The 144,179-nt window shown below is 37.9% G+C and overlaps 4 protein-coding genes and 1 long non-coding RNA gene across 13 annotated transcripts in view; 3 read left to right on the forward strand and 2 right to left on the reverse strand.

Annotated features, from left to right (window-relative positions):
- The window catches only part of PPIP5K2 (diphosphoinositol pentakisphosphate kinase 2), a 59,869-nt gene extending 57,633 nt beyond the window's left edge, over positions 1 to 2,236 (forward strand). The window contains exon 32 of the mRNA XM_071802110.1: positions 438 to 2,236. Coding sequence (XP_071658211.1) covers positions 438 to 541 — 104 coding nt within the window. The 3' untranslated portion in view covers positions 542 to 2,236. The remainder of the gene's footprint in view (positions 1 to 437) is intronic.
- MACIR (macrophage immunometabolism regulator) overlaps positions 1 to 17,111 on the forward strand; it is an 18,142-nt gene extending 1,031 nt beyond the window's left edge. The window contains exons 1-2 of one of the 5 annotated variants that reach the window (XM_065861695.2): positions 6,529 to 6,654; positions 14,267 to 17,111. In XM_065861695.2, coding sequence (XP_065717767.1) covers positions 14,288 to 14,911 — 624 coding nt within the window. In that variant the 5' untranslated portion in view covers positions 6,529 to 6,654; positions 14,267 to 14,287 and the 3' untranslated portion in view covers positions 14,912 to 17,111. Of the gene's footprint in view, positions 1 to 6,528; positions 6,655 to 7,025; positions 8,225 to 8,252; positions 8,917 to 8,948; positions 11,041 to 14,266 lie in introns of those variants that run through there. The other 4 variants (XM_065861697.2, XM_065861694.2, XM_071802109.1 and 1 more) reach the window with 4 other exon arrangements.
- Positions 17,112 to 45,957: 28,846 nt separating this feature from the next.
- Positions 45,958 to 87,613, reverse strand: LOC139826385 (uncharacterized). The gene is made up of 12 exons (XM_071802009.1): positions 87,373 to 87,613; positions 83,896 to 86,364; positions 80,595 to 80,777; positions 77,254 to 77,421; positions 75,408 to 75,509; positions 71,841 to 71,951; positions 70,050 to 70,228; positions 57,719 to 57,876; positions 55,849 to 55,891; positions 49,054 to 49,240; positions 46,877 to 47,012; positions 45,958 to 46,173 (listed from the first exon to the last, which is right to left on the reverse strand). The coding sequence occupies exons 1-12, from the start codon at positions 87,428 to 87,430 to the stop codon at positions 46,074 to 46,076; spliced, it is 3,894 nt and encodes a 1,297-aa protein (XP_071658110.1). The 5' UTR covers positions 87,431 to 87,613; the 3' UTR covers positions 45,958 to 46,073.
- Positions 87,614 to 88,397: 784 nt separating this feature from the next.
- Positions 88,398 to 98,039, forward strand: LOC139826386 (uncharacterized). The gene is made up of 4 exons (XR_011736400.1): positions 88,398 to 88,567; positions 89,055 to 89,132; positions 92,263 to 92,382; positions 96,588 to 98,039. It is a non-coding gene; the product is annotated as an uncharacterized lncRNA (long non-coding RNA).
- An 85-nt stretch (positions 98,040 to 98,124) lies between these two features.
- On the reverse strand, positions 98,125 to 108,873 carry NUDT12 (nudix hydrolase 12). Of its 5 annotated transcripts, none has more exons than XM_065861687.2 (7): positions 108,765 to 108,873; positions 107,673 to 107,886; positions 104,539 to 105,128; positions 103,463 to 103,630; positions 101,570 to 101,683; positions 100,630 to 100,829; positions 98,125 to 99,370 (listed from the first exon to the last, which is right to left on the reverse strand). In XM_065861687.2, exons 2-7 carry the CDS (start codon positions 107,879 to 107,881, stop codon positions 99,260 to 99,262), a joined length of 1,392 nt encoding a protein of 463 aa, XP_065717759.1. In that variant the 5' UTR covers positions 107,882 to 107,886; positions 108,765 to 108,873; the 3' UTR covers positions 98,125 to 99,259. The 5 variants fall into 5 exon arrangements, with proteins under 5 accessions (XP_065717759.1, XP_065717758.1, XP_065717757.1 ...); XM_065861686.2 differs by having other exon boundaries at positions 108,489 to 108,872; XM_065861685.2 differs by having other exon boundaries at positions 107,673 to 107,909; positions 108,489 to 108,872.
- Between the last annotated feature and the right edge of the window lie 35,306 nt (positions 108,874 to 144,179).

Raw genomic sequence — 144,179 nt, forward strand, 5'->3', positions numbered from 1 at the left:
TTTGAAAGAATTTCTATAGCCTGAAAATTCATGGGGTTTTGTATTGTTTTCAAGTATAACAGTATTTCCAGCTATCTCCAAGTAAGACAAGCAGAGGAAGTTTATTTATTTAAATGGCAGAATTTCTAAGATGTTTTCTGAACATCTATTATAGACTTCTGTGATCAGGTTCTGACTAAAGCTGCCAATAATATGATGATGCATTTGCTCATTAGTATATTCAGTTTGAACTGTTGGCCAGCTATGCTGTTTGCTTTTGGATGGTTGTGCTGTTTAGAGGGCCTCTACAACAAAATCGCATTGCATTTCTGATTTCGTTAGATACGGTGTGGCTTTGTGTGTATTTCTGTGCTAGGTGATGTGTTTTTCTTGGTTTTGATGCTTTTTAGCTTGGGTATTCTTGAGTGTAAAACCTAATACTTTCTTTATTTGTACAGCTGCCACGGGATCTTCTGTTTATGTATCTAATGTTAAGCTGTCTCTTGGAGAGTCCTCACTAGATGTAGAACTCAGTGGTGAAACTCTTCCTGAGAAGAAATGAAATTGATCAGACAAAACTGGAGGCAACTTCTTAAACATTTGTTTGGCATTCGTTCAACTAAATTACTGAGTTTTCAAAAGCCGTTTATGTCTGCAGTTCATAATGCACTTAAGAATCTTTAGTTTATACATGTAGTGTGCACGGTACATATTTAGGTCAAATGTCTTTCCTCATTTTCTAAAACATTTCAGGAAATACATTTATTTATCAGTTTCATGAACTGCACTCCTTTAATGGAAAAGCTGCACATGAACCTTTACAGTGTCTTCAAATATTTACTATGAACTTGTACAAAAAGAAAATACCAGTGCAGTGGTATGTGTTGCAGTGGCTCTGTTCATGTCACAGTAATGATGGCATTGTCTGTTGTCATTATAAACTTCTATTTTCTGGAGTTTACAGTTTCCTTGTGAATTTCTTCTGTGGGCTGAAATGTAATGCACATCTTGGCTAGAAGCTTTTTTAATTTAACTGCATTTCCAAAGAGATCTCTTTTTGCCTGGTTTTGAAGATAAACAAATGATTTCTGCATTTGAATTATTTCATATATGCTGCAATAATTAGGCATGATGGAATGAGTTAATGTATTGTCACTTTTGACTGTCCTTATTTTTACTGTGTGTTTACATCAGACTTGTGACATTCAAATGCACCTTCTCTTTTATTGTTTAGTATACATGCTTGCATATGGGTACCTGTTTATCATCCAGCAGATAAAATTGTCTTTTGTATGTTTTTATCCAAAACTTATTTCATTTATTTAAAAGACAGCTTTATTTGCTTCGCCATTATGTTTCTACAAAAAGGTGATATTAAAAATCAGGTTTTGTAAAAAGAGAAATGGTGACAGCTGGTCTGCTAGTAAGTTTATCCTAAAAATTGTAAATATTCCATCTATGCTTTATTATCATCCCTTCAGAGTAGAGAGAAACTGTGGTCTACCAGAACTCAGTGCTTACTGTTCCAGAATACTCAGGATTCATTGTGGACTGGGGATTTTCATACATCTCTCCTTACAATTTAGGTGGTTGACAACTTTCATTAAAAAACAAACAAACAAACAACAGATTTTATAAGAGCTGTGAGAAGCATTAGTAAGTCAATAGAACTTTGAGTTACTGGATCATGTAATCAGCCAGTCTCAGAGTAGTTCTTGTGATTCTTATCTGTGGCATGAAATATTACTGAATTATTATAATTATCCCAAATGTATGAAAATATTGTCCACCTCTGTAAGTTCAAGTGGCTAATTATTAATATTGGACTTCATAAATTACAAGTTAGATAATTCCTTTCACATTAAAGTTGCAGAAGACATAGCTTCCAACTAATATTTTGAAGTGGGGCTCTTACTCATCTCCAGAGCCAGTGCAACTATAATTACATTCACTTTGCCACAGATCTGTTTTCAGTGTATACCACACATTAAATGGCTTCAGCAAACTAATTCTAAAAATGCTGGTTAAATACCAAAAATACAAAGGGTTTCACAGCTGTATACTTAAAACATTTCATTTTCTGTAGTGTAGTTGTGTTATTGTCAGTGTTGGTCTTGTACACAACTGAATGTACACTTGTTTACTGTTTAAAAAAACCCAACTGTTAAAATTTAAGTATGCGTATCATTCCAGTCAACCAAAGCTGTGGCAGAATGTTTTTTATGTGTGCCTAAATAAAAACAAGGTCACTGGCAAATTTTCTTCATTTTGTTTTCTTTTAAGAACATATGTGAAGTGAATAGTTGACTCAGTAGTCTTGGTGGAAAAAAAAAAAAAAATTACAAATAAGCCATTAATATACAAATAAGGCAAAATCTTGGTGGTGAAGGACATGACTTATAAGAAATGAGGCTTTATAATTTTATACTAAATTCACTTCTCAAAAAGATAGTCACATATTCTGCAGTGTTTCCTCAACAAGAATGGTAACATTAAAGACCACTGTGAGTGCTCTTCTATTTTCTATTAGTACCGTAGCAGTATGGCAGAATGTGGACTGTACTGAGCTCATATTTATGTATTTTTAGTCCAATTTCTTTATGCAATCTGGCTTTCTTACATTCAATTTTTGCAACTGTACATCCTATTCCAATCAGATTTGACAAAGGTCAAAGAATAAGATCTTTATTCTGTTCAGTAAAAGGAGCAAAAATCACCAACAAGGGAAAACAAGGTACTTGGGTGATGGACATTTTTTACCAGATCAAGAATTCTCCTAATACAATTGCAATATCTTTGTTTCCAGCAAAGCCTATTTTGTCTGGGTGCACGTCTTACTAAACCTCCTGTTCCAATACACCTCTCCAAAAGAGAGAATAACTGCTCCTTTCATAAGATTAATATTATTTATTGTATACTGTGTGAGGTGACATATGCAGGATGCAGGAATAAATGTAAAACCACAGATGAAATGCAGGATAAGTTAGTTTTCATTACTTCATGAACCAGGTGGGTCTCTGAAGCACCATCTGGGCAGAAGCACACAAGCAGGAATACAGGCACTGCAGACCTCAGTCACTTGAGCATGTTTACAGTCCTCCTCACCAAACGTCCATTATATATCTGTATATACTAATATAAATACTAAAACTCTTGTGAATCTTTTAAAATCTGAGTATAAATTTACTTGGGCCTCCTGTCTTATTTGTCTTCAGATTGTTTACAACTTTTTAATCCCTCTTTTGCTTGAGCGCTGGGAATATATTTAGACTTAAAGTATCCTTTCTAAAACCTCCATAAATTATTTTAAATTACTACGCTGAGAAATATTTTGAACCATTTATGAATTCAAACTGTCTATGGTCGTTGTAGGTCCCTTCCAACTGAAATATTCTTTTTCCCTTCCCTTCTTCTCTCCTCTCCCTCTTCTCCTGTATTCTATTCTATTCCTATTTCTGTTCTAAAATCCCATACATTTTGACCTCAACGTATGCTATGCATTCAATCCACAAACAATAAAGTTAACCAAGGATCATAGAAGTACAGAATAATTCAAGCAGGAAAGGGTCTCAGGAGGTCACTAGTCCAAACCTGTTGCCCAGTTCTGCATCATCTGTGAGACCAGACCAGGTCACCTAGGACTTCATCCAGATTGGGCTTGAAAATCTTGCAAGATGGAGACTGCACCACTTCTCTGAGCAACCTGGTCTGATCATGAACATGTCTAGTCACTACTTTTGCTTATTTAATAGATTTACATTTTTATTTTTATTAACTTAGGTTCACTTAACAGACCTAGACCAATGTTGGCAAGTACTTTTTGTTGCCTTCTCCTGTACATGTGAATACTGAATCTATCATTTTGTCTAAGACTGGTCCAAAACTTCCCTTTCCCTGTAACTTCTAATTCTTACAGTGTAGAACAGACTGCATATTTTCGTGTTGATTGATTCTATTTATTGCTTTGAGATGGTCTAGTTGGTACTAATGGAACATCTGCAAAACACACAAAGCTCTAAAAGCACCACCTTTCTTACATTCTTTCTGTGCTTACCACCTCCATCTGGACACAAATTCAGCCCTGCTAAAGTAGCTGTAATTCCTACTGAAATCAGCTTATTTAGGCAAAAAGGTGAATTTGGCCCAACAAGAAAATCAAGGGATATTTTTCACATGTACTAGAATTATTTTTCACTTGCTATATAAAAAATAAAAGTGAGATTCTATTACATGCTGTAGGAAAGACATTTTGTTTAGCTATTAAGTAAATTTTCACTATAGTTTCTTTTAACTTAGCCAAATAGCCTTTTAAGATATTTTTTAAAAATATTAAGCTTTTGGTTTTGGATGGCAAAATTTGCTAAATTGTATGGTGATGGATAATAATTTTTATCTTTTAATATAAAGATATTTCAGTTTTAATTATTTTTTTCCTGTGTAAAAGTTATTATACTAGTTCAGCTATACCCTGCTCAGAATTATTTTTCTCTTCCCCTACTCTCCCCCCAAATTTTTTATGTTATCCTTAATACAATTATGGATTTCCTGCAAAATCCAGACTTTCAGAATAATGGCCACAATCCTTATCAAGGGAAAAGAAAATGAATATTTAATAAAAAGTTTGTCTCATCAGGCTTTGGAATTAAATCCATATGCACAAGACCAACACATTAAACAGACTGAGTGAATATTCTTTCAATTGCTCAGATTTCAGTCCTGGTGATTTAATAACTTCATTAATGCTTACCTCACCATGCCATTTTCCCATGTACAAACCTGAAATGTACAAAAGCAAGGAAAAAAAAATATTTTGATAAAAGTTCTCTAAGGATAATAATACGGAAGAACTTAAAAAGAATAAAAGAAATTGAGCCCTTTTTATGTGTGTTTTACCTTTAATATTATGGGGTTTTTTATTGACTTGTATTGTCATAATAATTGACTCATTGATGCAGGAACCTACTGATGAGCATAGCCATCATAAAATGTACAGTACTTCATGTTCTGGTCAGGGTGACGATGCAGACAGCATAGTCCGTAATGGTCTGTGTGTTTCTCTGTGTTGAAGCAGCACTAAAAAGTGTGAATCAGATACATTCTCTGTGTTCTGTACTAAATCTACTAAGGTAGTTCTTAAAACACTTTTATGTACTTGCAAAACCAATGACTCTTAAGGGCTTACATACCTAAAGACTGTAGTTAAAATTCCTTATAAAACCCTTGTTGTTTCTGTCTCTGTTGTTTGTTCTAGCTGAGAATTTCCAAGAAATGCAAATTCCAGCTAGTCTGGTGCATATCTAGTGCTAACACCCTTTTTTGCAATTCAAGACCTGATGACTTGCAGCCTTCTTGACTGCTGGAACCAGCATGGCTGTCACACAGAGGACATCTATGCATTCCCTGGGACAGTAGAAAACACTAAATATGTATTTAGGTGTCTTAAAAGACAGTTTTAGAAACAAAAGCTGGCTCAACTCTACCCTGATTCAGCTCCTGACAAACTATTACTGAGACAGGAAAAAACAGAAGGACTATGATGTTAACACCTTCTCTTCCCCTTGTCTTTTCTTTTTACTTTACAGGAGGGAAGTTATGCGATTTTTTGCAAGGTTCGGTGCATTAGTAGCCTCTTTGCTCAGTATTTGCATAGCTAAATAAAATAGGGAAACGATCTAACTGGATGTTGGCAAAACCATTACTAAAGTTTTATATCTAGTCAGTGTCCAAACTTTGTAGATGTGGAAATACCACAGAGGTAACAGACGGAGATCAGAAGTACTTCAGTGAAGACACCAAGAGATGGTTACTTGATCCCTTCATATAGTTGTGTACAAAGTGAAAAGATAGACCGGATTAAAGCTGATTAAGCCAGAAACTACCAGAATAGGTGAAATGAGGGTCAGGTAAGGCTTGTACCAACAAGGCTCACTGCTTAGCATTCCAGAGGTGCCTCTGCAGAGTGGGTCCAGAAAGACATTTCAACCCCAACTGTTGTCCCTAATGGTGGGATATTTACCTGTCGTGCAGACACCAATCAAGTTTCTCATTTGTCTTCCTGTTCTCTTCCTATGGGAAGTTACTCTTTACTCATGGATGCAGAGCAAGTATTTCTACACCATACAAATCCTTAAAGCATAAAGAGTACGCCCAGATTTTTATGAATCAAGACATCATTACGGTCCAGCTGACCTGGTGTCTACTACCTCCTCCAGTACAGCACCCTGGCCCCAACCGCAGGGAGCTGCGTGCAGCCAGCAGACCCCTGCCTCCTCCAGGGTGCCGCAGCCCGGCCTCGGGCCGCCACCGAGGCCTCAGCCCCCTCCTCGCAGGCACCAGCCCGAGACGGCCGGTTTCAGGGAGAGACGGGAGCCCGGAACGGAAGGGTACGAGGCGAGAGGGGCTCAGGGTGCCAGGCGGGCCCAGGTCGGGCCCGCCGCGCTGCGAGGAGCTGCCGGCTGCCGCCCAGCCCCGCCATCTCGCAGAAGACCGACCCTACAGCGCTCACAGCCGCCCGCCGCCACTAGCTGGCGCCCTGCCCGCCGCCGCCCCGCCCATCAGACCGAGCTTGCGAAGCGGGCCGGGCCGGGCCGGGCCGACTGCAGCGGGGCGCGCCGTACTGGGCGCTTCACTGTTCCTTCCGCGCCCGGCGCAGGGTCCCGCCGCCCTGGATCGCAGGTAGGAGGCGGGGATGGCACCGCTCCACTCAGCCGGCCAGGCGGCACTTCGGCTTCCGCGGTCTCGGGCCCTGCCCACGCCTCACGGAGTGGGTGCCGGAGCCGGCTGGGCGAGTGGGTGCAGGGAGGCCTCGGGGGGGTGCGGGCCCTGGCGCCCCGGCGGAAGCGGTGCCGGGCTGTGGGGCCTGAGGCGGTGTGTGGCAGCCGGCACTGGCGGTGGGCGCCGGGCGCGGGCCGCGGCGGGGTCTGTTGGGAGCCGCAGTCTTGCCACCCGCGCCCCGGGCCGAGGCGGGAGAGACGCGAGCCGCTCGGTGCGGCCTGGCCCTCCCACGGGTGGTGGCCCCTCTGTCCCCTCACAGCGGTGCTGGGCGCCGCGGTGGGGCCGCTGCCGCCTTGGGAGCTTCGGGGCCGCCGGATCCCAGGGCCCGCGGGCTCCTAGGGTGGGCTTGACCTCCAACACCGCGGAGGTCCTGGCGCATATGTCCCGCCCGCTTCTTCCGCCAGCCGGGCGGCGCTCCCAGCTGGAGGGGCTTCTGCCGGTCTGCGTGCCCTGCGGTCCCAGCCCGCGGCCGCTTCGCCTCCCCAGCAGCAGCCGATGAGCGCAGTGCAGTGCGCGGGCAGTGAGCAGCGTGTTCATCGTTGTCCCAGCGCGTCTCCAGCGCACCAGGGTGCCGGTGGCAGGGCCCGCGTGCGGCGGGACGCCCGGGGAGTTCTCGTGCACGACCCGAAGCCGGCGGTGGGGTGGCTCAAGTGCGCTTTCCATGCCAGCTGCTACTAACAGTATAAGCGGTGGAAAAGCCAGAATTCACCTGTCAGCACCTCAGTCCATAACTATTTACAGCTCTCTTCATTGTCACCACCAGCAGTCCCCATACCATTCTTAATACTCTTAGGAAAGTGCTAAACCTGAATATGGCCTTACCGTTCAGTTGATAGTAACAAAGTGCACTAGTGCCCAGCTTTGTGTGGGTAACTTTCTATTTCCCTGCAATAAATCTTGCTTAGTGAATGGTAAACAGAGGGTCAAAGCTCTGTTTACATGTTGATTGTACTGTCCATGATACTTATTTCCCACATTTATGCAATCTAACATGCATTAAAGTGTTACTTTACAGAGTATGAAGCTTGCTAAGCTGCTTTGGTTTATTGGCAGGCATGTTTTGCCAGTTCTACTTCTGCATAGTAAGATATTGGAGGACTGTGTCTGAACATTTGAGGCACTGTTTTGAGTATTCTACAGATATGTAGAAAAATAGTCTCAGATCTTAATTTCTTCATATGTAAGTTAGTTATCTGCTATTTTACGTAGGTGGTTTAGCTGGCATAAAGAAAATAGCAACTGATACGCATTAGTAGGTGTTTTTTGTGGACATATCTTTGCTTGTTAGTGTGCTCTCTAGAGTGGTGCAGTACGTCACTGTACATACTTCCATACATGCTGGCATAGTTGCCTGTGGAAACGAGCTGATGACAGAAGGCTGCAGTTACACCGATCATAGTGAGAGTGATGGAGAGGTCTTGCTGCTGTACCAGTAGCTGGCTGACTTCTGACACGTCTCTTCCTGAATACGGTAAGAGTCCTTGGACCATTTTCCAGGATGGATGTAGTGAGGACTGGGGAACTGATGCTTTGTTTTGCCACAAGGAAGAGAATGATGCAGTTTTTTTCCTAGTTGTCTCTCTTACTGAGAACTTCTCCTCCCACCGCCTTCATGCTGTTGGTGTATTTTGAACCATATCCTGTCTTACATGGTATGGTTGCTTTATTCTTTTTTCCCTTGAGGAAGAGTGTCTTTTAGAGTAATGAAAATGGAGGACAGTGGTTCTCACAGTGACTTTTGAAACAGAAAGAAGGCAATGGCAGTGTGATTGCTGAAATTAAGTTCTTGCATAACAGTACTGACATAGTGACGTGTCTTTCTTTATAATCTCGTATTCTTTGACCAGTCTGATGCTGCCAGCTTGGCCACCAGGCTTGCATAATCATGTGCAAATGCAGTACATTATGATGAAGTCAGATGAACTGAGTATTCTGCATCAGTTTTCTGTTCACACTAGTTGTAAGCTGAATACAAATTTACTGTACCTGCATGTGCTGTTGTGCTTTTATTAATTTTTATTCCATACTTGCATTACACTTAAACATTTATTTTTAGGTAGCATTTTAGTATGGAAAGGACCATTTGAGAAGAAGGCAGAGAACGAAACTTAAAGATGTTGTATGCATAACTCTAGTAAGCTTGAGGACGTGACCTTTAGCAATGTGAGTGGTGTAAGTGAATGAGAAACCTTTCCAACAAACACGTGAATATCTGCTGCAGGTTGCATCAAGCTAAGACAAAGAACTAGTCTTTAAAGTGCTTTAATTAAAACAAAACAAACTAAATTGCATTGATTAAACATATTTTTCCTGATATTGTTGATTATGTCTTACTTTTAACCAGTAGCTTTCTTTGAATAGCTGTTCCTAGTCAAAAGCTGAATATAATATTGTTTTTTGTTTAGCTTAATACTTTCAAAATAAGACCTGGAGAGCTGTATATTCAGGTATGGCAACATGGGAAACTACCAAACAGGCATTTCTTATCTGACATAAAAGCAACGGAGACCTTTATTCACATTAGCATGTTGGTTTTTAAAGACAAAAATCAGCATTTATCCAGTGAAATCTCCAATACTTTTTTTTTTTTTTTTTTTTTTTTTTACCAATCTGTCTTTATTATTTTAAAAAGGCAATTTAATTGTTGTTGGCAAATCAGGTTTGGGGTCTTTGTTTTGTTTTTTCGAAGTAAGCTAACCTGAAACTGGAAAGAAGATAACTTTGAAAGTGAAACTTAGATTTTGGTTGGTGAGAAGATGAAAATCAAAAATACAATAAAATAAAGTACAGTTATAAACATTTTTAAAACTCACTAACCAACTAAAAAATAAAAGCTGTTTGTGTTACAGTGTGCATCGGGTTTTTTACACGTGTTACACCATTTTGTCTTTTGATGAGTGATGATAGTACACAGCCATCTTTATGCTGGCCAGAAGCATCAGCTCACTGATGGAGTCGGGGGGAAGTGTTCATCTGTTATTCCATCCAGCGAGGAAGTTGTTCTAATTATCTGAAGGTCTCTAAATATTTAAGAAGAGTTACCCTCTGTCAAAAACTTCCGTCTAATATTACTTGGCAAAGAGATATTACAAGTTAAATGGCTTTCTTTCCCACCATTTTCTTTTACTTTCCCTGCTTGATAAGTCTGCTCATACACAATTCATTAGCCTGAACTGACTCTTGAAATTCCATCTGTCTCCTTTCTGTGTAAATTCTCTGTGGGATGAGCTAGTTACTTCAGTTTCCTGTTGTAGTTACTCTAATTAATTTGTAACCCTCTTTGTATTTAAAAGGTAGTTTCCTGGATCATCATTGTTTTCTGTTCAAGGCTGCATTAATAATAATAATTTAAAAACTGGTTAAATAGTTTTTGATTCTTGCAGCTGGAACATATTACTAGGAATTAATTTTATCCTTTGCAAAACATTTAATGATTCCTTGTTCTGTACAAACTGGGTGGTATTTATTGTCCATTGTACTGGATTGCTGAAGGGCTTAATACTATTGACAAGAACCTCACACACAAACACGTTATTATGTAGTCACCTTTTTCATGGATTGTTTTGTGGACTATTGTTTTCTATCACATCCTATAGTTAATGCACTGGCTTTATGACTTCAGTATCAGTTCATCTGTTTTCTTAAGGCCTGCATGATCATAACGTACGCTTTATACGTAATTTCATTTCTTGCATTTAATTTTGAGGAAAAAATGTGCGCTAAACTTCGTTCTTCATCTGAATGTTGTCTCATGTGGTACAACTGTTTAATATTACCTCCATTTGCTTTTCCTTTAGTTTAGTTTGGAATTTCTCCTAAGAACAGCAAGAGTTGGTGAAGAAAACGTATAGTTTATTGATACCTTTCGTGAGCTTTTTCTCTGTAATACATTTTGTTTTACCCCATGCCCATGTCAAGAGCACGGTGAAGCAACATTAGCCTAGGTCACTTCAGCTGAAGGTAACAAGCATACCTAAAAACAACCATTGTCTCTGGCGGCATGTGCAGCAGTATCATCAACCTGGAAGAACCTACAGGCTGCATACGTATCAAAGTCTATGGCCTACCTTCCCCAACTCTAGAAAAAGAAATATGTCACCTTTGTGGATACTCTTACATAGCTGAATTTTAGCTCATTTTTCCCCTTTCAACTAAACATTTCATTTGTTTTAGTTGCAGATTGGAAGTACTGATTTACAGAAAACTTTGCTCTACAAGTATGTAATTCCATAAGCATATTTCAGTGACAGAGAAACAAGGCGGGATTTCCAAGAGCACATAACACATGTATGTGAATTTTTCTTGTCAAACTGCAAGGGAAAAGATATAGACCTTGTTCTCCACCTTCATAAACAGAGACAATTGAAATAATTAAAGATGTATTCTGGCTTCGTACGTGCTTTACATGTGCTGGATGACTTTACTTACTCCCGATGTTTGATAGACAATGGATCTTTTATGTGCATTGTATATATTATGTAATGACAGCACAGAGATGGGAAAGTGTCAAAACTGTGTTGATACTTCTGTGCAGTATGTTTGACTCTGTAAAAGAGTTGGCCATCTTTCCATTCTGCGATCTGCTTATTGCAATTATGAGGGTTTTATCAATGAGACAGGTCTTTGTGATTCTTAAGAAATTGTACTACCTGCAGACTTGGCATCTGGAGTGTCTGTCAGATCTCTTGTTTTTAGGGCTGTTCATTGCCCTGAAGCACAGAAATGGAAATTCTACAGTTTCAGGCTGAAATACTAGGTTGGAGCTTGCTGACTTGAAGGCTTTTCTTCTCTGATTTTCCGTTGTAATGTTTTTGGCCAGGGAGAAGTAGTTATTTGGAAGTAACTTGTGCCTCCTTTCCTTCTGCTTATAGTTATTCTTCGAAGTTGATTGCTTTTTGTTACCAGGGCACACACCTATGTTTCAAACAGGAGTAAATTTATTTAAAAAACTGTGTTCTGCAAAGATCCTGTGTTGCTTTCCAGTCCTTGAGGCTTTTTTAACTCAAAAAGTGCATGGACACATCTCTTCCTCCCTCCTGTTCTTTAGCACACATATTGTTGGGTTTTGTGGGGTTTTTTTCGTTGTTGCTGTTTGCATGTGGCTACATAGTATGATTGATTTCTAACCTTGCTGTATGACTGTTTTGTTTATACTTCTTCTAGCATTTCAGCTTTTCTGCAGAACAGGTCTAGTCTTTATAGAAGATTACTGGAGTGATTTCTGAGCTGCAGGGTAAAAGCTGGGAATTAAAAAAGCAGGAACAGTTAAATATTTAGGCTTCTTGGCAAAAGCACAGGGCAGCCAAAAGTTTTAATGCAATTTTTTTCTGTGCCGTGCCTCAAGTAGCCTTGTTCCTGATGGTACAGGAACTGTGATTTCTGCTTAAGGAATTGTCATTAATATCTTCAACTCATTGGCTGAAACCTTACCATATTTACTGTCTCAATGCGAGATACGGTACATAAGTAAGAAACAGAACTGCTTCTGCTATTTAGAAAGTTTTAATTTAGTCCATAAATACATTCCAAAGTCAATTAAATATAATGGGCAACATTCTGGAGTTTCGTGTGAATGTTTATTTGAGTGAAAAATGTTGGTGTTTGGTTTGCCTCAGTGTTTTAATTTTTTTATTTAAGTTTTGCCGTGTTACCTGTATTGTTAAATTCAAAATGTTTAAAAGCTCGCTGGATTAAGTGCATTTGTGTATCTGTAAAAGTGATGCTACGTAAAACTGGTAATGAAGAACGCTGAGTAGACTATGAGAACTGAAGAAAGGACATTTAATACTCAAGGAACATTAGTAATAGTCACTCCATAATAGAAGTTTGTCCATGGCAGATAAAATCCTCTTCAGCAAAACTATGGGAATTTTGTTTACTCCCAGTTTATTAGCATAGGATGGGAAGAGCAGGTTGATTTGATACCACTCAGGGAAGCAGAAGTGGGAACATTACTTAAACTGCTCCTTCCCAATCCCTGAACAGAAACAAGGTAGGTTTAAATTTTGCATGATGCTTGTTTATTTTCTTTTGCAAGTGAGAGTTGCACACGGCTTCCTCTCTTATTTTGAGATGAATAGAGATTGATCTCAGTGGGGATGCTGGGGGTGTCTAGTTGCAGAAGTTTGAATAAAATATTTCTTTGCTTGTTGCATCTTTGCTACTCAGCCTGTGACCTCCTAAGCCTCAGAATGGCAGAAAATAACAGTTTTGTAAGTTTGCAAACTGATAATAGTATGTTCTAAGTCAGTCTCATTTGTGAAGCTGAGCTTTTGAATGTGATTTGCAGTCTCCTATAATGAAATTCAGAATTGTGTTTCTGCACTTGCAACCAACTTTCCTTTCTTGAGTCTCTTTTAAACATTACAAAGCTATGCTGATTTTTTTTGTGAATTATATTGTCTAGAGATTCACTTGCTACTGTTTAGAGCAAAGGGGAAGCTGACAATGTAGGAAGCATGGATCTGGAAACAAATGTGACCTTTTTATTTTGTGAAGTAGCTGTGTCATCAAAATGGTGTAGATAATGCTAAAAACGAAGAAATGAAAATAATCAAGCCTCCTCTGTTCTTACATCCACTAATGTATACTTGATGTGACATTGACCCTGCCTTTCCGTGTTAGAGATAGTAATGGCTTGTGGCAGACAATTGTATCTGCAAAGGTGTCAAACTATGTATTTGGAGAGGTTGTGAAGAAAAAAAAGGTCAGGGAAAATTAGTCTGTTTCCAGAAGAAACAGAAAAACAAACACCATAGAATTCAGTATATTGGTTATTCTTAAGATGCGTATAAGAATCTTATGCTATATTCATTAATTGCTAGTATACTGTTTCCTTTGTTAGAAATACTTTAGAAAAAAATAGTGTGAGTTTGACTGATTGTGAATGATGGTTTTTTTTTGGGGAAGGGTTGTTGAAGACCTATGAAGACAGCTCTGAAACAACCAAGATGCCATTCTTTGAATCTAAAGGAAGCTGTCCTCACATCTGGAAAAGTGAAGCATTACAGTACCCTCATTAGATGAGGTCTGGTCTGTAGTTGTGCCTGACTGAGGTAGTAGCTGTTAAACACATTTTTAAAATCTTCATTTACTGAGATAATTGACAATAGAAAAAATACATGGCTGAATATGGGAGAAATTTCTGTGGATGTGCTAGTGGATGTAGAGGTCAGGCAGTGTAAGGAATCAAATGGACTAAAAGGATGAAAAACTGGGCTGGAAGGATGCTGCTTTTTTGTGTACAGTTCTACTCAAGAATGTGTTTAATGTTTAAGAATATCAGAAATATATGTATGGTATCTTCTACTAAAAAAACCACCGAAGATAATTTCAAAAGGCGGATGCCAGTGATGGTTTTGTTATGCAACACTGTAGAGGATAAGACAAGACTTAATAGAGAGAGGTACTGGTTGTGACTTCCGAGTGAGACAAAATCTCATTTCTGCTGTCCTCTCTCAGTTTCTCTTTGCATAAAGGATCTATTTCTAATTAAGCTCTGTTTTGTTTTTAGGAGGATAGCATTGTGTTTAAAATGGAAGTTGACATAAATGGAGAGTCCAGAACTACCCTATCCACCCTCCCTGTGCCTGTTGCAGCAGTGACTCCTGCGGGCAGGATGGAAGCAGAGAAGCCCCGCTGTTCCAGTACCCCCTGTTCACCAATGCGACGAACTGTTGCGGGATATCAGATCCTTCACATGGATTCTAACTACCTGGTTGGCTTCACAACTGGAGAGGAGCTGCTAAAATTAGCCCAGAAGTGTACAGGAAGTGAAGAGAATAAAGGAGAATCTGGGCCGACCTTGCTCTCCAAACAGCTTGATTCAGGACTCACACGTTCTTCCCGTTTGTACAAAACTAGAAGTAGGTACTATCAGCCATATGAGATCCCATCAGTAAATGGAAGGAGGAGGAGGCGAATGCCCAGCTCAGGGGATAAATGTACTAAGGCTTTACCATATGAATCTTACAAGACACTTCATGGTCCCCTGCCACTTTACCTTTTAAAAGGTAAAAGATCTCATTCAAAATCCCTGGACTACCTCAATTTAGACAAAATGAGCATTAAGGAACCTGCTGACACAGAAGTGCTACAATACCAGCTCCAACACCTTACCATTAGAGGGGACCTTGTGTTTGCAAGAAATAACACATGATCTTGAATTTAGCATCAATTCCTGAGTATTTCTCTGCTGCAAAAATCCACATTGTCCACATCGTAGGTGGTTTTATCAGCTAAATGTTATCAGAAAGTAATTTATTTGAATAGAAACTTGGCAATGCAATGTGCTACAAATACCCACAGGGAGAAATCTTTCCTAAGCAAGCAAATTCTGATGCAAATTTGACTGCAACTGGTGGATATTTCTTTGGACACCTTTTAACAAATTGAGAAAGCTTTTGGTCTTTGAGTTTGAGGTTTTTGGGGGTTTTTGTTTGATTGGATGGTTGGTTATGGTTTTTTGGTACAATTAGATCTAGTATTTATAGTAGTTTAACACTGAAAGATTGATGATGCCTGCTTGGTTGTTTCTAATTTTGGCTTAATGTTAGAAACTGAACTTCGATAAGTAGGTTTAGGAGGTCTTTTGGTTTTACTTTTGTTCCTGTATTCTACAGTAAAATGTATGTATTATTTTTTAATTAATGGAGAGGAAAGTGAGCTTGGCTAAACTGGGTGATGTGCTGTTTAAACAATCCAGTTGAAATGTTTTCAAACTGCACGTGTACTGATGATGAGAGTGAGATTCACTTGTGAAACAAACCTTTGCTACTTGAATCCTGTTAAATTATTTTCTAGTTTCTGCACGGAAGTAATTTCTTTCCTCTGTTCTATAAAACTTGTTCAAGAGAATTATTTCGGTTATTAAAAAGAAATATTTTGGGGAGAGATTTTTTTTTTTGTTAGTGGAATTCATTTTTTACATTGTCTTGACACACAAACAAGGGTTAATTTCAGATTCCAGTAGATGCACTAGAATGTCTGCATTGGTGTATCAATGTTTTTGAATTTAATTCATGATTTCTATGTCAGGTATAGTAACAGAAGGTGTCAACTTCAGCATTGCTTTGGAAATTCAGTTGATTTGAAGCACTGCACACTCGAGATCTGGAAGGGCTTTTTTGGTTTTTGGGGGTTTTTTTGATGCAGTGCAGTGGAAGTATTTCTGTATTAGCCTTGAAGAGATGATCCTGGATCATTCAACAGAGTGAACTGAATACAGTGGCTAACTTTGTTATTTTAGATTATTTTTATCCAAACACAATATGAAATACAGTTTTGGCAGCTGCATTTCTAGCTGTATTTAAAACATTTTGGTAACTTAAGCTTAAAAATGGAAAATAGTTTTCAGGCTTCTTTTTTTAGCTGCAATCTTCTACTGAAGCAGTGTGCAGCTTGGTTTTGACTGATGAATTCTGCAGAAGTTTAAAATAAGATCACATTGTTTTGCAACATAAATTATTAGATCACTTTTTCCTGGTAGAATTAGGATTTTTTTGTTTGCTTGTTTGTTATAGTTCAGAATTAAGAGAAAGCACTAGTCAGTGCATGCTCTGTGGAAAACGAGGAGTTGTTCTGTCACTTCTCAATTGTAAATGAAGGCAGCCCAGTAGTCTTCATCTTTCTGGTTTGGTTATTTTTTTTTTAGGTTTGTTAGAATTCTTTGCAGCAGAATGTGTTTTTAAAAGTTAACTACACTTGTGTAAATTTAATGTTTTGAACAATGATCTTGAAAGTGAAATCTTCCTATATAGTCTTCAGTTTGAAAAACAGAATGTAGTCAGATGCCAAAGAGATGGAAATTTTGTTTAAAGAATAAACACCACTATTTGTTGAAATACCCTATGAAATGGTATTTCTAGCTTAAAAATTTTAAGGGTGATATAAACACCTATCTGCTGTGTAGGAGAAAGAGAACACTTGAAAATACAGCTTCTTTCATTTAAAAACAACTTTAAAGCAGGGATCTTGGACTTCTGTGAAATAGGTGCTTAGGTTTGTTACTTTGTTTCAGGTAATGGGCCATGCGATTATTAATGTTTTGTGCATGTGTTTAATGTCATCCTGTGCCATAATTGTATAGCTACACTAATAGAGGGGTTGACGGCTATCCAGCTGAGTTCAAACATTAAAAATGTGTTAGTACTTTTATCTGCTTGGTGATTTGCTTGTGAAGGTGCTTACATGTGGTAATATTCTTTGCTTAGCTCATACGCACTTGCAGCTCTCATATCCTCATTCAGGAGCCCCATGTTTTGCAAGTTTGGTTTGTAATGTTCATTATCAAAACTCTTTTATCCATGAGAAATTTCTGGTTTTACCTTTAAAATAAGCAAAGTCTCAGAAAATCGGAAGCTTTTGATCTTGTCTTATTTTTGCTACTAATGATGTCTTGCACTAATCTGTTAAAATCAAAGATGAGATGGTTCCTGTAATAAATTAAAAGAAAAAAAAAGGCTAAAAAAAAAAAGTTTCCTTGTCCGCTAAAGATATCTTCCAGAGGATTAAAATAATGAAGGTAGAAATTATACAGCTTGGTAGCACAAATCTTCCGTTTAACAGGTCATTAACACCAAAGGAGATCTGGAATCAAGTACAAATCTGTAAGCTGGGATATCAAGGCAGATCTTAAAGTCAGGCACATTACTGACTTTTTGTTTTTGTTAATATACCAAAAAAGGATTGGTATGAAATCCATTCTTTATTTCAGTGTTTTCTTCCTTAATTTCATTAAGCCGTGATCCCATCTGGTGAGGGGTCTGCAGCACAAGTCTGATGAAGAACAGCTGAGGGATCTGGTGCTGTTCAGCCTGGAGAAAAGGAGGCTGAGGGGAGATCTTATCGCTGTCTACAGCTACGTGAAAGGAGGTTGTAGTGAGGTGGGTGTTTGTCTTTTCTCCCAAGTTGCAAATGATAGGACAAGGGGAAATGGTCTCTAGTTGTGCCAGGGGAGGTTCAGATTGGATATTAGGAAAAATATCTTCACAGAAAGGGTTGTTAGGTGTTGGAACAGGCTGCCCGGGGAAGTGGTTGAGTCACCACCCCTGGAGGTGTTCAGAAGACGTGTAGATGAGGTTCTTAGGGACATGGTTTAGTGCTAGAGTTAGGTTAAAGGTTGGACTCAGTGATCTTGAGGGTCTCTTCCAAACAAAGCTATTATATGATGTCAGGTATAAACTTTTAACTACTCCTGTCCTGCTGTGTTATAGTTTGTATTTACAGCTGTACACAGTACCTCACTGACCTTGTGGTTTCATTTATCTTCTCTCTGTCCATATGTTGTATTCTGACTCCTACTGAGATCTCTCAGGTGGTGATTTCTCTTGTTGAGCATGCTTGTTGTAGTGGAAACTGTTAATTGCAGACTATAGCCACTAGACCATATTGCAAAATCAGTGACAAACAAGCTTTTAGAATTTTCTAAAACTGCTCTCCTGGCGCTTTTTTTTTTTTTTTCCCCTGCTGGGAAGAACAGAGGAATGGAGAAAGGTTATTTTTAAACTGCTGAAAATGCAGATGTTGCTGTCTGTATATGGAAAAAGTTTCCCAGTAGTTCAGGGCTTGGAGCATAACTAATTATTGGGCAAATAAAAGAGGAAGCAAGCACAATTTTTAAGAATTGCAAGAGACCAGCAGAAAGGCTGTAAGCTGCATAAAAGACTTCCAAAATCTACAGTATGTCCAGAAATACTAGCTAACTAGTTTCAGTAAAGCTAGGTGGTGTCAGGCTGTATAATGTGCTTTTGAAGAAATGAAAAAGCTATCCAGAGCTGTGGTCTGAAAAAATCTTAAGTGGTTTTCAAAGTATCTTTTTATTTGGTAAAACACAAGTTTCAGTTAAAAAGGAAAAAAAAAAGTCCTAAGGTCAATACTAAACTAATATCAAGTTTAACAGATCAAATGCACGCTTGTAGTAGTAGGAAGGGAAATACTACCTATATACTGAGCAAAGAGTTGTTAATAGATAACTGTTTCTAACGCTTTCAATGGTACAAAAAAATCTGAAATTATCTAACATAATCAAATTGTGATTTTCTGGATGTTTGGGAGGGTGGTCTGGCCGAAGTCAATCATTAATGTTGAACTTCATCTTACAGGGGAAGGTGTGCTAAAAAGAAATAATGGGAAAAAATATCTTCGGTGCAAATAAGCAGAAAAAATTATTTAAGAGGAAGGTTAATCTCGAAGTGGTGCTACATTACAGAAACTAACTGGCATTAAGCTATTGCAAAATTGCTATTGAAAAATACGTGTTTATTACAATGCAGATAACTCTAAAGACAGCGCAATGTTTGGCAGCCGATAGTAGAAGTGCACATTTCTTTGCATATTGTCTGAGCATTTGGCAAATACAGTTTTAATTGATGATTCTTTCTGGGGACTGACTGTTCCCATGAGTGGTTCTCAGTGGTTTGGTCTTTTAGCTGGGACATCCATGATGAGCTATTACACTCAATACTGTAAGAGTGACAAAATCATGTGTCTGGTAAACAGATCTTCAGAAGAACACACTTGAAAATGTTTGGATTCTTCTTCTTTTTTTTTTTTTTTTTTTGGTCTGTATCACAGCGTATTTTTTAGCCAGAGGCTAATTCCGACTTTCCAAGTCCTTGACAACCTTCAGATGGATTGGTTGTTTTTTGTTCCAGTGATATTGCTAATGATTTTTTTTCCCTCTTTCCTCCTTATTCCATCATAAAAGCACTCAAAGAAGATTGAGCTCTGTCTTTCAGGTCTATGGAATACAGCAAAGTTCCTTTTTTTTGAAGTAGCAAGGGGGATACCTAGTTATTTGCAGTATTGGCTTCTTGTCTTGTAAAAGCTAGGTATTGTTGTTAAGTACATGATACTTAAGCATAGAAGTCTTTCTGTGAGCTATTTTTGTAGGCATTTTCTTCTCTTAACCATGATAGGAGAGTGTAGGCCATTAGGAGATGCTGATAACTGACCTACAAAGCATCACAGATTCATTAAAAAGAAAAAAAAAATCTCATGTCTCAGGAATGATTATCAAGCAATTCTTCCACATTTTTTCCTTTCATGGCTTACATCAATCAACAACTTACTTTACTTTCCTCCTCCATAATGCAAGGATCTTTCTTGATGATGCTGCTCCCTCAGAAGTTGCCTTTGGTTGCTGGCTGCATCTGTATGGCAGTAGTTAAGATTCAGTGCTGCTACTCCATTTGTGGTGTTGTGCATTTTTGTGGGATGGCTTAAGGCATGTCTTAACTCTTAGCTTTAGTCGTGTAGTGGTAGAGAATGGCATTGAAACAAACTTACAGAGGAACTATCTAGGCCACATTAGAAGACCCGAGGAAATAAGACTGTCAGCCTGTGAGGAAAAATCCAGAATCAGCTGACGTGCACTGAAAAGAAAAGGAAGGTAAGCGTAGTAACTGACCACATTCCATCCATTTTTAGGAGATAGTTGTCTAAACTTGCATGTGCTTGCTTTTACCCATTGAAGAATTGGTCTGGAGAGAGAAGAGGGAGAGGACAAAGAAGGAGAGCTTTGCACAGTGCTTTTATTTCTGTGAGTGCAGAAAGAATTCACCAGAGTATATCGGGAAAGACCAGAGAAATAAATGGAAAACCTCAGGCAGTGGTGCAAGAGTAGGAAGAGTGAAGTAGTGTAGTTTCAGTGTCAAAACAAATGAAGCCATGGAAGGAGATGGTGTGCTGGTCTCAGATCTCTCTAGAAAGCAATTGTTTGTATTTTTGGATGACTGAGTAGGGTGATGGGACATTTTGGCAAGATGCTGTGATCAAAGCTGGGCTGCAATGCAGGTAGAAAGGAGGAACTTGAGGGAGTGTGTGTGCATTTTCATAGTCCTAAGCTGAGGTGGAATTTGGAAGAGAGTTCTGAGGGAATAAAGTAATAATCCTTATGCCATTTGAATATGGTCTGAATTAAAATCCTGTGGTGTTTCTTCGGTGTTCTGGAGCTCTACACAGTGACAATAGGTGGCTGGTGCAATTTCGTAGTTCTTTGACAAAGCAAAGTGTAAAATGGTCCCTGAGCAAGAAGAAATCTTTTGTCATGTTGCATATTATTACTTTCAGCTAAAAGAAAAAAAAAAAGCTTCAAGATTCTTCGTATATTCCAATATAAATACCAACCTTGATGTCTAGTGTGATTATTGCCCCACTTCATTTTGCTAGACTTGCCTGCTGATGCTCCTCATGACCTTTCTGGGAAAGTGAAGGAGACATAAGTGCTAAAATATGCAAGAACTTTGAGAACAACATTAACAGGTTAAATGGAGCAAGCCACAATTTGCTGTAGTGCTTTACATTAACCTATATTGCAGAAAATAAAAAATATTTTAAAAAAGTGTTAGGTACTGAGGTGCTTTTAGGAGTCTATTTCAGACCAAGAATACCGCAGCATGGAGTGTCACAGTGTGAACTGTAGTCTGCAAATGGATAAAAGTACAGAGGAACAGATAATGTCATAGTGCCCTGGAATATCAGGTGGCAGAGCATCAACATTTTAAACTAGATGAGTGGGGAGAACAGTCCAGTAAATGTAAGATTCATTTGTTTTCTGCCTTAGCTCGGTGATTTAATGTTTTGTTGTTTTGTTTGTTTGGGTTTTTTTTAATTTATTTTAACTGGGGTAAATATCTTCCAATTTTTATGAAGAAAAATTAAAAGATATCTAGAAAAGCTATAGCTCCAAGCAACTGACTGTATGCAAGATTTCTACCTATCAATGTTTTCTACAGAATTCAGTTGTTTTTAATTTTTGTCGGTGTTTCAATGCTCAGCTGATATTAGTTTTGGTAAAGAAATGATTGGAAAAAAAAAACAGTATTGGAGAAAGAAATGTTCATGGGTGTATCAGTTAAAATGGCAGATAAACTTTCATGTAAATGGCAGCAGTCCTGTTGATTTAATAATTCTGAAGCAGAACTGCAAGCACAGAAAATATCATCACTTGAGGGAGCAAAGGTGGGACAAGATGATCTGTAAAGACTGTTCCAATCTGCAAATTCTGTGAAATGTGGTCAGAGGTGATCACGTGTTTCACAGAAATTAATCTTAACATTTCAGAAGGGTTTTTAGAAGGCTGGATTACCCAGTTCTCATAGAAACATAGAATCATTTACGTTGGAAAAGACCCGTAAGAGATCATCAGGTCCAACCGCAGACATAACGCTGTCAAGTCCAGCACTACACCAAGTCCATAACTGCCACATCTATGCACCTTTAAAAAAGCCTTCAGGGATGGTTAGTGGACCACTTCCCTGGGCAGCCTGTTCCAATGCCTGACAATCCTTTCCATGAAGAAGTTTCTCCTAATATTCAGTCTACACCTCCCATGGTGCAACTTGAGACCATATGTTCTCATCCTTGCTTGTTACTTGGGAGAAGAGACCAACACCCTCTATTCTACAACCTTTCAGGTAGCTGTAGACAGCAATAACGTCTCTCCTCAGCCTCCTTCTCTCGAGGCTGAACAGCCCCAGTTCCCTCAGCTGCTTCTCACAGGACTTGTGTTCCAGACCCTTCACCAGCTTTGTGGCTCTTCTTTGGACACACTTCAACACCTCAATGTCTTTCTTGTAGTGAGGGGCCCAAAACTGAACATGGTGTTTGACGTGCAACCTCACCAGTGCCAAGTACAAAGGGACAATCACTTCTGTAGTCCCACTGGCCACAGTATTCTTAATACAAGCCAGGATGCTGTTGGCCTTCTCAGCCACCTGGGCACACTTCTGGCTCATGTTCAGCCAGCTGTCCACCAACACCCCAAGGTTCTTTTCTGCCAGGCAGCTTTCCAGACACTTTTCCCCAAGGCTGTAGAGCTGCTTGGGGTTGTTGTGACCCAAGTGCAGGACCCACCGCTTGGCCTTGTTAATCCTCATGCAACTGGCCTCAACCCAAAGATCCAGACAGTCCAGATCCCTCTGTAGAGCCTTCCTACCCTCAACACTCCTATCCAGCTTGGTGTCAACTGCAAACTAACTGGGGGTGCACTTGAACTCCTCATCTGGATCATTGATAAAGATATTGAACACAACTGGCCTCAATACTGAGCCCTGGGGAACACCACTTGTGACTGGCTGCGAACGGGGTTTGGCTCTGTTTGCCACAACTCTTTGGACCCAGTCACTCAGCCAGTTTTTTACCCAGCAAAGAGTACACTTATCCAAGCCATGCAGAGACAGTTTCTCCAGTACAATGCTGTGGGAAACAGTGTCAAAGGCTCTACTAAAGTCTAGGTAGACAAGATCCACTGCCTTTTCCTCATCTGCTAAGTGGTTCACCTTGTCATAGAAGGAGATGAGGTTAGTAAAGCAGGACCTACCTTTTGTAAACCCATGCTGAATGGACCAAATCACCTGGTTGTCCTTTATGTGCTGTGTGATGGCACTCAGGATCATCTGTTCCATGACTTTTTCTGGCACTGAGGTCATAATGACAGGCCTGTAGTTCTCTGGGTCCTTCTGGCCCTTCTTGTAGATGGGTGTCACATTTGCCAACTTCCAGTCAACTGGGACCTCCCTGGTCAGCCAAGACTGTGGGTAAATAATTGAAAGTGGCTTGGTGAGCACCTCCACCAGCTACCTTGGAACCCTTGGATGGATCCCATCTGGCCCCATAGACTTACTAAGGGGTGTAGCAGGTCACTAACCATTTCACTTTGGATTGTGCAGGATTCATTTTGCTTCCTGTCTTCCAGCTCCAGGACCTGGATGACCAGAGATCAACTGGTACCATTAAAGACTGAAATAAAGGCAGCATTAAGTACATCAGCCTTTTCCTCAGCCACTTCCTAGGCCTTTGTTATTATGTTTCTCCCTGCATCCAAAAAACTATGGAGATTCTCCTTAGCCCTTCTTTTTTTGTTAATGTATTTATAGAAACATTTTAAATTGTGTTTTTATGGCAATAGCCTGACAAAGTTCTAGCCCTTCTAATTTTCTCCCTGCATAACTTCACATCTTTGCAGTCCTCCTTGTGGTTTTCTTCCAAAGGTCATAAACTCTGTTTTTTATTCCTGAGTTCCAGCCGAAGCTCTCTGTTTAGCCAGACCAGTCTTATTCACCACTGGCTTGTCTTTTGGCACTTACGGACAGCTGCTCCTGCATCTTCAAGATTTCCTTCTTGAAGAATATAATAATAAACTAGGTCAGTATCCATGTACTTGCATCTCAACATAGTCTGATGGTACCTGGGTTGTTTCAGCAGCCATAAGCATGAACTCAAAATAGCCCTCTTTAAAATAATTATAAAGGCTATGTGGAGGTTTCATCGATTAATCCTCAAAATAGGAGATCAAGAAGCAAGCAGCTGATTGAAGGTTTGACATCAATAGGGTGTTACAGCTTCATTTTTCGCAAGTCCAGATCCTCTGTCATAAAAACCAATGGCCAGAAGGCAAGACATTTTTGGAATTAAAAGACTATCTCAAATAGTGAGTTCTAAAGAGGCAAAATCTTACTTGGCTTATATATTTGAAAAATCTCAGTTGAAACTTGACTGTCTCAAGGGAAATGATTTTGTGGGGACTGGTGGATTTTTTTATTTTTATTTGACAGCTGTGGGAAGAAGGCAGAAATCTTAGAATGACAGCAGTTAATACCTAATACAAAATTATAAAAATTCTGCCAGGAAAAAAAAAAAGTAATACATATATATGAGAATAACCAGAGGAGAGACAGCAATGACTTGAGACGTTAATTGGAACCACAGGATACACACAAGGTATCTCTTAAAAAACAATTTTGGAAAACAAACCAAAAAAAAAATGTATTTGTGGTATTCTACTTGCACAAATGAGAAGTTTTCTTGTATCTTTGATCTGGGAAATCTGTGTTTAATCCTATTCTGGGGTGAAATTGTAGTAATCCTGACTGATCAATTGACAAAAGCTTAAATTTTCTGCAGAGGGAAGGTCAGCAATGCTGTCCGCTGGGCCAATTTCAAACAGCAAGCAATTGTTATGATTAAAGCTTCTGTTGAGACTGAATCTTCTCTCTGATTGGAAGTCTAAATCTGTCCTTAATCATCCAGATAAAATGACATCACCAGGATGCTATAAACTGTCTGAAAGATTAAATGGCCACTGTGAAATGCAAACATCATCCCGAAGTTGGAAAAACAGAAGGCTGCCTTTTTTAGTTCTGTGGTTACTGCTAGTTAACATGAACAGTAATTAAATGCCACAGCTGAAAAAAAAAATCTGTATTAGAACGTGTGCTAAATAAAGAGGTAATTATTTAGATGTAGTAAATAACTGCTTTCTGGAAGAACTATTTTTGGACAATTTTTGGGAAGATGCTCTTCTGCACTTGGTCCCAGGCAACACTAAAGACTGACCTCAAGACATGTTACTGAAAGACATCAGTAGTAATGATCATGATATAGTTAGGATTATAATTGTAATAGAAAAGAACAGGTCAGAAAAATCACATGTGCAGTTTTTATCCACATAAATCCAGCACTTGTTATAACTCAATAATCAGGCAGTACAAAAAAGCAAGAAACCTATAAAGTGATCCAATAAAACCATGTTGGGCTCATTAGAAAATTTTGGGTAGCTATCATAGGGGAAAAGTTCACGTTAAGAAATGCAAAACGTGCTTGGCATATATTGACAAGGCAGCCAGTATACGTTGGATTGGTCAGTTGCAAACAGGAGTATAAGATGTTTTGAAAAATCAGTTTGCTAAAAAAAATCTCTAAATGCATTGAAAGCAGAAAATCATGACACCACATGAGTAAAAGGTTTCGAAGGGCTGCTTGGTTGATGAAATCATGGCAGAGAAATTAAGTGAATTCCTGTGTCAGTTTTTACTGCTGAAGGTACTGGGGAAAGTCTTATGTTAACTCCAGCATCCTTTTGGTAACAGATATGACAGAGGAGCCTTCTTCATTTGAAGGAAACCCATGCAAGTGTTGAACCGTATGGAAATGCAGTACAAAAAAACCTCGTGGACTGGGTGGCATTCACCGAAGGGTTTTATTTGCATTTATTGCCTTGAACTTGAGTAACGGATGAAGATGCAGTAAATATTATTGAGTGACTAATAATTTTTATTACACACATTGGATGAAACATCTTAATTAAAGCAGCCCTGTTGAAAGTAGATTCATGATTTATAATAGTTTAAAATGTCCTTTATTGTCTTGAAAAATATGTCTGCAGTTTGAAATGTATTTTCTGTTGTAACGATTTTCTTAGTAATGATTGTATTTATTTTCTTTTCCTTTTTCCCACCTTTTCCCTTTTCTCCCTTTTCTTTCCTACTTCGGTTGTTTGTCTCTTGTATTGCAATTCATCTTGGTTTTTTTTACCAGTCCAAAACTTTGTGCTAAATTTGGCCACTCTTAGCTGTACTTATTAGAAACAAATACCTTTTTTCGGTAGCTATCCATGAAGGGTGTATGTGACTTGGTTGCTAAATGTAAACATAGGCTTTTTTACATGCTTGAGTGAAAGCAAAGTGTATGGTTAGGTTCTGGAAAGTTACTATTCTGGGTTTTTTATGTCCAATATGTGAAGAATAAGCAAAACCTAAAAATCAGTTGGAAGATACTAAAAAAGGAGAAGACTTTTATAAATATGTGAGAAATGACTGAAGTCTTGTATTACAGTGTCAGTGCTCTGATAGTCTAGAAAGTGCACTTTTAAGAACACATTTACTGTTTCCCAGTTCTCAGGTTGGAAGATTTTAGACTGTGAGAGACCACTGTAGTGTCCAGTCTGATCTTAATATGTCATCCAGTAATACATGTGTCAGATCCATATCTTGTTATTGAACTGTGTATGCAGCTGAACTATAATAGGTCTTTAGCCACTGTGCCCTCATTCCCGGTTATTTCACTTCACTGTCACTAGGCATATTAAAGCATAGATTTGTAGTGCCCTTTTTTCTTATTTTTTTCTTTTTTTCTTTTTTCCTTTTTTTTTCTTCCCCCCCCCCCCCCCCCCCCCCGTTGAAACCCACGTTTCTATTGATTAAAACAGGAATTTTCTTTTTATAACAAAATTTTTAAAACTCATAGTTGCCATTGCTTCCTCAGACAGCAAGTGGAGAGTGTTAGGATTTAGGTTTTCCTGAGCAAGACATTGGACTGCATTAAAGGATTCCTACCTTTTTCGAGTCCCAAGCTACAGCCATAGACTGAACGGGTTCTAGTTTGCTTAAACTGTTTTCTTTGAATGATTGTACTGATGTAGAGCGGGATGTAACCAAGAGTTTGCTACAAGGTAGTGCAGTCTGCACAGTGAATGCCTAGAGGCAAGCTTCCCTGTCACACATATTCAAAAACTCCCTGTTTCTATTATATGAAGACAACTATTGCAGCATACAGTTAAGGATGAAGTTTGAGATACAAGATAGTATCTTCTGGATAGTTCTTGTGTCATAATTACTTCCAGACTCACATTCTTCTTACTGTACGGAGGCAGCTGTATTTTAAACAATATTTCTTGTGTGAAATGTTGTTTAATAGTGTATTCCATGCTAATTCAAATTTGGACTGAATACCTATAAATGAAAGCCAGCATCTGATTTGCTGACTGTAATAATTCAAAACATACATCTGCTTAAAAAAATATTTGTTAGAACTCAAGAGTTGTGGTGTTCTATCAAAACAATGAAAACTGAGAGTTTTGCTCTTTGTTTTGGGTATTTCTCATGAATTAAAATTTTAATGTGCTGCCCATTGTATTATGTTCCCACTACTCCCTTTGTGTTAGCTGTCGCACTGCTCGATCACTTACGAGCTCCCTTATCTTGCTAGAATTACACAAAATAGATCCAGGGATAAAACCATCATGTTTTCTGCTATTTTGGTGGCTAGAATCAGCTAACAGTAGAGTCCATCTGGAAACAAGAGTTAGTACAAAAAGACAAAGGTTACTGGGAGCTGTGAAGGAGCCGGGGCTTTCAGCAGCAGCAAGCTTTCAGGTCAGCTCAACTTTATACCTGATTGCAACAGTAGTTATTGTCAGAAACCTCAAATTCAAATGTACCCCATTAAACTGTTAGCAGTTTTTATGAATATGTCTAGTTTAGTGCCAACTGTAAATTGATTTTACAGGTTCATCAGTTGCTCTGGTTTGGGTTTCATTAGCTTTTGCGATTAGGTTATATCTAGGTGAAGCGAGAGACTGATACTTCGTACTCTCTATCAGCAATATATGTGCTACAAGAAGTTCTTGAATGGATCTTTGGAGCATGAGCTAATGTGTGTTAACAACTTCAAAGTACTTTCAGTATATCTGTATCAAATGAAAAATAAGAACAATGCAGAAATGGATGAAAGAAAATGAGTAAAAGCATTTTCTTCAAAGTCGTGTTGCCTAATCTGGTGACGTGTCTTGAAAGTTTTGCTTTGTTGGACAGGAGTAGAGGAGACAGATGTAAAATTATGTCTGTTTAGCCTTAGCTGTTGCCATATAATTGAAGAATATCGTACAGTAAGTTTAAAACAGCACAATTGTAAATAATAAGGAGTGAATTTAAAAGTTAATTGAAAGCCTGTTATTGATTTTATGCCATAAAGTCTCTATAACTCACAGTAATTAAATTGAACTATCTGAGGAAAAATGGATTTATATATAAATTATTTTGGACCAAGTGGCACACTCATATACTTGCACTCTGGAATAGCCCTGTACATATTATACCCATAGTTTATTTGGAATTCTTGTTTTCCCATTGCTGTAATGGTTTCAATTAGTGCTATTTTTTTCTCTGCATCAACACAGTGCTAACTTAATCTCAAATTGTTTACTTGTGTATCCTAAATCTGTGAGAGGCAAATGAGATTATTTTTAAAATGGGGTCAGCACAACAGATTAAGAGTCTCACAATGAAGAAAAGTAATCATAAGGAGTTTTTGATACTTTTGTAAAATTGTGTTCTGAGCGTGAATGTTACTGTTTGAATTTCTGGAGCTAATTAGCAATAAGTAGTAAGTGGCCTTCCCTGCCATCTGCATGGAAATATTTGACATTCTTTCTATGTTAGAACAATAACATTCCCATTTTTGATGGTGCGGGTACTTTTAAGGACAGGATGAAATCTTCCTAGCATAGAAAAAGGAAACTGTGCCTCACAGATTGAGGAAAATTATCTCTTCCTTAGAATTTCTAGCAAAAATAAACTCAGAATGAAAAGTGAAAAATTTGTTGTTGTTGTTCTTGGATGAAAATAAGCTTTCTGTCTGGAGGGCAGGGAACAGGAAGCAGCTGAAAAAAAGAGAGTGTAATTGTTTGTTTTTTTTTTTTTTTCCCCAACTATTTAATATCACTTAAACCCTATATTTTCTGGGTATCTGATGATATTGCTATGGGTGGTGAGTAAGGAGGAAAAATCTTGACAATTCAAAAGGAGAGAGTTCTTTTGGTATCTTATCTACTTTGCTTTATGCAAGACTCAGTTTTCCTTATAAAATGAACTCTCCCTTGGTAACAACGTTAAGTCAGAAGTTTGTTTCAGCAAGTCCACTTTCGCAAAAGTTGATCTGTGATCCTTTCACATGTAGTGCTGGTTCTAGGTTTTTCCAGATGCATCCTGTGTTCCACCTTGACATTCTTTCATGTGTTACTAGTGCTAATATGGAAAACTATTTTTTATTCTTAAACTCTAGGGTAGATGTTTTTCTGAAGATAAAGTGCAGAATAACTACAGACAAGAGGTATGAAATGGTGACATTAGCTTGAAAGAAATACCACTTGAGGAGACGAGGAGGACTCTGAAATTGCATTGGTTTAATGCTGGTATCAATTCTTTTTAAGAAGATTTAGAGAACTTTATAAGAATTCTCATTTCCTCTAGAAAGTGAATTTTAGTTTTTCAAAGTAAACTTTTGTTTTTTCTATACTGTGAATTTCTAATTGAATAAATCTTAACAGATTTAGGCAGGATAGCACTTTACAAAAGGAATGAAGTGGCATTAAGTAAAGTAAGGTATACTAATCCACATCTGCACTCACTGAATGAAAGGGATTTTGGTTTCTGTATTTTGCTCTAAAAAACCAACGCCTAAATGTCAAAATAAAATGCAATGGTGGGAATCTGTTTTGTAAAACAGCTCAGTTAGAGATGTCTCTTGTAGTCATCTTTAGCTTTATGAACAATCCATGTCAGCTCTGCTTTTGGAACAACCTTCATAGGATTCATGCTTTGAAAGAAAAAGCTATACATCAAAATCGTACTTTCAAATTTATGACTGCTACAGAAAAATATAGTTATTTCACAACTGAATCAAGTTTAGTTAAAGCAATGTGTTATAATCATGAAATTAAAACGATCTTTGTCTTGGATGTAGCATGCATCCAACTTTTGTATATAGGGCAATGAAGAATTATTAGAATTCTAAGAAAAAAATATTGAATTATTGAACTGTTTACGTATGAAGAAAGATTATAGAGGCATGGTATGTTTAGTTAGCTTATGAATTAGTGTAGAGGCACAGTATATTCCTGATGCATAACTACTGTTTCAAAGTACTATGGTAATATAAACAATACTGTATAATAAATACCTGGTACCATGCTGTTGCAAATGTCAAAGAACAGCATGTAATGGTACAAGAGCTTGTCACTTAGAAAATCACCCAGTATAATGGCAATGAGTAGTACGTTTTTCTTTTGGCACTTTAGCAAAATAAACTGATACAAGTTGTCATCTGCCTCATCAAAATAAGCACCATGATTTAATAACCGTGTTAACTGGAAATGGGTCGGTAATGTAGATAAGTTATTTAATGTTATCTGTGCATTAGCATAAAACTATATGCTAATCTGCAAATTCCACATACTCTACCCCTGTGTAAAACAAAACAAAACCAAAAACAACAAAAAACCACCACCACCACCACAACAAAATCCCAATAAAACAAATCAACTAAACAAACAAAAACAACCACAACCACAACAAAAAACCCTCGCAAAAACCAAAACTCAAACAATCTACTTTCTTCCTTAAGTTTTTAAACTGACCTCCCAGTTTCACTAGGAATATTTGAGATTTGTGAGATTTGGTACCACTTTTGCATTCAGCTTACATACTGCCTTTATGATTTTGTAAATTTTGATCTTATTGATGTTGGATGGACAAATTATAGTATTTTCCAAAGAAGAGCATAAATAAAACAAGCATGGAGGTATCATGTTTCCTCCCGTAACTTTTACAACATAGATAAGGTAATCTGAAACTTCTGTGGTGCAAAATTCTGAAGACTCCTTATGTTTTATATGTTGGAAACTTATGGCTAAAATTTCACAACTGAATCAAGTGGCTAAAATTTGATCTTTTGAAAAATATGTATATGATCAGGAGATGTTTAATTCTCTATTGAGGCAATAAACAATGATATCAAAGAAAACTGGTGTTGTTGATGCTTTTGAAGAAATTGATTCGTTTTTTCCCTTTGGATAAGTTTTATTTTCACAGTTTTGAAGACACGTCCAAGAAACTTCAAATGTATGATGATAACAAATTGTATTTAACCTTCGGTAAGATGCTACCTATCGTGGTAGAGCTGTCCCCTCTTCCTCACAATGTTTTTCTGTAACAGCGGTTCCAGTCTTTTAAAAATTGTGTCTGTTTGACCCCCTTGAATTTAAGTTAAACATTAGCTTAAAATGTCAGCAAGTTTCTTCTGACAAAAAGCAAGAAGGATTGATTTCTTGATTTACAGAACAGAGATGTAGTTATGATTTAAGAAAAAAAATCATCCTCAGTTGCTCAGTTGATTTAGCCAACCTGCAGGACTCTCAGTTTAGCTCTCAACAGTCGTAGGAATTCTTACGTTAAAGAAGTCTCCTCTTTTTCACTTTTCTCCCATTTCCTTTTCCTCTCTCCCGTCCCTCTCCCTTTTTCTTCTGCCCTTTCCTTCTCCATCTCTCTTTCCCCCTTCTTTCTTTCCTTTTCTTTCTGTTACATCTCTAACTGCTTTTTGTTCTTATTATTAAGAGGAATGAAGATTCTGGATTAAACTCACATTCTTCACTTTTGAACTGTTAGAATTAAAATGTAAATGGAGGAAGAGATGTCTTTTCCCTGGGAGTTTATTTCTTCTCTTCCTCTAGACACTTTCCTTTTCTACTATGTTTCTTTGCATTTCAGAGTTCATTTGCCTGTTATTTTTGCTATTTGTCTGGGGATACCTGACATTAAATAATAAATTATTGTCCATTTATCTCTAACAGTTTTATAGATTATTTCACTGCAGAATTCATCCTGAACCTAGTTGTAACAAACACAGAATTAACTACGAACATTTGTAAAGATTTTTTTCATTTCTGTAGCTGAGAACTTGTTGACAGATATGACCTGTCGTAGAGAACTGAGTACAGCAGTTGTGATGTCTGTTTTAAAATATGCTCCTTAATACTCAAAAATGTATTACTCAACACAGTGTGTTTACTAAAATACCTGTAGTATTGTCCCTCTATTTCAGAACATAGCATGAGATGCTTAGTTGCCAATTTTAATAGGAAATCCATAAAACATCAGAGACAGATATAAGATTTCAGACATGTCAAATATTTTGTGTTCTGAAAAGTCTGTTTCTAAAAGGTGGATATTAAAATCACAGAAGATTTTGCTAAATTTGCCTGTAACAGAATGGGTTCAGATCAGTAAGATAAAGGACTTGGAAGAAAAACACTGTTCATCAGGAAAAAGTTGCATTCTCTAGGTGAAACTAGAACACTGGTACTCAGTCTTTGCGTACTAGAAGTATGTTCTAGTACTTTATGTTGCCAAAGTAAAGAGGCAGAGGAATTGTCTTTGTCTATCTTTGTGGATTGCCAGGCATACCATGGCCTCTGCAGTCTGTGCTTTGGCAACAAGAAGACTCTGGGCTCCATCCCACACATGCTGACCAGTACAGCTGAGCAGTAACAAGTTTAGTTTGTTACTAGGATGGGCCAGCAACATGCTGCAATAATCTCTTCTCCACCCATCTTCAAGAAAAGTGATGCTGCATTTCAAAACACCTTATTCTAGAGAGGCTAGCTCTTTGGGGTCAGGATTGTTCAGCCTGTCTTTTCACATATCATTCCACGAGCACCATCAACAGCAGCCATGAAGGAAAATGACAACATTTGTGAAAAACTGATTTCACTTCACTTTTATCTCAGAAGAGCTAGCAATATTGAAGGATTTAGTAGAGGTCATTGTCTATCTGGGTGTAATACACAACCTACCCAGTCTCTTCAGTTGTATCTTTTCATAAAGTATTTGAGAATTAAATGTGAACACATTGTGAATGATGTATTTTAAATGCATTTCACAAATCATAGCTGCAAAGCCTAAAGATAAATCTATATGAAACATCGATTTTCTCAGAACACAATCCCTTCATCCCTGGATTTAATTCCTGTTTATTCTGCTAGTGTTCATCAAGTCTGCCTACAGCTATGCAAGCAGATAATTAGATAGATTTCACCCAGACATATGCTTTTGCGTATACTAGGATTTTTCCTCCTTTAATGATAACAATAAACAGAAAAAGAAGTTCTGCAGACAGGAATGGAAGGCTGACAATATGTAACTCTGGTCTTAAAATACATGACATCCACGTGTCAGGTGCCAATAGGTGCAGAATTGTGGTCTTCATAAATGAAGTATTATCTCTGTCGGTCAAAAATGGAAGATTTACCATTTAATTTAACATCTTGTTCCATCTTCAGAGTCTTGGCTTCAATTCAAGTTTGCTGATGATACCAAACTCGGAGGAGTGGCGGACACGCCAGAAGGCTGTGCTGCCATCCAGCGAGACGTGGACAGACTGGAGAGCTGGGCAGGGGAAAATTTAATGAAATATAACAAGGGCAAGTGTAGAGTAATGCATCTGGGTAGGAACAACCCCTGGTTCCAGTATAAGTGGGGGAATGACCTATTAGAGAGCAGTGTAGGGGAAAGGGACCTGGGGGTCCTGGTGGACAGCAGGATGACCATGAGCCAGCACTGTGCCCTTGTGGCCAGGAAGGCCAATGGCATCCTGGGGTATATTAGAAGGGGAGCTGTTAGTAGGTCAAGAGATGTTCTCCTTCCCCTCTACTCTGCCCTGGTGAGACCACATCTGGAGTATTGTGTCCAGTTCTGGGCCCCTCAGTTCAAGAAGGACAAGGAACTGCTGGAGAGAGGCAACAAAGATGATTAAGGGAGTGGAGCGTTTCCCATATGAGGAAAGGCTGAGGGAGCTGGGTCTCTTTAGCTTGGAGGAGACTGAGGGGTGAACTCATTAATGTTATAAATACGTAAAGGATGAGTGTCATGAGGATGGAGCCAGGATCTTCTCGGTGACAACCAATGATAGGACAAGGAGCAATGGGTACAAACTGGAACACGGGAGGTTCCATTTAAATTTGAGAAGAAACTTCTTCTCACTGAGGGTGACAGAACACTGGAACAGGCTGCCCAGGGGTGTTGTGGAGTCTCCTTCTCTGGAGACATTCAAAACCCACCTGGACACATTCCTGTGTAACCTCATCTAAGTGTTCCTGCTCTGGCAGGGGAATTGGACTGGATGATCTTTCGAGGTCCCTTCCAATCCCTAACATTCTGTGATTCTGCTGCTTATTGTCAGCACAGGCAGCTGACACCGATCTACTGCATTAAGGCTTGACAATATTTCTGAAAAAGTCACATTGAATTTTCAAGTCTCTGATCCCTCAGTCATGAGTGAGGCAGCATTTGAATGAATTTGTCCACAAGATTTTTAACTGATATCTCTCCGTACAGAGCAACATTTCACAGTTGCAAGAGCTGTGATGAACAGGCTATGATGAATAACAGCAACATATCTCAGTCACTATTCAGAATTTATACCTATGGGGCCAAGAGCTGTATTTTCAAAACAGTGAGTTTGGCTTTGTTCACAGAATCACAGAGTGTTAGGTATTCAAAGGCACCTCGAAAGATCAGCCAGTCCAATCCCGCTGCCAGAGCAGGAACACTTAGATGAGGCTACACAGGAATGTGTCCAGGTGGGTTTTGAATGTCTCCAGAGAAGGAGACTCCACAACCCCCCTGGGCAGCCTGTTCCAGTGTTCTGTTACCCTTACTGAGAAGAAGTTTCTTCTCAAATTTAAATGGAACCTCCTGTGTTCTAGTTTCTACCCATTGCTCCTTGTCCTATCATTGGTTGTCACCGAGAAGAGCCTGGCTTCATCCTCGTGACACTCACCCTGTACATATTTATAACATTAATAAGGTCACCCCTCAGTTTCCTCTTCTCCAAACTAAAGAGACCCAGCTCCCTCAGCCTTTCCTCATACGGGAGATGCTCCACTCCTTTGATCATCTCTGGGGCTCTGCGCTGGACTCTCTCCAGCAGTTCCCTGTCCTTCTTGAACTGAGAGGCCCAGAACTGGACACAACACTCCAGGTGGGGTCTCACCAGGGCAGAGTGGAGGGGGGATGTACGCTTAGTAGAGGATGTATGTTAGTAGAGGAAAGGATGTATGCTTAGTTCACAATCAGTTTCTTTTATTCCCTGAGAATAAATAAAACTTTGTGTATATGATAATTAAGCTTTTAATGAGGCATATTTATACTGGAGCAAGAGTTGCTATCATTTATGGTTCCTTTTAGTCATTTTGTGTATATAGTTAATAGATACTTAAATATATTAATAATATATGCACATATGTTCTCTATGTTAACTGTGGTAAATTCAGCTCTTTTTGGAAAACAATTGTTATTCAAAGACTGAAAATGTAATAATAAAGGGTCACTGGCAATATAGGTAGAAATTGTGATGTACTTTAGCTTGTTATAATGGCACAGTGAGAAAATCTACTGGAATGTACACCACTGCTCTTTAGAGAGACCATGTGCCTGGAGGTCCTGTTGATTCCTACTGGGGGGGATATTAAGCACTCCCAAAAACTTGTCCCTAAGTGTCTGCCACAGATATCTTTAAAGTAGGCATTGCTTGTTTGTCAAGAATTTTAATACAGTAAAAGTATTGGCCATCAGCTCAGTAGATTGCAGAAAAAATCCAATTTGTTATGTATTGTCATCCTACGATTCTGCAGGAACTGTTAATGAACAAACACTACAATACTACTCTTCAAGACCTCTGTTGTTATCACTGATGATGCTGTTGCACAAATGTGTTTTGGTATGATAAGGAGCTGTGTAAATTGAAGATCTCTTCTGAAACAAGAGGTGTTTAGTTTCTGTCAGTCTCAATTTTGTTTCTTTCCATGCTACTTGTCTAATCCAATTAAAAAATATGGACATGAAAATAATTAAGATAAACTATCTGAAACCTTTGATCAGAATATATTAAGTTGATGTCAATGTAAGTATTTGTTGTTTCTGATTTGAAGACCATTAAAATCTGTCATGTATTTCTGGGTCACGTATACAAGATGGGTTATGTTACCCTTGCTTCATTGGAAAGGAAATTTTGGATTTCCTATTAGAAGAATACTGACAGTGGAAAACCTTTAGTCTCACATATCTCCACTAATGGCTATAAATCCAAACCTAAGGTGAGACATTACAGCTAAGCTAATTATAACTCATTAAATTTGCAGGGCAGTAGGGTGAACTTTTAAAACCACATGGAAAACAGGGATGATTGCAACACACTCTGGAAGAGCTTCATTGCCTTGCATGTCTGGGCTGTTATTGCAGAGATTTTTTTCAATGTTTCACATCATTCTCTTCTGTGGCTGCCAGTCTGGTAAATGAAATCTGTACTCAAGCTTTCCACTGGAAAGTGTATTGGGACAGCATAACCATGTAGTATGATGTCAGCTGCCTGGATCATGAGGCTAAACAAACTTTTTCAGTAGCTAGGAAATGCTGTCTGCATTTTGAATTGTACATGAATGATACGTGGTTGTGGCCTAGTTTTACTTGCACCTTCTCCTGCCACTGATGTTGCCCCTTTAGGACACCATCCAAGCCTTCATGCTTTGATAATTGGAATTATAGTGCTGATTTCTTTTAAAGAAGGTTGACCAGGGAGTGTTCCCTAACTGAGCGCTAGTTTTTCTGGTTACAAGATGGGAAGTGAAATGCTGTCTAACACTAGAGCACATAGCATTACTTTCTTGTTGAATTTCACTAGATTGGTTTTGACTCGAAGATGAAGCTCAGATCTGCTGTTTTCTGCCACCTTTAAGAATAGCTGTCTGTATAGTAAGATGCCTGTACAGGTATATAGGTATAGGAATATGTACAGGAATTGTGTTGGCTCTTTATCAAAATACATTTAATATAAAATGCTACAGGTGGCAAGAAAAGCTTTCTGGTGACATCACAGATGTAGAAACCCTTTAACATTTCAGCTCCCTTTCTGTTTACTTGTTTACAAGGCATTAATCTTGTGTTTCACCCTCAAGGAGAGAGACACAAAACACAAACCCCTTCTTTTAAGAAGGACTCAAGGGAATGAGGTAGCACCAGAGATAATTTGTAGATGTGAGGTATTGCAGTTAAGTGTTTTTTGATGATCACTATTGGCAATGCAAGCCACAAAAAATGAAGTCTGAGTGTACACGGACATGTTTAAAGATACGAATTACTGGAATAATACTGCTCTGAAGAAAAGTCATATGCTTTTACCAGGCTTATTGATAATGGCTTGCTAAACAAATGGTTCATTCTGCAGCACGTAGCCTGCTGTCATCTTCATGTATTCATACTGACACTCCAGGGTCATCTAGAAGCTGAAATAAGAATTCAAACATTTATTCAGTGAGACACTATTTAAGCGAGCTAACCTATTTAAGTTAAATAGGTTACAGGTTTAATGGCTATCTTTCCAGAGTTGCTGTACAGAGGAAAGTTTGAAGACACTTTCTAGGTTACCAATTTCTTCAAGTTTTAGTGGTATCCACCATTATACAAAGATGACGGTGTGTCTCAAGCAAGGAGAATCTGTCAAAACAGAATGTTGCTCTCACCCATCATTGCCTGAAACAATTAAACATCTCTTTGCTATTCATGCAATAATTGTAATCTCTTATTTGCTCACTTCATATTCCTGTCAGTCTTGGTCCCCCAGTCCACACGGAACAGCGGCTTTGCTGAAGGACTTAGATTCTGCAGCTTGGCATACCGCACCGCTTTCTTGGGTGTCTTTGATGACTAATTGTTAGAAGTTATGGTGACGTTATTTATTGTAACAAGAAATGTACTGAAGATAATAAGTAACAAGGATTAGAAGGTCAAAAGGATTTAAAACAATGGACATATATCCTTGAATGTCAGCATCCTTATCTAAACTAATTTGATAAGTCAGCAAAGTTCCACAAATTGGTGTTCTGAAAGTGAACAAACTAATTATAAGATGAAAATGATACCTCTACTCTGGAAGTCACCCACCACCCAAAGAAGCCCCCTGCCCACTGAACATGCACAATGAATTTTTAAGACTCTGTATCTTTAAATGAAGGCGAGAAGACTTAGCCAATTAACACATAAGTAGGAATGCATGTATGTTAGAAAGGAGCGGTTATGTACAGACCAATGTATAAATAACCGAAGTCTTGGAAACTAAGGCGTGCTATTTTAGCGAAATACTGCCTAGCACCTCTTTCTGTACAGAATTGTAACTAAACAAATTCCTCAGCTTTCTGTGTAGAGAGTGTTCACTGCATGAACAACCCATTTTTGAGACAACATCTTCACTGGCTTTGTACTTCACCTGTACTGTGTTTCCCTGTACTCCACAATTTCTCCATTTACTTTTGTGTTGCTTCTCTTCCCTGGTCTGTTTCAGCTCCTGTTGTTTCTTCCCTTTTTCTGTCTACCCTTGTCACCCTGTAGTCTCTGGCTGATACTTTCTCTTATGCAGTCTCTTTGCCCTGGATAGGTCCCTGTGACTGTCACATGTCCTAATCATCACCAAAACCCTTAGAACTATTTCCAAGACACCGTTCTGGTCCATTTACCTCATCTGTACTCTTGGTTTGTTTGGGTGCCTGTCCCCTCCCATTTCCCTTTGATGTTTGTTGTATGCTGAGACAACCTATGGTACAGAAAACACATTAAGCTGTGTGAATAATCTGCATGTTGCTGAAGGTGGTGGCAGTATCATGGTGCCTTTTATGTCCTTGATCCACCAAAGATATAAAGCTATTATAGCTCCACTCAATATTTAATGCATTTAATTCTGACAGTTCAGTCAGCTGACCAATGCAGCAGCTGCCACACATATATTTGTATCACTCCTTTCGCTGTCACCAGTGGCTATTTGATTTAAAAGAGATCAGAGAGGGATATATTGGTCAAACCAATTAATTTTATAAATAGAGTCCACTAATGATTGCATCCTCCTCACACTTTCTTCCTGGCTCTCACAGCACACAGGGCCAGAACAGTTTATTGTTCCCATACTGGGACACAAGTGCAGAGGTGGTGGAGGTGCTGTTGGGGCCAGAAGGCTGAAAGCTTGAAGCTGACTTGTTGAAAGACTTCTTACTGCATCTGTCAGATACCTTTACCTTTTTACATATCCCCTAGCAAATCCTTTGTACTCTTTGAAGCTGAGTTACCATTGTTTGCCCTAATGGTGATAAAGCCTATGCTTAGATTTCACTCTCTAAGCTGTATATGAGGTTCTATGTACACAGTATATGTTCAGACAACATATAATCCCTCTGAGACTGGCACCCTAGAACTGTTCAATCTGTGGAAACTGTCATGCTTTTTGTTTTTAAAATGTAGCTGGGTTTAGCTGCTTTTCCTGTATTAAGTTGTTTGTTCTTGTGCTATGGTCTGAATGCCTTTACATTACTAATGCATTAGCATTTTCATGAACTGCTTGCTCTCTGCTATTCATTATATGTGCCCCACATTTGACTTGAAAGCTTTTTCACCTCTGAGGTGAATCCTTTTCTGGCATGCTTAAGAGAAAAAAATTTAAATTGCTGGTGCTTAGAACCACTGGAAAAAAATCCTGTGGAGATGCTCATGCGTACTTTTATTTGTATAAGAATAAATCGTTTTAATGTGTGACTTAATGCTTTCTAATTTTCCCTCACAGGAGAAAGAGTAATTAATAGGAGGAAAAGTCATGTGGCGGGAAAAGAACCAGCAAAAGTAGTGAATCTTCTTGTAGAATTAAAACAAAAAACTATCTCAGATGCTAGTGCAGGCAAAAAGTGTGATTTTGGTGAATATCATGGAATCAGATGCTGTATGACCATGGGCCTTCAGTAAGGTTGTTTCACAACTGATAAATAAAATCACACTCAGTGGTCCCACTCTGAATTTGTTTAGCACAAAAGATTTTTCAAAGCTTTCAAATCTTAAATAAATTCTTAAATTATTATGAATTTTATTGGTCATGAATAGCAACAATAAATCACTTTAGGAAGGAAATTACTCATCAGGCTGTAAGTGCAGTTTAAAAGCCCTTATAGTGTTTTAGGACACCTTTTATGATTGGGCGAGGTGAGCACTCACATGTATATAAAAAATTGCAGCATCCCTAGCAGATCCTCCATGATGTGAAATGCTTTAGAATTTGTTTTCCCCCGATCTTCACAAATCACAGTACATCACTTGTCACCTTCGGTGACTAACCCAAACAATTACCCTCCTTGTTTTACACTGCAATCTTACCTCCTACAAGGTGAGAGCTTTATTTTTAATTGCATTGCTATTTACAAGATGTTCAGAGCAAGCAGCAGCACACTACGGATACGTGTGGGTATTTCTGGTGAGCTTTTGTTCTTCCACTGAGACAGCAATTTGATCGAAGCTGCAAAGGAACAGGAAAAAAAAACTTTCCTTGTGTAATTCCCTCAATCAAGCTGCACATCTCTGAACTGAAATTTCTGGGTTCACTGCTTTTGTACGCATATTTTTTTTGCACTCTAAGCAAACAAATGAGCACACAAACTGAAACCAAACAAATTCATGTTTTCAATTAGGAGAGGTCTGATGTTCTATTATTATACACTTTTGTCCTCTCAACAGGTAGTATTGAGATCTTCAAACTATTCCCTTGAGGGTTTCTTAGTGGAGAGTTTCCATTCTGTTGAAATGCTCTTTCTGGACAGCTACCTCCAGAGAAAATAATGTCTGAACTACTAGAGAGTAGACAAGAGCACAGTCACACAGGATCTAGGGTGACCTGAATAAGGTTCAAACTAAAGGTAATGACAGAAGTACAATCCTTCCAGAGTGCACATGTGCATGTATAATGTTGACTGTGCATATTTTAAATTGCCTTGGTCAAACCATGAATAAAGCAACTCATGACACTGTGAAACAAAGGATGTTTTTGGTAGCAGTTTATTTTTGTCTGCACAATTAAATAAATTTGGTTACAAATGGGTCATGGTATGTCCTTATCAGTCCTTCCGAGGTTATATAACATTTACTCTTTTCACCTGCTCTGTGTATGTAGACACTCTATAATGTTGTCATGATGAATGTGATGAGATAGCTTTACATATTGATGATTAAATTCCAGATTTAGACTTCCTGTTGTTCTTCATCTCTCCTTCCTCCTGTGAGCAAAAAATGGTAGAGTTTTGCCTATGCTGCTTTAGTATCTACAGTTCAAGCAACTCTCCCTCTTGCTTTTTCCCACTGGCCTTTTGTTAATGTGCCTTGATTACTGAACCATTCATTTTTACTAACAAATTTTCTTTATACTGTCTATCTGTTGTCACTGTAATGCTCTGTGACAGGTTTACTAACTGTGCTGTGTCCAATCTTTCTTATGAAAGAATCTCATCTTCAGATTTCTAGATGCAGCATCTCAAACTATTTTAAAGCAAACCAAATTTCTGTTAATAGGAAATAGGGTTTGCATCTGTTTATAGTGGGCTATAATCCACTGCACAGAGAAAATACATTTCGTAAACTTTCATTTTGTATCAACAAGGGCTTGGAGGTCCCAGACCATTATGCCTCAGCTCAGCCTTGCTCCAGCGGACTTGGTGCTAAGCCTGCATGCACAATACATCACTAGTGAGATATACTGGAGTGAGGTTGTCACCTAAGAGGCCCAATCATACCACTGCACTAATCTGTAGTAGTATCTGATTTGGCTGGCATACACTGCCTTTGAGATCATCCAGAATAAGAGACATCAAATTTTACATACTGCCAAAATCCTTCCCCTTCACTCACATAAAATTAGTATGTCATCTTGTGAATGTGCACAGTGCCAATGGAAGCAATGGGCATGAGTGTTCACGTGTCAGCAAAGTCTGGTTATTAGGCAGTCAGATTTCTCTCCTAGAATGCTGCAATGTTTCAACTTCGTCTAATGCATTTCTCATCATTGTAGTTGAAAGGTGCGTTAACTCTGGAAAATTCAAAAATGTTTTCCACTAAAATGACTTTCTGTTTCTGATCAATGAGATTCCAGGGTGTGGGAAAAAGGGAAAAACTAACCCAAACACCTCTGTCCTTCAGAAACATACTGCAAAAGGGAATTATGCACTTTGGAAAAATATTTTTGTGGCCTCTAAGTGTTTCTGCTAAATAACTCAGCCCTTTGTGGAAAATTCCTTGGTGACCTTCTGCACCTTTCCCTCTGCAGAATCTTGTAGGTGTTTTCTGCTGAACAGGGCAGAAAACGAGCTCCAATGGGAGTGCAGCAAACCATCTGAATAAATCATTCTTCAAATACGTGACCCAATTTCTTCTCAGTGGAACAGCATAGTCCGCTAATGGAAGTGTTCTGGTTTCAATATAGTTATCTTTTTCCCTGGGAGTGAAACAAAAACCTTGAATGCAGGTGTATCTAGCAATGAAGTCTTCCAGTGCAAACAAATGAGGCGTGGTGAGATACTGGCAATAGAGAGACTGCACGGGCATGCTGACCCCTTGTTGACAGGAGACAGCAGTGAAGCAGTATGCCTCAGTTTTGCCTCCCATGCTTTATTTTGAAGGAATTGCAACAAAAATGAAAATGGGACTAAAACTTAGGTTCCAAAGGGGAACTTTATTCAAAGTTTTAAATCTAAACTCCTGTGGCCTTTGGAGAAATCTGGGTTTTGAGATGTTGTGGCTGACTACTACTTTTTTGGTGGCTAAATCAAAATTCTGTACCTTTTCAAAGCAAACTATGTACATATGTTTTTTCTTTTAAAAGTTATATTATCCAAGATATGTCTAATTTCTGAAGGGATTTATTTTCTTGATTCTTCGGTAATATTTCCAACCTACCTTCTTGAGTTCCTGTTGGAAGCGTTGTAAGTATAAAGATAATAGCATTCAGTTGACATTACAGGAATAACATGAGGACTGGAAAAAGTAATATTCTACTTCATGTTCTTTCAAGCAAAGAGTCTGTTTCTTAGTCCCATGGGAAGACCAAGAAGGCCAATAAACACTTGCATTTCTCAGGATGGAGGTACAGCTTTCCCTTTGGTCACATTTTTCTCACTATTCTCACAACATTTTTTTCATATGAAGATAAAGTTAAAGATTTAGTGGCCATTTAAAATGTGCCAACTGATTTTGCACAAGAGGAAATGAGCAATTATCACACAGTTCTTCTGGTTCATAAAATGTGGCATTTAAACGTATATCTATTCCTCAAGTGAGGATGACAACAAGCACCTGGGGGTAAAAACAGGTAAAATGCCACGGTTTTTGAAGTTTATTGCTTCAACCGGAGATCAACAGCAAATTACAACGTTGTGATGCAAGACCAGTACATCCTTGGACATTTTTGTTTAATAAAGTTAACACTGATTAACAAGTTCACACGTTTTCTGTTGATGCTCAGGGTTTCTTTTTTTTTTTTTTTTCTATTTTTTTTTTTTAAACAACCAAACTATTTATTCTTTTAGTGTTGTAGACATGATCTGTAAGATACGTTACAGGTTAACTGTAATATGTCTGAGAAATATGCGAATTCTCATGCTGAAAGATTACTAACCAAGACATTTTCTTAAAATATCTTTTATGACCTACAGACAAAATAGTACTGGGAAAACTGTTTCTTTAGTGTGCATCCAGACTCACTTCTAACCCATTTTGAACCCATGACTCTTTACTTTCTGTTTCAACAGCTAGCTAGATCTGTTCTAGTCTAGCTTGAAAGGCATGCTCTTGCTTTTTGTCTCAAAGTCACAAGTGTAATCAACGGGATGCAAATTGCTGTTGCAGACATGCTTCTGCAAAGTGCTAAGCACCATAGGCATGATTCTAATTTCTAATTGTATGCTTACCTTCACAAAAAAAAAAAAGAGAGAAGAATGAGACCATCTGTTTGACTGATGGGACTGGATTTGGAGTATTCTGTCGACTTCACATCTGAGCCCTCAGGCTGTATGCATTATGTTAAGAAAAGTGGAGGAAAAAGTAGTTCTTCAGTAAGATGTTGACATTCCAGTGTGATTTTTGCTGAGATGCGCCCTTACCCAGGAAGAGCATGAATGCAGCAATTCTGCTTGTGGCTTTGTCCTGCCTTGTCAAGAAAGGCATTTAGTTTATTTATTTAGCCATAAAACATTCCTGTTTAAAGACCACAGGGTCACAGAATGTTAGGGATTGGAAGGGATCTTGAAAGATCACCTAGTCCAATCCCCCCACTGGAGCAGGAGCACCCAGATGAGGTTACACAGGAAGGCATCCCAGAGGGTTTTGAATGTCTCCAGAGGAGGAGACTCCACAACCCCCCTGGGCAGCCTGTTCCAGTGTTCTGTTACCTTTACTGAGAAGTTTCTTCTCAAATTTAAATGGAACCTCCCGTGTTCCAGTTTGTACCCATTGCTCCTTGTCCTATCATTGGTTGTCACCGAGAAGATCCTGGCTTCATCCTCATGACACTCATCCTTTACATATTTATAACATTAATGAGTTCACCCCTCAGTCTCCTCCAAGCTAAAGAGACCCAGCTCCCTCAGCCTTTCCTCATACGGGAGATGCTCCACTCCCTTAACCATCTTTGTGGCTCTAAAAATCACAACTAAGTAAGCATAAACTGCATGGTACTAAAATAATGCGTGTTGTAAGGTTACTCATTTAATAAAATGCCTATCTGTGAAAAGAATTAGCAGTTACTTCCATATTTAACCATACCTGCCATCTAGTAACTTTAGCACGTTATAGGTGCTAAGTTTGCCCCATGATAAGTGAAATTTTATTTTTGTTTTGTTTTCTGTTAAACAACTGCAATTTCTTCATTAAAACACCTTATCCCTGCCCAAGAGATCCAAGTAGTTTTTTACTTTCTTCCACAAAAGCCTTACCCAAAACATCTTCATCTCTTCTTTCTGCACTTGATGCATAGTAATAACAATTCATCTTCCCATTTTATTATTCAATTTAATTTCATTTATTTATCTATATATTTATTTATTTTATTTATTTTTAAAATGTGAAGCACATTTGTTCTCTTTCATTTTGTTTGCATTTGTTCCTAGCTGTGAACTGTCACCCTGAATTGGATAACTGTTCCTTAGGAAATGTTAGTAGTTATTAGTCCCAAGTAAACAGTATTTGTACTTGACCCATACATGTTTTCTCCAATGTGTAAAAGAGTAAGAAAAAAAAAGTAATTTATACCTACTTCATTACTTGCTGTAGCAGAAATGCGAATTGTATTTCTGAACACGAAAATTTCAAAATACTAGCAGCATACGCAGAACATAACTGTGATGGCTGCTTGTTTCCAAACAGTTATATGTTTTACCTCAGAGCACAGATATTAATATATACAATGCAAGCTGTAGCAAACCATTTGGACTTTTAAGCATCTTTATTTGAAATACTATTGCTTCAAGCACCTAAAACTAATGAATCTGTCTTAAAAAAATTAAAATTAAAATTCATGTTGAAATAGAACATACAAGAACAAAAGTATTCACCCAAATCTTTTTACAAACTTATTCCATTCCGTCAGGTGTGCTGTAAGGGTTTGTAGCTGGCTAGCCTTTAAGTTAGCCCAGGCTGTCCCAAATTTAAGCCACCCACCACCTAGAAGTTTAAAGACAAACCCACATATGAAATTTCTGGATGGAAAAGCAGAAATCCTTGCAAATGATGGATTTGCAGAAAAAAAAAAATAAAAGGGGTGCAGATATGAAACATCAGTGAAGACAAAATATATGTTGAAATACAGTGTTTTCTTTTTTGTCTGATCAGATAAATATCGATGTCAGTTCACTGCTGTAAAACAGACCTTATACCTGGTCTAAGTAGAAACACAAATTAGAGACTACCACAAAGAAGGAAACATTGATTTACTTTTATTTACTAATGCTTACAAAAGTTGTGAATACATAACAACACTAAAAATTACTTGCTGCTAGAGCATCTTTTGAGATGAACCATAAGATATACCATGCACTTTTTTATAGAAAACAGAAACTGAGGGGGAAAAAGTGAGTTTTCTTCTCACATCCTTGTCTCCTCAAGTGGTCTGTTCATGAAATCTTGGATTGCTTGGTGTAAGGGTAGCCATTTATTAATTGAAGCTTTCAAAGCTGTAATCCACCTAGAAGAAATGAAAGACCAACAACTGGCTCTGATCTAGTGTTATGCATAATTTTTTTATTCTATGAAACATGCCTTTTATAAACAGTGTTTGTACATCAGTGTTCCTATGCATGCTGATAGTAATTGGATTGGAGAGAGGCAAGAGACGGAGGAGTTGACTATAGGTGCAACATATCTTAAGACCGGTTTCCAACATACTGAAAAGCTTTGTCCTTTGTTCATTAAATTGAAACTCAAATCCTGTAATTAATACGCTTTAGACAAAAAAAAGAACTCCTACTGACAGACAGAGAATCAGGCTAGATTATGATGAGGGAATTCACCTTTAGAACATGATTTCATAGGCTTTTTAAAAATTTTATTTTTAAAAATTTATTTATTCTAATGGTAATTTCTGGAAGTAAACCATTCTTGGGAATGAGGAGGATATTATTTCAATTATCTCTAATAAGAGGTACCATAGCTTTGGTGTTTAGCCTAATCACCTACACATCATTGTGATAAGCACCTTATCAAGGTTTCTTTGTGAACTGCTGCAAGCCAGGTCATGCATGACAATAGAAGAATGGATGACTCACGCGCCAGCATGCTCTACTGCAGTTTGACTAAAGCTGCAATTAAAAGGAAATCTAGGGGAACAGTGTTCCCGATTTCCTAAATCTAGCAAATAAAATTTAAAAAAAGAAAAAAGTTTGGTTTACCTTTTGTTTTCGTTTACATTCTCTGCACATAAGTAAAAAGTTTTAAATTCTTCAGATGGAGGTTTGAGTTCAATTACAGATCTCTTGGAGCCCAGAGACTGTTCACTCACAGTATACCCCTGTAGGTAAAGGCCACCTGGACAGAATAAAATAGCATGCATAATGTACAATGTGGATACTATTTATGAAATTACTGCCAATTACAAGCATATCAACAATTCTTGCAGGTTGGATTTTCAGATGCCTTGTGCTGGGAGTTTTGACGAAGTTGTGCAGAATTTATGTATAAAATACTTCAAAATGTGAAATATCGGGTTTCATTCTGAAAATTAATTTGAAAGTAGTATAAAACATGATTCCTGTGCAGCAAATGATCAGCAGTATAGTTTTATTTAGCTTTCCATTAAATAAGAAGCAGCAAAATATTTTTCCAGCTTTTTTTTTTTTTTAATTATTATTTTTTTTCTTTTGTTTGACATCTAAAGGGTTAGGAATAACAACATTAAAAAAATTCCTAGAGTCATCATTGGTCCCCCTTGCTGCCATTAGCACTGGAATGTCATTTGCTGGCCACACTAATCAGCAGTGAAGGAAAGGCCTTAGACAGAATTTGGTCTTCATGACATTTTCATTTTAGCTTTTGTTTGAATGTTTGTTTATTTTTTTCCTAGACATCAGTTCATACTGGTAAATAGCCAAAAAGACCTGCAGAGCTTATTAACGGCAGCTGCATGTTCCTGTTCTTGTCTTTGGGTCTGCATTTTTGTTTGGTTCTCACATTTAGTGACAAGAGCATCAAATTAATGCTATAGCATTGAGAATGATATGGGGGAATGAGAATCTGTAGCAAAACTAGAAAAAGCGATAGTCACAATAACATGAAAGAAAGCACTACTGTATACAAGAATTTGTATGTAGTAGAATATTTAAACAACAAAGTCACATATTTAGCGGTAGCAGCATAGGCTTAGATGTCATGAACACATAATACTTCCTTTTTGCCTTTCCACTAATTCATTGCTTAGTTCTGGGCAAGCCTTAGCTTCAGTTCCGTGTAGAGAGGAAATCACTGGTCATTTCATAAGTATGACCCTTGGTAGATGAAAAATGCTATGTAAATTGTATAGACTATAAAGCAGAACACCTGTTGCCTGATTATGCGGCGAAAAAGCATAAACCGTAAGAAAAGTTTTCCCTTTTGATCTGAATGTTAGCTAGTAAGCAGAAGTACAATAGCATTTTCTTTCTGATTCTTCTGACTGCGAACTTCCTTACCACAGGGCGAGCACATTTGCAGGTCCTGATCCATCCCCTGTTTCTGGTGCACCCTTTTATCTATCTATCTATCTATCTATCTATCTATCTATCTATCTATCTATCTATCATCTATCTATCTACCTACCTACCTACCTACCTACCTACCTACCTACCTACCTACCTACCTACCTATTTATTTGTTCCGGTGCACCCATTTATTTATTTATTTCTTTATTAATACCGACTTTCATGGAGTTGTGCTTGCAGGCTTTCCTCAGTGCCTGAAACTCAGCTCCTCTACTTGTAACTGACCCCAGCAGCCTCATGTGTCTGTCTTCAGAGAGTAGCCAGACACCCACTTCTGGTGTGGGAAAAGCTGCTACGTGGCAGCTTTAGCTGCAAATGACCATGGCCACACGCTGGAGCATCAGCCTCTGCTGGATTAGGGAAGTTCTGCCTGTTGTTTGGTGGACTAGCTTTGCCAAGGCCATGTGAATGCCTAATAGCGGTAGAGAAACTAGTCCAAGTTTATGATGTCCCTCCCTCCGAGGATGCCACATAACACGGAGGAGTTGGCAGCTTTCAACACCTTGCAAACAGTGGGACTGGCTCAAGCCACTGTGAGGTGCTTTGGAAGGGTGGCTCTTGTCACTGATGTTTGCTCTTGAGGTAGTGTGCAGAGATCCTGGATAGCTCCATTCCAGAAGGAAAAATTCAGATCATGGGAGGAAAAAGAGAGAAGATGAAGGGGAATCAGGTGGCTATTTTATGACCAGAGACTGAGTGAGGTCTTCTTTCACTCACCTTCACAGAACAGAATGAGTTTGCTGATAAGAAACTCTAATTAATGATCCAAGTTCTATTTGGAAACTATTGCGAAACATTTCTGCTTAAAATTAAAATCAAACAGCCATCCTTACCTTGGGCAGGTGTTGAGCGAAGAGTGGCATAGAAGTACAAACAGCCATCTTTTAGAATGCAGTAGTGCTGCACCCAGATGTCTTTGTTTCTGTCCAGCTGATGGAGAAGCCCCAGGCACTCTGGGTTTTTGATAGCCAAGGGTGGAAGTGTAGTGTTATGCAGTGTGACATCTACCCACACATGGTTCTGTGAAGCAAGCATGTAATGAAAAGTTCTGGTAAGAAATTAAACAGGACCTGCTAATATTAAAATACACGGGCTCTAGTCCCCTGCTAGGAAATCAGCTTTTGTTGTGAAAATAATTTGAAAAATCAGCACTGAAAATGAAAATAGAAAAACCTATATTTGACGGCAAATAGTGACCATCTTCTACTTTCTTCTTACAATAATAATTTATGTTTTCTGCATCAGTTTTGTTTTTCAGTATAAGTTTTGCTGGTAGTAACAGCTGTATGAATAATCTTCAAAAAAAAAAAAAAAGTTATCTTTCTGATTGCCTGACTGCAGCATTCTTTACTGTGTGTAATCTGGCAAAAGAAGGTTCACCATTTAGTCTCTGGGTTCCAGAAAAAATGCGGTGATGTCTGAGGCCAGAATACAGCTCTCAGACTTGGATGGAAGCATTACCACACATAAAATGTTTATGGATGCCGTCCCATCCCTTTCAGGAAAGTGGAGTCTTTTTCATCACTAAAATTATCCTGTTGTCATTTTTAGGTGAAGAAAAACCTCAAGCCATGACAGACTGCCATTACATAGGCTATTTGTATGATAAAAGAAACCAAAAATAAATAAGTCAAAAATAAACTGTTGCTTAATAAGACCAAGTTGTCTGATGGAAGATAAAAGCATTTATTCTTTTCCTATAAATCTGAGAGGCCTTAGGGACTCAGCCTCTACAAGTGAGTTTTGCTTATCTGCAATACGCATTTCAAATTCTACATCAACCAGTCTCATGGTTATTTGAAATCCATGTGGACAATGTGTGCAATATCAATAGCATCCTGCTTGTTTCCACAGTGGTTCCCTTTTGCATTTTTTCTGACAAGGGAGAGATGGAAAAAAAGACCTGGTAACAGTATTCTTTGTTACGAATGGGAAACCTGCCGAGCTTTGTTGAAGCAAAGTGCAGAGGAGGACTTCAGTAATACTAGATGTATTCATGAAGTAGTTATCCTTGTATATTCATTAAGACAATATAGTGTCAATATATGCAAAAAGACAGAGTAGCAAACAAAAAAGAAGGAAAATACAAGCTTTTTTCTGTTCAAATGAATGGAAAGTCTAGTTAGAAGGAAGGAACGAATATAGTGTTCATTAAGAACAGAGGTTAGGCAATGAAAGTGACATATTAAATCAAACATTTCTTTCAGAAAAGGACATTGTTTGCTCCAAGACAAAACTGGAAAAGATAAAGTAGTAGCACAAAAAGAAGCCAACTTACTCTCTTCTTAATGGGTGAATGCATGAGAGATCTTTCTGTATATGTAATGTTGGAACTTTTATACAACATCATTTTTGTTTGTTACACTGAAGAATGAACCTTCAATGTGTTTTCTTTTGTGTATGTGTGCCTTTATCCTCCTTTTTGGCTCAGGTTATTTTTTGTTTGTTTTGGCTAGGGTGCACATTTTAAATAGCTTGATTTGGTTTTGTTTTGCTGTTGTCAAGAATGCGTAAAAGCCCCTTGAGAGCACAGGCATCCAGGACCGCAGCAAACAGGGCCAGCAAACAGGGTTAGTAAAGCAGTTTGCAGGGTAGGGTGAGCAGGAAGGGCAAGGAAGATCTGCCAGCTCAAGAGATTAGTTCAGTTAGTGGTTATTACCCTTGCAGGAGGATCCTGAATATGGTATCCACCCAGCGTAAAAGTAAAGGTAAGTCCCCTGCTCTTGCCATGAAAGAGGCAGCAACCCAGACTGAGCTACCATGGAAACATGCAGCCATCCAGACCTCAGGCTGCAGGGAATGCCAGGGCGTCTCACTAGTATGGGATGGCAGGAGAGATAACAGTTGCATGAGGTGTGAACAAGTGGATGACCTGCTCAGCCTGGTGGTAGAGCTGAAGGAGGAAGCAGAAAGGTTGAGAAGTATCAGGGAGTCAGAGAAGGAAATAGACTGTTGGGGTTAAGCTGTGGCCTCCCTGAAACATGAAATGCTACCACCAAGAAACCAAGACCAGGTGCTCACATGATCAGAAAGGTCTACGCTCCATATTATGACCACCTCCACAAGGAAGAAAAGAAGTGATATAGTTGTAGGTGTCTCCCTTCTGGAGGGTACAGAGGGTCCAATATACAGACAGACCCTCCTCTTAGAGAGGTCTGCTGCCTTCCTAGGGCCAGGGTTAAGGGCATCACCAGGAAACTTCCCTGGCTGATACAGCCCTTGTTACTATTCTTCCATGTGTGTGGTGATGAAGTTGCGACCTGTAGTCCAAGGGAGATTAAAAGACACTTCAGGGCCTTAGGATGGTTGTTGAGGGAATCAGGAGCACAGTTTTCTCCTCTCTCCTTCCAGCTGTAGGCAGTGACATTAGAAGAAGCAGACAAGTACAGTCCATTAATACATGGCTCTGTGATTGGCGTCACAGCCACAATTTTGGCTTTTTTGATAGCAAGGTGGCCTACATGGCACAGGGTTTGCTGGCATCAGATGGAGTTCACCTTTCTTACAGGTGGAAGAGGGTCTTTGCACATCAGCTAGCTGGGCTCATTGACAGGGCTTTAAACTAGACATGATGTGGGAGGGGGATGATATTGGGCTCACCTGTGACATGCTGTGGGATGAGACACCAAGCATAGATGGGTGAGATGAAGCAGGCTTTAAACTGATGAGCTCAGGGGGTGAGGTCCCAAGTGGCCATGGTCATGCCATCACATTCAACTGGGGAACAAACCAGGCCAACCAGAGCAACAACAAATACTCCTTAGTTGCCTCCCAAGATAAGAACCAGAAGGCCAACCACCTCAAGGATACATATAGTTGCAGTGGATCCTTCTGTACCCCTCAGAAGAAACCCACATGCTTGAGCACTTCTCTGAAGTGTCTATACACCAACACACATAGCATCGGGAATAAGCAAGAAGAATTATAGATCTATGTGTGGTCGCAGGGCCATGACCTCATTGCTATTATGGATATGTGGTAGGGCAGATGAAGAACAAGTTGAGTCCTTATGGGTAAAAATTAATAGACAAGCTAACATGTGGGACACTGTTGTGGGTGTTTACTACAGCCCACCTGATCAGGAAGAGGAAGTTGATGAGGCCTTCTACAGACAACTAGAAGTAACCTAATGATCACACACTCTGGTTCTCATGGGAGACTTCAATCACACTGACATCTGCAGGGTGGGCAACACAGGTAAGTGCACACAATCCAGGAGATTCCTACAGATCATTGATGATAACTTCTTGACACAGATGGTGGTGTGTTGCTGGACCTTGCCTTAACAAAACAAGAAGAACTGGTTGGAGATGTGAAGGTTGGGGGCAGCCTTGGATACAGTGATCATAAGATGGTGGAGTTCAGGATCCTGTGTGGAGGAAGCAGGATAATAGGTAGGACTAAACCCATGGGCTTCAGTAGGGTGAACTTTAGCTTCTTCAAGGTCCTACTTGGAAGAATCCCATGGTTCAGGTTTCTAGAAGGTAGGAGGGTCCAAGAGAGCTGGCTAATATTCAGACATCACTTCCTCCAAGCTCAAGACTGGTGGATCCCTATGAGCAAGAAATCAAGTAAAGGGAGTTAGAGGATGGATGAGTAAGGAGCTCCTGTCAAAACTCAGGTGGAAGAAGGATGCTTATGTAATGTGGAAAAACGGACATGCCACCTGAGAGGATATAAGGTGGCTTCTAAAATACGCAGGGATGCAGAGAGAAAGGCCAGGCTTCACTTGGAATTAAATCTGGCCAGGGATGTCAAGAGCAACAATAAGGGCTTCAAGTATATCAACAGCAAAAAGAAGTTTAGGGAAACCATAGGTCCACTGCTGAATGGAGTGGGTGCCCTGGTGATGGATGACATGGAGAAGGCAGAGTTACTGAATGTCTTCTTTTATTTCCATCTTTACTGCTAAAACCAGCCCTCAGGAATCCAGGACCCTAGAGAACAGGAGAAGTGCCTGAGGACTGGAAGAAAGCCAGTGTCACTCCTGTCTTCAAAAAGGGCAAGAGGGATGACCCAGCAAGCTACAGTTCAGTCAGCCTCATATCCATCCCTGGAAAGGTGATGCAACGGCTCATTCGGGACGTCATCTGCAAGCATGTGAAGGAAAAAAGGTTATCAGGAGTAGTCAGTATGGATTCACCAAGGGGAAATCATGTTTGACCAACCTGATAACCTTCTCTCAAGTTATGGCTGGCTGGGTAGATGAGGGAAGAGCAGTTGATGTTGTCTAGCTGGACTTCAGCAAGGTTTTTGACACTGTCTCCCATGACAACCATCAGGAAGTGGAGGTTGGATGAGTGCACAGTGAGATGGATTATGAACTGGTTGGATGGCAGAGCTCAGAGGGTTGTGATCAATGGTGCAGAGTCTGGCTGAAGACCTGTAGTTAAAGGGGTACCACAGGGGTCAGTATTAGGTCCAGTCCTTTTTAACCTGTTCATCAATGACCTGGATGACGAGACTGTGTGTACCCTCAGCGAGTTTGTTGATAATATCAAAATGGGAGGAAGGGTTGATACAGTAGAAGGCTGTGCTGCCATTCAGCGAGACCGGTACAGGCTGGGCAGAGAAGAACATGATGAAATTCAACAAGGGCAAGTTTAGGGTCCTGCACCTGGGGAGGCACCAGTACAGGTTAGAGGTTGATGCTGGAAAGCAGATCTGCAGAGAGGGACCTTGGAGTTCTGGTTGACAACAGGTTGACCATGAGTCAGCAATGTGCCTATGTGGCCAAGAAGCCCAACTGTATCCTGGGGTGCATTAAGAGAAGTGTGACCAGAAGGTAAAGGGAGGTTAACCTTTGCCTCTGCTCTGCCCTGATGAGCCTGCATCTGGACTACTACGTCTAGTCCTGGGATTCCCAGTTTAAGAAGGACAAGGAACTACTGAAGGGAGTCCAGCAGCTGTCTGTGAAGATGATAAGGGGTCTGGAGCATCTTTCTTATGAGGAGAGACTGAGAGACCTGGGTCTGTTCAGCCTGGAGAAGAGAAGGCTGAGAAAGGATCTTATCAATGTTTTTAAATAGCTCAAGGGTGGATATCAAAAGAAAATGGGACCAGACTCTTTTCAGTGGTGCCCAATGATAGGATGAGGGGCAACAGGCACAGACTGAAGCGTAGGACATTCCATCTAAACATGAGAAGAAGCTTCTTTACTTTGAGGGTATCAGAGCACTGGAACAGGCTGCCCAGAGAGGTTGTGGAGTCTCCTTCCCTGAAGACATTGAAAACCCGCCTGGACACATTCCTGTGCGATCTGCTCTAGGTGAAACTGCTTTAACAGGTGGGTTGGACTAGATGATCTCCAGAGGTCCCTTCCAGCCCTGACCATTCTGTGATTCTGTGAGTCTGTGATTCTGGCGTACCCGTTTATTTCTTTAAGAAACACTGTCAGGGAGACTATGCTTGGAAACAAACTTGGTTTTGCACTTACAGTCTCATCTAAAAGCTGAAGCCAAAAGAATTATATGTTTGATCAACTTTATTTCAATGGAAAAGCAATTAAAATAACAATAAACACCTTTCACTGTCTGGAAACCCATCAGTAAAGCACACTGCTGAAGGAGTCACTCATGCGCCATGGGTTGAGAGAAGGAGGAAAGTACTTTTTTTTTTTTTTTTTTTTGTAATTGCATTAATGCAGGTTGTAATTTGTACCTTGCAGCTTCCTTATTTTTTCATCGATGATTTTATTTCATCTTCAAAAAAACATAAACTTTGATACTTACTCTGCATTGGAGCCTCACATTCTTTCTGCTAAAAATAAAGCTGGTTCAGGAGCTAAACCTTTTTTAGAAAGATTTTACAGATCAACAGCATATATAGGTGGTCGGCCTATAGACGGAAAGAACAGGAACCATGGGGTCAAAAAAGGGCAGGCTAAAGTGTCTTTGACCCCTGTGCTTCCAATCCTTGAAGTACAAAAAATTAGCTTTGCAGTTCCCAGTTCAGGGAACAGCCAGGAACTACTCATGCTAAATTACATTGGCCTGAAAAAGATCTCTCTAGCAGCTCAAGGTCAACGGTGGCTATGTTTCCCCCAGCCACAGGACCCAGCAGGGGGTATAGCTGTATAAAGCAACAGGTAAGTCAAAGTTTATCAGCTAACTTGTCTGTCTTCATCTCTGAAAATACAGAAAATAAGAACTCAGCAACCTCTTTCCACCCTCAGCCCAACTACTAATACCCTGTTGGAGAAAGCAAGTAGCTTGCAACCAAGGCAGACTTGCATGTAATACCTCAGAAGACATAGTCCTTCTCTCCCCTTACTCTGAACATTATTACCTATGGCACAATGTGTGGTTATGAGAGTTGTCTCTTCCTTCCTCCCTTCCCACTGCCCTCATTTTAGGTTACGCTTCTGAACCAGCTTAAAACTGCTGACATCTGGAAAGGAAGTATTTTGATTCGTTCCACCATAAGGCAGCAAAACATATTTTTTGAGTCACAGTAATGTCTGTATATGGCTTTTAGATTGGATCTGATTCATATCCCAGCAGCCCAGAACAAAAGTATGCAGCTTCCATGTTGCTGTCTGCACCTGGCCATGTACAAATACACCTACTGTCTTTGAGTCTTTTGCACAATCTGCTATACATATGTTTCTCATCTAAAAAAAGCATTACCTGATGGACAGGATGCACTGCTTTATCCATAGCCTCCAGCCACCTATAATATGACAGAAAACGAGAATAGCTTAGTTTGGTAGAGCAGAATAAATGTGCTTCACTGCCTCTTTTAAGTGTTGCTGACATAGACAGCATCTAAACAGATGTGCAATTTTCAGGACACATTCAAGGCTTCAAGATAGAAAAGCAGTGGATTAAATCTAAATAAATATTGCTAACTCACAGAAAAGTAAGTCTAAAAGCTTGCTGTGTAACTGATATAATAGATTAAGGCAGTATTGCAGGCAAGGGAATCTATATATTTCGAATATAGTTCAACATGTCAGACTAAATGATCACTCTTCCTGTGTCTTCGTTGTAATGTAGGTAAGGAATTTGTGGGAAATGTGAAGAATCCCCAAAATCAAGACTGCAGAATAAACCAAGCTATTTGTTGGCAAAGTTATTATTTTTGCACTATGCATAATATAGAATTTGAAAGCAGAAAATGCTCTGATTTTACAATGGTGGGTGCTATGTTAAGTAAAAAGATGTTAGAAAAGACGGGTGGAGGAATTCTAAATGTCATCCTAATTCATAGCTTTATATTTTTGATAATTCACAATAAAACAAAGTGGAAAATCAGATTAGATTTCAGTATATTTTGAAATGAAAGCCTAAAATGTTGTTACTTGTGGTTTGAGTAATTTTAGTCTCTTTGTTTTGTCCGCTATAGTCTTTGGAAAATGCAAAAATAATATTTTTTAAGTGTGAGTCAAGCCCAAACTTATTGTCTCTTGTCAGAAACAATATGCTTTTGTGGTATATTTGCATTTAAAATACTAAAACAATAATATGACAGAATGACGGAAGTGGAAGATGGGTTTGTATTTATTACTAGCACTGTTCTTTTTTGGCAGAAGATGGGATCATTCATATCGAACGACCAATAAGCAAGTTTACATCCACAGGAAGATCTATTTGAGCACAGAGAGAAGGCATAAGAATACGGGTGAAGATTTTTTGCTGGACTGTACTGGTTTTGACTGGGATAGAGCTAATTTTCTTCGTAGTAGCTAGTATGGGGCTATGTTTTGGATTTGTTCTGGAATCAGTGTTGATAATACTGGGATGTTTTAGCTACACAGAGTAAAGGCCCTTTCTGCTTTTCACACCACTCATCCAGTGAACAGCCTGGGGGCACACAAGAAGTTGAGAAGGGACACAGCCGGGACAGCTGACCCCAACTGACTGAAGAGATGTTCTGCGCTGTGTGTCATACTTGGTGTACAAAGCTGGGGCAAGAATGAAGCGGGGGATGTTCAGGGTCATGGTGTTTGTCTTCCCAAGTAACTGTTAGATGTGATGGAGCCTGGCTTTCATGGAAAAGTCTGAACACCCACCTGCTGATGGGAAGTGGTGAATTAATCCCTTGTTTTGCTCTGCTTGTGTGTGTGGCTTTTGCTTTATCTGTTGAAGTGCTTACATCTCAATGCACGAGTTCTTTCACTTTTGCTCCTCCAATTCTCTCCCCCATCCTGCTGTGGGGGGAGTGAGTGAGCATCTGTTGTGGTACTTAGTTGCCAGCTGGGGTTAAACCACCAGATGGAGATAAATCAAGAATTCAGGGCAATATTGAGAAAAACATGGATATTGAAGGCTTTACGAAAAAAATATCTCATTGAAAAATCTAAGAAATTGAAAAATACTTTTTGAAATTTCAGCAAATGAAAATTAGAAACACCATCTTCCCACAATAGCAGACAGTTGTTTTTTTTTTTTTTCCTACTGATTAATGCAGGCATTATGAACAACCTCCAAAAATTCATAAACCCTCTCCCCAAACCAGAATAACAAAACTGACCCTGTAAAACTGAAGATCACTTACCTCTTCATTTCTTGGTTGGAAGTTGCACAGAAGTAGAAAATCCTGTTTCCACTTTGAGGTATGCATTTAAAAACAAATGGTTTACCCAGACTGGTGTCAACATTAATTTCTGCTCCTTCCAGCTTTGTTACTTCCAGAGGTTTGCATTTCCCTTCATTCTGCAATTAGAGTGAAAGAGTGCCAAAGTTTGTAACTAAAATGAAACTGATTCCTCTGAGATGGGGATAAACTCAGGGAATATTCAAAGGTGTAGAAGTTGGTGATAAACTCTTACACTTTTGAAACGATGCCAATCATCATATGGTTTAATGATCAGCAGCTCCAGAAAATACAGTGAATATAAACTAGTCAAACACACTCCAAATTTGCATCTCTACTTTTGCTTTCTTAATTGTTTTTGGTTCATCAGAAGTCACATCTGAATGTGGAAACCGAACTAGGTTTTCGTAAATATTTCAACTTTTGAGGGTGCATCTGAGTGAGAATGGGATTTTCAATGTGCACCAAAGAACTCAGGAGCATGAGTTGCTTTACTAAGCAATGCTGCTTGCAGTCTGGATTTGTGTTGAAAACTTCACTTTGTATGTGCAGATCAAGGGAACAAAGACTTACATTCAGTAAACAGCATAATTTAAAAGGCTGGATTTCAGTTCCTTTGCAAAGTTGCCATAAATATTTGTATGTTCATAAGCTTTCCCACTCATTTCAGATGACTTTAAATGGAAAGCATTTCAAACCTTTGCACCATATTGTTCCCGATAAAGTTAAAGCTCTTTGAGACTGAAGGCTATTGCCAATGTCCATCTCTGTGGTTAGTTATAAGAAGCCATTTGGCTCCTTAATGCAGTTAGGTAGGTAAAGCAGTTCCTCCTGCCACTTTTCCACCCCAGCTCCAAAGTACATTTTAAAACTCAAAATGAAGATGCACCTATTGGAAAGTGAAGTGTAGCTGTGTTTTATACAATATTCTTAGCCCACTTGCTTTGAAAAGCTATGACTGGAGCTCCAACAGTTGCATCAAATTTGGCAGCAATAAAATGGAAAACGTGAGTTAATGCTGCAACATATGAAGAACGTTAGTGCCTTTTGCAAAATACACAGATGATGAAGTCTCATAGAATAAAGTCAGTCATTTATTGGGAGTTAATTAAAGGTTGTCAGTTGGAGCTCAATTGTAAATGCCACATGTAGTTTTTTAATTAGCCTAAAAATAAGCATACATATCTTTCCATGAATAAAATACGCACCTGTGCATATTAGATTGTTAAATAGTCGGTTGTATGCTCAATGACACGTGTAATTATCACTTTGTTACACATGAATTTTCTGTAGGAAGGAAATACCTAATATTGAAAAACAGTGTAAATAAACATTCATTAATGCATTTCCTAGATTCTTCTGCCTGTTTTTTTTTTTTTTTTTCAAGTCCAAATCTGAAGTCAGTACAGAAGATAAAGGCTATCCAGAAAGTCATCAGTGCTGTGTGTACATTGCAAAGACAGTATGGCCAAAATATGTATTCAGGCTCCAAATCACATTCCTAGTGGAAAGAATAATAAGTGCTAGGTTGATGAAGTATTGGATAGGATCCTGTCTATGATCTGGGTTCTGCTGACTGTCCTAGCCTGAAGGCAATAGTCACTGCAGATACACTATTATGACACATCCTTACAAACTTCTTTTCTAAACACTGGTGAATCACAAATCAATCCTATTTAATTTGGTATAAATACTTCCAGAAAACAAAGGACATTCATAGCATTTCCTGAATGATTCCCTGTGTTCAAAGAATTTTATTTGAGTAGAGTTATATATGTTGTTCTAGTTAAGCTTCTTTGTCTATTAGAAAGGAGAAGCTGAAAAGATATATGAACATTTTGTGTTATTTGCAGTGAAAGAAATAAAAATTAACAACAGGGATAACTATGTAAAGAGATCAAAACTAAGCTACACAGCAGACTGCAAGTATGGGAAAAATGGAATAAAAGTAACTACAAAAAACAAGATCAAATCCTAGAAGAAATAACAGAAAAAAATCTAAAACACATTGTGAAAACTGAGCAGTGCTAGAAAGCAGAAATGAAAAACTGGCTATCTCAGGAGGCTGGCAGTGGAAAGTGTAAGGCAGTTGCCCCTAGGTCACTGGTTTTATATTGGTTTCAGGTCAGTAGGGGCATGATGACATTTTTGACTGTATTTCAAAAATGTCTTCCGGGATGTGGCCCTGAGTTCTTAAACTAGTGATCTGTTAAATAGGATAGGAAAATGAACTATTTTTTCTTTTTGTATGTTATTTCTCATTTGCCTTTCTTCATCACAGATGATGTGGGCACGACTCTCCCTGACACTTAGGCTAGCAGCATTTTCAAAATCTGTTACTTCCTGTTTTTCTGTAACCATCTTCTCTCTACGGTCTGGTGCTGCTTGCTTGGTAGCCTCATTGTTCAGATATTTAGGAAATTATAGCTAGTGCCTGTTTACATTTCTTCTTTGAGCTGAGCACATTGGTGCAGAGGAGAGATTATGGCTTTTATGTCTTTTCCCACTACATATCTTTCCTTCTCCCGTGACGAAAGGACTTGCATATGTCAGTGAACAGAGAGCTCTAGATTTCACAACTGTCTGTATGTCATTTTTTGCCAGTAGAGCTAAATTTATGTAGTTTTTAATTTTGTTTTGCTTTAAACAATTTACATCTAGACTAGAGAGTGTAGAAACATACTGAAGAACAAGACAACAAGGAAAAAATATGTAAAAATCCTCTGATTTGAAGAATTATCCTACACCTAACAGTACTGGTTGTCAGACAAAGTACAATCAGGTGGTTTTGTAACATGGTTAATCTTCAAATTCGGGTTGGTTCTTTTGTTGACGTTGAGTCATTTGATGCAATTAATTGCACAAAAGGTAATGAACAGTTTATAGGACCTAGCCTTGCAGGAAGAACTACTGATTCGATTAAAATTTTGAACAACTTGAATCGGGTCAAATAATGTATCTGATTATGAGTCTGGGTCAGGGTATGCAATCTGTTAGTAGTCCAAACTTAATTTGCGCATCATATCAGCCAGTTTTATTTACAATTTATTAATAGAAATAATACAGTGGAAGTATTGGAAACCTTGGATTCAGCAGCTCCTTAAATGTAAATTGAAAAGTGTATCTCAGAGCCATGGAAATCATAGAAAATGTCGAGAAGAAATCAGATTGTATATCAGCTCTAAATTATGTGACAGCTCCCAGATCATGATAATAAAGCTCCAGGCAAGAATGAAGAACAAATAGAAGCAGTATCTTTACGAGCAGTGGCTCAGACCTAAATCTATTTAGAGCAAAGCCATTTATATAAAGTGCTTAGGCTTAATGATGAACACACAGGCCTGCTCAAGGCAACAAGGACTGTTTGTCATATATTGAAATGGTGTGAAGTATCCACACATGGCAGGCAGGGGATTGCTTTTTTGCTATAATAACCAAACTCTGTATACATCACAGAAATTAAAATAATCTAATAGCTATTCTATTCTATTCTATTCTATTCTATTCTATTCTATTCTATTCTATTCTATTCTATTCTATTCTATTCTATTCTATTCTATTCTATTCTATTCTATTCTATTCTATTCTATTCTATTCTATTCTATTCTATTCTATTCTATTCTATTCTATTCATTAACAGTCCTAAGGGTGCAGACAAGCAACCAGAAGCATGTACTGTAGTATCTGAGTTACAAAATTGATATAAATGCACTTTCTGTAAAATGTCCTGTTCCCATGTACAGAGAAGACAACTGTAAAAAGACAAGGGAACATTGCAGTCTATATGTAAATTTCCTCTCTGTGTTTAGGGAGAGCTTTCATGTGTTCTGTGATGTGTGTTCTGAGTGCAAAATGATATGTCTTCATGTGAATAAGAAATAGCAAATTGTTACACATTTTCCCAGTGTTCTGAATAAGACAGAGGGTTAGAAAAGAACGATTTATGAACACAAATTTATCCTAATAGAGACAATTAAGGAACAGTAATTTCTTTCAATCAGACAGCACTAAGGAATTATAAATGAGTAAAGCATTCTGCTGTGGAGCAAAAGTGAAGGTTATGGACCCCTCTGAATGTAAATAGCACTGTATAATTGTCTGAGCGACACTTAATTGCCAGTGTGCGTGCTGCATTAAACTGCAATAAACTGAGAAGACAAGATTCCTTTGAGCTATTGAAATGGATTGGTTTCATAACTGAAACATCATTTAGGTGATGTAACAGCTGTTTACCAAGCTGGGGTCTAATTGCTTTTGTATGTTAAGAAATGCACGTTTGTTCCCGTTGCCTGTGCCTCAGCTTTGAGAAGCTTTGCCTTAGACACTCACATGGTGCCTAAGGGATTCCTAAAGGCATTGAACTGGTAAGCCTAAGAAATCATAATTCTTTTTAAAATGGACATTCTTATATATAATCATAATGAAGACTGAACAAAGCACATCTCTCCCCTTTGTTGCTTCCACTGTGTTCAGTGAGAGCACTTCTCAAGAGTACGTGTTGCAGTTTTGTTACAGCATATTTCAGAGCATTACAACCCTGAACTAAAATGAAGGGCATTTCTGTGAGGCCTGGGCTAAACAAGAAGGTGAGTTTTCTCTTTATTCACAGTTCCAACTCCTGCTACATCTGAATCTCTAAAGCACGCATGCTCTTTTCTACTGTCAGGATAGTGATTTACACCTTAACTACTCCTTGTAACTAAACTGCTTCTACTTTGCTCCTGTCATAGTTTCTTCTTTGACTTTTCTTCAAGTTCAGACAAAATGCTGGCAGCAAAGTCAAGCTGTTTAGATGTTTTTTTCTAAATACTGTTGTTCCACATAGTTCTAAGCTGATGCAATTGGAGAGACAAACAGAATAAATGACAGAAGTAACATAAAGACCTGACAGACAAAGCTGATTTGACAAAAATACATCAGTTTCTTTTTTTTTCTGGAAAGGAAGTCTCCAAAGGAGATACATTGATAATACTTTCCTGTTTGGATCCAATAATCTTTACAGCATCTTCTAGACCATAACCTCAGTGATAATTATTTAATATTTTCCTTTTCAGGTACTAGATCAGTTATCTGTCTCACTATCTGCTTTCGCAGGGTGTAGTTGTGGAAAAGGAACCAGAAATAATTCCTAGGAACATAGCAAGACACGAAGCAGAGAGGAACTAAGGAATTGTTAAAACAGGATATTTTGTTAGTTCTTTTAAATTTATCAAATCTACTTATTTTCTCTCTTTTCTTTTTTTATTTTTGACCCCACAAATCACTTATTATACATATTTTTATCCAGTCTTACACAGCAAGAAAGCAACAAAGAATTGACTGACATTTTTAGTGGATTTGTATAAATCTCAGCATTTAATTAGCTGAGCTCCTTCCATGATGGGTATTTTTAATGAGGAATTTTGTGAAACATGTTTTTGGCTATAACGTTTTCTTTATCCTGGTGCTTTCCTATTGAGCCTAGAACACTGTTAGCTCTCTAGCAGGCATGTCTTCATGATAGAGGAATGCATGCTCCACAGATTTTAAGCCCATTACTGGCCCATTTGTTCCTGGGTCCCAGGAATTATGTTCCTTCTTTTCAATGGTTTTGCAAGATCATTATTTTTTTTTTTTTATCCTGAAGGCTGCAGCATGGTGTAAAGTTTCCAAGTTAGCTGACAGGTTCTCAAAGCTACTTGGTGATGGCAGCTCAGAGATCTGTGTGAACTTACTTGACTTGTTGAGGTGATGCTCTACTGCTGCAGCTAAATTGACTTTGTTATCTAACTGGTCTCATGTAAAGCTGAATAAGGTTTCTCTGTCCAAAACTGAAGTTTTGACCACAGGCTTTTTTTGTGATGATTTTGTGCTTACTGTGCTGAACAGCAAATGCTAGTTTTAGAGCAGCAGGCACTGCTGTCTGTAAAGAAAGGATGAATGCTTGACTATGCTGACATATTTTCAGCTTTCCCTGAAAAAAAATATATGTAAGTTCAGGCACAAGAAACTTGGTTGCTTTTACTCTCTTCAGGGTAGGAACTAAGTGTACATCATTGTCTATCTCCTCACAATGTACAGATATGTTTCTTTTGGCAGAAAAACTGAGCACATTGGCAAATAAGGAAATAGCAATGTTTGAGAAGATACAGTGATCTGGACAATGGGGAGTCAGAACTGTAGAGTGCCTAGTGGAACTCCACTGCTGCTAAGTGTAGGCAAAAATATGAGAAATCATTATATCTCCACAGATCTCACCAATTTACAAAGCAAGGTTCTCACCCAATGTGTCCAATATTTCTGCTATGAGGTTGCAAATTTAGCTATGTCCACTGAAATGAAAAACATGTTCTATTTACTTATATGGATTGTAGTGTCAAGGTCAGTAGCAGCATCTCGTTGAGGGAAAACAAATGACATTGTATGTAAACTGACTGAATCTGCTGCAACAGCTATCAGTTTGTCAAGATGTGATTGGATAGAGATGAGTATAAAACAAGCAGCAATTACATGTGCCAGTCAATATGTAAAAAGCTCTGAAAACATCAATCTCTCTTAAGGTAGGTTAGAAAAGGAAAGCTCAGGATGAATAATTTCTGCATGTAAATAGCAATGATGAGGAAATGTAGCTCTCTATGTTTGTTAATATGGGCTAAATCAGAAGATGAAACACCTTTTCCTTTCTCGATAACAAAACATATGCACCACTTCAGGCATAAATAAAATGCCTGGTTGTCTCCTACACAGGAAAATTGGGCATGACCTTGCTGGAGTAATTGGAATTACAGCAATGTAAGTTGCTGTTCTTAACACCAAAATCAAGATCTGAAAATTGATTACTCTGGTTAGTTTGTTGGATACTGGCATGAGATTATCCTGAAATATTTTTGTCTCCCTGAATTATTCTTGCTTTCAATGAACTGTTTCAAAGAACATCTTATATCCACTAAGTGGAAAAATTCTTCCTCCTGAGTGAAGCAAGGTCTGGAACATAATGTTTCCAACTTAATCATGCAGTTGAATTGTTACATTAATGCTGTGTTAAACTAAGCACATTATTGGTAATTGTCTTGGAAAATCAAGTGGGATGAGCAGCATCTGTATGCATTGTTCTTCTTATGCCCTGATAGAAACCATACTGAGAGAAGTGCCAACAAGTCCAATTGAGCTCCCTCTGACTTCATTTAGGCATTGGATCTCTCAGTATTGAAGAAATGTATTTGTATATAAGTGTCTGCCTTACGTCTTACTAAACGACTCTTCATACTACTCTGTAAGCACAGGAGGCAGTAAAGAAGGTCCCTGTGCTTTCAGTTGTTAAAATAGTATTGCAATATTTCAGTGTATTATTTGAAGTTCAGAAACAGAGAGAAACTGGCAAAAAATGGCATGAAATAATTTGAAAAGTGGTTGAATGGGACTAGTCTTGGATAATGCAAGAAAACAAGCAGTAGTTATTGCTATAAGATGTTTGTGTGGTGCTTTAAATTTATTTTCTCTTTTTAAGCAGAACCAAACACATGTTTTCAGTGATTAAAAAACTACTTTCAAAACAAAAGGTTGTTATGATTGAAATAATTATTTTTTCAGTGCAGTAAATAAGACTGAGGAAGAAAAGATATGGTTAAAAGGAAACCTGCTAGTTGAAAGAAATAATATTTATTTAAATATTGAATGTAAGATTATGGAGAACCTTCTAATCCTCAATCCAATTTATCTACCGCTCTCTGTCTTCAGAGGTACTTAATTGATTGGAAAGTGGAGAGCATTTAAAAGGCATAACTACAGGGTGTTTTTTACATTTCAGGAGTTTGATGAAGGACCTGACAAGGTTAAAATTGTCTCCAAGCAAATGTGCCTGTATGTTTGTATTCTTTTTAGTGTGTGATTTGTTTGTTTATCTGTTTTTGTTTTGAGTCCAGAATAAGTAGTGTTTAAATGACTATGGTCAAAAGTCAGACTGCCGTGTTGTATACTGAATGGTTTTACAGCATAATCCTGATTAGATGGGTAGTGTGACTATCATGGCATATGCATAGAAATAAGCCCATCAGATTTTCTGCTGGAAATGTCCGGTTGATAGAGAACAGTGGAAAAGAGAGCTTTTTCTAGAATTCTAATTCTTACAAAATGTCTTTTTCCCAGAGAGGTTTTTGGTATTGAACAAGAAACTTAAACATCAAAAGTTTGATTAATTTCAGTGTGGATGTGAAGCTTCAGTGCCTTGTGCAAATTATTTTCTTCATCTTTACAGTATTTTCCCTGAAAAACTGTGCTTAGAATCATCAGGAGAGACCAGAATGCACTGTGGCGGGGTATCAGAGATCTTGGACTATAGAGATAGATGAACCCTTTCAATCTTCAAATTATAGTCCTTGGTAAGCATAGCATCAGCGTCTTCGAGGCAAAAATAATTCGTTTTCTAGTTTTACTAAAAAGGGAAATTTTCAAGAGAGGATTTTACTGGAGTGGCTTTACTATTTATGGAAAAAAAATGACCAAACAGGCTAATATGTGTAAGCATCAAAATTGAAATACATAGACAGTAGATTGATGTATGAAATAAGAGAGATTACATAGTATCAAAAAAACAGTATAAAGATAGATTCATGATCAGGAGTGAACTCTGTAGTATTAATTTTCACATTATCTTCTGTTGGTTGAACTTCCTTTACAGTATCTTGTTGTCTAGATTATATTGCAAAATTGTACTGGTATGTCTACGTATGTATGTGTGTACATACGTCTACATCCTTCATAGGCTGAGTTGACCAGCAGCTGTGTGACTATGTTAGCAAAGATAAGAACTATTTACAGGGCAAGGACTTGGTGCCATGGTCAGGTTATCATGTAGTTTTGATTAAGGGTGGACATGTGTGTATTTCTTTGGTATGTGTTCAAATTGTGTGTTGTAGACAGACCTATTTCTACCTGTTTCTAACCAGCTCATATTTCCACAGATACCCTTCATAGAATCACAGAATGTTAGGGGTTGGAAGGGACCTTAAAAGATCATCTAGTCCAATCCCCCTGCCAGAGCAGGAACACTTAGATGAGGTTAAACAGGAATGAGTGCAGGCAGGGTCTGAATGTCTCCAGAGGAGCAGACTCCACAACCTCCCTGAGCAGCCTGTTCCAGTGTTCTGTCACCCTCTCTTCTCAACTTTAAATGGAACCTTCTGTGTTCCAGTTTATACCCATTGCCCCTTGTCAGTTGTCACCAAGAAGAGCCTGGCTCCATCCTCATGACACTCACTCTTTACATTTTTATAAACATTAATAAGGTCACCCATCAGTCTCCTCTTCTCCAAGCTAAAGAGACCCAGCTCCCTCAGCCTTTCCTCATAAGGGAGATGCTCCACTCCCTTAACCATCTTTGTGGCTCTGTGCTGGACTCTCTCCAGCAGTTCCTTGTCCTTCTTGAACTGAGGGGTCCAGAACTGGACCCAGTATTCCAGATGTGGTCTCACCAGGGCAGAGTAGAGGGGAAGGAGAACCTCTCTCAACCTATTAACCACCCCTCTTCTAATACATCCCAGGATGCCATTGGGCTTCCTGGCCACAAGGGCACAGTGCTGGCTCATGGTCATCCTGCTGTCCACCAGGACCCCCAGGTCCCTTTCCCCTACACTGCTCTCTAACAGGTTGTTTCCCAACTTATACTGGAACCAGCGGTTGTTCCTGCCCAGATGCAAGGCTCTGCACTTACCCCTGTTATATTTCATTAAATTTTCCCCTGCCCAACTCTCCAGCCTGTCCAGGTCTCGCTGGATGACCACACAGCCTTCTGGCGTGTCAGCCACTCCTCCCAGCTTGGTGTCATCACAGGTTACCTAGGAGATTCCCTGGAAGTTACATGGACTTCATCTAATGATAAATCAGGTTCACTAAGTTTTCTTGATATCAGGTTAAAATGAATGCTAAGTGGATAAGCTTGAATTTTTTTTACAAGCTGTAAAATGTTTTACCACAAAAAAAGCCCTGAACACATCACAGACTTTGAAATCCATTTAGTTTTACTGACATAGTTTAATCACTAAGCCACACAGGGGGGAGGGATTCGTAACTTGCAATAACATGCAGCGCTCCCTGAACTGCCTCACAGACTATAGTAAAATGATACTGTAGGGTAGTTGAGTTCACCAGCTCTGCAATGGCCAGGACAGTGAGCCGTGCCCACCACCCACTGACTGCTGCTTGCGGATTCCCCACACTGGGTGTGGGATGGGGATGGCCAGCATGTGCTTCTGCCTCCCAGAGCTGTACCTGAACCTGGCAGACAGTCACCCCCAGAGGCAGCTGCTTCAAGGAGAAACTCTATTTTTTGGTTTTGGTGTTTGTTTGTGTGTTGTTGTTTTTCCCTTTTCTTTATACATGCAATGTCTTTATTGATTATGGGCCAGTAAGACTCATTATACAACATAAAGGTTGTAAATTATGCCATAATGAAATGGACCCTCAGTTTAAAGCCAAGTAAAATATTTCTCTTCACAAAGCACCCCTGTACTGCTGAGGCCCCAGAGGAAGGCAGGACAATGGAGGAGTTTGCCTCGGTTGATGAGGACTGGGTTAGGGAGCAGTTAGGCAATCTGGACATCCATAAATCCATGGGTCCGGATGGGATGCACATGTGGGTGCTGAGGGAGCTGGCTGAGGTCATTGCTGGACCACTCTCCATCATCTTTGCCAAGTCTTGGGAAACAGGAGAGGTCCCTGAGCACTGGAGGAAAGCAAATGTCACTCCAGTCTTCAAAAAGGGCAAGAAGGAGGACCCAGGTAACTATAGAGCAGTCAGCCTCACCTCCATCCCTGGGAAACTGATGGAACAACTTATCCTTGGTGCCATCTCAAGGCATATCAGGGATAAGACGGTCATTAGGGGCAGTCAACTTGGCTTCACCAAAGGGAAGTCGTGCTTGACCAACCTCATTGACTTTTATGAGGACATAACAAGGTGGATGGATGATGGCAGGAGCGGTGGACGTGGTCTATCTTGACTTGAGTAAGGCATTTGACACAGTCTCCCACAGCATCCTTACAGCTAAATTGAGGGAGTGCGATCTGGATGATTGGGTAGTGAGGTGGACTGCGAACTGGTTGAAGGGAAGAAGCCAGAGAGTCGTGGTCAATGGGGTGGAGTCTAGTTGGAGACCTGTATCTAGTGGAGTGCCTCAGGGGTCAGTACTGGGGCCTATATTATTCAATATATTTATCAATGATTTGAATGAGGGAATGGAGTGTACTATCAGCAAGTTTGCTGATGACATGAAGCTGAGAGGAGTGGCTGACATGCCAGAAGGCTGTGCTGTCATCCAGCGAGACCTGGACAGGCTGGAGAGTTGGGCAGGGGAAAATTTAATGAAATAGAACAAGGGAAAGTGTAGAGTATTGCATCTAGGTAGGAACAACCCCAGGTTCCAGTATAAGTGGGGGAATGACCTATTAGAGAGCAGCGTAGGGGAAAGGGACCCTGGGGGTCCTGGTGGACAGCAGGATGACCATGAGCCAGCACTGTGCTCTTGTGGCCAAGAAGCCCAATGGCATCCTGGGATGTATTAGAAGAGGGGTGGTTAACAGGTTGAGAGAGGTTCTCCTTCCCCTCTACTCTGCCCTGATGAGACCACATCTGGAATATTGGGTCCAGTTCTGGACCCCTCAGTTCAAGAAGGACAAGGAACTGCTGGAGAGAGTCCAGTGCAGGGCAACAAAGATGATTAAGGGAGTGGAGCATCTCCCTTATGAGGAAAGGCTGAGGGAGCTGGGTCTCTTTAGCTTGGAGAAGAGGAGATTGAGGGGTGACCTTATAAATGTTTACAGATATATAAAGGGTGAGTGTCACGGGGATGGAGCCAGGCTCTTCTCGGTGACAGCCAATGATAGGACAAGGGGTAATGGGTACAAACTGGAACACAAAAGGTTCCACTTAAATTTGAGAAGAAACTTCTTCTCCATGAGGGTGACAGAACACTGGAATAGGCTGCCCAGGGAGATTGTGGAGTCTCCTACTCTGTAGGCATTCAAGACCACCCTGGACACCTTCCTGTGTAACCTCATCTAGGTGTTCCTGCTCCAGCAGAGGGATTGGACTAGATGATCTTTCGAGGTCCCTTCCAATCCCTAACATTCTGTGATTCTGTGATTCTGTAACAGCTCAACAAGTGTCCTCTATACACCATATATAAAAACATCTTTAGTGCTGCTGTTGTTGTGTAAATACCACACAGCAAGATAACGAGCTGCAAATCTGAGTAAAATACTGCTACACTTTGTAGTTCAGGACATAGCTCACTTCCTCACCATCCTCTCTCCTTACCTTCTTGTGTTTGTAATAGTGTAGGTAGCCATTATGTTTCAGGACAAACCACCTCTTTCTCCAGCCCTTCAATATTGCTGACTGTGTTCGTTTGTGCAAATATCCTCGGCAGGTAGGTCTGGGGGTGTTAGGGTAACGGCTGATATCTGATCCCACCACCATAGTCAGGATATCAGAACCTAAAATATTACATGAAGAATGTGAAAACATAGGTTAAAATTAATCCAGTCTGTAAATATTTTTTAATACTCCTACAGGGTATGGAGCAGGAAGGCAGTGTTCTTGCCCTTCTCCTCCTATGTAGCTTCTAGAAGGAGCAATGAGCAAAGCAGCCTCAAAAATGGTGGATTAAATCAAGCAAAATTTGTCCTCTAACAGAAATTCAGAAATTAAACTAATTATTTGTTGAGGATTAGTAATGGAATCAGCTATCTGAAAACACTTGTTAAAACAATTTTTGTGACCTAACTTTACAAGCTTAGGTGCTTGCATATTTTAGCAATTTAAAGAATTGGTTGGATTTCCTTGCTCAAATGGCTATACATAAATTGGGGTTTAGACAAAGATTGCTGAAAATGCTCTTAGGGGCACCTTCAGTCTCTGTCAGCTTACAAGGGCCCTTGAGAATTCTTTCTTTTCCATATCTTGCAGCCTACTAACCTTTTCTGCTATCTGTGCCCCTCACTGAGGGGGTTTGCTGTTGGAGGCTCATCTGTGCTAAAGTGTCTGCTTATTATCTGCAAAAGGTAGGTGCTCAAAGGAGATGTTCAGTTGCAAGATTGTCTGAAAATGTTTCATTGTTATCAACAAGGTACAATTTCATAGAATTTGCTGGTGCTATCAATACATCTTTGACCATAAGAGCCTGAAATTCTGATTCTATCAGATACGAATTCAGAGCAGGTGGCAACGCCTTGAAGAGGGTTGGCAATGTGAGTACAACATATTTTCATTAGCAAAACATTTGCTGGGTTTCTTTTTTTGGGGATATTTGACTTTGGGAATGCTGCCAAGGTTTAGGCCAGAGGATGTTCTCTGAGGAGTTAAAAATACTCAGTAATGAGAGATTTATCTATTAAAAGACTCAACATACACTTAAATATAACTATAGCAATGGCATCTCTATAACTGAAGAACTTTGTATGTGTCAAGTTGTATTTGTCAATGTTTTGTAAAGGAATTCTAATTTCTGGAATTTCCTATCAGCCCTTTTCAAAACCATATCTGGTAGAAATGAAAGAGCTGTAGTAGATTAACTTTTGGCATGCAAACATGGCTATCTTCGGATTTTAGTCATCAAAATTCTAGGAAGAATATGCAGATTAATATCACTGACTTCTTGTTTTTGTGGTGCTGCAAAAGGATACCTCATGAAACAGCTTTTCTGCTCTCCTGACTAGACTTCAGGTCTCGGTGACAGAAATAACCATTGGGTGCACTGAACCAAGCTGTGAAGTCTCTCTCTGAGGAAGCATAAGTTATAAATAAGGTATTGGTATCTCTACAGTCACTTTGAGGACTTTCTAGGTCACATTCTTTAAGGCAGGAGGGCAAAAACATTACTGTCGCATGTACTCTTTGGGGAATATTTTGTATGTCTGTTTTCTTCTGTGTTCTGAGCAAGTTCTAGATGAAAAGTGACTTAGGCAATACTGCTGTATTAAAGACTGATGCACTAAACTGTTAACTAAGATTTCTGCTGCATTCATCACCCAACTTGTCTGGATGTATTTGGAGCATTATACAGCAATCATGACCCACACTTGTAATATACTCTGATATCAAAATTACCTTTCCTTGCCAGATTGGCAGCTTCTGAATGTGGCATGTTGGTGACATCAATTCCATTGACTGCTATGAGAATATCCCCAACCTGAAGTCCTGCTTCTTCAGCTGCACTGTCTAGAATTAAAATAAAACATTTTATTTAGATTTAGGATATCAAGTATGTCTATGTGAGTAAGCTTTTCTAGCGATACATATATCTGTCCAGCAAGTCAAGGACTATATATTGGGGCCTTCATGATGTCAACTTGGAGATGGAACAATCTGTTAGTCATCTGTAAATGAAACTTCAGGATTTAGGCACAGGTTCAACATTAGGTGATCATTGTCAGTGGGGAAATGTCATTAAAAATGCCAGTAGGACTTAAAAGCTTTAAGATGTAAATACATGTTTCAGTATCTGATAATTTCAGCCTAAATTGCATACAAAGATTTGGTGCAATGTTCAGTAAAGTTGTTAGAAAAAACATCTATTATTCTGTTGAGACCAAAAGACTACCTTCTGTGCTGATGTTTCTGGTTAACCAAATTTGGCTACAGTATTTTGTGAGTTTTGTCTTTAGGAGGAAATAGCACAGTAAGTTAACAAAGGGTAAGTGAAGGAGGGACTGAATCTGATTTGTTAATATATCAACCTTTTGTTTATTTTTTAACTGCTGCAAAGTACATGCACTCCTAATAAAACAGGACTCAGACACATGCCAGCCAGGAATGGAGGCACATTTGGGAAGTGATAGACCTGCTTCATTCACAGACCGCAATACACAGTTACTTAAATCCCAGCTACAAACTTCTCAGACACAGTTTTTTCCTTCTTCTTTATAACTAAGCATTCCTAAAGTTCTGTGAAGAAGTTGGGTTTTTTTTGAAAATATTGTCCCATGTCCATACTATTTAATGCATATTTTTAAACATTTTGTAGGTTATCAGTAAATGTGATCATTCAGTGTATTTCTGAGAATGCCTAGAAGTCGAAGGGAAGAGCTTAATAAAAGCTCAATAATAATGAGGCACAAAAAAAGCTATGGTTTACCCTCATGTGTACATTAAATCATGTGCAAATTTGCAAAGGCCAGCATATTTTGGTTTGTGCTGGTCTTGAGGACCTCATACAAGACTTTATAATCAAAGTGTTCTTTAAAGTATTACTAAAATAAGGTCTCAGTATGCAACCAAAAAGGGATACAAATGCAATTTTTATGTCTAATTAATTTAGTCATATTTTGAGAAAAGATGATTTTACAGAGCTAAATTGGCAGGTATTAGGGCTAATATTGTATACAGGACCTATGATTTATTTATATTTTGGTAAGAAACTTTCCCACATTCTGATTTGAATGAGGTTATACTCTTCGATTTAAGAATGCTAAGGGAATCTGTATGTTTACAATTGGCAAATAATCTAAAAGTTTTATTGATAGAAAGAAGGAAAATTTCCTTGCAACAGAGGTAGCTATGTATCAATAGGTACTGAAATTCCCAGCTATCTGATAATAACTGGCAGTTGTCCAAGCACACACATATTTTCACAGTTGTGCTAGTTAGACAAATGGATGCTGAGCCCAGTAATTTTGTTTTCTTAAATAATCAGTAATGAATGATACTGATCTTTAACCTTGCAGTCAAAAATAACATTTTAATAAGATGAAGAGAATGAGTTTTTCATTCATAATTATTTCCTCAGATTCACAGTAAATCACTTTTCATATAGGTTATTCTGTGAAGATTATCTAGTCTCACGGACTATTAAAGAAAATTCTGGACTAAAATTAGGTAGCTGTTTCAGGATGAAGAACACTACACAGCCACTTTCACCACAATTTAATTTTACTAAGTCCTTTGTATAGTATTGTGTAGGCAAAATTTCTTTATTTACTTTACTGTCAAAGCTTCAATTGATAATGGAAAATCTTCATTGAATTCAGATGTATAAATACAGAATTATCTCTAGGATCTGGTGTCAAAATCATGTTTATTTTCATGCAATTTACAGTAAAAGATTAAGAGATCCTTTGATAAACAATAACATCGCCATATAGAAAATAAAGCAACCACTTCCAACGTTTTCCCTTATTTCTTTTGAATAGGCCTGTCTTTTGCCTGACTTCCTCTTCTGCAGTGAAGACTTAATTTTTAGTATCTAGTATGTAGAACACTTGCTCTGAGGCAACAAGTTAGAATGACTTTCAGGGCTGAACAGTAACATCATGCAAAATGCATGACTGAGGTATAAATCTAAATCTATGTTCAGATCTTAAGCAGATGCAGGGGTTTCTAATAGAAGTCTTAGAGTTGTAAACTGCTGGTAAAGTGTTGACATTTTCAAATTTTTTTTCTCTTTTTTTTTTTTTTTCACTGCATGTTGTTCCGTTGCTCAGATTTCTGACTTTTCTGATCTTTCCTACTCGAGTTAATGATGACCCTATTTAGTAGCTCAGCAGGCAGTTTTAGAACAATGGATTCATGTAATGGATTGACAGGCCTCTGAATTCATAGGCTTTCCCAACGTTGTCAGGAAGCCAGACAATATAATACATAAGGCTGGCAAAGTGACAAAGCTATTCTTAGATGCCTTGCTATAGGGCACTTAGTAGCATTCATGGTCTAGGATGAGATTTTTTCTTTTAATCTGCCTTTGGTATTAGAAGTCTATCAGTCTCTTGAGCCTTCTGCTCCTTCTCTAATTCTAATGTGTCCACCCTCAGAGGCAGAGAGCAGTACAACAAGCAGTACTCTAGATTTCGGTGAACCAAGGTTTTAAGCAGCAGCAAAAAGACACTGCTTCCATGTCTCATTCTCACTACTGTTACTGATGAAGACAAATTTTAGCTAGATTCCTAAGCTGCCATTGCACAAAGAGCTGATTATTTCAGAGACCTTTCAGTGGTAACTCTCAAGATCTTATTCCTGAGAGTAACTGCCGATACCATGTTCTCTATCATGTGGGCCTGGTATAGATCATTGCTCTCTAGAGGCTTTATCTTACACTTGATGTTTTTTGAAACTCATCTGCCACTTTTTTTCTCATTCATTCGGTTTTGTGAGTTTCTTCTGGAGTTCCTCACGATCATTGGATTACCCTGCAGAAGTTAATAGCACACCTGCTAAAATTTATAGATGACCCAACTGAAACCCTTTCAAGCAGAAGTGTCCCAACCTAATAAGGCTTTTGGAAATGTTGTTATGAGGATCACTGCAACTTCCATTTCATTCTAGAAGGCCTGTTGTCATTACCACATGTCAGTCCCCAAGAGTTTACATCTGAAAAGAGGCAGGATGCAGACACTTGCATGAGGTATCAGCTGGCATGGAAGGACACAAAACAGGAGAGTCTTGTTTACCCACAGGCATAGTGGGGACCTAAGATAGCTTGGCATGAGCAGTTCAAGGACATGTTATTAAACACTGTACACTCACTAATTATGGAAAATTATGAATGTACATCTATATTATATATATAATAGCAAAACAAACACAATCTATTATATATATAATATGCTATCATCATAATAAATATTATATATTTTTAATACATTTTCACATGAGAAGATAACTAGTGCAACCACAACTTACTTGTATCAACTTCAGTCACAAGAATAGGCTTTGAGAACTGGATCCTGAAACCCCAAGGGTAATTGCCAGTTCCTTTAGTGATCTTTACTGTTCTTTCACGAACTGCAAAAGAGGAAAACAGACATCCCTTTTTCTCTACGTGTCAAGTTCTATTTAACAACCAATGGTCTATTTTTAAAACTTTATCTAAACGATTCTGCAAATGAAAGGGATGCTTTCAGTTTGACTCCTATGCCTCCTCGTTGTTTGGTGTTGCTCCTCTGCCAGTGTGCACCCACTTCATGCCACAACTGATTGAATGTCATTCATGTTAGGGGAAAGACAGACAGCATCGATGAAGTGTTCTTTCATCAGCTGTTCAAGTTAAGTGCTTGGACCTTGTAATAAAGAGGAAGAGAAGCATTCAGATATTCTACTCTAAAACCAGCATTCTGGGAGACAAATGAGCTCCTGCTCTCTGTGTCAGACCTCTGAACTGCAAATACAAAATACACTCTAAATTCTCAAATGAGTTTAAATGTGTTTCTTGTAGTTTCATTCTACTTATATTTTTTGAAGGTACATGTCTTTTGGATATCAATTGTTTCTTTTTTTTTTTCATCTACGCTTTCCTGTCAACTTCCCACTCCACTTCCTCCCAGTTCTCTAGTCCAACCGCAACCACACTAGCACCTCCTGCCACCAGTGCCTTTACCCATGTGAAATTGTTTTCAGTTCAGCATAATTTAACATATAAAGGGATTACACTCAGTAAAAAGGAAGATCAGGGTCTAATTGCATACTTCAAACTTTTTCTCAGGGTCTAGTAGTATTATCATATCTCAAATGGTCTGGCTCATTAGTAAATCTCAAACTCATGAAGGACTTCAGTGTAAATTTGAATTGTCTGCTTTTGATCATTTGACTGTTTTACCAGGTTTGTTTAATGAAGGACAATTTAATAATAATTTATGACGTTTTGTCTTCAAATTGTGTACTATTTGGAAGACAGAAATTACTTTAAAGGTTACTGTACTTTTATATCATGGTAATTGATGTTACTTGTCTAAAAGAGCATAGATACTTCAATATCTACTTTAACTATCTTGCTGAACTTCCGAGCTCTCCCCTGTGAGAAGAGACAACCAAAACAGCTCTCCAGAATATTCTCAATATGTTTTAAGGGAGATTTTTCATATCTGAAGATATATGAAGTACACTTGTTTTCTCTCACATTGTGAATGATTTAGGATCTCCAGCAAAGAACTATCTCCTGGAAAGATACAGGGATGTTTCACTTTGTTTTAGTTCTTTGAACTGTGTTCCTTTTCAGTAACTTAATGTTTTAAAAGTGAAGGAAAACCTTCCATACCCCTGAAAAAGTTATTCACTGCATCTGTTTTCATGACAGGGTTTAAACTACAGATAGAACAACCTTGTTACACATAGCAAAATTGATTCTTTTCTTTCTGGAGCTATTATGTATGAAAGTTTGATAAAGAACAGATTTTATGACCATTGTAAAACTTTATGTCCACAAATAGATCTCTGTGATTTTGTCATCCTCGAAAAAGCTATGAAATTACATTGCTTCTACCCTTGTCATACAGCAAGAGATACGGTTTAATTGTGACATTGCGTCAGTATCAATTTTGTTAAGTAATTATGATATTTACAAGACAGTAGCTAAATAAGGACCACTTATTTACATTTTTGTATAAACTTTTGTCTTCTTGGGTTGCTCTTTTTCCTGTCTTCAGCATAAGTGTCCAGCATATTTTCCAAAACGTTGCTCCCCTGGAAACCTCAGAGCGCCCAAAATAAATAGTTTTATGACATTCATTACCTGCTGCTTTAGTCAACTTACTTGCCACTGGTCTAGGCCTTTTGCTGAGACATCTAGGACTGTTATCTGGAGAGACATCATCTCCTCTGAAAACCCAGGAAGCAGAGTGAAAGTTTTCTGTATAAAAACCTCTGTCCTCGCTTTCAGAATGTAGTCCGAGATCTACTGATCGAGCATCCTCTGAGTTTACTGTCATGAGGATAAAACAAGTGAAAGTAATGTGAGTATGGAAAATGCATGAAAAATAACAGACCTCCTCAGCCAGTTAGCATGGAAGAAGTGCCACAACTTTCCTAATGAACTGTTTGTCATGACTGTACTTTTGTAGTTTTGTTGCTGTTAAAGGGCAGTCTGCAAAGATGTCCAAATATAAGATCACGATCTTGGATGCTATTGGATATTGAACTTTAATGTCGAGGGAAGTCTTAATGCAAATGTCAAAACAGGTACTGCACCTGTTTAAGAGCAGTCTGTCTTTAACCGGTTTTTAAGCTTTCTTTTGCAGCTCATTTGATCAGGAAACCAAGCAACTTTTCAAGAAATTTAGTATAGGTTCAGTGCAAATGAGAAGCTTAACTGGCATGACCCAGGTAACGATGACCGTATTTGCTGTTTGCTTAATCTCAGCTCTTCCAGACAGACGTATATAGTTTTATTAAAAAGGAGGTGAAGAAATAATAGGTTTGTTTGTCTGTTTTGAATACAGAACTTCTGGCTTGCCCTAGGCTGTTGAATAACTTTATGATGTTACATGTGTTATCATGAGGATTTTCAGATTCATATTTCATCATTAGGCTGTGGAGAAAAAGGCTGTGCAAAAGAATGATAGCTTCCCAAGAAGACTAGGAGCTGGAACTTCAAAGCTAAAACTGGATGGTGAAAGTTATATAAAAGCGTAAACCATCAGAGACTGTGCTAACAGATAACTGAAAGAATGCTTTTGTGCAAATTGGCTGAGAGGAAAAAATAATCATGTTCCTTTCATTACAAAATGCTTGATATAACGCCGCCAGATTTAATGCAGCTAGAGAAAGGATCTCATTGCTTTGTTTGCTCTGTGCTTGATGTGGCAATTACGCAGAATGATTCCCCATTTCAAAATGTGAAAGATAAAAATTAACCTTCATTTAGTTTTGTTCAGCAATTTACTTCCTGAATACATCTCAGTGGCAGTCATTTTTCACTTTGACAGTTTGCTTTACTGTGTCTGTGTAGACAAATACTCCACATCCACTGGCTTTTGCCTTATTTTGCAGAAAACAAGAAATGCTACGATTAACTGTATAAAATTCTAGTAGTAACTAAATAAAAATAAGAAAACAAATAAATACTACTAGACTGATATGTTTAAAGCACTTCTCAGCTTGCTACCATGAATTCATAAATTAAGAAACCTAGATTTGATCAAGCAATTCAGTACAACACTGTATTTTGCCAGTTTAATACTGAGTCATTATAATTGTAGTAGAGCTTAAAATGTGACAAATAGGCAAAACACATAAATAAATGCTGCCACACTGGCATTTTGGAGTTATGTCAAGACACTTCTGGAGTGTCTTTTCCCATCTGCCCTCCTTGAGCTTTCAGCACAGATGTCAAATGGAGCAGTTTAGGAGTGTCAGGAACAAACTGCATCTAGGTTCTTCTCAGCTGCTGGAAGTAAGCATGTAAGGAGCTTCCAAACATTGATTAGAGTTGTCTCAGGTCTGCAAATACCAGGCAACAGCCTGGCTACCAAAGCAAAATGGACAGAAGTCTCAGGTCTGTAGCATACTATCCAAAATAATTAGATACCAGGATTTTTGACAGAATTGTCTTCTTGTTCACCTGTTCTGGAGACCACTACAGGTTCATGCCATGTGTTGTCTCAAGGAAAGCAATTCTAGCTCTTGCAGCTTGATCCTTGTTTTTGTTTGTTTGTGTTGTTTTGTTTTTCATATTTTCTCCATGAAACCAGTGTGTGTCTGATCTAGTAAAATTTATGGCCCAGCCTTATATTCAAGAGACATTACTGTTGAAATCAAAGAACAATTTATCTTGGTGTATGTTTCTTCTGATAGGTTTTTTGAGCTCTGGTGGTTTGACATGATAACTTTCTAATCTCCTTGCAATGGACTTTAGTCTCTTTAAGGGGTAAAAAATGGAAACTGCTTCTAATAAAAAGCTTCTTCATGTCCACATGAAATAAGCCAGTCATGCCTGCTGCTTTGTTAACAGGTATTAAAATATTAGAGATTGACTCAGTCATGTGAACACAGGTGGCTAGTATCATATTAGATGACTTGGGGTATCTCACGTGCTGTCCTGTTACTGCTTCAAAACGGCATGGGTCTGCTGTAGGTCACGTATCTCAGAATCCTGTTGGTGTCCCAGCTGGCAACTGACACCTATGCTTAGGAAGTGAACTGAGGCCCTGCTGATGTAGGTCTTCATATATATATGAATATATACATACACAAGAGTATACATATATGTATGTATACTCTTCAGTACAGGGATAAAAGACATTCACAGTTTATCTTGTATTGGACCTGCACTGAAGTCCTACAGCTGTCAGCCTTCTATAGCATTGCATTTAACCTTCTTCAAAAAGGGGGTTATGTATCTACAAGTAAAACTTCCCTCACCAAAAGCAAACCTTATATGACAAAATATTTCCACAGGGAAATGCACATTTCTTAATCTCCACAAAGTTCTTCCCACATTACTAAAATAGCAAAACAGGAGGCAAAGGCGGTGTGAAGTACCACATATGTTCTCTCCTAGACTAAGCAATCCTTGCTTGGAGACTCCATCTGCATGAAATGTAAATCCATTAAGCAGTTCATCTTTAAAATTCCTTCCTATGTAGTTTAAACTGATGAGTTTGTTACAGGCTCAAGCATATGGTGAGGTGATAGGCTCTTTAATGAGACAGTTATGGAACTAGCTGTTCCAATAACTGGAACAGAAGGGACAGGTTGTTATTTTAGTGCAAAGAACTCCTAGCTTACCATGGCTTTGACATAAGCAAAGTAGGCATCAGGATTATCATTTTTGTTACACCCTCAAAGCTGCTTCCCTAAGTGGTCATGTGTTTGTCTATGCCTAGAACTAGTCTTAACATTAATTGCATACGGACAAGGATGGTACAATCAACTTTTTTCCAGTCAGCCTGTTCACTTGGTTATATGAAACAGAGAGGATACTCACTTCCATAGTGTGGAATAGTTCAATTGAATAAGATATGCTTGCTCATGATAATGACTAAGACAGAGACTCATGTTATGAACTGAAGATCAATGTTCTTAGCTGCCAACCCTGTCACTCACACAAAGGAGAATGAATACAAATGAATACAATCGTAAGACTAATGTACTCACTTGATCCCTCAGTGATTGTGCTGTTTATGGAGCTTCCTCCAGCTGAGCTGCATTTTTTGCTGTCTTTGAACTGCTTCCGCCTCCTGGCCCACTGGTCTATTGCATCTTCCTGTGAACTATCGCTTGCTCTGGTGTCTTTCATCAAAGGTGGTTTTATTGTTTTATTAATTTCTGATTTCAAGTCTAAATTAGAACCAGAAATTGTTTGTGAGGAATGTGTGAGACAACTCAAGCAATTATACTGTTTCAAATTTTCACATTCTAAACACAAGAATAACTTAACCAAACATAGAAATGCAAATAACCAATAATACTGAAAATATTCACAAAGTATGTATTTTAGATTAACTCAGGTCTTCACACAGACCAAATCACATGTGAGTAGCTTGTGGTAGTCATATGTGCAGTTAAATATCTACAGAGACATTTGTACGGCACCATTTTTATGCAGAAACATGTAAATTACTCATGGATTTTATTTACAGATGCTCATCCATTTTTGAAGTGGTCAGTATATAGATATATAAAGTGCTATTTAAAATAAACTAATTAAAAATCTTGCAAGAAACATGCAGATAAAGGGAGGATATAGCTTTCTACTTTAGGTTTCTTTCCAGGTAGGGCAGTAGCAATTTATTTCTTGTGTTAGTATTTTAGCTAAAAGAACAATCTGTTCTGAAAATGTGACTGTACCCACTGGCAAGGCCAGATATGGAGAATGTGAGCCCAGCCTCAAGAGGCTCCCTACAGGATTTTGTAAGTGTTTTCTTGGCTCAATAGCCTCTTGCTGGCTTCAGTCAGACCTGTGTCACTCAGCCCCTTTGGCAGGGCAGCTGACTATTGCTCAGAGTCAGAAAATTGATTTCTTGTAGTGCCCTTCGCATGAGTCCTTGCTCCTCTGATAATAAGTTCCCACAACACCAGCAGATTTCTAGATTGCCTGGAATCCTCTCCCCCATCCTGTCTATAACACTCGCATCTGTTTTCCTCTTCTGTTCTAGATGCTCTCACTCTTTGTTAAGAAATTGCACATTTCCTTTTCACTGTCACTGAATTTCTGAGCACAGGAAGTCCCACATTGTCCCTTTCGCCCAATGACTTGACGAAGTACATTGGTATTCCCGCATTACAAGTGGACTTTGATTCATATTAATGAGTTTCAAAACTATAAATGCTTATACTTCTTTCTGGTTGTACAGATTTACTCATTTAAAGTAGGACCTCCACAGCATTGTTAACACAGATGGAAAATCAAAATATGACCCTAGACCAGAAGAGGGCCAAAATTATAGACCAGGTGAGGTGATAGGTAAGAAAAAGAGCACAGATAGATAATTCTCAGCAAAGGGCAAAAGGTAAAAGAAGAGAATAAAATCAAACTGCAAGAAATAGCTACAACTCACTTTCTATGCAGTGTGTTTAACCACTGAGGTCTAAGGTATGATAAATCAAAGTTTTTGAGCATGCAGACTTCCTTCTGTTTCTTCTTCCTGTACTTTATTCTAAAGTAATTTTGATTTAATTAATTCTCTATTTTAATATTTTAGATATTGACCTATACAGCAATATCTACGTATATAGTATATAGACAAGGGCATGTAGTGATAGGACAAAGGGTGATGGCTTTAAACTGAAAGAGGGTAGATTTAGATAAGAGAGAAATTCTTCACTATGAGGGCAGTGAGGCACTGGAACTGGTTGCCCAGAGACACAGTGGATGTACAGTCCCTGGAAGGTAAGACTGGATGGGGCTTTCAGCAACAAAACCTAGTTTTGTGTAAGGTGTCGCTGCCCATGGCAGGGGGTTTAGAACTAGGTAATCTTTAAGGTCCCTTCAAACCCAAACCATTCTATGATTGTGTGATCTATACCGACTTCAGACATTTTTGAAATTTCCGTTACCATTGCCAAACAAGACAACCTTGGAGGGCATAGACTATTTCAGTTGGAAGGGATCTGCAAAGATCAACTAGCACAACTATCTGACCCCTTCAGGGCCAAAAGTCAAAGCATGTTATGAAGGACATTGTCCAAATTGCTCTTAAACACTGACAGGCTTGGGGCATTGACAACCTCTCACTGTTCCAGTGGCTGACCAGTCCCTTGGTAAAGAAATGCTTTGTAATGTTCAGTCTAAACCTCCCCTGGTGGGACCATTCCCATGTGTCTTGTCACTGGATACTAGGGAGAAGAGATCAGCACCCTCTCCACTTTCCCTCTTCAGGAAGATGCAGAAAGCAATGAGGTCACCTGCTTAGCATCCTTTTCATGAAACTAGACAAAACCAAAGTCCTTAGCCGCTTCTCATAGTATGTCTTCCAGCCCTAAGACAGACATACCAGTATTATCTGAAAGTATTGTGAACTAGAAAGATCATTAAAAACATTGTGTTGCTTTTTACTAAGATTCTTGAATACATAAGAAAGTATGTGTTTTTCAAAAGCATAAAACTCCTAACCTTCAAACCTGCTGGGAACATACTCTTCTGTAGAGGACAATCCAAGTTATGTTTGCATATAACTTGCTTAGTATTAAAAAATTAAAATCGAATTGTTTGGAGTGATATTTCAAAAACACACACGTGTGTGTATATATTCATGATGTAAAGAGCTTTCATTGTAGTGTGCAGTGTCCCAGTATGGCTTTACATTTATATTATTTGAAACACTTATTTTAAATGATCAGTTATGGATTAGGTAGATGGATTACAGAAGGCAAGACAAGAAAGTTTGTAAAAGATTAGCTATTAAAAATAATTATTTTTCATACACAGTTGTCTTAACTTACAAACAGAGGAGAAAAGAAGGTTAAATGATGCACTATGGTCATTCCTTGACACATAAAGGCTCAGTCAGAATTAGGACTGAGATGTACTTAGAATTCAGTAACTGCTCAGATCATACGGATTCCAGAAACAGATCATGCAGTTTTAAACACTGACTAGAGCTCTGAGTTAATGCCACATGCCAACTTCAAAAAAACCCTTCCTGTTTCAGTGTTCACCTCTCTCACTAGATGTATAAAATGGGTTTACTGCTTAATTTAGGAAACCCACTTTTTGAGTAAAGCTGCATTACAATTGTCTTTATTTTTTTAATTCAAGTTACTTGGCTCTACAGGATGGCTCCTAGGATCCTCAACACAATAACTGCATAATATAACCAAATGGTCAAGCATGCCAATATAATTTCTTTGTAAAGTTCTAATTTCATTTTCCTAAAACTGGTGTCACCAAAGCACTAAACCACCTATGCGAGAGGTGTGTAAGGGATATTAACGCCAAAAGTCTTAAAACACCTACCTTTATGAGTAATTTGTTTTACTGATGATGGGGGGATATCTGAATTCTGATTAAAATCTTCTTTTATTTCAATCTTTTTTTCAACTTCATCAGAGTTGGATTTGGCTAACTGAGGTAGCTGATGTGCTCCAGGTTCTGTCCTTAAACTATCATCAGTTGACTGTTTACCGCAGAAGTTCTCTGGTTTTTCCTTGACATTTGAATGTTCTGTAAAATTCTCATTCTTTTCTGTATGTGCTGAAGACGCAGGTAACATGGCAGCCTGTGCTGAATCTTTATGGCAGTTGGATTCAAGAAGAGTATTCCCAGATACATCTTGTATGTCAGAAAAACTTTCTGATTCATCTTTTATGCCATGCTCCTCCAGATGCAAGGGTGACAGCAAGGATTTTTCTTGTATACTACAGGCAAATTTAGGCCCTTTTCTTACTGCAGAGCTGAAGGAATCAGTTACCAATTTAGTGTCGCCTTGGATAAGTCTTCGTTCTAGTTCTCCAGTTATCACAGTCATTACCGACCCTCTCCTTTTCTTTGTTACCTCAGGCTCTGCAGTGACTGGGTGAACATTTTGCTGTAAAGCTGAAAGCTGGTTTGGGGCACTTTCTGTAGATGCATAATTATTACTTTCCTTGTCATAAATAAGTTCACCCAAAGGGCTTCTAAAATGTGAAGAGACCTGTACCAACTGAGCTTTGTTCTGTAGTTCAATGTGCTTTTCTAGATGGTTGTACTCTAGAGTCCCTTCATCTAAAGCATTTTCAGTAGACTCAGAGTCTTCCTCCCATATGGCTAGGTTTCTCAGAGGCTCTGCATGCGCATTTTCTTTTGTTTCATTTATAATACCACTGGAATGAAGGCTCTCCATTATTGGTTCTTCTGTTTCTTCACTGTGCCCCACATAGTCTGCATAGTTATTCAGGAAACAAGCGTTCTCTAGACTTTCTTCAGGCTCAGATGGATAAACAGTAATATTATGATCAAATGATGTGAAAGCGTACTGATACGAAGACTTAAGACTTCTCAAACTACTCACTGAAGAGGTCAAGTCAGGACATTCACAAAGCTCTGTATAGCTGGTATGAACATGTGAGTTCCTGTCACACACATCTCCTGCTCTGGTCTCCACAGGTAATACTTTTAAGGATGGCAATGAATAAAAGCCAGAATCTCTTCTAGGGTGAGCTGGTGATGGTACTTCAAGGGTAGTATCTGGGAAAGACCTTCTTCTTGCTGTTTTCTGTCCTGTGTCTTTGTATTTGTCACAGTTATTTCTTTCTTGACCTAATACATTGTTCTTACTAGCATGTTCCTTCCCAGTGTTTGGGTTATTCAAGGTATTGCTAGCTACAAGGAAATTTGTATTTTTAATTTTTGAGAAAAGCATTGTATCTTTTGAAAAGTCTTCCTTTTCATTAGTGTCATCTTCACAGTCCTTTTTGTTATGTTTACAGAAATAATTTTCTTGCCCCCAAATTCTCAAGGTTGTAGAGAGACTGTCAGATTCCTTTCCATCATTAACAGAGTACAAAGATACCCCCTCCGCAATTGTATCCAAATGCATTTTGTCAGAGTCAGCAAATTCTTTAGGTGGAGGGATAAGTGTACATCCATCTGGGAATGCATAATCTACTTTTTCATGAAAACTAAAAGATGACTCACAATCTGCTTTGCAAGGTGCCTCTGTTACAGAATAATCTGTTTCACTCCAATACATATCTTCATGGTCCCTGTTGCAAGTTTTGCACTGTGTTTGTTTACCAGGTTTGATGTTAACCTTCAGATTTTTCTTTCTGCTAGTATATTCCACTTTGATTTCCTTTGCTTCAATGTTCATTTTCAGGGAGGCATTTTTGTTGATGGCAGTTTGAGTTTTATGGTTAGAGGATCCCCTATAGCTCCCATTGTGTTCTGCTGAATGGTCAGTTGAAGGGCACTGGTACTTCGAAGATTTTGAACACTGGCTTTTCTGGTATTGACTTTCATGACAACATTTATTATTCTTCGAACTTTTATCTTTTTCAGATACAAGATTTGTTCCAGAATCAAACAAAGAAACATTCTTAATCTCTACTTGCACATTAAAAGAACCATATTTTACTTCTGCAGTAATTTTTCCAATAGCCAAGCTAACAGGTTCTGCAGAGTCTGTCTTGTTCCACAGCGTAATTTTTCCTGTGCATGAGCCCTCTGATTCACCAAAAGTCACTGAAGCTAAGATTTCATCTTGCTGAGGATGAGGGTAGTTTTTTTGCTTCTTTCCTTCTTTTTCACTGTCTGATATGTTATCAAGGTCTCTGTCTTCAGATGCATCTGAGCCACTGTGATTCTTGTTTTCATGATCATTTCCATTTTCTTCAGTACCCTTCAGTACATGCAGTGGCTCAGCAAAGTGAGCCGGAGCCTCATCTGCTTTATTTTCAAGGCTTCCTACATTTTGCTGGCATTTACAAATGGGTGACAACTGTTCATCTAGTTTAAGGTGAAAAAAAGAAAAAACAGTTTTCCCGTGATTTGGTAAGCATTATCACAAATGTATGATTAGCTTAAAGACACTTTTCATAGAAAATGCCTATTTTATCTTTAAAGTGTAGTGTATTTTCTACAGTATTATTTTTTCACTTCAATATTAATTTATTTTGTGCTAACTACCTGTGAAGCCGTATAAATGGGGTACACCATGTTAACTAACTCTGATTGGAGGAAATGAATATATGAACTTTTTTTTTTTTTTTCCTCAGAGCATTTTACAGTTGCTAGGTGATAAGATATTTTATTTGAATTTAGAAAGATCTATCCTGTTTGCTTCCATTATTCCTCTCAGCATTTGCTTCATTCCTGTGAACACACTGGGACAAATCAATATCTCATCGCATGTTTGCAGTTTGGGGTGAATTACATGGAACGTGAATTTTCTAATCCTTTTACAGATGGGCAAACAAAGGGATTAGCGAATATTGTCACAATCAAAGAACAGATCAGTGGCACATTGCCAGGAGGTGTGAGCCACAGGTTCAAAGCAGAAGAAAACACTGTTTCCTAGCGGGAGTCGTACTGGGCAAGATATCATGGCATTCATATGATTACATAAAATTCTGCCTTGCTTGGGCTTCTTTTAGAATAGATCATGTGCATTACAGGATGACAATTTACAGTGACATCTACCTAAGCAGGATTAGAACAAGCTGTTAAACCACACTAGTGGAATTTACAGCAAGAAGGCTGAAAATGTGAGGCAATTAAACATCACCATCTTTGGAAAGACTTTGCCAGAAATGGGTAGGATAGAAGCTCAACTAAAATAACACAACTAGTCTCATCAAAACATTGCTTGTATGCACCCACACTTGATTGTAAATATTTTCAGTTTGATAAATAGCTTTGATGGAAAGATGGAAGTCTGTCTTGATGAGTAAATGCAGAATAACCATCTATGATTCTGGTGTTTTTACTTCAAATTAAACATTTCTGTAAACTTACATTCTTTGGAATCAGAGCTCTTTCTGCCCTTGCAGCTTTTTCTTCTTTTTCTACTCATTCCTAAGAAGAGAGCATCTTGGTTCCACTCTTCTGTGTGGGAGGGAAAACAGTGGATAATAAGACAGTTTCTCTGGAATAATTTTGATCACTCCCTCTCAGGCTGTCTATCTTGGCTATTCTCCTGTATGAGAACTGACAGATTATAACGAAAAATAGAGAAGTGCTATAGCAGGTGCTAATTGTTTTCTTCTCTTGGTTATTTGGGACCAAATTTTCAAAGGTTTCTAAATAATAGCTTAAAATCGAGGTCCAATGACCTCAGGTACAGAGTCTGAACCAACACTCTTTGAGTTGTGGCTGACCTTTTCCAACCTATGGTTTTATATGATTCTGATTTTTATAAATTTATATTTTGTTTTAAGGATTCATTTAAAATTCAATCTTGTTTACATACATAATAAAATACTTAATAATAATTGGTTTTTTCTCCTGAGAAAAAATCAGAGTTAATGTAAGAGAATAAAAACGGGTGACAGAAATGCATGCAGAGCAAATGAAGACCAATATATATCACAGTTTAGGTTGTCCCTTGCATTTAATTTGGGAAGAAGAAAATTGTCAGATTTTTTCATCTCATAGGCAAAATTCTTAAATGTAAGATTAACAGTTAATTCTGACTTAGTACTGAAGGCATGCATGACTTGAAATTAAATGGCAGTGGAAGATGTCTAATAATTAACTTTAAAACATTATTATTTTCACAAAATCAATGAAATAAAATATTTGTGTTTCTACATGGGCCTATGGGAAACTTAACTGTCTGAATTTAACAGGCCTTAAGAAACACAGTATCAAAGAAGGCTCAGTCAAAAGGAAACACTATACCTGCTACTGTTTGTGTCCTTCAGAAACCTGAGACAAACAAAGAATACCTAAATCCCAAACTAGGGGATGAACTTTGCATCCATGTTTAGTTAATCTGTCATTTTCTTGCAGCTGATCACTGAAGTGAGAACTTAAATTTATATTGAACTGAACAGAATAGTCAATGTGTTAGGATTTGATTCTATTTATGTAATCCAAAGGTTTTCTATTGTATTTTAAATGACCTTGGAATAGATAATTCACATTGCTTGAAATTAGAAGTATTTGAAAGTCTTGAAAATCAGTAGATCTGGGAAAAAATCAACTGACTGTAAGTGTTACTAATTATAATAATCTTTAGATGACTGTTCATTAGTAAATCAACTATGTCACTGTGGAAAGAGCATGAGTGAATTTTTCAGGCTGCAAACTTACCTGGTGTAATGAGATGTATGGATTCTATCATAAAAATGAGGATTAAGTTTCTAAATCATTGCATTGACATTATAGGGCTCATGTTACGTGTCACTGTATGCTGTGATACATAGATAGCCAAATAAGTGGGAAAAAACTCCTCTTTTAAGACACAGTTACTGATTCTGCTTCTGAAAACTTCTTAATTTTGCATGAGGCTGACTGAATATGTCAGTGCACTGACACATCCATGAGTTAGTCACCAAAATGCAGGCATTCTCCCATCTCTTTGGAAGACACTCTTGGGAGATTGAGAAAGTTTTGTATTTGTTTCACAACAAACACTTTGCAATGTCTACATTGTTAATTTTCAGGGTGAAAATACACCTTTCTGTTTTTTCCAGGTGTCTTTAGTGAAAACTTGACAGCCAGCCAAACCTGCCAGATGAGCTCCGATCTCAGTGGGAAGAATGATCTTAAAGGTAAATATAGGGCTTTAAAGGACACAGAGGCAAGAGCTGGAACTGATATTTATCTGTAGTGTTGGATATGAGGCAGTGACTATCAGTTTCAGTTAAAAATCAATATTGTCTTAGAGAGTTACATATGCAAGTATGCTGAGAGTATCAAATTAATATTTAGAGGTGCCCTATGTTACATAAGATCTGTAGATTGGTACATATATTTATGACAATAAGACCAATGCTCTAACAGAGCTCCACAATCTGATTGTGATACTTCATGTTACATTTCAGAAGTTACATTTCATTAAGCTGTAATTGTTAAAATATTTTTACTTCTAGGAATGCTCTCAGTTCAACCTAAGGAAGATGCTACACACTCATTTCCTTTCTCTTCTCTTTCCTCTTTCTCCTCCCCTCCACTTCCTCTTTATTTTCCCCTTCCCCTTATTTACCTTCATGGTTGTCTTTCCAAAATACTTTCCTTTGTTACACTATTTTTTGTTTTTCCCCATGTGTTTCATGTTTTTTCCCCTTTTTCCCTTTTCTATGGCCAGTAATGAAACGGTTAACCTCAATATAGGAAATGTGATTGTTAAACTTCATTGCTAAAACGCTGTCAAAAATTCTCTGCAGATCAAGAACAGCTGCCTGTTTTACTCTAGTCTCTTTGTGTTTGATAGTTAACTGTACAGCTGCATACACTACAGATTAAAGAAAATCTGAATTTTACCGAATGATTGTTTGCACTGTTCATTTGTAAGACTACTATCTCTCAGATGTTAATTTTCATATTTATATGATGTTATTGATTTTAACTGTACATGCAGTGTGTTAAATTGCTGATATCTTAGAGTAGTTTTCACATAAACATTGGGAAGAACCTCTATGATGCAAATAGTTTTTGTTGTCTCTACTACATTTCTGTATGTTTAGCTTATGCTTTCTCCTCTAAGGTTTACCACATCTGAAGAGACACCAGTTCTTTGCTTTTCACTCATCTTTTCTATGCATGTTTTCCTTGTATTGTTTATGTCTATTCTTGCTTTGCTGGTCCTACAGCTGAGATGTGATGAAAGAACTAGGACTCTCATCACCTTCAATTCTAGCCACATGAGTAGACCCATTGACTCGAATATGGATTAGTTGTATTCATAAGGACTGCAGGGTAAGACCCTGCATTAGGGACTATTTTGTTCACTGCTGAGCACTAGATGAACACTAGTCCAATTAGCCTAGATGAGAATAGAGGTACTCAGCAGTTTACTGGATGGAAGCCAACATTCACTGACATAGTGCTCTATGCAACAGGTTATTCTTACTACAAACAGCAGTGCTTGCATTAACTCAGAATAATAACTTGAGTGAAAGATCACTCCCTACCATAACCATGGTTAGAAGCTCTGTCTAGAATGTGTTCATTTTCACTGTGAATAACATCCATAATAGTGTTTATTTCAGGATAATGCAAGCAATGACAAGCTTTGTGATAATAAAGGCAATAAAGTATTTTTCTAACATTTGCCTCTGAGATCATGTTTGTTACGCAGGAAAAGTTGCCTTAAAAACACCAGTTGGAAGTAAAACTGAAAACACAAGAGTTATTTTACTTAGTTTTCATATATTTAAATAATGGAGATTTTATGTGTGTTACTAAGGTTTCTTAAACAAGCATATTGAGTGAACTTATAAAATAATGATGGACTGGCAGAAAATACAAACTAAAAAGAAAGAAAGAAAAAAATCAAGAAAATATTTAATAATGTTGAATCACAATGGTGTGGTGATACACTTATAAAATATTTCATGGTCTTACAGGATAACAATCATTGCCATTTTAGGAGGTAAGTCTCTTACCTATAATTTCAGTATCTTAGGTTGTAGAAGGCACGGCTATGAATATATTCAGTGGCAGCTGACTGAATCCTGCCACATGGTATCCTATATTGTTCACAGACTGTGGAAGAATGATGTTACAGAATACTCAAACAAGCCTTTCTGAAATATAAACCTTTACTGCTCTTTACTTCTGTATTTCAACTGCAACAAGCCCTTTCGATTCATTTCCTCCGTCTAGATACAGAACCCTACTTTTTGTCTCCATTGCCTTAGATGACCTTAACTACACTGAATTTTGTTCTCCTTGACTTCCATTGTGTCTCTTCTTGTGCTTCTCAATATTCTTCTATTCCATACTAATCTTTGCTTTGACTTTGCTCCTGAAGTTACCAACTGTGTTAGACCCAGTCTCCCACTGATTATTTCCTCTTCTCATCCTATAAAATTATTTTTAAGGCTTGTTTTATCCTTGTAAATTTTTCCTTTACCCTCCTTACTTGTGGCATATTACCTGTGTCAGTTTTTATGCATGGAGGCAGATGCCCCACAGATTATTTGCTCTTAACAGAGGCAATGTCATTAGAACAAGCTGTGTGTGAGAGCCTACTTGTTCCATGGAGTATGCAAAAAGGGCTCATTTATCTCTTATTTACCTCATTCAGGTATATCTTATGAAAGTACCTTCCATTTTTGCCTTTTTTCCTACAAAGATGCTCCAAATCTCTTTATCAAGCTCCCACTGTTTCCTCATTTGAATAATTTCTGACCATATATTTCTGTAATACTCTTGCCAAATAATGAATTTTATGCCAAAAACGTGCAAGAAAAGCAATGTGTTATCAAAAATGCTTGTCTTAGTAGTGTTTCTTGATCTCTGCCTCAGCTGGTATGTATCTTCCTTTTATTTGTTTATAGTTTAACCTATATATTTTCCAGAAAATACTCGTCTATATATTTTTAAGAAAATACTAATCCCTAAAAATGTCTTTGCAAAATATCTAGACCAAAGGAAGCTGGCAGCCACTTACAGGGGCTGTAGCAGGACCCTAAAGAATTTTACGAAATTAATGAAAACATGAATTATATCACTGCAAAGAATTAGATTCCATTCAAATGGAACTCAGTAGTTATCTGACAGTATGCAGTTAGCTATAAGAAGAGCATATCCAAATTCAACACTTAGAAAAGCACAGGTAAGTGAAATTAATTTGCAACAGGTATTGTACTAGACTCAGTGATTAACCATTTTATTTAATGAAATGTGCTGTGGGATTTTTAATGAGCACGCTGAATAATGATCTTGCTTTTTCAGTTCATGAGAAGGTATTATAGCAAACACCAGTCAGTAACACTTCTGCAGTTCTGATTCTCAAGGAAGATTACTGTCTACACAACTAAGAACATCACTTATGACATAAATTAGCATATCCAGGTAATCCAAACCCCATGCAATTACATTTTACATTATTTTGGATTCTTGTATAAGCAACAACTGACAACAAACAAAGTGTTAAGTAGGTTTTGAGCATTCTTTTTTAAAGGAATGGTGGATATACTATTCTGGTTTTTATGTTAAAGATACCTCCGTACAGGCAGCATGCTTTTCACTTTAGTTTTAAGAATGGCTAATAGTTATCATGGGCTGTACATGCACAAGCATTTCTGCCTTCCCAGGGAGAAGACAAGTTATAGGTCCAGATTTCAGTTCTTAAATCGTGCAAAACCATATATAAAACTCATCTTCTTATAAAGCTTTTGTCTACTTACTAAGCTAACCTTGCTTTATTTTTAATTATTTGAGCTTTTGTCACAAAAAGAAGAAATAATATATTAATAAGGACAAGCATTTAGTTCATATTTTGGAGAGGCTTCATTTCTGCAACAACCCTAATTTAAAGGCATGCACAGTTTTCCATTGCAACAAAATGGAGAACCACTACATAGCCTCTGTGCTGTAAGTGGTCTGTACAGAGATCACATGATGACTTTAAAACAAGTACTACGTCATAATTATTTCTACTTACCGATCAGATTTCTCAAGTGGTATCAGTTTAACGGAACGGATATTCATGTATTTATTGTCACGTACGTAAAAGCATATTTTAAAAAACTGGCATAGAGAACATACTTTATTGTGCATTATAACTTCGTTACATTGGGTAAGATAATTCTGCCTGCAGCAAAAGTTCTGAAAATATAGTAAAAAAAAAAAAAAAAAAAAGCCATTTCTTCTTCTGTTGTCGGACCTCTGCTATTCCTGTTTTAGAGATCAAAGGAAAAACTGAATGTTAGCTGGATTAACCCTTTTCTTGTCAGTGAATTTGTCACTCGGATATTTGGTGTGACATCTTGCATTTTAGTCACTTCTGTTTCTGTTTTGGCGTGTAATTCATGCTTTGTAAGCATTAAACAGGTAAGTGAAATACCCTTTAGTCATGATGTGGCAATTGGTCATGAAATAAATAGAAAATTCAGTATAAGGCAAGACCATTTCCAATAATGAAATATAGCCTCTATAGTATACTGTCAATGAAGTACTACAATTCCTTGTCAAGCTGAATTATTAAACTTTTTTGAGCTTCAGAACTGTGCATCCATAATACTAATAAGGTAAATCCAAAATCTTTGATTACCCTTGAAACTCAGCTCAACAAAAGAAACATGCACGACAGTTGTACATTGTAATATTTTAATTGAAAATGGCTATGGCTACAAAATGTAAATTACATTTAAGTAAGAAAAATCTTCAATTTCTCATAGAATGCAAAAAGGGCAAATCACCCTATCCTAGCCTGTAGGATTTGATTTACGTCATCTAAAGTGGGGAAACTTAGATACCGCATTTTCTGACTATGCAGTTTCCAGGGTCATTTTCTCCAGAAGAACAATTTATACTGCATAAAATCAGGGTAAGTTGCATTTAGAATGACAAAAATTTGGATGTTTAATATTTTGTAGGTTCTTTTTTAGTTTTAGCAGGTAAAAGTGTCTACATTGAGAAAATGTCTACATTTCTTCACTAACCCGGGAGAGCTCCAGTGTTACAATGCTTCTCTCCTTCAAGAGCAATAGGAAAATACTTCCCCAAAGGTAGCTTAGCATTGAGGACAATGAAATAGTAGCAGAACAAAACTACTATTCAGGATTATTTAATTGTTGCAAACTGAGTTTGTAAGCTTCTTTACTTAAATATATATATATATATATATCCCTTCTTGATTAATAATCCTGAAGTCTTATCATAGCATTCCTCACATTCCACATCTGAAATTAGTTGCAGGAAGACAGTACAAATAACAAATTGAAGTACATTCAGGTAGGCTTTCACTTCTAAAATTATATACTACAATACTTTGAGTCCCTATGTGCTAAAATGACAGATACAGTCTTAGGGATCAAAAAAAATCTTAGAAATCCCTGCTATTTAGGAAAACATTCTTATTTAGTGAAAAAAAAAAAAAATCTGAAAAATCCCTTCAATTTAGGCAGTAATCAATCTTGTTTATCCATAAAACTAAACTATATCGTGAACTGTAATTGAAATTGTTTAAACGGTATATACTGTGTAAAAAACCTGCAGAAATCTCGTATTTTATAAAAGCTGTGATGAGTTACAACAATTAGTATCTACAGAATACTACCTGACAAGATGTCATTTGAAAAAAACCCCAACCTCTTTTACTTACTGTTACTATGAGCCAATATTAATTTTCCTCAGATAGCCACTTGCTTGCTATTATGGACTCCCTGTGAATAGTTTGCTTTTCTAACCTCATGACGCATATGCTGGCTGCCTTACTAAGGCTTAATAGGATAACAAGTTTATTTTTTTTTTACCTTTGGACTTAGCCACTTCTGTACTGTCAATCCTGGTCAGCAATGACATGCTGTATACATATATCCTTCCAATCACTTAAACAACAAAGGACTACTAGTTATTTAACTCTTAATTGCTAAAGCAGATAAGAAAAATAACAACTCAACTTACCAGGGCTTTACAAAATGTCAAGTTTGCCTGAAAAGTCGTAAGATAAAAGCAGGAGCAACATTGTTCACAGTCTTGCTCCACTTCTTTTTCTATTTCTGTCTCCTAAGCTCAGAATCTCATTACTATATTTAATTCCATACCTCTAATCAGCCTGTTGACACCCACCTCTTTTTCCTTCACATGTTGTAGAATTCAAGATAATAATTCACCACCTTGACCATATTCCCACACAAAATATAATGGTCATGCTATAGTATCAAAACTAGAAGCTTACATCTTGGTTAGTTGTATCAATTTTGTTCTGTGTTTAAACACCTAATCTATTTTTTTCCACTTTATTAAATTACTGTTTCTATTACTCGTAAATTATAATAAATTCAAAAATGATAAAATACAGATTCTTTACAAATTATATACTGAACAGAAGTTAACTCCCATTACTGTACCTGTAAATTGGGATAAAAGGAATCTCTAGAATATTTTCTGCCTTGTACGTCTACATGTAATGAGTACTCTTTTTGCTCTGGTACTATTGTACAAGGGAGAAAAGAGTGAGACATTAATATTACAAAACGTGAACAAAACTCTGTTTCTAGTGGTTTAAGAAATACAATTTTCTGAATGTATTGCATTAACTTAAAGGTAAGAAATAGCCTTCTTGCAGAGCTTCAGTCTTTTGGATAAGGCATACAACTTAAATCTTACAAAGTTTTTCCGATTATATTCCAGTCAGAATCACTCCACTATCTTTTTAATGGTTGCTAAACTTAATCTGGCACTTTTCAAAATTGTTCTAGTTGCTAAATAACTACAGAATATGTTTGTTCAATTAGATATTTTCTATGTAATCTGAAAAAATAACTATGCTTTAGAAAATTTCTGTGCACTGGTATTTGCAAGCTAACACTCAATGCTATGACCTACAAGCAGGTCAATTAAGCAATAAAAAACCAGGAAAAGTCTTCCTTTAAATAGGAGATTAAAATTATCAAATTCATTTTCTTAAACAAGGGTGTCTGTCACCTTCTCTATGAATGATTCATCTGTTGGGGATGGAAAAAAGAAAAGAAAGCTTAAGAAGGACTGTTGGTTTAGCTTTTAAAAATGTATAATATACTAAAAATTGTTGCAACACCAGAATTTATTAGTACTGAAAAATCACACAAATGTTACTCTCAAAGTCTGAGATTATAGAAATGTTGTCTTCTTTTTGAAACTACCATTTTTCTTCTTTTTTTCATGCAGAATGAAAGTTTCCAAATTATTTATTAGCATTGTAAATGCAGCTATATATTATTTATACAGATTTTCAATTTAAAAAAAGTCTGATTCTTAGTATCTGTATTGGTTATGGATACTTCTGAATTTTGCAGTTACAAACCCATCTCTACAGCAATCCACCATTATTTCCTACATGAAAACCTATATAAGTCTCATCCTAATACTATTATTTTCTAGTTACCTCGATGTCATAATTATTAGGTTGGTGCAAAAGTAATTGCAGTTTTTGCATGTTGAAATTTGCTGTTGGATATTAGATACATTCTTAAATCAATATGGTTATGTCATACATAATTTTAATGCACTTTTCTTGCTTTACTTTTTTGGTACTGACTTATTACTTGCTGTTTATTTTGTCTTTATTTTAGACTATGGAAATGATGTTAGACAAAAAGCAAATTTGAACAATATTCTTATTGGAGTTCAAAATGATCTGTAAAGCAGCAGAGACAACTCACAACATCAACAACGCATTTGGCTCAGGAACTGCTATCAAACATTCAGTGCAGTGGTTGTTCAAGAGGTCTTTCAAAGGAGACGAAAGACTTGAAGATGAGAAGCACAGTTGCCAGCCATTGGAAGCTGACATTGACCAATTGAGAGCAACCATCGAAGCTGATCCTCTTACAACTACACAAAAAGTTGCTGAAGAATTCAACATTAACCATTCTATGGTCATTCAGCGTTTGAAGCAAATTGGAAAGGTGAAAAACCTTGGTAAGTGGGTGCCTCAAACAATCATCATTTTGCTGCTGGTCTGATCTACTGCAGCTTTCTGACTCCTGGCAAAACCATTCCACCTGAGAAATATGCTTAGTTAAATCTATGAGATGCACTAAAAACTGCAACACCTGCAGCCCATACTGGTCAACAGAAAAGGGCCTTATTTTTCTTGACACCCTCACCTGACTGCACATCACAGAACCAATGCTCCAAAAGTTGAACAAGTTGGGCTACAAAGTTTTCTTTCATCTGCCACATTCACCTGACCTCTCACCAAGCAACCACCACTTCTTGAAGCATCTGAAAAACTTTTTGCAGGGAAAACACTTCCACAACCAAGAAGATGCAGAAAATGCTCTCCAAGAGTTCATTGAATCCCGATGCATGGATTTTTACACTACAGCAATAAGCAAACTTATTTCTTGTTGGTAAAATTGTGTTGATTGCAATGGTTCCGATTTTGATTAATAGAGATGTGTCTGAGCCTAGTTATAGTGATGTAGAATTCACAGTCCAAAACTGCAATTACTTTTGCACCAAGCTAATATCTTTATGCTACCTTATTTGCTCTTTGTTTCATGCTCTCCCATCTGCTCCTCATTCCTTCCTTGTTCATCTTCCAACACTGTTTGCATACTGTCCAACGTTCTCCTTTTAGTTGTATGAACAACGTGAAACTACGATTCCGTCTGTCCAACATTCTCCTTTTAGTTGTATGAACAACCTGAAACTACGATTCCTTCTGTCCAGCATTTGTTTTTGAAGATTAATTCCACTGACAACATGCAGGCCTGCTGGTAGACTTAGCCCACGACAACTTTTCATACTTCCCCTTCTCTGCAAAAGCAATTTGTAAGAGAAGCTGTGTATATCTTTTCATTTCCAGATGGCTCAACTGATAACCTGAGTTTCTTCATTTGTACGTAGAGCTGAGACAAGGGAGAGAATAAAGCAATGTAATGATTTATCAGCTGTTCCAGCTCTGTTAGAAATTCTTTTTGCTTTAAAGTTTGGTATCCACTGCCTAACAAAGTATGTCACTGGATTGAGAAAAAAGAACTATTAGGATTTCTAAAACATTTTTATTGATTCCAGCTTGCAGAAAATTTTGAAACAGATCTGACATAATTAATTGATTTAAAAAATGTTCAAATTAATCTGAATAAACAAATCACCATGTGATAGTATATTAATACTTATTACTTTATTATTGTATTTCCTTCTGGTCATTCGTGTTTTTTTTTACATCACTGTAATGACTGTATAATCAGAGACAACTGAACCACTACATAATGACATTAATAGTAAAACCAATATGTTTTTACAACCTTCAATTTTGAAAGAATATTAACATTATTTTAAGTAACACAATAAATTAAGGCACAAATTTGAATTTTAGCATTAAATATACATAAGTAAATATTTTAATTCATATATTGCTTTCCCAGTCTTACAGCTAGGATTAATGTATATCTTTCAACTGTAAAATTCTTAATAGCACTAACAATCTTAGTGTCTTCATTTCCATAAAATAACTTTGTACAAATTTTGAGATGTTGTCTTGTTTGATTAATCTATTTCTTTCCTCTACTACTCTACAGTTTCATTTCTGATTATCAGAGAATGGAACAACTCACTGCCTAGAGTCAAATATCTTATAAAAACACCTAATATTAATATTTAGGCTTTTGGGGATGATTCGCCAATACCTTTTTCAGAAACAGAGTATTGCATTATAACTCTAGATTCAGGCTGATGTACAATTGGTAAGTGCAGGCCAAATCAGACTAGAAGAGTAAATACTCCGTTTAAAGGGCTATTAATGTAAAAGATACAAAGTACTAAATATTCAGCATTTAAATATGCTATTGCCTTAAAAATAAACATTGTTGGTAAGACTACCAGCACTGAATGTTGATTTTTGTGCCAGACAGAATGTAAAGAATGGAGATAGGAAAAAATGAGAAAGAAACTATTAAGACAAAATAGGAAGATGTAAATACAGAATTCAAACAGCAGGCAAGGTCAGGCCTCTTTGTAATGCTGTGACTTCTTCCAGTGGGTGACAGGTTAACAAGGCACCAATTTTACCTATTTCTTGCTTGCTTGTTTGGGATAATCATTGGGTTGTTGTTCAGTTTTAATTCAGATCTGAAAAATCCTACAAAAGTCTGTATAGTTTAGCTCATGAACCAAAGGAAAGACTCAAGAATTCACACGGTTGCACACTTCCTAGATAAACAATTATTTCTAATTTATCCCTAATTTAGCATTCACTAGAAGATGTAATTTAACTTAAAGAAATGAATTATTTGAATTAAAGATTAGGATTCATTCCAATCCAATGTTTCATCAGCTGGTGTGCAATAGCTTGACTTGGTGGTACAAAGAAAGAACGCTGATTTCTTTTAGTGAGAACTTCCATGACCTGCAATAATGAAAGTTTTTTTCTTTAGAATATAATAATATAAGCTATAGGGAATCTCATATCAATGCAGAAATTATCTTACAATGATAAATCAGTCTATCATTATCATAACTATTGACCCAATACCAGATTCTCCATCACAGATGCAGAGAAAGACACACACAGCATTCTGTGTGGATGCCAACATTTTTTACCTCAGATGTGCCTCAAAAAATACTTTCTTTCTAATATTGTGGAGATTTACTGTTAATATAACAATGGTTTTGTGAAGCCTCTTCATGGTAAGGACCACCAGATGGTGCTCTGCACTGTTCCATAAATAATTCTTCCTCTGCTTCCCATGAAGTGCAGAAGAAAATGTATTTTGTTGGTTTTCTGAAGCACTTTCAACATGGGAGTGCACTTCTGGTTTAGTTCATTTCTTGGATACATTTATTTTCAACTGTAACCCAATATGCATTTGACTACCTGTAGTCAGAACTCCTAAGCATTTAAAATAATGCTCTCAGTGTCGTCAGGAATACAGTATGAGATTGTAGGTGACCAAGTTTGCCTTCAAATTGACTTAAAACAGTTGACTTGCAACTGTTAGGCAGAAGTACAGTGTTACCAGAACTTTAGTTCCTAAGCAGCCTGTGGAAAAACCTGTGAAGACTTTGTAAGCAGCCTTTCCTTTTTCCACTTATGAACTTCAACCTCTCTATGAAAGTCTTTTTTTCTTTTCTTTTATTTTACTATATTTTAAATACTCAGGAAAGCTAAGTGTAGAATTTCCTATCAATGCAAAGTAAACTGCATTCCATACCAGAGTATTAAAGTAGTACTGCAGGGAAAAAGATGTTCAAACTAATGAATTCCCAGCATTTTACCTAAACCTCCCCACTGCCAGCAAATTTGGTAGCATGGTTGTTTGGAGAAACTCTGATGATGAAAGCTATTAAATACTACTTCCGTCAAAATAGAATACACAAGCTTGCTAAGAAAGTCACTTAAAATAACAATACCTTGGACATCTCCCCAAAGGAAAATCTGAAGAGCTAACTGGCAAAAATGTCATAAAATGGGCTTGCAAGTGACTCAGGAATTACCGTGAATATCTGCCTTTCTCTGGCTGTGTGTAAACTACAATAACAACATAATGCACTTGTAGTATGATAAAATGGAGACCATAAACACTAATTCAACTTGCTGAAAAAAATGAGTATCTATACACAGTCAAAGAATAATCAATACAAGAAGGAAATTAAATTGAACTTTACCTGTTCTCTAGTGAACCAGTGTGCATCCTCTATTTCATTCTTGTCAACTTTAATTTCTGTAGACACTGCAACAGCTAAGCAGCCAATCATTAGGGAGGACGGCATTGGCCATGGCTGACAGGAGACATACTGAACACGTCCAACTTTGACTCCAGCCTCCTCTTCTACTTCTCTTCGAACAGCATCTTCTATTGTTTCACCTAATCAAAAAGAGCAAAGAACAAGCAGCTGATGAAAATACTCAGAGCAATGATTATATTCTGTGCTTTGAACTGACTCAAAAGATTTGAAAGTGCCCTAGACAATTATCTATAGAGATCTAGTTCACAGATCAGGGCACAGACATTAAGTACAAGATACAGTAGTCTAGGTAAGGTAAAACTAGCCACCAAAGCATAATGGACCTTTGAAAATAATGGATGATGATTTCTCCATTATAAAGTTTACTTACTGAATTAATAATTTATCATACATGCAAACTATTATTACCACACCAAAAATATCAAAAATTTGGTATGACATACATTGTTCTTTTAATTACTTTTGAAACACTGCTCTGTTCACTTATAAATAGCACTGTGTTACCTTCTAGATTTTCAGTATGATTGTAACAGCATATAATAAAACTTGAAAATCAATATTTAAAATGACAATAGTAAGAAAATAGAGACTAATGAAGACTTGCAAACATTCCTGAGTTGTATTATTCACTTCACCTGACTCATTCTTCATTGTCTTAACACACACAGACAATTCTCCAAACTTTTTATGCATTAGTTGCTGGTAAGTACAAACCAGGCATATTTATTATAATAACTTGTCTAACAAGAAGCAGAAGCATTCATTTGACATAATATCAAACATATTTCCATATTATTTTCAATGTACAATACTGATATCTGAGAAAAAACATTTCGTACGAGAAAACAAAATTAATCACCAGGTTCTACAAATCCAGCAAGACAGGTAAACATTCCTGGGGGAAACCTCTTCTGCCTGCCTAAAAGACAGTGGTTCCCATCTGGATGGATGACTTGCATTATCACAACAGGATCTGCAAGGGACACAAAAAGAATATATTTCAACATTTGAAGGACTTAAAAGCAGTAACAAATTTCAGTCTTTTCAATACCAATGCACGTAAATACAAACAAGATACCATTAAGTGACTGAAATCAGAATTGTGTAATTTTTTCCCTGCAAGGTATCTGTTTATTTTGTTTTGCAGCATACATGCTTAGTAGAAGCAGTTTACTAGCCAAGGTTTGAAATGAAGGATATATATCTCTTGCAACCAAAGCACACAATCTGGTAAAAGTATCAGCAATACTAACCTAGCTACACATCCAGCAGATAGTAATAATTTCTGCAGCAAAAACAATTTATTATCACCTCGTCTACACCCACACATCTGAGAATTTACTTTTGAATGAAATACCAAGGAAGAGCCACATACTCCACTTAAAATGTAAATACTGACTAAACTTCCCATTTTTGACTTTGTTGACTATTTGCTATCAATCTCTCATCTGATGTTGCACTTCTATCTACTTTCTCATTTCTCGTAATTTTACGTATCTTTTTCTTTCTTGCTTAATACTTTATCCTTATTGGTATAATTATTTCTGGCATGCCTTCCTGTTCACTGTTCATCTACGATCTTCTCCCCTTTTTTTATTGTTACCTAGCTCTTAAGTATCTCAGTATTTTTATTTTTTTCTAACTCTGCCTTTATATATTTTTTCTCTTGCTATTTTCTTTTTTTTTTTTTTTTTGGTCCAAAACACTGTATTTTCTCTGATGAAATGCCCTGATTCAGCAACCACTATAAACAATAAATTCAAAGATTGTTATCCTGCTCAAAGACACCTGGAACAGGCACAGCGTATTATATTCAGTGTTGCTGTCTACAGACTTTCTTCAGAGAAAGACATCAGTAGATGCTGGTTCATCAGTCTTCCCTATATAATCCCATTCCTTCTCTAAGTTTGTTGTGCGAGAGAATGTAAAAAAATGCCCTCTACTATCTTAGCAAGCTTCACTATAGTCTGTAAGACAGAAGAATATGGCAGAATTACTTAGATTACTAATATATATCGAAAGCATGTAATAGAACATGAAATTCAGAAACACAACAAACATACAAGATTCAGAACTACAACTACAGAAGAGAGGATGGGGTAGGGGAAGGTAAGGTGGTCAAAGAGACAAGAAATGATCCAGGAAAAAAAGGGAAAGTTGCTTTTCCTTCCTGGGCTCCCCATCAATGACATAGTACACTTCCTTTCCAACACAGGAACAAAATGAGCTATAGAAGACTGTCTATACAAGCTTATATTCTGAGTAGAAACAAGCCTGGCACTTTGTGACTGACAATGTATAGTGGAAGCCAGTGAAGATGGCTAATATAATCAAAGTAGCTCTACAGGAAAAATCAGAACTGTATCAGAAATTTGATCCAGGGCCAAATATGATAGAGAGCTATTTCAAGCTCAAAGGGCTTTCAGAAGGTGAGAAAAAAACACATAGGAGAAAGAAAAAAAAAAAAAGTAAAATATGACACTTTGTATTGTTAATATCTATGTTCTTGGAACTTCTAAATGATAAAAATTCGTATTTTCACAGCAATTCTTTGTCATAGACTACTGCAAGAAAGAAGGCCGAACTACTTAATCCTAAATAAAGCTGAGACACACATGCCCAGGGGAGAGATAAGCAAGACAGACCTGAAATAGAAGCAAGCAGGGGAAATAACTACAAAGAAACTGATTTACATCTATATAGTAGTACAAACAAGTTACTTTTGACCAAGTTTATCCTACAATATTCTCACCAACTCTTGGATATGATGTGTTGTGAACACCTTGGAGACTGGGACAATCCTCTTTTAAGCAAGTTTTCTTGTAACCCCCTTCTTCAATCTTGGTTGCACTTCCACATGTTGGGCAGAATCGGTAGCGATTGTGCCACGCTAGAACAGATCTAGCCTGGGCTACCACTCCTTTAAAAGAATACAATGAAAATATACACAATCAAATATCAATTCATGTAAGCTTTTAACAGTGTAGAAAAAACAAGTCAAAGTTTAAGATAAAAATTGAAGTAAGATTATGGCTTGAATTGTAATTTACTACAAGAAAAATCAAGCAATATGAGTTATTCAGGTACTTTTCTTTGTAGCACAGCACATGCAATAGAACACAGTGCTACATAGCTACAGATCAATTTATGTATCCAGAAACAAATTCATCTGGATCAACGGACCCTGTTTCTCAGAAAAATTACTTTGACTGGGAAAAGTGCCAGAACTATATATCACACTTTCTACAGATGACCATTTTAGGGCTACTAAGGCACTGATGTAATAATGCATTGTTCCATTTAAACTTCAGGTGCAAGTCAGGCTTGCCCTTTATCCTTCCATAAAAGCAACATTCTTACAACAGCAGCTGTCCATAATGACTTTCATTCCCTTTCAGATCCTGACTTTCCAAGACTTGCTCACAGTTTCCTTCTCAGATGGCTATCCAACACAGTCTTATTAAGGACTTAGTTTTATTTCTTGCAGTGAAAGCTCACTAATCACAGGGGGTTTTTTTTGTTGTTTTAGAACATGAACGTGCACACATTAATATTCAAATAGTACCATTTATAAAACTATTATGACCAACAGGTTTTAAAGTCTAATACTTGCCATTGCAGATGATATTGCTTTGCAACCACAAACGTTCTTACATACAAAATTCTTCACAAAACCACTGACTGGCTTTTAAAATTAAAACATTTCTAAAGCCACTGAAAATACTCAATTCCCTTGCAGTGGTTTGTCCTTGCATTATACCTTAGTGAATCCCAAAGCATATCCTTGTGATTACACATTCTATAACTGCTGCATTTTATGTATCTTACCAGCTTCTTTTTCAGGTAGTTGCAGTAGTGCTGGCATTGGTGGGTGAAGAAAGTAACAGTCCTCATGTTTTTGTTTAAATTTCTCAGGAGAAGCAGAATCTACACTAAGAGCAAACCAAGCAACTAACCCATCCTCTTCACCTTCTTGCAAAACTCCTCCATTGCAAGCAGTCAGCAGGTTCATGTGGAACTGAAGTTCAACTCCAAGAAAAATCAAGATGTCTTCTTCGGTTTGGTTCATATATTGCTCCACATCCTTGTGGTGCAGCCTGCAAAGCTTTACTTCTGGCTGCTGGGAACTCTCCCCCCCTGAAGTAACCAAAGGACTTAGATTTGAGAAGAGGATGTATACTGTAGTTGGATGGCTTTGTTTTTTGGTTAGCCATTTTGAATCTGTTCTTTTTTCAGTTCTTCTGTCCAGAAGTGTCAAGCCAAAATAATTTTCATATTCTTTCACTTCATTTGACAGAAAATTAGGCCTCTGCTCACCTTTCACATTAGCCAACAAATTAGCTATGTGCTTGTACCCCCAAAATTTAGCAATGTCCAGAGCTGTCTGCCTTGATTTATTAATGAGGGACCTGTCACACCTAGAGAAATAGAGAACAGTGGTTACCAGGGTAAATATGTTTGGGGAGAGTATTGACGCCATATTATTCTTACTTCCAGCATATATGTCTGACAGTATTAACGCGCAAGAATTTCTAGACACTGTCAATATGTTAATGAAAAGTAATCATGCTTTGTTTTCTTTTGCTAAGGCCAGATCCCACATCTTTGTTGATCCACTCTAGGTAACACTTACCAAGGTTCAAGCAGTATTACAAGAGCAGTGAATTAACTAAATTCTCACACAGCGCATCACTAAAAAAAAAAGGCTGAAGATGTTTACAGATAGCACTTGGAAAGCCAGGCTACAGGTCTCTTGTGAATTACCAGTAATAAAAAAATGAAGTGACTGAAAGTAGCATCAAAACATTCACAAGAAAATATCATTGAAAAAGGATCAAGAACACAGCCTCTGATTAGTGAGAGAAATAACACCCTTACAACTGCAGTGCTGGTACCTACAGGGACATCTTTGAAACTAAAATGTCTGGAAAATGACACATACAAAGGAACACTGCCTCATGATATATATTTAAATATTAACCAGAAAAAAAAGCAAGTCTGAAAGAGATTAGGGTTGACTGACAGGTCAAAAATAGTGCACTTTTATTTTTTGTCAATTTTAACTCAAGTGGGTAAGTAAACCAGAAGTTTCACTGTAAACTACAAATTACACAGTAGATGTGGGGACAGACCAATCTGTTTTTAAAACCAGAAGATACCAATATATCCAAGTTGCTGATACACAGATAACCGTACCACAGGTAAGACTGTTTTTACTTGAGATTTTATGTTAACCTCAATAGTTTTGAGGGAGTGTGAGTACATTTTAGAAAAGCATTAAAAACTTGAATTACACACTTTTGGTGCAAAACAGACTATGATTGCCCATTTATATTTAAATATTAAGTCTCCTTTAGGCAAAATCTTGCCTCATTTTCTACTTAATTGCCTCTCAGCCACTGAATTTTGTCTTGGTTTTGTCTTCCACCTTTTACTTGCTCAGGTACATGCAGACTGTGATCAGCAGCATGAACTGTTTAAGTCACTAACATCTTTTTTTTTTTTTTTCCCCATTTATAAACATTTCCCTTAGCTTTTCTCAAACATGGATGAATATTTAAAAAAAAAAAAACCAAAAACAAACTAGTTTCCAGGATTAGAGTCCAGAGTGTTGTGTAATATTACATTCTTAGACATTCATGGTTATATATCCAGCAATTTTATTTGTCCAAATGATTTTTGTGATTAAGCATAACTAAAATGAGATCTTTGAGGCCACAGTATCCCCTCAGCAGCCACAATAAATTGCCTGAGAACAGCCCTTAAAAGGACATTTAAAATTGGATATTCTTTCTTTCTTATTATTTTTTTTTTTTTTTTTTTTTTAATAGCGAGCATAACTTAAAAAAGCTGTTATCCTATTTACCGAACCGGTAATTTCCCCAAAGTATCAAAAGATTCCTCAATATACATATGATTTCAATCCACTAAAACTGGCATTGATGTACTCCTCTACTTGCTGGAATGTACTGATTATGCTACAAAACTGCAGTTCATCTCGTGTTCCATGCTGAGCCACAGCAGACAACACAGAATCTGGGCACGACTGAAAAAGGGTGGAACGATTACTAGAGGCTGGGAAATGCTGTGCCTGAGATTCCTCACAGCTACAGAATGAACTATACTTGCTTGGTTCTGCAACTAGTGATGCAGAAAGGAACAGACTGGGCTTTGTTAAAGTAGAGCTCAGTTGAACCACAACATCTGACTCCCATCCTTCATTTTGAAATGTTTTCTATTTGAAATATTTGGATCCTGACTTTATTCAGGCTTCAGAAGAATCTTCTTTGGGGTCTCAAGGAGAACTCCAAAGCATTCTTGTTTTTTCCAAGTGTCTTGAAAAACTACAACAGCTGACTTGAAGACAGACAATACGATAGCAAGTTTCTAACAAGCAATGAACATGTGCCATGTCATACTGACTGAAGAAAATAATGTGACAACTCAAGGAGGAAGTGAATTGTTAAAAAGATAGACAAATGAAATCCATCAATCAGTAACTTTGGTAAAGGTGTGCCCGTCACATCCTATTTAACAGCCAGTACATCACCAAACATTCTCCACTGTAACATAGACTCAAGTGGATTACAAGTAAAGTTTAGAGAAAAAGTCTAACTGGAACAATTAAATATACCAAATTTATACCCAGTGCAGTGGCTGGAATGGGACACAAACTTCATTCTACTCTCTTGGTTGCCAGGAGGAGTGACATTATATCCCTGAAGATTAAAAGAATAATTTTAGACGCTCAAGATTTTTAAATAGTTTCTTAGCAAATATGGAAAGCACAATGCAATAGCAGAATCAAGTGATAAACAGACACAGAGCATATTTTCCATAGTTTTAATCCTGAAAACTCTTCTACTGTCTGGCAGGTAAATTTACTTTTCTGAGATGAAGCTGAAATCAGCAGAAAGGGATTCAGATTAGAGCTCTTCAACAGGATCTGCTAAACAGCTTACCCTTCTTCCAGAAGAATCTGCACAACCTCAAGGTGTCCATTTCTGGCACCATACATGAGAGCTGTCCAGCCGTTATCTGCAGCTGCATTGATAAGTGACGGAGAATGACTAAGCAATGCTTTCAGTCTGGCTGCATTTCCAACAGCAGCAAAATTATGCAGTTGAGTAATCATGTCCTGATGGAGGTTCTTTTCAAAGTCTGTCATCATGTTAACTAAGTAAAAAAAGAAAAAAAGCCTGAAAACACAGGCAACATTAGTAAAATGATTTAAGAATTAAGTTTAATGCTGTACAGTTAACCAACATTGTTACCAAAAGTACAGATACAACAGTCAAATTCTTAATAATAAGTATCATACTGTTATTCCCCATCAAATCACAGTCCCACACATCTCCAAATACAGTGAAGCTTTACCCTAATGATCTAGTTTTAAGTAGGCTTAAGAAGAGAAAGATATTTCTATGAAAATGAAGCTGATTCAAAGGTGAAAAACACGTTCCGGTTTCTTGAACACGCCAGACAGAACAGTACAAAACTCCAAGAAATGAGTCTCAGATGCTTTGGAAAGGATGAAAAATAACCGCAAGGGGGCAAATCACATTGCAGGCTGCGGGACTCCGCCAGCAGCACCAGATCACTACAGGAACCTCCGCTACGCCTCCGGCGGCCCCCGTCCGGGGTAGGGGTGCTGTAACCGCTGCTGCCACCCGACACCCGCGCCAAAGCAGAAGTTTACATCCCGCAGCGAGGCACTGCCCTCTGCATGGTCACTCCTTAAAAACACGCATAAACAAACCCCACTTCCCCCACCGTACCCTGCGTCCCAGCACCAGCCCCCTCCACCGGCCGACCGACTCCGTGGCCCCTGCATGCGCAGTGTCGGGGCAGCTGCCACGCAGGCGCAAACTGCGCCTCTCTCTACCCGCTGTGGCAGGGCGGTTATGCTGCCTTTTGCGCCCGAAGCAGCCGCAGCGGGCGGAGCGTCCGGGGCAGCGGTCACGGGCAGCGCCTTAGGGCAGGGCCGGGACTGCGCAGGAGCTGCGGGCTTGGCCGCTGGCGCCGCTCCTGGCTGCCGCAGGGGGCTCCGTTACCGTGAAGGGCCGGGTCGGCGCAGCCTACGCGGAGAACCGCGCTCTGTAGGCTCTTCCGCTGCGGCGGAAGGGAGCGGGGCGCGAGCGGTGCCGGGGGTGTGCCACGAGCGGCGGGCTGCCGGAAGGCCCTCCCCGCTGCCCGGCTGTGCGCGCTGCTGCAGCTCTCGGGGTTGGCGGTGGCCGTCGGGCCGCAATGGCGGCGTCTTGCTGGGGGTCCCGCGGGAGCGGGCGGGCCCGCCAGCCGTTACCTGGGGACTGCTGTCAGTTGAGTCAACTTGCTGGTCGGGTTGCAGAGCAAAGAACAGTTTTGTATTTCAGGCAGGAAACTTTGTGTTTACAAAAAGCTATCATACTTTTTTTTTTTTTTTTTTGTGCTTTGCTTCACTGTGCTGGGGAAGGCAAACAGCACAAAATATTCGAGTGCTTGCGAGAAAACTGGAGCAAATGAGATGACATGGCAGGGGAGAATAGTTAGCAGGGAAGTTAGGATGACTATACAAGCCAGAAAATATTGTGTGCCATTAGCCTAAGGAATGCTTGGGGAAATCAAGGCTATACAAGTACTAGAGAAATGAACTTGGGACTGTTGTTGCAGTATGTTTACCTTTGGTGAGTACTTCAGAAGCGTGCGTGGTTTACAAAATTTGTTAGCAAGTGGCAAACCACAGTCCGGCACGAGATAGTCTCAAGTCTTGATGTTGGCCTTGAACTTTCAGAGAAGAACAACCCTATTCTTTTAAAATCAGGTTACATGAAAACATAAAAATACTTGCCGTTGAATTTTTGAGGTACAAGGATTCACATCTCAAAATTTCTTTAATGCCACGTATCTTCAAAATTGGAAGAACTGTACAGCTTTTGTTCCTGGTGCTTTATGAAAACATATTTCAAAATTCATATATTGCTATACTGCTATATGTTTCTGGTATTGATTGAAGAGGAGGAGAGGAATTGTGACTGGATCTTGTCAGTCCCAGTAATGGCACATCTAATTGCTATATCTCATGTAGTTATAGATATGAAAGCTTGATCTATCCTTAGTGTATAAATCTCATAATAATAAGTGAATGACTGGTTTTATGTGTTATTTTTGTAGGTTATAAACTTCATGTAAATTATTTTTTGCAGCACGTGCAGTTTATATGTTTTTAGATGGTCACCATTAAAAGTTAGCTTTTACTCGTGCATCATAGTAAGTGATTTGTTAAACATAATAGACAGAATAAAGTTTATACGTGTATTGTGGGGTCTTTATCACTCCTCAGTAAGCAAGCTTTAAAGTCCACGGTTGTTCTTAAGTTCTCTACTCTTACTAAGTCTTCCTCAAGACAAGGTGAGCTGTGTGAGGTAAAAATTGCCTATGCAAACCAGTGAATTTGCATGAAGAATTGATAAGAGTATTCTTCCAGATAGGAACAAATGAAAAAGGTATGTGGGTTTAATGGTATTCACTCAGCTGGAAACTAGCCATATCCTCTGTGATCTGCGCCAGGTACCCATAAGCAATTGTTTCCACCTGGTGAAGGGGTGTCACCAGCCCTTCAATAGCTAATGTCCACGGTAATTCTTTTCTTCCTGTGATGATTCATGGCTGAAGAAGAACAGAGCTTTATCCCTGTAATAGACAAAGGCACAATTCTGCTTCTTAGCAATGTATTGTCTGCCATTTATGAAGTTATGACAGCTGAGACTTACATCCTGATCTATGTAATGAATGCTCTGCTTTCTTAGGTGGGTTAATACAGTTTTTGTGTTCTTTACTTGACTAATTCATGGTACTCTGTTAACAGCTTTGAGGCTTGTTTTCCTTGTGTGTAAAACTCAAGAAGCAGTAAAGCATTCTGAATTGTAGACAGTATACCTGGAGGAAACTGAGCTGAAAAGTGGATGTTTTGGGATTCAGAAGTGTATCACTTGATGGTTTTATGAAGTAAAGTATATGCCACCTCTTTAACATTCATATTCAAGATAATGAGATGTATTTATAAGTTGCTTATACATAAACTACATACATACCAAGAATCTTGCACTGTTGCACTGGTCAGCAAGTTACTGTATCCTTCTGCATGGTGAAACAAATGCTATAGGTTTAGTATTGTTGAAGGCTTTCTCAGTTTGCACAATGTGAAGCATGATTTTCTTCTTGGATGATAAGGTGTTTGGACAGAAGAGTTCTTGTTTTTAATTTTCCCAGAGTACTGTACATGCTCCAGAAGTGCAGTACAAGGTGGATAATGCCTTTTTTTTTTCCCCCCCCCCCCCCACTTCTTGTGTATTCCATTTTGGAAGAAAAATCCCCTTGCGACAGAGCAAAGTTCATGTTATTTAAAATATGTAATTTATGTAATGAGTTCAAGTTAATTGCTATACAAAAATTGTATACCTTTATTTTTTTCATTCTTCCCCATGTGCTTTCTCATATCTTGAAAAGAAAAAGAGAAGGTACTATTTGAGAAGTCAAAATAGTGATACCGCTGCAGTAAAGTCTTGCAAAACTGATTCAAGTTACTTCAGTTGGAACACACAAGCTAAATCCAGTTCTCCCAACTGTATCACATTTTTGGATTTGTCACTGTCATTTGCATTAAACAGGAATAACTAACCTGCAAGGATCTCTGTTTGAATGTTTTATTTGAATTGTTCACTATGTTTTCAAATACTAAATAAAATTATTGTTCATTAACTCGTTTCTAAATGTGGATCTCAGATTGTTTGATGTACCCACTCAAGTTTTTATTTTAGAAACAGAGCTTTAGCTGGAGAGATAAATATATGTATATGTATTAGTTTTAATCTTTGTTAGATCTGTAGGTAGAAGAGTGCTTTTTTCTAAATATGATTGAAATTATGTGGAAATATGGAAATAGTTTGAGATTTTGATGCCATTAAGCTATAAATTCTACTGTTAAATAACCTTAGAGCAAAACCTTGTCCTGTTCTGTTCTCTGTCGATATTTGTTACTGTGCAGTATATTTCCCAGTGAATAGTATTTAATTAAAATTTATATGTTTCCTTGTCCTTTTAAATTTGATTTGGTTGTGGTTTCAATGTATTGTCACCCAAAAGTCCATACCAGGCATGTGGTTCCTCACCAGATCAGCATAGTGTTGTGTGTGAACTGCTAGTGTGGTCAGGCTGTAGCTGGTGACTCTGCAAAGTGTAGACTCTTCAGGACACTCATTTTTTTTGGTGTAGTGGTTTAAATTTTGGAATTTTTGTGTGGCCATTTCCCTAACCATGTGCCTTTTCTAAATTTGTGTACTACACAAATGACAATATTTAAAATATCAGGGGGTGCTGATGCTAACCTGTTACTCAAGGAAAGTGTCATTTTTCAATCATGAGGCTGGGAATGTGTGATCAGAAATAAAGGAAGCAATCTTTTTCTCACACGTGGGGAGGATACATTTTCTTTGTCTTGGCATTATCTCAGCAGCCCCCAACTGGCGTGACTGAAAATACCTGAAGTTGAATTTGCACCATCTCCCAGTGCATCATTGCAAAAATAACATACCCCTTGTTTCATGTGTCAGTGACTGTAATAAAAAAATTGAGTGAGATTTTAAAATGATCATAATATAACTCATGAGTTTGAATATGTTTTTGTTTTGCTAACAGGTTTAGTTATTGTGCTGGATAGAATTTTACAAATTATTGTGAATGTGTAGAACTTCATTTCATCACGGAGCAGCTTTTTCTGAGAGCAATTTCATGGTTCTTTAGAATTAAAAGGGTACTGGGGGAGCTGGCAGAGGTGATCAGCAAGACACTTCCAATTATTTATCAGCAGTCCTGGCTAAACAGGGAAGTCCCAGTTGGCTTGAAGTTGGTGAATGTGACACCTATTTACAAGAAGGTTGAGGATGATCTGGGAAATTATAGGCCTGTATGTCTGACCTCGGTGCTGGAAAAGGTCATGAAACAGATAATCCTGAGTGCCATCACGCAGCACATACAAGACAACCAAGAGGTCAGGTCCAGTCAGCATGGGTTTATAAAAGGCAGGTTCTGCTTGACCAGCCTGATCTCCATCTATGACAAGGTGATACACTTAGTGGATGAGGGAAAGGCCGTGGATGTTGTGTATGGAGACTTCAGTACAGCCTTTGACACAGCTTTCTGGAGAAGCTGGCAGCTAATGACTTGGATGGGTGTCCTCTTCAGTGGGTAAAGAACTAGCTGGATGGCTGGGCCTAAACAGTTGTGATAAATGGAGTCAAGTCCAGTTAGTGGCCAATCACGAGTGGTGTTCCCCAGGGCTCAGTACTGGGGCCAGTTCTTTTTAATCTCTTTATCAATGATCTACATGAGGGCATTGAATGCACCCTCAGTAGGTTTGCAGATGACACCAAATTGGGTGGGAGCGTTGATCTGCTTCAGGATAGGAAGGCTAAATAGAGGGATCTGGACAGGCTGGATCATTGCGCCAGTTGTATGAGGTTCACCAAGGCCAAGTGCCGGGTCCTGCACTTGGGTCACAGTAACCCCATGCAATGCTACAGCCTTGGAGAAGAGTGGCTGGAAAGCTGCCTGGAAGAAAAGGAGATGGGGGTGTTGATTGACAGCCAGCTGAACATGAGCCAGCAGTGTGCCGAGGTGGCCAAAAAGGCCAACAGCGTCCTGGTATACATGAAGAATAGTGTGCTTAGCAGGACTAGAGAAGTAATCGTCCGCCTTGTACTTAGTGCTGGTAAGGCCCCACCTTTAATACTGTGTTAAGTTTTGGGCCCCTCCCTAAAAGAAAGACGTTGAGTTGCTTAGGAGAGACTTCGGAGGAAGGTGATGAAGCTGGTGAAAGGTTTGGAGCACAAGTCTTATGAGGAGTGGCTGAGAGAACTGGGGCTGTTTAGCCTGGAGAAAAGGAGGCTGAGGGGAGACTTTATCACTGTCTACAACTACCTGAAAGGAGGTTGTAGCAGGGAGGGTGTTGGTCTCTTCTCCCAAGTACCAAGTGACAGGAGGAGACGAAATGGCCTCAGGTTGTGCCAGGGGAGGTTTAGATTGGTTATTAGGAAACATTTCTTCATGGAAGGGCTGATAAAGCACTGGAACAAGCTGCACAGGGAAGTGGTTGAGTCACTATCCCTGGAGGTGTTTAAAAGGCATATAGAGGAGGGTCTTAGTGACATGGTTTAGTGCTAGAGTTAGGTTATGGTTGGACTCTATAATCTTGAGGGTCTCTCTTCAGTTATTCTGTGATTCTAAAATATGCAGTGGTGATTTGCTTTAAAAGCTGTTTTTTCCTTTGATGTATTCAACATCTATAGTAGATAAAGCTCACTGAGGAGATTGAAGTGGTGCTGGGCTTGGGTGTTCCTTGATTCTTGAATTTTGTAATAAATAAATGAATAGTGGCCTGTACAGGCTTTTACTTAGTTTGTTAGCTCTTCAGTAGTGGGAAGAATTGTTGTAGGTGTACTTGTTAAGACTTGTTGATTTTGAGCGAGGTCGTCAGAACGGAAATGAATGCTGTGCCACTAATTTACTCTCATCCTGAAAGAGGCTCTGGTGGCTCTGTATCGATAGTGACTAATGATAGTCTTTTCAAAATGCTTGCTGACTGCTGCAGGCAGCAAATAGGGAGTAATATCTGAATGCCCTCATGCCCTATTCATTTTTTGCTGCAGCTTGTTGAAAAAATTGCATGTGCTGTAAAGAATGTACCAAAGTGCCATTGGGAGCACTGCAGTGTGTGGGCAAAATAGACTTGGAGTGCCTGCAAGAAGTGTGAGACAGCACTGTTTCTGTTAGCCTAAAAGATGGCAAAATGATAATACAAAACGAAGAGAAGCAGTCCCCAGTTGTTTCATAAACTTACCTGCAAAAGCTTAGCAATTTACAGGTATTTTGAAAACAGGCTTTTAGAGCTAGTAGTACTATGGAGAAGTTGCAGAAGAGACCTCTCCGAACCAGAAGCTACTATAAGTTTGGGTTGAAGAGAATACTCTGAACTTCCTCTGTCAGAAGTGGATGTGGTATATGTAAGGAAAAATAACATTTGAACATGTGGCTTGTGACCCTCCCTCACAGAACGTTCTTAGAAGCAGTATCTCTGGAATCTTACTTTCAGACTCTCAAAGCCTGTGTGTGTCTCTTCCAAATTAGTAGTTAGAAGATGTCTGCAAAAATAAATGGCATTATGGACTACTGAATTTGGAATACCTTTTTTTTGGGATTAGTTCATGCTGTCACATCTCACATACAAGCAGCAAGTGTTTTTCTGTGGTGGGTCATGGTAATCAGACCTTGCTGTGAGATGCAGGTGTTTTGATGCCTGGCTGTTAACTCTGTAGAAATTAGGTGCCTGACACTGTAATACTTTTGAAATTATGCACCCTGGGAAAGATGGATCTGAGACTTGCAATGTATTGTCCTTAAACATGAGATCGTAAAGAGCTGTGAATCTGAGAGACTTATTGCTTCCCCGTATGCAGATGGCATTATGAAGATATTGTATGTGTAGAAGCCACAACCTATATGCAAACCAGAAGTGCACAAGAGTGAAGAGAATGTAACTTGTTACTTAATCCTATGATTTGACTTCAGTAGATTGTTCTGCCTTCTTAAGCCTAATGAGCCTTGGGCTGTCTCACCATGTAAGAAGTGTTATTCAGAGATAAACTCTGCCTAAGCAGCTAACATCTGTAAAAAAATGGGCCAATAATACTTTTTTTAAAAAAATTAGAATAAAGGGAAGGACGTAGAAATGAGGTATCTGTTTTTGAAGCCTATGTTATCATGCAGTGTAGCTCTGCTCTGAGTTACCTTATAAGTATTTTTATTTGAATTAATGAATTGTGCTGAGGGAGGTGTCTGAAAAGACTTCAGTAGCTATCTGTTCTTTCTGGACTAGGGAAAACTACTAGCTTAGTTATTTACGTGGAAAGATTTATTAAAAACAGTGTAAAAACTCCTCAGATTATTTTAGAGTGAGAACTGGGATTGATTCCATTTTAGTTTTGGGGCTAGATTACACACAAGAATATTAATGTTCTTCAGACTCAGTAGAACAGCAGCAATGTCATAGAAGGCTTACTATTTTTTTATTTGAGCCTGTACTTCATTCTTACCTCTTAATTTCCACATGTTTTATGGAGGTTGTTGTCATGGTTTTGCTCCAGCCAGCAAACTAAGCTCCACACAGCCACTTGCTTACTCCCTGCCCCGGTGGGATGTGGGAGAGAATTGGAAGGGTAGAAGTGAGAAAACGCACGAGTTGAAATAAAGGCAGTTTAATAGCTAAAGCAAAAGCCACACAAGCAAAACAAAACAAGGGATTCATTCACCACTTCCCATTGCAGGCAGGTGTTCAGCTGTCTCCAGGAAAGCCAGGCTCCATCACATGTAATGGTTACTTGGGAGGACAAACACCGTCACACTGAATGTCCCCCTCTTCCTTCCTGCCCCAGCTTTATATGCTGACTACGACGTCATGTGATGTGGAATATCCCTTTGGTCAGTTGAGGTCAGCTGTCCTGGCTGTGTCTACTCTGAACTTCTACACCTGAGAGCCTCCCTGCTGGAGGTGTGGTGTGAGAAGCAGAAAAGGCCTTGACTCTGTGTAAGCCCTGCTCAGCAATAACAAATGGATGTGTGAAAGCAAAGTGTTGCCAAGCATTTTGGTTTCTGTGCATTATAGTAGATTAAGCTTTTAACACTCTTGGCTCCAGAATAAAGTTCTAATGCACATGTAGCTTATATTAGGGATTCAAGACTGTTATGTGTCAAGCATAAATCAGTATTATTTGACAAGTTTGCCTGAATTGGCACTGCAGCATTCCAGAATAGCCTCCTTTGGTGTTTCCAACCAGGCCTTTGTCACAATCTAACTTCCTCCCAGCCTCAGGCATCTTCCTGATCCATTTCTATGAAGTCTTTGCTAAGAACTGGTTGGACAAATGCTAAAGGACCTGACCTGGGGTCCATTGGTATAAATAAGAGTTTCTTGGTGCTGAAGAAATGGAGCCAGTTTGATGGAAATTTTCGTTTTGTTGAAGGAAAGAGTTGTGGCAAAGCTGTATGATTATTATTAAAAATAAACAATCTGTTGCAGGTATCAGTTAATTTCAGTTACAAAACCCCCAAAATACTATTAACTGTATTTAATACTAACCCTATACCTCAGTGAGCAGTCTGCAGGGCCAGAGTTCTTTCAACTCACTATTTTCAGTCAGCTAAACTGTCTTACAGAAAGTTTGTTTTCAGTTATGATATGTCCTGCAATATGTGCTGTGCCTGACAATAAAAAAGGAATGCAGCAGTACCAATCTATTCAGAATGTGTTCCTGAAAAGTGGATGGTTTGTGACATGGTGGTTAGTGAAGCAAATTTTTCCCAGATAATGTGACTGGGGGCAAGGAGGAGGAGTGCAGAAACTTTAGAAATGTGCATGAGTTAAATTTGCAGGGATAGTATGCACTATGTGGAGGACTGGAAGGCAGGAGCATGGTCATCAGGACTGTCAGCTGTGGAGGTGTCAGCTTTTCAGCAAGTGGCTTTCAGAAGGCATCACTGCTCTGAAAGGTTCCAGCTGCCTCATCTGTGAGACCAAACACCTGACCATGAGCCCATTTTTCTCTCCTTGACCTTACTTATTTAATATTGATTCATCAGAGAAAGATGAAGGCAATAAAAATGTACCTTTTCAAAGATCTAACCCAAAGAGGCAGCAAGAACATTTACAGTAGAGTAGTCTGCTGGACTCCTCAGAGTCCCTTAGCCTATGATAAGTCTACAAAAAAAAGAAGTAATATCGTAAGAGGAGGGGGATAGGGTATGGATAAGATTATTATGTATGTTTTCTGGCTGGCAGTTGGAGATTTTTTTTAGTTTTCTTCAAATTATTCTTGTGTTTTCAGTTTTGTGATGTGGTTCAGTTTGTTAACCACTTGCATTTAACTGATCGCTTATGAATGGGGCAGAATGGCTCCCTGAGTACTAGACAGGGTTATTTAGTTTATAATTTTTCTCAGGTGGTGGCTACATTGGTGTTTGAATTGTTTAATGAGGGTCAGTTATTAAGAGTGGTTTTAATAATATGTCAGTGTCTGGCTTACAAGCGCTTCCTCATGAGTAGTGAAGTATTTGCAGCAATTTTGAGTTGAAAACTGTTACTCTCCCCATTCTGTAGACTACTTGCTGAGGCCACAGTTAGTATTAAAATCATATTATAGTGTTCTGGGTTTTTTTAACTGAAATTAACTGATACCTGCAAATTATTTTTTTCATTATCATTACCTTCATGCATAATTACCTTGTTTTGAATCCAAAGGATGACTTCACTTATATTAAAGGAGAGTTTAGGAAACTATTTTTACTTGTTTTGGGAAAAAATAGGCTTGCTAGGTATCTATGGGATATGGTGGAACCAGTACAAGGATAAAGATTGAACTCTCTGTAGCAGCTTTCATAAACTGTTCCTTCTCTGCTTTAATTCTCTGCCTTCATCATATTCACCTATATTCATCTATTTCCTAAATAAATGGTGCAGGAAACATGCAAGTTATTTTCTTTTTCCAAAACGAGGCCTCATTTTGTTCCCAGAGCACATAGAAATGTACACGTACTGTAGCAAAGATACTGCCATGAAAAACTGGTATGTGGTCATGTGGGAGTCCTATTACGATATATATGATAAATTAAAGTGGCATTAATTATGACACTTTCTAGTTTTAGTGTTTTGCTTCACACTATGCAAATCTCATGACTGGGTTTTTGATTCTTTTGGGGTTTTGTATCTATATGTGAAACTTGTGAAGCTCAGCTTATTCTTTCTTTGGAGAAGTGAAAAAAAAATACTGTTTGTATTTTCACCAGTAGAGTTGGCACCTTAAGATTCACCAGAAATATTTTTGCTGTCTCAACTGATGATGTAGATGATCATTGAATGGACTGGCATCGGAAAGAAAGAAACAGTTTAGTCACTGCGTACTCCCTGTAAACAGGGAAATAATTCTAGCTCAGTTTTGGGAGAGCTGAGACAACTGTTAAGTGATGTAGTACTACGGCTTCCTCCAGTGAAGGCCTTCTGCCCAGCTGCTGAAACCCCAGCTGGGGACCCAGGGTCTCTGCCCAGGCAGAGGTATGAGGGTGATGGTTGTGTGTTGAAGGCTCAACCAGTAACGAAGTTGAGCACATGTCCCAGAGACACATACGTGGACAAACAGAGGACACTGACACAGATGGTCAATTGTACTGCTATAGAGGAGGTGCTGCTGCCAACAGCACCCCATGGAGGACTCCCACAACTGTAAGGGCAGAGTGCCCAGTGCCCTCCACCTCCTGGGCTAGCAGGGGCAACAGTCATTAGTGCAGCACACGCCTGTTGGCAGATCTCCTGAGTACTAGCATCCCCTACTCACTGGCTTGTCCAGTTTGACTTTTGCTGGTGATTACACATGCACACCTCACGTGCACCAGATTTGGTGAGGCTACAGATTCTCCCATGCAGCTGACACCAGGCACATGCGCTGTGACCCATAGTCCCACTACAGCCACTGGCACTGAGGCCTCACTTGCACCGGTGCCCTCCAGTAGCTGATTTTGCGAACAGACGTGGTTCCTGCCCAATGGCTGGAGGTTAAAGACCCCTACCTGTTCCAGTAGCTGACACTGGGATACCACACTCTCCAGTATCTGACACAACAGGCCAGGGGTGTCCACACCCTCAATCTGACTCCGGTGGCTGGCACCAAATTCCACTGGTGCACACACAGATCCACCCCAGCATCTGGCACTTAGTCCTTGCAGCGCTCAAATACATGGGATAGAAAGTGAATTTACACAGAGAGGTAGTTAAGAAAAGTTTTGATACGAAGATGTAAGAAGAGGACAGACTGCACCAATCAGCTGTGGGGCTCTGCCAGACAAGTGTACTGATGAGCCCTGTTTTACATGCAACTGGACCCCTTTGTACCCCTGTCTGCCCCCCCTCCATGAGTCTGTGCAGTTCTATAGTTTCCTGCACCCTCGCAGCCTAGGGCCTGTGGATTTGCAAACTTAACAGTTGCAAGGTCGAGGTGGATGTTCCTCGAAGTTGTGGCTGTAGTTTCTTGATAGATCATCAGCTAGTGTGACTGACAAGGTTTGGTTTTTGTCTGTCTCTTTGTTTGCGTTGTCAGGTGTGTGTCTTGGTGTATTTTGGTTTCTAGCTTTCCCCTTGGTTTCCCAATTGGGTAAAGACTGTAGGTCTACAGTCAAGATAACTTTGCTGGAATGAACTTCCTGCACTCTCACTTGCCCTCATCAGTTTGTGTGATTGACCAGATCTGATTCTCATCACGGCCTCTATTATAATTTACTGGTCAGGTTTGTGTCCCTGGATGTTCCTGTTTATGGCTTCCTCTTTTCCTGATTTTCTCTTGTTGCATTCAAAAACATCTTTGAACAGCTACCCTTAAATAAGGTGACACCTTTCACATACCCTTACTGTAGCCATCGAGCTCCACAGCTTAACTGTAAGTTGTTTGGAAAAAATGTTCTCTTTTTTACTGTTGTTTTCGCTTTGAACCTGCTGCTTAGTACTCTCATTTGATTCTTACTGTATTGGAAGAGAATGAACAGTCATTTCTCATTTACCTATTTCATGTCATGCATAGTACAGCTCTGTTGTATTCACTGTCTCTTCTTTATAAGAAATAGTTGAAGCTGAGTGTTATCATCACCAGATTTGCTGCTTATTCTACTCTTTTCTTAAATGTCACTTATATTCCTGTAATGTCTTAACATTGCCAATGTTCTTGTTGTGTCAGCCCAGTCCCTCTGTCATCTTTCTGCAACTCCTGGTCTGTGTAGGGGAAGTAGTATACCTAAAGTGTTCTTTACAGTCAGCATAGTGACTAGAAGAAAGAGTTGACATAGACAGTAGGAAAAAATCCTCAGTTTGATTCCTCAAATCTGCCCAAAAAAGATTGTCAGTTGGTGTTTGTCTTATAGTCCATCTTTTTTCAACAATTTTCGTGATGAACGTTTTCCTGGAATTCAGCCTTCCAGACCAGGCACTGGAAAAGGAAGATTTCCCTTGCAACTCTATATTCTGAGGAGCAGTGTAGGCCAACCATCAGGCTAGCATGGCTAACCTACTACCCCCTGAAATTTAATAGTAGATTTAGAATCATATTATATGTTTAAATATATATACATTAAATATATATGTAATTATAAAAAAAAAAAATGAAATCACACAAACACATGTATAAAACTAAAGAATGTACATTTGAAATGTTTGAATTTTGGAAATAAAGTTATTCTTTAATTTGTCTGTATGTTTGTCTATGCAGAAACAGTATAGTTCCAAAGACAGTTGCAAAGGAAACACGTAAGTAGACTGTGTTTTGTTGGACAACGGCTGCCTCAGATTGAAGTATCAGCATCCTATTGATGGTGTTGAACTGAAGGTCTAACTTAAGAAATAATGATACACGTTTAGAAGGTCTACTTACCAAACAATAGTAGAATCTAGTTCTTTAACACTTCTTGCATTTCTGTGCTAGGTTTGTGGGGTTTAAAAAACTAAATAACCTGTGATTTTAATAAATTTGTAATTAGTTGGTTTTAACTTTTATTCTTTAAAAATCTATTAAAAAACACATACAGATCCTAAACAAACAACTTCAAAGTAGACAGGTTTTACTTCTTCAATGTGATTATTTTGTGTGCTTAAAAAGCATGAAAAGAAGGTAATTATGCATCTGCTGCTGGCAGAAACTGTAACAATGAGAAGTGTTTAAAATGCCTAAAAAAATCAATATTGCTTATATATGTCTTATGGCCTAGGTGAAATTAGCCGTACAAAATCGGTGGTTTAAAATTATTGAGCAGGAAACAAAATTAACATCAACAGCAGGTGTCAGTGCTAGCAAGATTTTTGTTTCTGATGTGTGTAATCAGCCAGTGTTTACGATCTTTCAAGGTTTTTGTAAAATGTGAGCTGATCCTTAATATTCTGCTTTGAATTTAAATTGTCTTCAAGTTTCCAGTAGTTGATAGTTTAAGGTGGCTTCTTCACTAGGTTGAAATTGAGTTTAAAAGGTAGAAATGTAAGTTAAAGCAAAAATATACAAAATGTATACAAATGTATTCCAAGATATTGTTTTCTTGTATGAAATACAGTAAGTGAGAAAGCAGGGTATGCTGTATTTTGATTTAAACTTTTTCAGGTGTTTTAACTAAATATCTGAAAACAATGGATGATTTAAAGAATTTCAAGGTTTTCACAGAAATACTAAGTTGCTTTCAGTGAGCGTCTCTTGGTTTTTACTCATTTCTTTAGTGGTGTTTTTGTGCAGGCAGTGTTTCCCTATACTGCCTTCTAGGTACTCCTAGCTTTTAAAGTAGCAGCACTAGTAAACTCTTGATTGGAGCTGCCATACCCAGCTGAAAGTTAGATTAAACTGGCTGGTTATAAGCATGGTTTCAGTTAGACCACTAGTACTTTAACTAGCTCCTCTAAAACTGGTAGTGTAACCTAGTGAAAGAGCACATGTGATACTGCTATGCTATGCGTGTTGCAACATGTATTGAACTGATGTTTGGGATGCATGAACAATTTGGATGCTAGTACCTACTTATGTTAAAGGAATGCCAGCAAAAAATAGTATAAATGAATCATTAGGAAAAAAATAATGGTTAATTATGTGTTTTTGTTTATGTGTGGACAAGTTAGGGGACTGTTACAAATATGAACAATAATTCACCATTGCAAATCAGCAGCGTGGTCTGAGAACCTCAGACAATATAGGGTGCCCATGAGACTTGCAAGAGTACAAACCAGTGGATCAGTGTAACTTTTTATAACAAAATACATGGTTTGCAATACAGAAGCTAGGGAGTATGTATTTATGTGGTTTTGTATATGTATAAGGCTGTGACACCAAGAACACTTGTGTATGCGTTTTCTCATCCTACAAAGCAAGCAAAATAGGCTAAAGGACAGCAAAGCAGTGTGTGTGTGTGTATCTCTGTGTATCTCTGTATACACATAGGTATGATATGTATTTGCTTTGGGTACATACATTAGTTCCAAATTTGCCATCTATAGTTTAAAGTCACTATCTTAAACATGTAAAGAATCTAAATAGTACCTTATCTTGAGTGTGGTTTTCTTTTTCTTTGCAAATATTAAATTACATTTCATTTTTGAAATGTCGGTTTAGATGGTTTGTTTAATTGAAATCTGACACAAACAGTACTTGTCAGGGAAAACTTTTCATTCTTATTTCTGTGGACAGACATTTGCAAAAGATAGAGAGGAAAAGTGGCAGGAAGAAAACAAGTTAATGTACCCTGTGAATATTCACATAATCTCCAGTTACACTTAAAAAGCATGAAGAAATTTAAGTTAGGTGTTTTCATCGTTATGACTCTGGAAGAAGGTACAAATGAGATGAGGTTTTTGGTTTTAAAAAAAGGCATAATCAATAATTAATAAATGTTTACATAATTGTTTATTTTGCAGCAAAGAAGTCATTCCAGATAGTTGATAGACATTGGAACTAGAAACCTAGGTATCAAAGTATAAGAATTTTGCTCATGAGCCCAAGAGCTTAAAATTTTCCTCACACTTGCAAGATATAACAATGTTATAACACACATAAGAGGGGAGAGATTGTAGCTTATTTTTAGGACCATGATATGTACAAGTAAAACTCATAATTTTCAGGTACATAAAGTCATTATGATATAATGCAAACCCAGTAGCTTTAACAGTATTAATACATGTGATATTTGCTAAAATATTTTTTCAACCATATGCAACAAAGCAAATTAATTCTATTGTTGTCACCAAAATCTTGCTTCATTTCTGCTTAACACTACTCAGTGTAGCATGTCTGTCTCACAGTGACCTGTCAGTAAATTGGTATGGACGTACAGGGAACAATGCTACTCATAGAAGCCTAGGATCAGGCCCGGTTCTGTAAATTCTATATAAATGCTTGAGTTGGTGTAAATTGCTTTTAATGATACTCCATTTTAACTATTATAAGACAACGTTGTAACCAATTGTTATGGGAACACATATTTAAACACATATTTATTCAAAACAAACAACGGGCTTAATTCTTTTTTTGGAAAATAAAAATGCTGCCTGCTCCTGAATGAAATACTTTTATAAAAATAATTGCATGTAGTTCATGGTACAGATTGTCTGAAAAACTGGTAATAGTGTGAAAAATACACCCTTTTTTGTCAAAATCAGCAAAATCTTTTTTTTTTTACTAGGGAGGTACCAAGTGTGCATTTATTGGTCAACTCATTTTAAGTGCGTACCCCTCTAAAAATTAACAGCACACGATATGACTACTTACAAGCTTTAGTAAAAGTTAATTGGATATAGTCTCTTTGTTTTGATGTGATGTTATATAGAAGTGACAGGAATTCTGCCTTCTCAGAGTGCATCTGTCTGATGCAGGCACACTGCAGATCAGCTGCAAGATTTTCTGTGTATACCTGAATGCAGGCATCTCTTAACCCTCTGTAAGACATCTGCCAATCCCTCTGGCTTAGGGTGAGGATGTATTTGTTCTGAATACCTTCATCTAATTGGGAGCAGTAATTAGAATTTTGCTTTTGTTGGTTCTATCTCATCCAGAATCCTGAATTTGCTTACAACTACTTTTTAAGGTATAATCATGGGGTTTTTTCTTTGTATGGTTAGGACAAGTTCCTGTCTGGTGAGTTTAGATTATTTATTGTTTATTTTCTCTAACTTTTGGACTTCCTGGTTATCATTACTTTGTGTTCTAAGTACATCCAAAAATCCAGACAAAATCATATGCAGTATTGTGCAAACTACATTGAAATTGTGCTAAGCTAAGGGATATCACGGTGTGTCTGCAGCAAATGGACTGGGCTTTGAGATTTCAAGTGCCTAAGGGAGCCATTTATTGATTATGGGGAATTAAGTATGTTAATACAGGGATGGCATAAGTGACCTTGATTACAATGGAGTTCTCATAAAATCACATACTACCTGCACAATGATAGCATTGTGACAATCTACTTAAGGTGTTAATATCTTAATTTAAAAGTCACATAAATGTGTTCAGCTGTTGTGTGACACAAAATAAAAGAGAGCTGAAGTACCTGAGAAAAATAGGTAAAGACATATTTAATAAAAGATCTTTCTTGCATTGACAGTAAAGCCAAGAAAGGGTGGGAAAAATTAATTTTTTTTTTTTTCCTTCCCACTAGAGGGTGCACAGTGCACAGGAATAGCAAAAAGGGAGTTCAAAGTCCTTCACTACTTGCATGCTCTACAAGAGCCCAGAAAAACATGTCTGAGGAACCTTGCATGTTTAAGATTTCAACGAGCATTCAGTTTCCCAGAGCATTTCTGTGAGTGTCTGATTCTACAGCTGACTGTACTCTGGGTGGATTTAATGATAGCTTTCTTTACCCAAATACTCTGAAAAACAAGATGTCACTGTGTATTCTTGCAAGCCTAAAATATGCTTAACACTCCTTAAGAGCACTGGAAGCAAAGAAGAATTTAATTGACCATGATAGGTTTACCTATATTCCCTTTTGTGCTCTGAACTTTGTAGACACTTTGCGTGGAATATGACTAATTACTGAACGATTAGAGTTTACTTATACAGCTTCCATAGGAATCTCACTTTTACTCGGTATGGGAATGCAGGTGTTGCAGGGCACACTGATAAAATGAAAAATGGAAGTGTAATAGCAGATGATGAGTAGGATCTCTACCTTTTTAAAATTACTGCATAATTTGAATTATAGAGCATGGCTGTTTTGATCCTCATTCCTGCATGATGTCTAAGTACATGTTTTGTGGTGTTGATGCCTGAATGGTGTTGCTTTTCTGAATTTAGTTTTGAGTTTGTTGTTGTTTAGCCTGAGCTAGCAATACAACCACTGTAGCCGCTCACTCACTCCCATTCTCTCCCCACAAATACGGGAGAAAATTGAAAGGAAAGGGAGAAATTTGGATTGAGATAAACACAGTTTAATAAAATAACAAAATATTAATACAGTACTGTTAAATATACATATATATATAAAATATATATATAAATAGAATATGATATAAAAGATACTCAATGCAATTCCTCAGGAACTCCATCCACACTGAGAAACCAGTCCCAGGAAGCAGCACCTAGTCCCAACAGCCAGTCCCAGAGAGAGAAAAGAGGAAAAAGGCAGAAAGGCCCAGAGGTCTCTGAAAACATCAGGGTGGCAAAAGGCCAAACTAACGAAATCCCAGACGGAACTCCCCCAAACAGGTCTCCAAGAGCGAAGAGAAGAGAGAGAACGCACCAGAGAGATTGGAAGATCCCAGCTCTCCTAAAATATGAAGCATGACGCTCCTCGCCCAGCATGGGCAGAGTGCTGAGAATGTCTTCAGCTCTCAGACAAGAGCAATTAAAAACAGTAACTCTGTTCTGGGGTGTTTTCTCTTGTTCTCCAACTAAATTCAAAAAATGACTATGCTAGCTATAGTAAAGAAGGGTTTCTAACTGCCTGAAGAAAAGTAACTCATTTTCAGTCAAACCAGCACAGAGTTCCAGAAACACATGAAATAAGAAATTAGGAGCAAAAATTGTCTATTAGCAGATTTTTTGGTCTTTACACTGGCTGATGTGAGGCATTCCAGACGCCTTTTAATACTTCATTTTCTGTCTTGCAACTAATTAAAGGGTCCCTGGTGGAAGCAAGACATATGCCCAGAACCAGCTGGAGGATATGTGAAATGTATGGCTACATGGAGTGCTCATTTTCTTATGGTATTCTTCAGAGGCCAATATCCTTGATCTGTGGATGTCAGCTATAAAGGATTTCATATATCAGTTCAAGGGTGTGAGGGCTTGTAGCAATAACCAGCCAGGGACTGAGATGATCTCCATGTATTCTTTTCTACAACATTTTCAGAAAGGATAATTGTGAGGAACCTGTGGCTGGATGGATTGAGCAGGCATAAGTTGTATTTCTATCTTTCCCTTTGCTGGCTCAAGTCGAAGAGCAGGTCACCTTTCTCTGTATGCCTTGGCACCTTTGTTTTCCTGGAGCCAGTTATCAAGGCTGCCTGCTGGCACTGATTTTTTTAAGAAGAAGGAAGCAAAATTAAACAAAACAAAACACAAAACCCAACAAAAAGCACAACCTCATACTAAACTGTATTATATTGTTTTATTATTTTAGTGAAGATAGAGGTTATTCCTTTCCCTCCCAATCCATCCTCAGTGTAGTTAAATTGCAGACCATCTGGTACTATGAATATTCCTACTTTTAAAATTCACAGAGATCTCTGAGCACCAAAGAAGAGTTAAGCAGTCATGGAATTGGTCCACATCCTTACCACTCTGAAAAAAGGCTTACCATACCTAACACATCATTATGCAGTGTGTAAATACTGAGCTAAAGCGCTTCTTCCAGGGCTAAAAGAGCAATTCATTTAATAAACTACTGGTTCTGCAACCATTCTTCAGAGACTGGCAACTCCTGTTAACCAGTGCCACATGCAGTGAGTTTCTCAATATGGAACAGATCACTGAGCATGCCACATCTGTTTAATATAAAACTTCAGGACATAACTGCTTATGGCTTTCCTCGCTATCCTCTTATGTTGCATTTTATTGTTTCTTATGGAGTTGAAAGGCTCTGCGTATCCTTTCCAATAATCTCAAATCATTTAGGCCACTTGTTTTAGTTTGTTTGAAGTACTTTGTAAACAACTGCAGGTACAAACTGCAGCACTGAAAGAAAGAAAATCAAAACAATATAGTAAGTCCGTTAAAGACTGTTAATGATATGCACCATTTTATCATGATAACATAGCAAGCACTGGGAAGAAGTAGAGATAGAGAAGATGAAAGCAAGAGACACATTTTCAGTAGATTAGAAAAACAACTGAAGAAATCTCAAGAAAATTCTTCACTGCTGTGCTTCCCTCCCTGGTTGGAGTGCGGAGGGAAAAAGTATTTCTTTGTCCTTCCTGAAAAGAGGCAAAGGTTGTCCTTTTGCAGATTTTCTGCACATTTTTTAATTTTGAGATTTGCACTAACGTGGTTTAGGAGGCACGAAATAGCAGGAAAACAACTGCCAAAAAAATCATTTCAGAAAAAGTACAGGGGGAAAAGAATGCAGTAATACACTTTTCACCTGTTTACTTGTATTTGTTTTGTTTTTCTTTCCATCTTTCTTCTGCTCACACCTGCTTCACACTGTTTGTCTTTTGCTTAGTACTGCCATGATGATTCATGATCACCCTGCACACTGTTTTTCAGGATCTTGGTAAGTGGCTCACACCCTGTCAGCACTTTAGAAAACTGGCCCAGGAGCTGAGTCAGACCTATGCACTAGAGAGGTAATTTTTCTGGTTGTGTTGTGTGGCTGTTGGAGCTGAAGTGGTACAGGGGAGAGTTATTCTTTCAGAGAATGGCCTGCACTGTGATTATGGAACTGATTAAACTTCAGTGACCTTTAGACTGTCTTTCTAGGAGCCATGATCTGCCATTCCTATATAGTATGAGGTCTAAACAGTGTACAGTTTTCAAACTCTGAAAAGCCACAGTAACTACAATATCTTAATTGAATATAATAAGCTATATGAATATATATAATAAGCTATATGAATATATACAATCTATTCCATGTAGTTTCTCCATACAATTTCAAATCAGAGACTCAGTAAAAGGAAGAGACTGAAGACAGAATGAAAGGCGGTGTCTGTGTGGCTTTGTAATGTTGTGCACTCCAGCAGTACGATTGAGAGGATGTTTTGTATTAGAGCAATTAAAAATGCAGCATGACCAAAAGATGTCATAAACATCTTCCTGTGTTCTTTGCCTCTCAGAAAGCATACTATGCACTCCAGAAAGCAGCACAGATCGCTTAGGACAAAGGATTCAGCTTGTCCCAAATGAAGAACTTATGCTTTTTTCTCTTCATAAGAAATGAATAGATATTTCAGGACTTCTGTGCCAGATCTAGGCATGGAACAAAATTGAAGTTAGCTGTAAACTATTAGGTTGGTGCAAAAGTAATTGCAGTTTCAGACCGTGAATTTTAAATGACTATAACTAGGCTCGAACACATCTTTGTTAATCAAAATAGGAACCATTACAATCAACAAAGTTTTGCCAATGAGAAATAAGTTCATTTATTTCTGTAGCATAAAAATCTGTGCTTTGGGTTTTGACAAACTGTTGGAAAGCATTTTCTGCATCCTGCTGGTAGTGGAAGCGTTTTCACTGCAAAAAGTTGTTCAGATGCTTGAAGAAGGGGTAGTCGGTGAGAGGTCAGGTGAATATGGGGGATGAGGCAAAACTTTGTAGCCCAATTCGTTCAACTTTTGAAGCATTGCTTGTGTGATGTGCAGTTGGGTGTTCTCATGCAGAAGAATCAGGCCCTTTCTGTTGACCAATGCTGGCTGCAGGCGTTGCAGGTTTCTGTGCATCTCACCAATTTGCAAAGCATCCTTCTCAGATGGAATGGTTTAGCCAGGATTCAGAAAGCTATAGTGGATCAGACTGGCAGCAGACCACCAAGCAGTGACCGTGACCTTTTTTGGTGCAAGTTTCGATTCAGGAAGTGCTTTGGAGGTTCTTGGTCATCCAGTCACTGAGCTGGTCATTACCAGTTGTCCTATACAATCCCATTGAGAAATGGTTCATCATTGTGTAGAAGATGATGATTCAAAATGATGATTGTTTGAGGCACCCACTTACTGAGCTTTTTCACCTTTCCAATTTGCTTCAAATGCTGAATGACAATAGAATGGTTGAGTTCTTCAGCAACTTCTATTGTAGTTGTGAGAGGATCAGCCTCCATGATTGCTCTCAGTTGGTCATTGTCAGCTTCTGATGGCTGGCCACTGTGCTTCTCATCCTCAAGGCTCCTGTTTCCTTTGTGAAACTTCTTGAACTACCACTACACCGTATGTTCGTTAGGAGGTCCTGGGCCAGATGAGTTGCTGATGTTTTGAGTTGTCTCCACTGCTTTAAAACTCATCTAGGTATTCCTGCTCCAGCAGGGATATTGGACTAGATGATCTTCTGTGGTCCCTTCCAATCTCTAACATTCTGTGATTCTGTGAAAGCCGATTTTGAACTTGAATAAAGAAATTGCTTGAATTTGCTTTTTGTCTAACATGATTTCCATAGTCTGAAATAAACTACAAGTAATGTCAGTAGCAAAAAAACTTAAAGTGAGAAAAGTGCATTAAAATGATGTATAACATAACCACATTTAAGAATATATCCAATATGAAACAGTAAATTTCAACAAGGCAAAAACTTTTGCACCAACTTAGTAGACCTGAGGCCTGTAAGACAGCCTATCATTTAAAATGGGTAGTGACTGTTTGTGGCTACAGTGATGCTGCAATGTGTCTGTGGTATCACAATCATAACCGGTGCTTCTAGATTTATAAGAAACTCCATATTTTTGGTACGTATGAGATAGTCTTGCAGACAGTTATTTTCTTAGTGCTTTATTTATTTATTTATTTATTTAACAGAAGGAGGATGGCTTGTTGGCCATATTTCTTGAGATGTGTTGGAATTTATACCCAATGCAAATCAGGATGGTTCAAGAATGTAATCTGTTGCATTCCTGTATTTTGTGTAGTGAATTCTATAATTAGCTGTGCCAAATGTATGCTTAGTGAACCTGTTTTTTGAAGTGTTTGCCAAAAGCATGTGACTTATCATGTCTTTTATAAACCTTCAGATCTTGCCATGTGCTAGAAATTTTAGCTAGCATTTGCAAGTTGGTGGTGTAATAGTTAAGTTACTAGTGCAATAATTGCACTAAAAGTTCCCAGAATGTAAAAGTAACAAACACTACAGATAAGTCATTTTGCAAACTTTTTAAGTCTACACCTTCTGTAGAGAGCTATGTGTGTTTCTTGACCCCTTCTACATAAAAGTATGTGTTCTCTAAAGTAATGTAATGTCTGTCTTTTTAAGGTCCTTAACAATCTACAACTGGATAATGGAAACTGCTGAGCGCATGGTAGAAAAAGACCCAAAATATTATTCTGCTGAGACCTTTCAGTCAGCTATTGCATTTTACATCAGAGGTGGCTGAAGAGATGCTTATATTATATAACCTTTGCCAAAGTATGGGAATGTTATTAGAATTAATTAGCTGACAATTTTAAACTTTTTGAGATCTTTAAGTAAGATCCTGTAGAAGTGAAATAATTAGTTTTCTGTGTAAGAAATTTCAGCCATAGTAAATTAATAAAAGATTATGATGAATAATTATATAGTAATTCCATAAAACCATGATTAAGGTCCTTGACAACACAGTTTGAAGGTTTACATAGAAAAAAAAGCATCTTTTTTTTTTTTTTCCTGAACACACCGGTTATCCATTTTATTTAAAAATTTAAAAATTACAAAAATTATTAAAACTGGATCATTCCTGTGATTGCTAACATTGTTTTTATTAAGCATGCCTATGGTCAGAGCATCTAAACTGTCTTATGTTTAATGAGGAGAGGCAGATTAATATTTTTGACTTGTAGCTCTCTTCACTAAACTTGTTTTTGAATTAAAATACCCATTTCAAACTTGCTACAAGACCATTTAATGTAATACTATTATATAAGAGTTAAAAGAACTCTATGTTAGAAATGGAACCTGGAATTGAGCCAATCCTTCCTCATACCTACTCTTTTATGTTTTTTAGAGAGACTCTGTCTTTTTCAGGTGTGGATTCTTCACAGCCTCATTGAAAATATCAGTTATTGTCTTCTCTCTAGTGTGAGATTGGAATTAGACATAGGAAAACAGGCTTTATTTTTCAGACTTGCCTCCAGAAAGGAATGGTGCTCATAAGCACTCATCTTTTCTCTTTCCAGAAGAAAAACTTGTAAAGTTCCCATGCTGTGACTGTGAGGATCATTTTTTACACTGAACTTCATTGTTCTCTGGCACAGAGATTGACTATAACACATTCCCAGCACAGCTCTACAGTATTTCTCTGTTTATTTGACTGTTTCTGAACTGAAAGATGCCAGGTTATTGTACTACAGCTAGGCCTGTGTCTCTCACAGAGAAATCCAAGCTCAGAGAAGGTTAGCTGAGGGTACATTTCCAAGGCAGTGGGTGGGCACTATGGCTGCTGTCCATCAGATGACCTGTCTAGTCTGAAGGCGTACCCACTGTGTAATTGCACATATATGCATATCTATTCTGTGGCTGTAGAATGCCACATGCATTTTCTGAAGCATTTTTACCTTGTCAAATGCTTGGATTCTTGTACATCAGCATTCAGGTAAGTTGGAATACCTTGGCAGACAGGAAGTAGAATAGAACTTGAAAAGAGAGTAAGTCAAACTGTCTCTTGAAAAGAACTTTAAAGCATACTTTGGAGATTTTTACTCTTTGGAACAAAAAGTATGCTGGATTGCTGTAAGGCATAAATGGGTATAATTTGTGAGTACAAAGAAATGCAAGCAAGTTTGTTGACTCATTGCAGTACTGATACAATTTTTTCCATTGTTTCATACATATAATGAAAGGAAATGGACTGATAATGAACTGATTGAGAATCTTTAACCATGAAAAAAACATTTTAAAACCAGAACAAAGAAGTGCCTGCTATATGTGGAACAAACTGGATTTCTGATCAGAATAACAGAACTCTGATCAGAACAACAGAACTGAAGTGAACCACACATACCTTGTTCCTTTTCAGTTCTGATGGCCTTGTGGGAGGCTTATGGTCTTTGATGCAACTGTGAACAGAGTAGGACATTTCTGTTTGTCTTTAGATTATCAGTTTGTCTGTTCCCTTTCTGAAGAGGGTTATTGAAGAAAGGTTGTGAAGTGAAAAGGAAATAATGTGCCACATACTCACAGGCCCTTTCATAATCCCTACATACATGCTTTTTTTTTTTTTTTTTTTTTTTTTTTAAATTATACGTTGGCCAAGTATTTAAGAACATCTTCAGTCGAAGCCAATTCAAAGTTTGTTGGTACAAGGCCAGCCCAAAGCCAGCAACCTCTGATTTATAGTTAAGACAGATTGTGACCAATGGTTTTAAATACAGTGAAGATCTTGAAAGTAGGAGAAACACCTGTCTTGATGTTCAGCTTGAGAAAACTTGCTTATGACCTGAACTAAGATCAAGAAGAAACAGCAAATATTGGAGAGGCTACTACTATTTAATTTTTCTTTTCCTATTATGCTTGCATATACCTTGCAAACACATCATCTTTTGTATTCAGAGTCTCCAATCCATACTCCATTAAATCCAGTCCACTTGTAGTTGAATAGTCCTGGATGTTTCTTGCATTAATGTATGTCAGTGCAATGCAGGAAATTGGATTGAAAATAACTCTTTGGATCATCAAGTACAGACCTCTGCTACGGTGTCTGAGCATATCATATAATACTGTTTGTCATCTTATTAAACTTTTTTTTTTTTTTTTTTAAATAGGCTTATTTCTTTTCCTGCATCTGTAGGATGACCATTCTGGAATGCTGTTTTAAGTTTGAGTCTTCTGGAGGTCAAGCAATATGAATTGGAGAATCTGTCCTTTTATCTGATGTGAAACCTATTACGACAAATAAAGTCACTCTTAGAATATATATGTTTCCATAGATACCTAAGATTTGCTTTAGAGTTTTTTTTAATTAATTTGGTTTTATGAACTTCTGAGATTCCGTATCTGACACTTTTTTCTAACGTGGAGCTAATAGTGGCTTTTTTTCCCCCTCTGCTGACTGATACACATAGCAGCTTACAGCACTACCAACAAAAGACACTTTGCCACCATTTGTTGAATCTGTCAAGATTTTAACTAGTTTCTCCTTGGGTGGCAATTGAAGATGAAGCACGTTTTGAACACATGTGTCTCAGGGACTGTTTGTTAGCTAATTTTTCATCTGAGTTTCTAGCTGCACCAGTGACCTGAGTAAGGAAAAAAAGAAGGTGATTTTCAAGACAAATCCTCTCTGAAATAGAATAAGAAATGCAGTGTTTGCTATTTGTCTTTTGAGATATATTACTTTAACTAGTTACTGTCTGCTGTTGCTTGTGTCTAGATGTTCTTTTTCTTACCTCTAAGGATGGATGCAGCTTCTGCTGACAGTCTGTCGTGGTTTAACCTGAGCTAGCAATACAACCACGATAGCTGCTTGCTCACTGCCCTTGCCCCTGAAATAGCAAAGACAAGAGAGAGAATGTGCAAGAGAGACTGGAAGATCCAAACTCTCCTTAAATATGAAGCATGGTGCTAATGGGATGGAATACTCTTATTGATCATTCTGGGTGTCAGTCAAGCTCTGCCCCATCCATGCCCCCCTTCCTCGATGCCTCATACCTCTGGGCAGAATGCTCAGAGCATCCTTGGCTCTCAGACCAGAGCAATTAATAATATTAACTCTGTGCTGAGATGTTATCTTGTTCTCAAACTAAGTCTAATTAAGTACTGTGATAGCTATGAAAAAGAAATGTTTCTAACTGCATGAAGAAAATTAACTCATTTTCAGTGAAACCAGCACACAATCATAGCTCCCCTATCTTTTTGGCTTGAAGTGACTCTGAGAGCTCATATTTGTTTAACTAGATAAGAAGACATATCTAGGTGAAAGTTCACAGCTTACTTATGCTAAGTGAGTTACGATGAGCAAGTTCTGTAGCAGTTTCTAAGCAAGTTCTTTAAGAAGCAATATACCAAGTCACTCAATAATTCTGCCCTTTCATGGTTATGCAAGCCTCTTGATTATACAAGTACAATAGTTCAATAACCTAAGACCTGGACACAGGCTGACATTTCCTAACACCAGCTATTGCACCCAGATGCTGTCCTTTCTTAGTATTAATAAATCTACATTTTCTTACACTGGCTAAATAATTCCTGTGAATCATCCATGTAGGATCAAACTCCAGGGAAGGCTTGACATGAGGAGTTGAATTGATATGTATTAAAGCATTGGCCATTCTCCTTGGCTCCAGGTGCTGCTTGCAGTATCCTGTCTATAGCTTTTCTTACATACATACTGAGGCATATGAGTTTTCTGTTTTATCCTGGAAGATAGAGCTCTTCAAAAAGAGTTTTCCTGCTTTACTCTTTATTTTAAGGCAAGTGTCTTTGAATAGTGTGGTGAATTAACTTGGCCTTTTAGGTATTTTATCTCAGAATTCTGAGATGTCTAGTGGCTTTCCCAAAAGTGCAGGTATTTAGATTTGACTTGTATTACATAACTGGTTAGGCCACATGCACATTTAAAGTAGGCTTTCAGATGGCTAGTAAACAACAACAATATTGATCAATAATGTAAGCTTCAGTATGCTCTTTTTTTGGACTTTGTTTATTAAGTTACTGTTGCAAATTAGACTTCTGTAGATGATTGGTACCCACCATTTCTTTTAATTTATGTGAATATTAGCAATGTATTGTCCAGTAACCATACTGCATCTTGGAGTCCTAATCACCTGTATTCAATAATGTTATTTAACTTGTTGGTATTTTCTTCATGTTAATGCACTTCCGTCAAAATCCTGAGTCTCAAAATAACAAAATCTCACTCTGTCTAGAACGGAATTTGAACAAGGAAATTTTTCACTGCTGTTTCTCAAACTGTACTTATTCTTTACAGTTTGTGTGGATGATTCATCTCCAGCATTCCATACAGCACATTTCACAAAGGCTAAAATTCAACTTTGAAAGCAAACTTATTTACTTACTTCTCAGATGTCCTACCAGGCAACTTCTCCGAATGTTCTGAATTTAATGAACTGGATGCTTCTTATTCTCATGAGTTTTGCTTTCTTTTTGAATCAAAATACAAGGGAGATTTCAGCATTCTGTATCAGGTGTTCTTTTGTACATTTGAAAACAAGATACAAAAGGAGAAGCAAACCAGTTTCTGGGATGCTGTATGACAAAGCTGTAAAGAAATCTTTTCTCAACTGCGATTGTGAGCCAAGTTTCTATTTTTGAGGTCAGGTAATTTAAAAGCGGAGTTCGCATGAACCTATTATATCTTTTACTGAAGTGGGAAACAGATTGAATTAATATGTATACAGAAAATGTAGCACACTTCATGCTAGATAAATAATGAAAATTAGTAGAAGTAATAAAATTGAGAAGACAAATCAGAAGTAAGTCACATATTTAAAGCTAAATATGTGCATAAATGCTTCTTTCAAACAGGGAAATTCTTTTGCCAGTTACCTAACCAATGATTTTCCAATTTTTCGTAGCCTTCTGAATGCCTGAGTTCATGGTTCAGAACATTACAAATTAGTAACAGTAGCAACAAATTTGTTACATGACACTAGTCTAACAGTAATTCTCGCAGTGTGCTATTTCTAACTTTTAAAAATTTAGAATGTAAGTCCCGTGTACGAATAATAAAGGTCCTGTATCATCTTGAACAGTGATGTAAACTGTATATTCAATTCAGTAAAATAATGTTTGTCATTAATTTGTGTAACAAATTAGCAAAAATAGGGTGAATTCACCTGTATGGTATATTTGTATTTCAGTATTTTCTTTGGATTAGCAGATGCCAGGAGTAAAATTAATTTATATGTAGGTGGCAAGTTATCTATTCCTGTTATTGATTTCATATTTGTATCATGCTGTATAGTTCCTAATTCTTGCCTCTTTAATGGCTTTGATGGAAAAAATGCTCTTTACTGCTCATACTGTGTGTGACAAATGTCTGGACAATGGATTGGGAGTAAATGGTGGTTTTACAATGCCAATCCATTTTGCTATTCATAAAGATTTCAAGTTGAAATTAATATACTTCTCAAGACTATCACCTGGAGACAGTGTTTCATGAAGAGCAGTAGTATTCATTTTTGCAGCTTGCTGGGTAAGACACTTGGCTAATTGTGATTATTTTTCTTCAGAAATTTTAGCATTTGTGCTATCCATCTAGAGATGGATTGGTGCTCTTGCTTTATGGATTGCAAGGATGAAGTGGAAGATATGAAAGGACTAAGGCTAAAATGGAGTAAATACCTAAAACCAAAACAAGCTGGGAAAAATGCAAAAAACTTTCAAGGTCAAGCTAGGGGTAGTTCCAAAGCTGAATAGGCTTAAAGTCCCTTTTTGTTTTGAATTCTCACTACATGTAAAAATATCATACAGAAAAGCTTTGATTAAGTGTGCTTGTTGATGGAGGTGCTGTCAGAAGGTTAAATACTAGTTTCTTTCTGTGTGTAGTGTTTTTGTTTGTTTGTTTGTTTGAATAGTGAGATGAGAGGAAATACTATCTTCTTACATTTTTCAGTTCTGTGTAGGGCATATGAATGCATGTTTTGGTAGTGACAGTGGGTGGCTGCAGGGCTGGCCTCTGTGAGGAGGGTCTAGGACTGTCTGGTTCTGTACACAGCTGGTTCCAGCCAGCTCCAGTGGATACACTGCAGGGTGTGGTTGAGCCCCTCAGCTCCTCTGTGGGAAGTATTTAAAGAAATGGTAAAAGATGCTGTACAGCAGAGTGCGACAGAGAGGAGTGAGGAAAAAAAATGTGAAACAGTGCTACAGGCATGAAGATGAGAGTAGGAGGAGGAGAAGAAAGGGTTTTGGGCACTGGAATTGATTTTTCCCTGCTGTGCGTGGAGGACCATGCAGTACAGATATCCATGCTGCTGCATTTGGAAGACCTCATGCTGGAGCAGGTGGAGATGCCTTGAAGGATGATGCAGTCCATGAAGAGCCCACAGTGGAGCAGGTTCTCCTGACAGTAACTGTGGCCTGTGGAGAGGACCCCATACAGGAGCAGGTTTATCCTGAAGGACCCATTCTGGAAGAGGGGAGAAATGTGAGGAGGAAGAAGTGGCAGAGAGGATCTGTTATCAGCTGACCACAAACCCCATTCCTAGACAACTTGAGAATGCAGGACTGAAGGAGTTTTCATCTTGACCTGTTATTGACAGGACACAAGTAGTGTTCCAATAGTTTTGAAAACTTCTCGTGTTTATCATTATTCATAGTAAAGTGTCACAACCATAAGCCTGAGGAAAAGGAGGCTGGGGAGAAGGTATTTTAGCTTTCTGGTTTTGTTTCTCAGAATCCAACTCTATTATAAATATCAATAACATATTTTTCCCTAAGTTGAGTCTGTTTTGCCCATGATGTCTTTATTGTGACCCATGTGCTTTTCTGTCATATTTTCTTCCACCACCCTGTTGAGAAGGGCTGGAAGAGTGGCTTGGTGGGTGTTTGGCTACCAGCCAAGGTCAGCCCACGATAACTTCCTTTATGGGCTTTTAAAGTATTATCACTTTTAAATGGCTGTCTGTACTTCATTGTCTTTCAACACATGGTAAGATACCAGAATCTTTTACGAAACTCTGTATTTCCAGGTTTCAGAGATTGTTATTAAGTATTTAAATATTGATTTGCTTTTTATTACAAGAATTGTGTGCAGAATTGAGTAAAAATGCTGCCAGGCTGTCTGAATTTGTCTAGGCTCCAAACTAATGGAAATAAGATAATGTTCTAAGTGCAGAAATGCATTTATTCTCTTTATGTAATGTTACCATGTTTTCTGTGAACATTGTTTTTGGTACTTCAAAAGAGACTTACTCCATGATACATGTTTTCCAAGTAAGTGCCTGAAATATTGGATTGTAGCTATACCATCAAAAAAAAATAGAATAAATATTTTCATATTAGTTTGGGACGATCAGGATGCAAATAGAGTTCAAATAGTTTTGAAAACTTTTCATTTTTGTCATTAATTCTACTGAGGTGTTACAGGTACAAACAGTATAACCCTCTTGCTTACACATTTCTTGCCATCTCAGTGACAGTTTTCTATATTCAAAGATTACAAGATTAAGAAAAAAAATTAAAGTGTGTTGCATAAATTTTAGGAATTATAATGCATTCAGCTGGCTTTTGACACAGAGTTAAAAGCATGTCTTCAGTGTAAGGTTTCACTCCAGTTGCTCTATTTGTATTGCTTAATCGAGGACACTCGTTACTGATTGACCTTACTGTTGTACTTTAGAATAACTGATAACTCAAATTTAGTATCTCCTCTATTGCCCATGGTGGCATCTTGTATTTCATTATACAGGTATCGGCTATAAATACCTCTTCAATATTTTCTACTTTGTTTTGAAAGAAGTGTACTTAAAACTAATTTCTGTTGCAGTGACACTGTTCACACAAGTATAACTTAAATTGTGTTGTTATTTTGCTGGCGAATGCTTATTTTCAAAGGTTTATAAGTTAGACATTAACATAATATCTAAAGAACTTTAGTATTCATATCTTGAATGTGGGAATAGAATATTATTCCCAAGGAAAAGGGCCACATGTTCATTAAGGATTTTGAAACCTGCTAAATCATTGTTAGAATTTTATATCTTGAAGTGCAAAACTGTGCCATATTACAAAGATAACAGAGACAAAACGTTAGACGTGCTTAACTTGCATTTCTAGGAATAATGTAAACATGCACTTACATAATAAGCATCTGGGGATTAATTTTGTTTCTCCTGGCTTGCACTGTATTTTGTTTACTGCACTAGGTACAAATCCTCAGCAAGTGTAAGCTGTCATTGCTCTGACATCAAGAAATCTATGGCAGCTTACAGTAGTGAAGATATGCTGCTGGTCTGTTTCTAGATATTTTCTGTGTTCTCCCTAATGTATTCCACAGTGTCACAGACACTGGACAGGAGGTGAGGTGCTTGGCTGTCAAGCTCACTTCAAACTAACACTCCTGACAGTATTATTTTTCAGTAATGCTTTATGTATAGCTTCTAGCATTTTGATTTTTTTTTTTTTTTCCTGCTGCTAGGAAATAATCTAAAATATTTTATAAGTCACACATTGTGTAAACAACACTGGTACACCAATGACTTCTTGCAATGGGTCATTTGTAAGCACAAGCTGAAACTTTCCATGGGGATTTTGTATGCAGAATGTAAAGGTACCAAGGTAGCTGCAGGAAAAAAATATTGCTTTTATATGCCTTAATTCCAAATGCCTTTCCTTTTGGGGGATGCGTATGGGTTTCTTATAATTTTTTTTTTTGTGTGTGTGTGTGTGTTTGTGAATAGCCTTTAAAGTCAATTGTTTTTACCATTTTAACAGCCTGTCCAGGTGCTGAAAAACAATTTCATATTTACTGACTCATGACAATTACTATTAACTTTTGCGTAATCTAGATCTGATCACAAAACTGTCTTATTGAACAAGTGAAGATGACATTTGGGGTCAAATCACAGAGCCACAATCCCACATACGTTCTGTCAGTCCCTGCACAGGAGAGGTCCAGATCAAGAGTAGCAGGGGTGTTATAGGTCAGGACTGAAATGCATTCACAGAGCTCTGCAGGGAAGCTTGTGTAACATCTGCTAGTACTATGTCTGGCATTTTTAACCACCGCTATCAATTCCTTACTTGAACAAATACACTAAAAATTCACCCCAAACCTCAGAAAATCTTCTCTATCAGTCCATCAAAAAGAAGAGAAACTGAAGTCCAACGGCAAAGTAAAAGACCTAGACTTCAGTTACAAAAGCAGAGATGCTTACAGAGAGAAAGAAAAAAACTATATACAATTAAACACACTGTCTATAGCTGGTGCAGTTGCAATTTTCCTTACTGTAAAGGGTGAAGTTTAATTTAAAATGTGAGACAGGAGTGTAGGTGTAAAAAATACAGATTAAGTTTTACATTTTCTTTGGTGTTTACAGGAATAACACTTGCAAATGAATTTTTAGATAGTGTGCCTAATATGTTGTGTGTATCTTGGGCTATTTTTTCTCAAATGTAGTCCTTATTTTAAAATTAATTGAGAGATGAAATATATGAAAGAGTGACATAGTACTATGCACAAGAGTAAGAAATTTTGAAAAGTGATTGTAGTCACAGATGAGGAAAACTACAGTATTGTTGGAGTATAATATGCATCTTAGTTGCTAAATACTATTTTGCAATGAAAGATATGAAGCTACAAGTGTATCTGTCTTTTTCTACCTCTCCTTGTTTATGAGCTGTATTCTGTGTTTTGAACAGTGACCAGTATCTAGAATATGGAAGGAACATTAAAGATTGCAATAGTGTAATAAGACAACCCATTTTTATGTAACTTCCATGGTTTTATGCAATGCCTTTTTATATCTTCATGTCAGTCAGTCATTGAAAACTGAAGTTCGTTTTAACTCTCTTCTTTATGGAGAGTTATAATTTCTCACATGCTTATTAATGGGGATGCACGTCATATTAGTTAAAGACAGTATTGGATTTTTTTTTTTAATTTTAGACAAAGTGAAGACAGAAGTAACAGGCATGCTAGCAAGTGCAAAACAGACAAATAGTACAATATCTAATGAATTTTGAAATGCTGTTATAATCTGATGCAAGGAAAATAGATCTGATTGAAATTTCTTGTGAAATATTCCAGTCCTATAGAATTACAAAACCTGATGATTAAATAGAAGAGAATACAGTTCTTGTTAACTTGTACTTTTCATAGAGAGCAAATGTAGATACATTTGTACCAGTGTTTGTGTTCATTATTTATAGATGTGTAGCTTTGTTTTAATTAGAATGATCAGTTCTTTACTCTTGGTTGGGAGGGTCTTAATATTCAGTCCAGACCTGTGAGACTGTAAATTTCATTTTCACGTGTACCATCATAGCAACACTGGATGATACTGTGTGTGAAAATAACAATTATAAATGTAGGTCTTGTGACAGGCTTGTGCATTTATGATAGACCTTATTATCTTCTCAGCATAATAAGTGTTTTGCTCAGAAAGCAGGTGTTGCAAATTATTGCAGCCTGGGCAAAATAGGAAGGAAAGAGTCAGGCTGTAGATGTATAGGCTGTAGAAAGACAGGTGTGGAAAGGAGGACTCTTAAGCAGGGGCTTAAGTAAGCAGTCCAGGTAAACAGTAAGGTATAGATAGTCTGCTGATTAACACAGGATTCCCCTGTGTAAGTATACTTCAGTGTTCCTTTAAAGAAACTGGACTGGTAGTCCTGAAGACAGTGGACCAAAATCTGGGAAAATACATAGAGGCACACGTTCAAGCGTGGAGTTGTCTGGATCTTGAGACTGCTTTAAACTGTTAGTAGTAGTTCCTCGAATTATGGACAGGGCCATGCTATAGATCCTTGTATGTTTTTGCAACTCCGTTTCTTCTTCCTTCTGCTGTTGTGAATGACATTTCAAGTAGGTTTGTGTTAAAAAAAGGAGCAAATACTGTAGTGTAAGTCTGCTGTTACTGAATATACATGTGTTACTAAGGTTTTTGCCACAGAGTTGCTATTAGAAGAATAATCATGCCATGTCTCAAACTTAGCTTGAAACTGGAAGCTTTTTCTCTGGGCAAATTTTCCCACTGATCATAAGACATGTTTTTAGACTTTTGCCTTTTTTTCCTGTGCCATTTGTGTCTGCAGCCAGGAGCAAAGCATGGTAGTAGGTAATGCAAACTACTTGCAAAAACTGTATAGTTCAAGATGGTGCCTGTCTTTATGAATGTAGATATGAAGTTTATGCAATTTAAAGAAAAAAGCGGTCAGATAGAACTACAGATAAGGACAAGGAAAAAAAAGAAAATATAGGCTCCGTGATTGTGATGCAAATGTTAAACAAGAGGAGGATCTGAGGGTATAGTAGATTTTCATCAAATACCAGCAAAAAGCAAACAAAATTCTAGGCTACTTAGATAGCTATATAAAACGTAACATGGCAACATTAGTCTCATGAAGCTGCATTTGGAGTCTGGTATGCTTTGATGTGTACTTTGATAAAATGAAAGCATTATAGAAATGTGGAAAAATATTAAAGGGTAACCCAATTAATACGAGGACTCGGGGAACTCTGTGTGTATAAATATGTTCCAAAAGTAAGCATGGTCTGAAAGAAAGTGATTGCAAGGCTATCTCAAAGAGGTACAAGGTACAAGTTCTGAAATCGTAATAGCCTCTTTTTCCCAGGCTTGGAAAAACGCCATGCAAGCTTAAATTAAGGATGCCAGGGAGCTAAAAGATTGAATTCCTTTGTTCTGTCTTTCTGTAACACAAACTACCAAGAATGATATTACAAACATCTAGTACCAAGAAGGTACAGATACTGCATGGTAAGTTGTTTAAGCAAAATAAATCAGTTTTTTAAACTTTATCAGTAATTTGTAGTCCACTCTGATAATCTGCAGAATGACTAAGTTTTGTAAGTAGCTGATGCTGAAGGTAAGGCTAAACTTCACAAAATGCAAGCCAATACATGAATTTTATCCTACAGTTGTTATCTTTACATATGTTGCATGATAAAAATATAAACCACAAAACAAAATTAACTGTAAATAGCGAGCTGTTTTCTTTCTGCATTGCATCCTGTAGGCATGGTTTCTGATTTCTGAGTTTTCTTTCATTTTGAAAGCATTGTATTAATGATCAGCTTGAAAAAGAGCAAAGCTTTTAGGGGAATATGAACTGGTATGACAGTAATTTGTAGAATTTGTAGTCAACTGAGTTAATAAACATTTAGATCCTTTTTCAAAAATACACATTTACTCTGTAGTCTATAATGGTTGGAGAAAAAAACTCATTATGGCCTATCAGTTATATATGCATTTTAGGTGCTTTAAAAGTGATTGAAATGGCTCTTTTTGAGAAATAAAAAGGTCTCAAATCTAATGAGTGCGTACAAAAGGAAAGATTGGAATGCATTCAGGCAGCAGTAAAACATTATTTTCTGCCACTTAGAATAAGACCTTTAGTATTTTAATCTACCACTGATTTATTCACAATCACTAATCTCAGAAGTCCAGCTGTTATTTACAGTTTTAGAGCTATGTCACCATTCACTTTGAACTTTTTGGTAACCTCTGTCTTGCAATATGATTCTATAAGGTTAATTTACTTTAACATAGAGGCACTAAGATTTTTAGTGTGTTCTATTTAAGAGTATCATTAAATCATGGTTTAATTAAATTAGTTGTAAATAACAGAATTGGTCAGGATTCAGGTACCATTCATGTGAATAGGGGTGAAATCCTTTCCTTGAAGGACTTTTCATCATTTTAAACCTTGGAATTGCATTTCTAAAAATGCAGAGTAGAAATTGCCCATTAATTAACTCTGGACAACAGTTTCTATTGGAGGCAGGATTGACAAGGTTTCTGAATCTGAGGAATGTAGTGGAAGCAAGCCTCTAGTCAGCTTTCTGTTGAAATTTTATCAGTTTATAAATTACATATCATGCAGCTTTTTGTAATTGCAAAGCAGTGGTTTTGATGACTTAGATTTTCTTCTACATCTAAGCAAGTAAATTTGCATTACAAGGGCAAATTGTAGGCCATTACTTTACTCTGCAAAGATAATACATTACCTAGTTCTTCCATCTGCAGCTTTGACTTTCTTATTCTCTTTCCAAATACTGAAAAAAAAAATATTTGCATCTTGAATTTTTAAAAATCCATTCCTACATTGGAGAGGAATTCTGGAACC

This window comes from Patagioenas fasciata, chromosome Z (assembly GCF_037038585.1).
Source record: "Patagioenas fasciata isolate bPatFas1 chromosome Z, bPatFas1.hap1, whole genome shotgun sequence".
Lineage (NCBI taxonomy): Eukaryota > Metazoa > Chordata > Aves > Columbiformes > Columbidae > Patagioenas > Patagioenas fasciata.

What these genes read in the sequence shown, in the direction of transcription:
- NUDT12 (XM_065861685.2), bottom strand. Translation starts at nt 108,544, where the DNA reads ATGCAGGGGCCACGGAGTCGGTCGGCCGGTGGAGGGGGCTGGTGCTGG. An exon ending in TGCTGGATTTGTAGAACCTG is followed by an intron (nt 100,830 to 101,569) that starts GTGATTAATTTT and finishes CTTTTTGATTAG; the next exon opens with GTGAAACAATAGAAGATGCT. An exon ending in ACTGGTTCACTAGAGAACAG is followed by an intron (nt 99,371 to 100,629) that starts GTAAAGTTCAAT and finishes TCATTATTGCAG; the next exon opens with GTCATGGAAGTTCTCACTAA.
- LOC139826385 (XM_071802009.1), bottom strand. Translation starts at nt 87,430, where the DNA reads ATGAGTAGAAAAAGAAGAAAAAGCTGCAAGGGCAGAAAGAGCTCTGAT. An exon ending in ACTATTACAAACACAAGAAG is followed by an intron (nt 57,877 to 70,049) that starts GTAAGGAGAGAG and finishes CTCTAATTGCAG; the next exon opens with AATGAAGGGAAATGCAAACC. An exon ending in CAGTGCATCCTGTCCATCAG is followed by an intron (nt 49,241 to 55,848) that starts GTAATGCTTTTT and finishes CTTGCTTCACAG; the next exon opens with AACCATGTGTGGGTAGATGT.